This window comes from Gordionus sp. m RMFG-2023, chromosome 1 (genome assembly GCF_954871325.1).
Source record: "Gordionus sp. m RMFG-2023 chromosome 1, tfGorSpeb1-WG-v2, whole genome shotgun sequence".
NCBI lineage: Eukaryota > Metazoa > Nematomorpha > Gordioida > Chordodea > Parachordodidae > Gordionus > Gordionus sp. m RMFG-2023.
Genome location: NC_088775.1, coordinates 8520710 through 8647698, shown reverse-complemented (window position 1 = coordinate 8647698; position 126989 = coordinate 8520710). Strand labels below are relative to the sequence as shown.

At 28.7% G+C, this 126989-nt stretch overlaps 3 protein-coding genes and 1 long non-coding RNA gene across 6 annotated transcripts; 2 read left to right on the top strand and 2 right to left on the bottom strand.

Moving 5' to 3' along the window:
• Positions 1 to 11430: 11430 nt before the first annotated feature.
• LOC135931225 (heparan-sulfate 6-O-sulfotransferase 2-like) lies at positions 11431 to 15904 on the bottom strand. Its single transcript, XM_065468191.1, has 4 exons — positions 15898 to 15904; positions 15064 to 15523; positions 11997 to 12248; positions 11431 to 11749 (listed from the first exon to the last, which is right to left on the bottom strand). The coding sequence occupies exons 1-4, from the start codon at positions 15902 to 15904 to the stop codon at positions 11431 to 11433; spliced, it is 1038 nt and encodes a 345-aa protein (XP_065324263.1).
• Positions 15905 to 17605: 1701 nt separating this feature from the next.
• On the top strand, positions 17606 to 18981 carry LOC135931219 (uncharacterized). The gene is made up of 3 exons (XM_065468179.1): positions 17606 to 17756; positions 18152 to 18345; positions 18940 to 18981. The coding sequence occupies exons 1-3, from the start codon at positions 17606 to 17608 to the stop codon at positions 18979 to 18981; spliced, it is 387 nt and encodes a 128-aa protein (XP_065324251.1).
• Positions 18982 to 19450: 469 nt separating this feature from the next.
• LOC135931920 (neurobeachin-like) lies at positions 19451 to 87867 on the bottom strand. 3 transcript variants are annotated; one of them, XM_065469235.1, is made up of 52 exons: positions 87553 to 87867; positions 87404 to 87511; positions 72384 to 72510; positions 67128 to 67231; positions 65958 to 66053; positions 64729 to 64853; positions 63487 to 63619; positions 61320 to 61439; positions 60881 to 61003; positions 60725 to 60787; positions 60405 to 60545; positions 59719 to 59903; positions 59521 to 59629; positions 58428 to 58568; positions 57359 to 58060; positions 56326 to 56423; positions 55815 to 55907; positions 54590 to 54701; positions 53840 to 54361; positions 53265 to 53444; positions 52895 to 53160; positions 51457 to 51721; positions 50703 to 50862; positions 49766 to 49926; positions 49408 to 49512; positions 48946 to 49207; positions 48154 to 48396; positions 47244 to 47486; positions 46635 to 46787; positions 43349 to 43472; positions 43052 to 43213; positions 41919 to 42113; positions 39085 to 39206; positions 36943 to 37215; positions 35825 to 35958; positions 35408 to 35537; positions 34674 to 34776; positions 33341 to 33456; positions 32461 to 32573; positions 31680 to 31820; positions 30727 to 30846; positions 29497 to 29770; positions 25862 to 25956; positions 25595 to 25684; positions 25213 to 25420; positions 24986 to 25063; positions 23277 to 23462; positions 22255 to 22557; positions 21792 to 21893; positions 20942 to 21243; positions 20230 to 20402; positions 19451 to 20123 (listed from the first exon to the last, which is right to left on the bottom strand). In XM_065469235.1, the coding sequence occupies exons 1-52, from the start codon at positions 87844 to 87846 to the stop codon at positions 20042 to 20044; spliced, it is 9060 nt and encodes a 3019-aa protein (XP_065325307.1). In that variant the 5' UTR covers positions 87847 to 87867; the 3' UTR covers positions 19451 to 20041. The 3 variants fall into 3 exon arrangements, with proteins under 3 accessions (XP_065325307.1, XP_065325306.1, XP_065325308.1); XM_065469234.1 differs by lacking the exon at positions 63487 to 63619 and adding an exon at positions 62556 to 62709 and having other exon boundaries at positions 19452 to 20123; XM_065469236.1 differs by lacking the exons at positions 65958 to 66053; positions 67128 to 67231; positions 72384 to 72510; positions 87404 to 87511; positions 87553 to 87867 and adding an exon at positions 62556 to 62709 and having other exon boundaries at positions 19456 to 20123.
• Positions 87868 to 104896: 17029 nt separating this feature from the next.
• On the top strand, positions 104897 to 106998 carry LOC135932047 (uncharacterized). The gene is made up of 3 exons (XR_010573265.1): positions 104897 to 105409; positions 105901 to 106055; positions 106383 to 106998. It is a non-coding gene; the product is annotated as an uncharacterized LOC135932047 (long non-coding RNA).
• Positions 106999 to 126989: the final 19991 nt, after the last annotated feature.

Below are 126989 nucleotides of genomic sequence, written 5' to 3'. Positions count from 1 at the left end.
TTACAGCCAAGGTGGACTGAGATAGAGAATTTAAGTTGTTCTTCTCAGAGGGGTAACTCTTACAGACTGGGTATTGCTTGTTATCGTAATATAGAGTACTTTATTATAGCCTTCCTGGTATCATGTGCTGATATTTTTCTAAGGTTTATATACATTTTACACTTAATTTATACTTTATCTATATCCATAAAAATAAATCTAGAAAAACGCGAGTTAAAGAAAATTAATATATTAAGGAATTCAATAATACTTGGTGAATATAGCAACAGCTTCATTTCTCTACTTACTATATTTTAAAACGAAAGTATAAATTTATCATTATAATTTTCTTAAATTATCTAAATTAACAAGTAATGATTCTATTTGATTAACATATATGTAGTAATATTTTTCTAATTTATATTTTAATAGTCCTTTGTTTTTAATTTTATGTTATCTGTTTTTATATGTAGGTATTTTAGAATCGAGTTAGACAAGATATTTATTTAAGTGGTAATGAAATAATAATGATCTTTCTCACAATTTATAAGTATATATATATTTATATATGTCGTATGGGGATTCGGAATCTCTTGATTTTACATCCTTTACCAAGGACGATTTAAAAAATTTTAAAATCCGATTTAACCTGAAATGTATTCTAGCATGTGTAGAGTATTTACCCTATAAATTTCAGTTGCCATGAATAGAACTACTTCTAATTTATATCAATTTTTATATGGATTTTTCATATAAATTAAAAAATACTAAAATGTCTATGGCGTAAATTTATAGAGTAAATATTCTACACATGCTAGAATACATTTTCGGTTAAATCGGATTTTAAATCACCATCGGTAAAGGATTTAAAATCAAGAGATTTATAATCCCCACGGATTCCGAATCCACATACCATAGGACATATATATTATGATTTATGTTCCGTATTTATTAATTATTTGTATACTTATGAATCTATATTAAAATATTTACTTGTTTATATACATTGCGAATCAATTTTATTACATTAAATTTTTTTAAAAAGAAAGTTAATTGGATATAAAAAAAACATTTGAATATTATTTCAACAAGAAAATAAATTAACTTTTTATATTTAACGATAATTTAAATACTTGATTTATAACCGCAAAACAATATACAAACAGATAATATAAAATTATAAACGAAAGACCATTAAAATATAAAGTAGAATAATATTAGCACAATATATTATAAATGATGCAAATATATATAATATATCATGAGAATTTGGTTCATGAAGAAATTTATTATCAATTTTTTTTATAGACACTTAATTATAATAATTATTAAATAAATTGAGTAAATACAAAAAAATATATTTTTTTTAGCCAGTTTAAAAAATATAATGTATGGATATAATAACAATTAAAATTATTGATATATTATATATAAACATTAAAATGTTAAGATTGAACACAATATTCTTTAGCTAATTGGAATATTTTTTGTTGTCATGAAGCTTTATTCGGTTTTTGGTTAAAGGCAAGTGAAGATTCATACTTGAGTAGTCCAATCTTTAAACTGACCCCAGCAGAATAGTTACCTATCAGAAATGTTAAAATTATAACATTTATATATTTTTTATAATCTATGCCTGGTGTAGAGAAAGAAGGGGAGGGGGTAAACATGTACTAATAGATATTTATAAAAAAAGGAATAACAGCTTAAAATTTTAACTTCAATTAAATATTATCTCCTTATTTCCCAATATCATAAAATCTCATTATAATGATAAATTATCATTAGTGTTTTTTAGTCTAGGAAAAAAATTTAAATATTATTAGAGATTTACTAAATCTTATTTTTTCAAAGGTACTAAATTCTAATTTTTAATTATCCAGTTAATTCTGGATCTTACAAAAATATATATTAACTTTTTTATATGTAGTAATATTCCTTAATGAATAGAAAATATATTAAAGTATTTAATATTTTATTCATTTATAATTTTTTATATTGTCAGTACTTTTTAATTTCACATGAATTTAAAAAAAAATATTTTTAATGTTAGTGATATATTTTTAAAAAAAAGAACCAGTCAAGGAATGATATAGAAATTATTTAAACCTATTTGGCCATCAGATTTCACAACCCTATGGCATGGAACAACTAATATGTAAGGATTTTTACTCATAGCATTTCCAACAGCCCTTATTGCTTTAGGATTTGAGGTTAATCTTGCTAACTTAGAATATGAGATTGTTTCTCCAAATTTAACATTTTCCATTAGAATTTTCCATGTTTCCAAGAAAAACCTATCTGTTTCTGAAAATATATGAATTTGGTATATCAAGCCTACTATGTCTATGTAAATTCCAACAAATATAATTTGGATCAAAAGTTGATATATTTCCTTCTTCGAAATATAGCTTAAACCAATTTAATATATATAAAATGACTTTATTCATTTCATGAGGTTTAAAATCATATATTAATAGTTTATTCCTATTTTAATATAATAATCATATGAAAAACAATTAATTTACTTATTTAAAATAAAATGGTCTGAACTATTATTAACCTCAATTTTATGTAAACCATAGTCGCAGCATTGTATATTAAATTTGATAAATTTATCATAAGATATGTTAAAATTTTTCAAAATGCAAGGCATTTTAAATTAATGAATGAATGATAATTTAATTATGTAAATGTTTTTTAGAACGTTTGCTCACTTTGGACAGGTCTGTGACCAACGTGTTAGATAAGATAATATGATTCAAAATCCAACCAAAAAATGGGGTATTGTTAAAACTTCTGTTTAGATTATTTAAAATGCCTTGAATAAGATATTAGCAAAATGACTCGGTTAAAATCAATGGCAACTACTCATTTTCACACTTCCATCTTTTCTGATATTTTAGAATTTTAAGAGGAGGTAGTTTATATATGATAACTATTTTTTTAGCTGACAAGTTATTAGACGAAGGCCATATTTTTAAGATTTTTTAAAAATTATTTCTTCAGTTATTTTTAGTATAATATCTAGTTTATTAATTTTAATAAAATAAATTCTCTAGTTATCGCAATTTATCACCCTAAAGCTTTTATACAAAAACGTGGCAGCGACAGGATGGTTACCATCACGTGATGCTATAACAGATCAGATGGGAACTGGCTTATTCGGGTAAACCTGGAACAGCCATCAAACTGAGAGGAATAATAATAACTCTAATTGCAAAATTATTTAAATTATTATTTGGAGGACCCGATTTAGAAATATTTCATAAGCCTGCCTGAGTCCGAACTAAAAAGCTATAGTTATAATTAAAGCTTTCAGATCTACCCATGGCCAGACTCCGGCCTAAGATTTAATAATAAATATGGCCGGGAAAGTTAAAAAATGTTTTACTAAAAATGTAATACTCCAAATTGAACGAATAAAATCTCATTAATATATAGCAATTATAAAATTTCATAAATCCTTCCTCTAAAATATACTCAAAATTTTTATCACTATTATTCAATTTCTATAATTTTTTTTAAAAAATAATATATTTTTTAATGTATATAAAAATTAAAAAGTATCTAATTTGTATCATTATTTAAATTTCCATTTATAAATATACCAGAACAATAAATACAGTGAAGCAGGATTTAGGGTTCTGCTCAATACAAACTTTTGCCCCACCTCCCTCAATGAAATATTACATTTTGTGCGTATTCTCCAAAAAAAGAATATTAAACTATAACCTGTGCGCTGCCGGCAATTTTATTCACGGGAACAGCCGCCCATTGAGATCATCGGCGGGAGCCGGCTCGTTGCCAATTTATTTTATGGTGGTGGCGCGGCGTGTATATATTTTAGAATGCTGTTTAATTATATATATATTAAATTATTATTATTTAAATTTATTAACATTAATAAAATTAACATATGAATTGTATTCTATTGCTATATATAATAGAATAGTGTATATCATTTACATATATTCATATATCGTATTTCATTTCTACAAACAATATATATATTATTTATTTTTATGGACTTGCAGGTTTAAACTACCCTATATACAATTCTGAAATAACAACTCTCTCTACTAATCATAAATCAAGTTATGTCTGGAGGTAATTTAGAAATCTTAGAATGAAAATAAGAAAAGCACAATAATACCTGATTATATTTATTGTGAACCTTGCCTAAAATTGGGGAAAAAGGTGAGGAAGATTCGTATAAGCATAATCCATTTTAGTGATATTCTCATTAAAAAAATTAGAGAAATTATTTCAGCCCTCAGATATCGAATAGCTGATTTGGAATGTAAAATTGAGGAAGAGCATCGTAAATGTATGCAGTCAATTTATGAGTGTCATATCTTGGATATTGATGATTCTGATCCATACTTTGATGACCATTTAGATATGTCTGATGAATCGGATAATAGAAATGGCATTGCACCAACCAATCTAATTAATATAAAAACTTTAAAATTAAATTGCCCTACCCGCTGGCAAAGCATATTAATTATGCTAGAAAGTGTTCGTATTGTAAACAAAATTCCTATTAATAATGTTCTAAATAAAATAGGAAAACAATCTTTAAAACTCTTTATTAATGAATGGAATATGATTGATGAGCTTTACGCAATATTAAATCCCCGAGAGTTCATGATTTCTTTCCTCCCAAAAGGGATCGACATAAAACTTAGGGTTATTATTTCGCAGTGAAATTGAAACCCTGAAGCAATAGATCTGATTGCTAACTTAAAAGAAAATATGACAAAAAAACTTGACCATAGGTTTCCCATTAATGAACTTCAAGTTATTTTATATTTTTATTAATAAAATTATATTTTAAACATTAGATATTAGCGAATTTATTTGACCCCAGATTTCAAGATCTTAAAATTGTTTCAGAATATTTAAATTCGAATTTTACGACATCATTGCAATTTTTACTTAGACATTTAAAACTTTTAAATTATAGAATTGCACAGAATGAGATTCAAGTTGAAGATAATGGGCAGGCATCCAGTTCTTTTATAGCTAAAATAGCTCGTGAACATTCCCTTCCAAGCAACGATTATAACAACATTAGTAATCTAGAACAAGAATGTCATATTTTGCTCAGCCAACATAATATACCAGAAGAAGATGCACAACCTGTTGGAAGAAAAAGCGAAGAAAACTTCCTAGACTTGCTAATTTTAGGAAGGTTCTTTTTATACCTACAAAAAATTTTATCCATTGCTGGAGTAATACTCAATGCAAAAAGGACTTCTTTATGTCCCACTAATATGTGTTGTTTATGTGACTCTGATCTGAGTAAAAATGCAATTCCATAGTTTATTTCTGGGAGTGAGAAAATACATAAATTTAAATTGGAGTGAGACAGGAAAAAATTTAAGAAATGAATTAAACTATGTTACCATTGTGTTAGGAAAGAGCGCCCATTAATAATAAAAAAATGTAATACTTTGATTTATAAATTAAATTCCTTAAAAAATACATTTATAAATTAAAATTTTTTAAAATAAATTTATCGCCGCCGCTGCCGAACGCCGATAAAAAAATTAAAAAATAGCGCCGCCGCCGATTGAGACATCAACGCACAGGTTTAAGCTATACACATTTAAATATCTTAAATATTCTCTTCTGTCAAATAATATTTATGAGAAAAAGGATATGGCTAAGAACACATCTATATACTAACCTGAATAGTTTGGCATAGTGATTCCTCATGTTTAAGTTATAGATCTTACAAGGAAAGCAAAAAACACCATCAGCTTCAATTAATTATTCAACCTAAAATATTTATAAAACTTTTAAAAAATTTCTTCCATTATTAGTAAAAGTCTTTTTGATTTGCATGATGGAGATTGATACTTGTTCAATACCCAGATTTGGGTCGATTTTTAAAAATGGCCGATTAAGATAATTATGTAGGCCTCGTCATTTAGAGATGTTCAAACCTTTCTGCAATCTATGAGGAAAGTCTCTAGACTTACTTAATATTATTTTGGTTATAACTTTGATCGGGCATTTTAAAATCCACCTGAATCGGGCTTTTAAACACTACTATATGCTGGCCTATTTGGTGATACCTGATTTAAATCAGCTGTAATAACTAAAAAAATCTAACCTATCCATTTTATTTTTGGAAGCACAGGCTCATTTTTGATATTTTCGTTCTTTCTCCACCAAATTTACTACATTTACATTTTCCCCTTACTCATTAGGATATGAGGCGTTAGGGCTATTAGGTATTTCGGCAGACATGAATAAAGATTTTTTTTAAACCGATAGTAGATTGAATGACAGTTATTTCTCTCATAATCACTCTTATTTTTAAAAAATTTATCCCAAAAAAAATATTTTCTAGCAACCAAAAGAATTTTAAAAATAAATTATTTTACTCTGTATCTTCAAATTTTAAAAAGTGTTGGGGGGGGGGGGGTTGGGTGTAATAAAATATCGAGGATTCGAAGGGTTCTGATTGAGAATTCTAGATTCACAGCCCTGGTTTTTATTTTATTATCTGCAGCAATATATTCATTTCTAATGTTCTTGGGATTAACACCCTCTAAAGAAAGAAAGAAAGCATAATTGAATGGAGTTCCAATCAGTAGGGCCACTTAGGGCGCGCTGGGGTAACAGCCCTTTGAACAATTAAAAGAGCCAATTTTGTTTTCTATACCATGTTATCTAAAAATAAAAAGGAAGTTATTTTAAAAAATAATTTTTAAAATAAATTTCTTTGAGCCCCCCTGAGATTGTAAAGGCGAGTGACGCCCCAGGTCCCAGTATAATAATTTGTGTCTACTATTTTATTATCAATATATTTTAAATAAATAGCTAGGTTTTGTAAAAAAGAATGTTAAAATTTCTTTATGCTCATTTAAATCTTATTTGGATATAATGCAATAATGAACACACTCAAAATGTGCTATTTTTTGTGTAATCAATATTGTCAAAAATTGCAACATTATTTGTTCAATTAAACAATATTGTTATGTTCAACTTTAATTTTAACAACTTTACCCTGATGCTTAGCAATTTTACCATGGCCATGGGGTAAGATTTTGTGAATGAGGGATTTGGCTGCATAAAAATCTATAATTTGTTCTGTTTTGTTTATGTTTCAAAAAATTTATCGTAAAAATGTATAAAACCAATCATTTAACTCCGGTACAATTAAAATTTCTAATCATTTTTATGATGCATAACTTTATTCGATACACTTGACTAGTGTTGCGTAATCGGCTAAAAACTACGCCTAAGCCTAATAAGGCTAAGCAAATCGGCTAAGCCTAATTAGGCTAAGCCTAAAAATCGGCTAAGCTATTAGCCTAAGCCTAAAAATTGGCTAAGCCTAATTAGGTAAGCCTAAAAATCGGCTAAAACTAAAAATCGGCTAAGCCTAATTAGGTTAAGCCTAAAAATCGGCTAAGCCTATATAAATCTGCTAAAAATTAGTCAAAATTCTGCATCGATGCTTAAATTTTAGTAAAATAATTTATTTTATTTATATTTAATGTAAATATTTTATTATTATCAACAAATAAACATGATATGATTTAATATTTTTTATTTATATTATTATATTTTGAAATGAAAATAAATTTATTTATTTGATGTTATTTTAATAAAAAAAATAATATGCTGCTATATTGTAAAAATGTAATATTCTTTTTAATATAATTTATTAGTGATTTTCACAATCTTCTTTATAAATACATCTTTTATTGAGAAATTATATTGTAAATTTTATTAGATAAATATCTTTTAGATGAAATCTTTTATAATTTTTTTATCATTTTTTTTAAATTATCTTTTTTATTAAATGAGGTGGATTTTATGAAACTTTTTTGATGATTTTATATGATCTTTTTAAGGATAATATTTTAATGTGACAATTGTCATAATCGTTATTTTATAAGTTTTTTGAATTTTTTTGAAGAAAATAGGTTAAAATAAGTATTAATAACATGTGTAAATATAAATTTAGTGAAGATGTACCAAAGAAAAGTGACAATTGTCATAATCGTTATTTTTAAAGTTTTTTAATTTTTTTGACGACAATATGTTAAAATAAGTATTAATAACATGTTTAAATAAAAATTTAGTGAAGATGTACCATAGAAAATTGACAATTGTCATAATCGTTATTTTTAAAGTTTTTTGAATTTTTTTGAAGAAAATATGTTAAAATAAGTATTAAAAACATGTTTAAATAAAAATTTAGTGAAGATGTACCATAGAAAAGTGACAATTATCATAATCGTTATTTTATAAGTTTTTGGAATTTTTTTGAAGAAAATATGTTAAAATAAGTATTAAAAACATGTTTAAATAAAAATTTAGTGAAGATGTACCATAGAAAAGTGACAGTTGTCATATTCGTTATTTTATAAGTTTTTTGAATTTTTTTGAAGAAAATATGTTAAAATAAGTATTGATAACATGTTTAAATAAAATTTAGTGAAGATGTACCATAGAAAATTATTGACATTGTCATAATGGTTATTTTTAAAGTTTTTTGAATTTTTTTGACGAAAATATGTTAAAATAAGTATTAATAACATGTGTAAATATAAATTTAGTGAAGACAATGAAAAGTGACAATTGTCATATTCGTTATTTTTTAAATTTTTTGAATTTTTTTGACGAAAATATGTTAAAATAAGTATTAATAACATGTGTAAATATAAATTTAGTGAAGATGTACCAATGAAAGGTGACAATTGTCATAATCGTTATTCTTAAAGTTTTTTGAATTTTTTTGACGAAAATATTTTAAAATATGTATATATAACATGTTTAAATAAAAATTTAATGAAGATGTACTCTAGATAAGCGACAATTGTCATAATCATTATTTTTTAAGTTTTTTGATTTTTGTTGACGAAAATATGTTAAAATGAGTAATAATAACATGTTTAAATAAAAATTTAGTGAAGATGTACTATAGAAAAGTGACAATTGTCATAATCGTTATTTTTAAAATTTCTTTGATGTAAATAGGTAAAAATATAGATTGTAAAATTAAAATTGCCTGAGTATATGCCATAGAAAAACATATGGTAATAATAGATTCTTCCCCATAAACAGGAGCAAATTGGCATTTTATTACATTTGTTCATCGGGTCAGAAATTAATATGCAAAATTTATATCATAATATCTAATCCTAAGTTAGAAATTATTATTTTTTTACCAATTTTCACCAGACAATCTTGTTAAAAATTTGGGTAAACTTTTTTTTCTATTTTAAAATCAATATCGATGCAAGTTAACTATTTTCGTCAAAAAAAATCAAAAAACTTTAAAAATAACGATTATGACAATTGTCGCTTATCTAGAGTACATCTTCACTAAATTTTTATTTAAACATGTTATCAATACTTATTTTAAAATATCTTTGTCAATAAAATTCAAAAAACTTTAAAAATAACGATTATGACAATTGTCACTTTTCATTGGTACATCTTCACTAAATTTATATTTACACATGTTATTAATACTTATTTTAACATATTTTCGTCAAAAAAATTAAAAAAATTAAAAATAACGATTATGACAATTGTCACTTTTCTATGGCACATCTTCACTAAATTTTAATTTAAACATGTTTTTAATATTTATTTTAACATATTTTCTTCAAAAAAATTCAAAAAATTTTAAAAATAACAATTATGACAAATGTCGCTTTTCATTGGTACTTCTTCACTAAATTTATATTTACACATGTTATTAATACTTATTTTAACATATTTTCTTCAAAAAATTCAAAAAACTTTAAAATTAACGATTATGACAAATGTCACTTTTCATTGGTACATCTTCACTAAATTTATATTTACACATGTTATTAATACTTATTTTACATATTTTCGTCAAAAAAATTCAAAAAACTTTAAAAATAGCGATTATGACAATTGTCAGTTTTCTATGGTACATTTTCACTAAATTTATATTTACACATGTTATTAATACTTATTTTAACATATTTTCGTCAAAAAAATTCAAAAAACTTTAAAAATAACGATTATGACAATTGTCACTTTTCTATGGTACATCTTCACTAAATTTATATTTACACATGTTATTAATACTTATTTTAACATATTTTCGTCAAAAAAATTCAAAAAACTTTAAAAATAGCGATTATGACAATTGTCACTTTTCATTGGTACATCTTCACTAAATTTATATTTAGACATAATATTAATACTTATTTTAACATATTTTCGTCAAAAAAATTCAAAAAACTTTAAAAATAACGATTATGACAATTGTCACTTTTCTATGGTACATCTTCACTAAATTTATATTTACACATGTTATTAATACTTATTTTAACAAATTTTCGTCAAAAAAATTCCAAAAACTTTAAAATTAACCATTATGACAATTGTCACTTTTCATTGGTACATCTTCACTAAATTTATATCTACACATGTTATTAATTCTTATTTTAACATATTTTCGTCAAAAAAATTCGAAAAACTTTAAAAATAACGATTATGACAATTGTCACTTTTCATTGGTACATCTTCACTAAATTTGTATTTACACATGTTATTAATACTTATTTTAACATACTTTCTTCAAAAAAATTCAAAAAACTTATAAAAGAACGATTATGACAATTGTCACATTAAAATATTATCCTAAAGATCATATAAAATAACATCAAAAAAGTTTCATAAAATCCACCTTATTTAATAATAAATAGATAATTTAAAAAAAATGATAAAAGATTTCACCTAAAAGATTGTTTATTTATCTAATAAAATTTACAATATAATTTCTCAATAAAAGATGTATTTACAAAGAAGATTGTGAAAATCACTAATAAATTATATTATAAAGAATATTACATTTTTACAATATAGCAGCATTTTATTTTTTTTATTAAAAAAACATCAAATAAATAAATTTATTTTCATTTCAAAATATAATAATATAAATAAAAAATATTAAATCATATCATGTTTATTTGTTGATAATAATAAAATATTTACATTAAATATAAATAAAATAAATTATTTTACTAAAATAAATAAATAATAAGTAGTGCTAACGCTAAGCATCGAGGCAGAATTTTGACTAATTTATTTTAGCCAATTTTTAGGCTTAGCCCATTTTTAGGCTTAGCCAATTTTTAGGCTTAGCCGATTTTTAGGCTTAGCCTAATTAGGTTTAGCCGATTTTTAGGCTTAGCCTAATTAGGTTTAGCCGATTTTTAGGCTTAGCCTAATTAGGCTTAGCCGATTTTTAGGCTATACCTAATTAACATAGCCGATTATTCCACCTAAAATCTCGGCTAAGCCGTTTTTAGTCGGCTAAAATTAGCCGATTACGCAACACTACACTTGACATAAAAAATTTTTGAAAAATATAGCGATATCTCGCTAAACCTTTATTTTCCTATTAAAAATATTATAATATATTTCGATGAAACAATATCAGGATTTTGACAATATGTAATTGTAACGCTTTAATCTCAGTTGAAATACATTTTTGGCGAAATCGTATAAATCTATATCGAGCCGGTTATTATAAGCGATTTTCTGTTTGATGAAGTAGGAAGCATTTTGGTACGATTGTATCCATTCAGTGTGGTTCAAAAATTCATAAGTCCAGGAAAAATTTAAACCCAACATTTTATAAAAAAGGAATCGAGATTCGTTAGAATATTCGGGAATCGCGAAGGCCTGAAACCCATTCAGCAAATTATATTTGGCATTCTTGAGCAATAAATCATCCTTTTGATCAGCGGTTAGGCTTTTTTTAAATATATTGGTACATAAAAAATCATACATTCCTTTTTGTACATTTTGGTAGCTATTATAAAATATCTCAAACTAAATTTAAATATATTTTCTAAAAAAGTATAGTTTAAACTTTGTTCTATTTATTGAAACTATTTTCCACAATCATAGCAAGGTAAAGTAATTTGGACAAGTTTTTTTTATTTATATTGGTTTTAGTATTTGAAATATTAAAAACAATATATCAGTAATTATAATACCTTTTATTACATTCTATCGAAGGTAAATCAGCGAAATGTCTAGTCATTCTATTGTTAGACCAGCTTTTACTGCAGGAAACAAAATCCACAAGAGTCAAATTTTTGGTATATTTAGAGAAACAATCAGGTTGTTGGATTATTTCATCATGGCATACTATGTAAGATTTGTGCCAATCTTGGTTTCTCCTGATATGCATAAATTCGCTCACATATCTAGCTATCGGATCCCTCACGAGACTTATGAAATACGTTCTATAAAATATTTTTTAAAAAAAATTTAATTAAAAAAAAATTTGGGTAGGTTTTGCCATTTCTAACAACAATATATACTCAGGGCTAATCCTGAAAAATGGAGGAATGGAATACCAGGATTGTGGATACTTATAATGGATATCATTGCACTTAGAATGCCAGATAGAACTTAGGTTAATAAAGATACACTATTCGATATTAAGCTCAAGACCAATATGACCAATAATACATTCATTTGAATATACATAAATAAATAATTTTTAATGCTGTAAATGTTACTTCAAAAAAGAAACGCGTTACTCGTTACAACTTTGAAAAAAAAGGAACGCGTTACAGTTACTTGTTTTATTGTTAAAAAAGGAACGTCGCTATTCAAAAAGGTTAACTCCTATACCTCATTACTTAAAAAATACCCCATAAATAATAAATATAAAATTATATAAAAATATATATTATAAGATGGGATCTTTTTGTAATAATTTTTTATTTATTTTTTAAAAACAATTGTTTTTCAAAATTTTGACCAGATAAATAAGAACGTTTAGGGCTCAACCCAATTTTCTCTGTGTTAAAAACACACCTTCAACTGGCGTAGAGGATGGGAGGGTTGTATTATATTTAATAAAGAAACGTTTTAATTGGGGGATATTAAAAATATTAAGAGAATGATCTTTATTTTCAAAAAAAACACTTTATTAGATCATCTTCGCAAGAATCTTCATTTAGATACTCATCAAAACTTTTTTTTATTTTTATATATAGAAACCAAATCTGATTTTCCTTTATATTTTTCAAGATATTTTTAAACTGGAAATAATTTCGTGCCTTTTCCTTCGATGATCTTTAATTTTATCCATGGCTAATACAATTTAAATAACGCGTGAACGATTGCTGAGAGTTTATATTCATCTTTATAGATGTGTTCGAATATTGAATATAATCCAAAATATAAATTATAAACAATATATCAACTGTATTTATTTTATCTATGCCATGTAAATTTCATTAATAAGCGGTTTACAAAATTTGATATTAATTATTGTCATTTCTTAAGTTTGTAGAAAATGATAAATTATGGCATTTATGCCTTTATATTTCATACTATTGATATGTAATAAAATTACTTATATTTTAATTTAATGATTGAGTTTTTTAAAATATTATATTTATGATTAAAACATTATGAAGAAAAAGAATACTTCTTTTAATGGTTATTTATTTTTATATTATAAGAAAAACAAATATGATTTTTAAGGTAAACCCGGCCGAAGGCCGGATAAAAGGGCCGAAGACACGTTAAAGTGGGGGGGGGTCTGGAAGCTAAGCCCCCCAGGCATTTATATGTATGGGCCCTCTCTAAGAAAAATTCCTAGCTACGCCACTGATTATTAAAATTTGTCAAAGTAATGTAAATTAATTAGATTAACAATCTTGATTGATTGTAATTCAATAACAAAAATATAATAAATAAAACAAAAATGAAGATTTATTTGGAACTTGTAAATTAAACTTTAAATTGTTCATACATCAACAAGAACTTATTTGATTTGATACAAAAACATATTTATCTCTTATTTTATTTACCCTCGCGAAGTTGTTATTTTATTTTGTTAAATTCAAATATTATTTACTGAAAAAAGCTTTATATAAATATATCTTAAATTTTAGAAATGAAGATAGAAAATGTACTTTTATTTTATAATTTTGTATATAAAATATAATCATAATAAATTAAATTCTTTTTCCACCACCATAAACTTCAGGTAGTTGATCTAAATTTAAAAAAAAAATAAAGTAACGGATAACGTTTTGCGTTACCGCTACTCAAATAAAAGAAGAAACGCGTTCTCATTACGTTTTTGAAACAAGTAACGAATAGAATTCCTTTTCTATTAGTACCGACGTTACTTTAGGCGAATAATTTATAGTTAAGTGCAATTCATAATTTTCATAACTATATTCATAATAGGAAATAAGGTTGAGAGTTTGGAAGTGATGGATAAACGTAAAAGAGGAAGGCCAAAACTTCAATGGGGCCATAAAGTTAGAGCCAATATAAAGAAGTATAAATTAGATAAAAGAGATAGTATGAATAACATAAAGTGGAGAGGGATGTTGAAGGAGCTTACCACCAGAAAAGGTGAAAGCTAAAGAGAGAAAATATTTATATTTATATTAGACTTTAAAAAATAATTTTAATTTTTTTTATTTAATTTTATAAAATATGTAGGTAATATGCGTATCAAAACATTTAGCTTAGCAAGTTTTTACAGAACCCTTATGCATATCTGTATATATATTTTGAAATTTATTAAAGCCTAAATCTAAATTGACCATCCTCAGTAACTTAGTAATTACATGAGAAAAATTATTTTGTTTTCATTTAAATAAATTTGGAATTTAAATTAAAAACTGGACCATTTCTACAAAAGCATCCTTCATAAAGCGACTTATTATTTGTATTATAGCAAGTATATAGTAAATGTTAATCCGGGTTTATATCAAATCGTTAAGTTGTATTTCAACATGTATATTAGTAGCTCCCCTATGAATTTGAAACATTTTGTCATCAACATTTAAACAACTCTTGATTTATATTATATTTTTTATATAAATTTATACAAAAATTTACTGCGAAATTGTCTGAAATTCACATGGGTATTCAATACATGCTGAAATACGATTTCGGCAAAATCAGGTCTTTCAAAATTAAAAAATATTACTTTTTAAAATTTTCTAAACACCCGAGTAAAAGAAGAATAGATTAAACTCCTACCACATATAATACTGTTATTTAATTTAATGAACATTAAACCTTTCCAAGTTGGTTTTCCTCATGGTGTTATAATCAATGCCAGGGCCAGATATTCGACCATCCTTGATTTCGATAGCATTACTTTTAATATACGATTTCCATTTATCCTTATAATTTTGGTGCAATTCTAAGTATTTTATCCATATAGGCAAACATCTTCTGACCCATATGAAGGGAGGATGGACTCCGCATAATTTAGAATTATAATTGAATCTCGAAAAAAGCCAGGTTTGGAATGAATCATTGGAATGGGCTTTTACATCCCTGGGACAATTACATCTGTGAACTAGTTTCACAATTCTTTTACAGTGACATCTAGGCGCACCAATGACGTCATGGGTTAAGACATATTCGAAACGAGTTCCACCCGTCTTCTGCACGTGAATGAAGGCAAGTAGGTCGCTGGAAAAATTGAATTTTATTGGTTTTATTGGATCACCAATCAAGTCCAATTTCGAAGCTGGTTTTAAAAGATTATAATCATCCGATATTGAATTCACCTGGATATAATATACCCTATCACCAATAATGAGCCAAAATAAATATAATGTATACGCTATCAAGATATAATAAATTTTTTTAATCATCAAATAAAAATATTATACAAATTAACTTGCTATTTTATTTATATAATATTTACCTTTTTGAATATTTACCTTATTGAATATTTTGTATATTGAAAATTGAAGTCAGCATAAAATATTTTGTTTTTCTAATTTTTATAAATATTAATTTTCTAAATAATCGAAAATTTTGTTTAATAATTTACTTTTTCTGAAATTATGTGGCCCGCATATATTATTTATTTTCTTTCGGGAGATACTTCCAATTTACCATCCATTCATTGATTATGCCTAGAATTCCAATTAAAAAAATTCCCAGAGTAAGCCCATTTAAAAAATAACTAAGGGATCAATTTATAAATACTTTTTTTCTGTCAAATAATTTCATTTAAAAACGATTTCAATAACCATAAAGTTGATGGTCTCGTACTTGTCCTTCCAGAAACCCGAAAAATCACAATAAAAACTCCATAGATTCTTCTTACTCATTCATACCCATCGCACGCTCCATTCATACCAGGCTCGAGAGCATAAGTTCAATGATTTTTTAAAGAATTATGGAGACGGATTGGAGAAAGACTGATCATTCAAAGGAATCTCTTTTATATAGAACATTGCTTGCTACCGCGATTATTAATTCAAACTATCCAAATTTTATTTCTTCCAACGAATAATCTTCCATGCCTTCTTATGCTTAATTTTCTCCTCTTTCTTAGTTTTTCTTCACTATTTTCTTTCTAGATTTTGTTTTTTTAAAAAAAATTTCATACCTTTTTTTCTCCTTAATTATAATTTCATATTTATAGTCTTTATGTTTTTCTTTCTTTGGTTGTTGCTTCTTTCGGGGGATTTTTTAAAATGTTTTTTTTAAAAATAAAAATATCAATATTGGATTGGTTATTTTTCTGATAGATTAATTTTTTTTAAAAAAATTTTAAAATTTTATATCTAAATATAAATATTATCACTTCCTAGCTTTTTGAATTTTTAACATATTTAAAGCTATATCAGATTATTATTAGAGTATATATAATAAATATATATATTTCCTAGATGAATAAATTGATAACGAAGAAGCAACTTATGAGTTTTGTTTAAATAAACAATTAATACCGTCAGGAATAAAACATACTTGTTCCATAATGTAATTAGAAAAATACAAGACTTTGCAAAATTATATTAGTATATTTCAATTTAATGAATAAAACGAAGTTCTTAAAATTTAAGTAATAACCCCCCAAAATTTGATTTTTTTAAAATGATTGTTTAAATTTTAATAATATATTTCGATTTAATGAAAAATATTGCGTCAAATCTAAAAATTTAATTGACCTCCCCCTCCTCACTCAATATGTAAACGCTGTATACATATTTTAGAAAACCAATCAGAAAAAGAAACAATCCAATATTAATATTAAAAAATAAACACAAAAATATGGTAAATGGTTTGTGAGCCATAATTACCATTGGTTATTATTTTTATTTATATATCTGTCTTATCATTGGTTGAAGTTTATTAGTTTATCTGTCTTATAATTGGTTGAATTTTATTTATCTATTATATTTTAAAATATTTTTTTTGATGAATGATATTTTTATTATCAAAATTTTGGTTGTTAATTGTTACACATATACATTTTTTTAAAATATTTTTAATAAATGTCTAAAATATTTAATTTAACTGTCAACCCGGCTAATAGAAGCATAAATACCCAATTTGGCGCGACCTCAAATAAATTATGTTAAATCTGGGAGGTCCCAGTTTATGGAAGATTACATAAACATATTTATTTAAAGAAGAGAGAAAATATAAATTTATTGAATATCTTTATAAAGTTTTAATTCCTATTATAAATATATAAAACATAAATTTCATTATACATTTTTATATTTAAAAAAATAAATCGTACTGCTTATGAACACTCCCAAAAATTGTACAACCTATAACAGAACAAGAAATAATCACATGCCTTAAGCATATGAAAAACAACAAAGCTAGGGGTCCAGATGATATTGCAAAAGAAAGCCTTAAAGCACTAGGAGATGATGGAATTCATCTCCTTACAAATCTGTACAATAAAATACTGGGAAATGAAAAGATCCCTCAAAAATGGAAGCAGAGCTACCTAAGTTCCTATTTTCAAAAATAAAGGGGATCCACACAATTGTCAAAATTACAGGGGCCCAAAACTAATGTCACACTGTCTTAAACTCTACGAAAAAATAATAGAAAAAAGGTTAAGTGACATAATAAAAATAGGAGAGACTCAGTTTGGCTCTATGGCTGGAAGATCAACAACTGATGCTATCTGCGCAATTAGGCAAATGAGTTAAAAATACAGGAAAAAGAACAAAAAGCTACACATGGCCTTCCTTGCTCTAGAAAAGGCCTTCGATAGAATCCCAAGAAAACTTATCTGGTAGGCGCTACGCCATAAAAAGGTTCCCAAAAAATATAAGAATAATACAGGATATGTATATGGGCCCTACAACAATGGTCCGTAGCACAACTGGTACTTAAACAGGCTTCATAATAGTTGAGGGAGTTAATCAAGGCGACTCTCAGCCCACTTCTCTTCATAACAGTAATAGATGTATTAGCACAGTCTATACCACAAACAGTACGGTGGAATATGATATTGCGATACTTGCCGAATCCAACGATATGAAAGATAAATTAATGAGCTGGATAAATATCATAGAAAAGCACGGACTAAAGGTAAATAGAGAAAAGACGGAGTATATGGTGATAGGAGGAGATGAAACAGAGACTATTGATATAAATGAATGGCAGATATCGGTAATTGAAAGCTGCAAATATTTGGGCTCCACTATACAAACAAACGGCACAATAGAGAAAGAGATAAAGAGTACAATTAATCAAGGGTGGTTAAAGTGGAGATCTTTATCTGTAGTGCTTTTAGACAAAAGAATCCCACACAAATTGAAGGGAAAAATTTACAGTTCCATACTACAACCATCCTATATAGTTAGGAAACATGGCCAACCAAAGCAGACGAGAGAAATCTACAAACTATGGAGATGGTCGATAACCGATATTTTAAAAAATGTAACATCGGCCCGATCTGATAAAATTATACTCTACTTTGCACCAAATCTCTGCAAGGAACTGATTAAACGGGCAATAACATTCTCTAATTTATCGAAACGGTGATTTCAAAATCTTGTTATAGTGTTTTTCCATAATGTTTTTATAAATATTAGAAGAAAACCTTATTTTTTAAAATTTTTCTTTCATTTTTCTACATATAAGCTTTTTTTTCTCAATCTGACATTTTTAAATTTATTCAAGGCCGCATTCATAGATCCTGCCAAGCATCTGATCGATTCTTAAAATCTGTTTATTAGAGCAATTTTTCTGTCTTAATATTGTCTTTAATTATATTCATAATAATAATCTAAGAATTATTGATTTATAGTAAAGAAAAATTGATCTCATAAACATATTTAAAAAATAATCAATCATGGTAAATCGTGTTGGATTGGATCCCTCTAGAAAGAAGTGGTCAAAATTGATCAATCATCAAAATTAGAGAAATAATGCTAAAAATGTCAGATCGGCCAGAAAAAAGTTTGACGAATGGCTATCCTAGTTCGAAACTCATTGAATTTAAACCAAAGTTTTCTTTAAAAAAACCAGCGTTTTTTTTTATTGTGGAAAATATAAAATTTATTTTCTAATAAAAAAAGGAACTATACAATTACAATAAGTATTATATTAAAATAATATACATATATAATATTATATAAAATGTCAAAAAAAAACACAAAAGAAATTCAATCAAAAAAAATAATACAAATATTTTTTTAGTGTATAATATAAATATATAAATAACGGGAATATAAAATTTAGGGTTTTGGTGGGAGGGAATGTGATTTAAATCACATAAATAATATTTTCATTAAAATATTTTAAATTAGTGTTTTGTCGCGCGTATAAATAAAATCGTTTTTCTGTCTAGCTTTGGCTATAATTTGTGTATTCGTTTTTGCGTAGACACAGCATGTAAAAATAAAATAAGCATTCGCGCGGAAATGTTTTGAATTATAATTTTGATAAATAAAAAAAATAAATAATTGATGAAGGAGGATATTGCAATATAAAATTAGATGAATGTATTTTTATGAATGAATGTTATTTTTTAATCACGAATAAGAAATACTCTTTTTTTTAAGTTTATAGTAAAAAAAATAAATAAATAAAGTTTTTACTTGGGAATGTTAATAAAAGTTCTAAGGAAAAAAAAGAATAATACAAAACAACTTAGGAATGAATGACATTTGGAAAAAAACATATGTTCATGATTACGGTTCGCGCCAATTTTTGTTCAAACATATATGAAATTCAAAATGGGGCATAATGATAATTATTTTAAAATTTATATATTTTTTTCTTATGGAGATTTTTTATTCCATTTGGTGTGATCGATTAAAAAGCAGCACACAGTGCCATTTGTCATACCAACTATCAGGTATCTGAATTTTATTTTGTAAAAAATATAATATTTACATTTTTTTAAAAAAGGCATGAATAATAAACTAGAAAGTAGGAGCTTTCTTTCTTAAAATTGAAAATAAAAACTTGTTTTGAAGGGAAAAAGTCATGCATTTGATATCCAAAGTTGAATCATCCGGCGTTTGATAAGAGTACAATGGGTGAAAGTCATCGTATAAGTCATAAAATTCAACTTTATTGGTATGGGTTATTATGACCAACACTTCTTGCACGAAACTTTGGGAGAAGGTATCCATTAACTATAATAAAACAAAGATTCAAAGATTGTATATTAATTTAAAAAAATATTCAGGAGCGTAGCCAGGGATTTTATAGGGGGGGGGGGTAAGTTATTAATATATTAAAATAGTTTTTTGGAATATAAATCATTGTTTTAAAAATAGACAATTTCAAACAGATCCGGGCTAAGGTAAACCATAAAATAAAACTAATTAGCAAATAAGTTCAGTGTTTATTAAATTTTCGTGTTTTTATCCTTAGAGACTTGGAGGCCAGGTGCTAAGCCCTGATACATGGTCCGTATTTTGATCTTTTTAAATAAACCAGGGCCGGGCCGAAAACGAAATATTTTTAAATCGCTATTATTTATAAATATTAAAAATATTTTTTAAAAAAATCCGGGCCTGCAAATCGTCCCGCTGCAGGTCTCTTATATTCTTTGATGGCATGTAAATTATCAAATTTTTAAAAACCAACTATATAACAACCGTTTTATAATTATAATCCCTTTAAATAATCTTTAGAAAAAAGTTTTAATGCAAATTTTAAAATAATTTACTTTGATTTTTGCGTGGTAAAACGATTTGGTGTCAACTAAATACCCGTTTAATGAGAATACGTTTATTATATGACTGTCCAAACAGGTGATCACGTCTCCCTGAGAACTCAATATTATTTGACTTATGTTGTAGAGACTCTTAGAAATTTTTTCCTCTAATTTTCTCGTGACGACGGTAGTCAATTTGTAGTCATCATTTTTGATAGGTGCTATGCTGGATTCTATCATTGTCAATTTTTTTGTGGGAGGGAGGATGGCATGCATGATTTGACCATTAACGTTGTGAATTAGGCAAAGGTTGTCTTAATGAGATAAATTATAAATAATAGAATATGATTAAGGAAAAGCCGAATACATACCCCCCCCCCCTTCCTCTTCGATTCAGTAATATATATTTAAAATTTAAAAAAAAACATAAAATATAGTTTTAACCATGAAAAAGGCCCAAGTCTTAATCGTTCACCTATATATAGCATTAATAAACTTCGGAATTTTCCTCTCATCATTACATTGATAGCAGAGTTTATGTATTTTTTCCTGCCTTCATTCGAGATATACATGCTAGCAGATTGCTCAGAGCGGATTTTATTGGTTAGCTTCCATATCTATTTGTTTTGGCCCACAAGGTTTGAAAATCAATGTTCAAAAAGGCGTATTACCAGAGTTTATTAATGCGATAGGCTATCAATGTATTCCCTGATTAATTTTATAATTCTTTCTTTTAAAATTTAAGATAAGGTCAATTAATCACATATAATAATATAAAAAATATTGTCTTTAAGTTGTTAAAATTAATATAAAATTATTAAACATAATATTTGAAGAAAAAAAAGAGACCATAAATTATTACTTTTAGAGAGGCTAAGCACTATTCCCAACTCAGTAGACAAAGCGATGGATACAATTCCACTTTCATGGCCTATAAGAGTTACCAGAGGAAAAGGTGATTCTCCTTTAATAAATAATGCAATTAAAAAATATAATAATAATAATGTTATATGTAGTCACGTGATCACCACTTTCATCTTCCTCTACTCAATTATGGTAAAGTGCCAAAACCAGGACTGGTTTAGATTGTTCCACAATTCGAAGAAAAAAATTTCAAAAATGGTGGTCGCATTCAGATTGAGTTTAGAAACCAAATGAAATAAATTTATTTTATCCGCTAAATTGGTTGACCCTTCACTACTTAATTCTATCCATCCCATATTTATTTTTATCTTATAGATTATGATATTTTTTTAATATATTTTCTGGCAAAAGATTTAAATTTTCATTTATTGAACGAATGAAATAATATGATCTCCCCTAACTCGAAGAAACGGATGAAGCCATAGCACCCATCACGTGATTGCTGGCAGAATACCACCGCCATATTTTAACGGTGGCATCGCGTGACCCCGTTGCAAAATAAAAATCTTGCGCTACGTCGAAAGCGGGATTGGCGATGCTTTCGTTATTTCCCGGGAGATTGGAATTGGCGGTAATAAAGTTGTTGCTCAGCGAGGAAAAAGAATAGCCCGAGGAATTGTAAAAGTTATTGACGAAGGTGAAAGGAGAAATGGCGAGGCAGGTGACTATATCCCTGTGAGAGTAAACCGTTTGTATAACTTTACCTTCGAAGAATAAAATTATATTTCAAAATTTAAATAGAATTTTGTTTCTTATATTTATTAAAGGTGTAGATATATTTCGGTCACTGATATCGAATCATATGTATTTTTTTTAAAAAACTCTCTTTCACTAAAATAATTTAATTATGGATTTATGAATCATAATATTAAAAATTTTTTTTTGAATCCCTGATTAAGGAATCTGATATTATACTATAATTGCTCAACGCTAAGATAGATAGGACTTAGAAATTAGATTTACCTATTGGATAAGAATGAGATTGTAGGTTTATTTGATGTATAATTGAGCAGGGATCCAAACCGAAACGAATATCGGTTCGGATAAAAATAGCGGTTTAAGGTTCAGGTTCGGTGTTCGAACCTCTAAAATATTCAAACCTACATTCGAATTATGTTGGTTAAACGGCAATTTTAATAAAACCGGCAGGATAAAATAGAAATCCGGGTCCGACCCGGTACATCTCTATTTACTATATTAATTAATCATTGGTAAAGGTGGGCTTTAGTGATTATTAAAAATATAACTCAGGTCTAATTTCACCGCCATTCCATATGTAAAACTCAAAAGGCAACTACTAATTTTTGTTTCGACGGAAGTGGTGGTTTATCTTATAGAACCATTTTTTTTCAATTCTTTTAAGTTTTTTCGAAAATTTCTTTCCTTTAAATTTATTCTTAGTACAATATTAAAATAATTTTACCGTTATCACAATTTAGCACCCTAAAGCTTTTATCCCGAAATCCGGCTAAGACAAGATGACGACCATCGCGTGACGCTATGACGGAAGCCGGTCCGTATTTGTAACGAGGATCGACGTGATCGCGAACATCGCGTTGTATGCTGGCCGCCATTTTAGAGGAAACGGAGGTAGGTCCGGTGGATTGAGCTAATCAATTTTAATATTTATTTATAGAAAATCGCTATATTTAAAAAAAGTATTATGACTTACTTATAAAAAAAAATAGACCTCTCAAAATATTGTTCCCCAATTTATAAATAAAAGTTCCTCATCTGACCTAAGTAAAATACACAACAATCACGAAATTCATAATATGCAGGTAATCAATGCATTCTTTCAATCTTTTATGATCTATTTAAAAAAAAATAAACACTTGAATCCAATTTTCTATCAGAATGTTGGAGTTAGTTTAAACCAAAACTTAGGTTATACCGGTGCGCCGTCGGTTCACGTTGGCAATTTTCTCCACGCCAGAAAAGCCGCTAATTATGACGAGCCATACCACCGTGCTCTACTCTGATTTTTTTATGACGGCGGCGCGGCGCGTAAATTTTTTTAAAAATGAAACCTTTAAAACTTATAGAGCCTCATAGAAATGCAGAAAATGAGAGTTGAAGATAACGGTCAAATATCCAATTGGTATTTAGCTAAAATAGTTTGTATACAATTACTTTCAAGCAATGATTATGATAGCATAACAATCTAGAGCAAGAATGGCGCATTTTACTAGGCCAACATACTATACCGTGGCACTCTGAAACTTCTTAGATCTAATTAAGGTAGGAAAGTATTTTGTACACCTGCGATCAGTACACTTAACGAAACACTCTTTTCAACCGCTGAATAAATAAATGCTCAAAGAACCACTTTATTCTCCATCAATCTCGACAATTATAATTTAACTAAATTTGATTTCTAGTTTATTTATATTTTTTACATTATATTTTCATACGTAAATTTGTTTTAATAAAAATCGATAGATTACACATCGATAAATCTAACCTTAGCTAAATAGCAATTCCTTAGTCTATTTCGGAAAATGACAAATATATAAATTTATATAGGGATGGGACATAAAATGATTTAAGAATTAACTATATTACCAATGTTGGAACTAAGAATTGCCCAAATAAATTATATAAAAAAAATGTAATTTATAAATTAAATCCATTTTGTAAAATATGTAGCGCAGTTGACGCCAATTCATTAGGCGGTGGCCAATTCGGTCCGCTAAAAAACCGCCGCTGCGGATTGAGACTTCGGTGCACATGTCTAGTTATGGTATGTGCCTCTGACTTTAAATTTAAGCGAATTAAACTATGATTATCATAAATATATAAAATAATAATGCTCAGGCTTAATATTGAAACGATCTCTTTAATTCTTTCTGGGATTATCAAAAAACATTCTTCAAAATAAAAATCCTCTAAAACATTCATGTCTTTATATAACCAAATATTTACATACTGAAATAAAATATAATATTAAAAAAAATATATAATATATAGTTTTAATCTAATTTTATTGTAAATAAATCTTTATTACAATTTAAAAGATAATAAATGATATAGTATTGAAAATAATAGATATTTGATCATATATTAAAAATAATTAGGTTTTATATACAAATAATATTATTTATTTATATATTTTAAGAAGAATAAAAAAACTTAAAAAAGGATCTACGATGATCAGATTAGGCTGGGCTATCGTTTCTTTTTCGGCAAAGCTGGGAGGCATCAAATGAGCTTGAATTTCGATTTGCAAAAAAAAAATATGTAACAAAATTAAAGTAAATTTCTTGGGTAAGGTAAGGTAATACTATAAAATTAAAAGCTACAATTACTAATTAAATTTAAGATTCTATGAGTTTTAATATAAATAGTTTTCCCTTAACTTTTATAATCATGGTTCCACTTATTGACGGCAACGGTGAAATTGGAATTAATGAGCGTTAACAAATGTTGGTTATTGCTATTATACGAATTCGCCGAAGACGAAAAATCGAGCTTGGAAAGGGAAACGTGAATTATCGAAGCATTGAAGGGAAATTTTACGGTCGTGATTTCTTGGTCGGGTTTTATAGGCGTAAACATGCGAGGGCTCTTTATTTGTAGCGATAAAGAAAGTTATTTTTCATTTCATTTCATTTCAATTCTTTTTCTTTCTTTCTTTCTTTCTATTTATTTATTTCTTTTTTCTTTCTTTCTCTCCTTTTCCTCATACATACAAAAAATATGCAATTAAGGATCTATTGAAAAAGTAAAAAATAAATATACAATGTGCATGAGGGATTGGCGTGGGTGATGTGGTGAATCCAAAAGTTGAGACGGAGTTTGACCAAAGTTTTTGATCTGGTTTTCCAAGGCCTATATTTACATAAATTTTTAAAAATTCAATTTAATCAAAAAGGAAAAATGTAATTAAAAATAAATAGGACCAAAAATAATCTTGTTTTTGAATATAAAGATAAAAGAAATATAAAAGAATGAAATAAATAATACACGTTATTGAACGGTAGCTAATTGAAATAAAAAAAAGGCTACTTCTTTCAAAGGGATGTCCATCATATCGCGCAGATTAAAATTGTCCTCATAGGTTAGGTAATAGAATACGTTTAGGGCTTCCACCGCAGATGAACCTATTCATTTTATTTCAAAAAGGAGACAATTATTTTTCGTCAATCGGATTGGGGCGGTAAAAAAAAATGAAAATTTAAAATTTGGCCATATATTTGAGATGTAATAGAATACCTTCAAGGCATAATAAAAAGATAAAATGATATATTGTATTAAATTAAATTAATGTATTAAAAAATAAATAAATGTATTTTATATAAAAGGACGTAAAAAACATATAAAGACATTATTGAAATAAAATATTAGATTATTAAAATAAAATATTATATAATTACGACAATTTGTTAATAATTTTTTTTCATAAGTATCTTTAAAAAAAGTTTAATTGATAGTAAATATATAAATAATAAAAAATAATAATTTAAATTGAAAATTAATTTTACAGAAATATTATTTCATCCTAATAATAGGGTAAGCGGAAAATAATTCCCCGGGAAAAAATCCCTGTAAGATAATTCTCCTGTAAAAAAATCCTAGGAAAATAATTACCCGGGAAAAAATTCCCATAGAAAATTTATCCTCGGGAAAAATTACCCAATTTTTTTTTATAAATTATCAAAAATAACCTCGCCGCTTACGAAAATATTTCTAAAATATTATATTCAGTATTCTTTGAACGTTGAGTATTTATTCTAGGGAGGTTATTTCTTTAATCCACTTTTCATCTAGATAACAATAGATATTATAAAAACAGATCATGTTACCATATTATATTTACCACGAAGAAGGGGGGGGGGTATTCAACCCACACGTCACTAAAGTTAAAAAGATATATATAACATTAAATATGAATAGTAGAACACTATTCTGTTCTATACGTCTATATCAGTCTGAATCACGGACAAAAATAACAAAATGGAAATTTTTTATGTTAATACTATTGATTTAAAAATTGTATCTGATTAGAATTTTTTCAAAAAAGTATTGATCCAAATCACTGATTTGAAAATATTTTAAATATTAGAGGATTGGGCAACAACAGGATCTCCCACGAACGAGAGATTTCTTTTGCATGATAATGGCGGAGATTTAAATGAACGAATAATTATATTTGCTACCGATCATATGCTAAAAGATGCTAGCCGAGTCTTGGTATATAGTCAAAAATTTTAAATTGGCCCCTCATTTCCTTTTGTAGCTATATGCAATTAGGATACCCTTTAAAACCCTGTTTGTTAAGAAGAAAAAAGTATACAACGTACGAAGAAATTTTTAAGATTTTACTCGAAAAAGCCCAAGAACGGATTTTCCTTTTCCTAATTTTTTAGAAATCATTTTCGAGTATAATCACAAAATTGTTTATTATCCTTCAGTCACTGTTGAAAAACTAAGATATTTTGATTAAATAGTAAACATGAGCGTCAAGAAATTAAAAACAATTTTGTCATTATTGAAAATAAATAAAAACATTAATATTAAATAAAACCTATAGAATTGTTAATCTATCTATTTTTTCAACTTTTAGATAGAGATACCACCATCCAAGGATATTTCTATCATCTAACTCAATCTACCCATAAGAAGATTCAAGATTTAGGATTAGAAACATTCCAACGTTATGTTTTTTTGCAGCAATGATCGACAGATTAGAATTCTTACCTGTACATAATGTCAAACCGGTTAAAACAAAGAATTATTTGATAAAAAATATGTGAATGGAGAGTTATAAGAAATGGGAAAAATTTGTAAAGGCAAGTAGAGCCATTGTTTCATCCTGAAACATGGAAGTCGATTGCTGGGGAAAATAGAACAAATAATGTTATAATTCTATGTATATTTGTTTTAGTATGGTATCATACTTCTAGAGATATAAAATATAACTCAATTATCCAATATAAGGTAAAATATAGATTTTATTACTATTAACGAAATGTAGGCGTATTTCATAAATTATAATATTCCAGTTGTTCATTTATAATATTAAAATTCAATATAAATCTGTCCGTTAGTTGGCGTTAAACATTAAAAAGCATTAATATTGTTTCAAATATAAGTTTTCTTTTTTAGGAAAAAAAAAACAATTGATTAAAAATATACATTCTGAGACATTTACATGTGGTAGGGTATTAAGGAATTTTTATCGGGTGTAGTATGTGAGGCATGGAAGAATTTTAAAAATTTCATATCATCTAAAGCTAGAACCCGCTGACTAAGGTTATTAAAAAGACCATTTTTGAAAACGACCGTATTAAGATTTTAGCTATGTAAACCTGGAGATTTTACTTATAGATGATAGAAAAGTTTGGAACTCTTTTTCAATTTCGAGCCCTATTTTGGCTAAAATCTTAATCGGGTCGTTTTTATAAATTGATCCGATTCATGGTTTTTAACAATCCTAGCGGCGGCACTTGCGGGGTTTTTAAAAAAATATATATAACGTTCAATATTTATTAAAATTAACTATGAAAACTAAACAAAAGACTGATCTTATCGATTCTTAGACCGTAATTTCAGAATATTTGAAAATAATAAAGTATGAAATTAATTCCTTGAATTTTGTTTTTAATAATAGTTTAAAAGCATGCTCGGCTTCTTTCTTTCTTTCTACAAGCTATTTTTTAAAAAAAACAATAAAAATGTGGAAAAGATATGGATCTTTTTGAATTTGATAAATTATCTTGTTTCAATGAATGTAACAAGAGTATAAGTGGTAAATTATTTTTCAAATGGTGTTGATCTACTCCGATATTTTATTTATTTTGAAAATAAAATAAGAAAAATAATCGATTGAATTTCCAAAACAAATCTTGGGATAAAAATTACTAATTAAAAAAATATTCATTCCATTTACCCCCTCACCCAATTTATTTTTTCTAAACGTGTTTTAAAAAATATTCCAGGAAGTAAATTCATAATTTTATTCCCAAATATACCTCCCTTTTTTAATCAATAAATTAGCAGCTTCAACTGGCAATAAAATGATATTATTTGCTTCATTACAGTACCCATTACAAGAGTATTTGTGTTATTGGGTCAGAAAATATAAGCAATTGTGTTTTTTTAAAGTGGCCAGAAATTCGAGAATTACGGTTCATATATAGACAGACTGTTATTAAATTTTACAATTCGCGTTTTCTAACAAACGAAATATTCGAAAGGTGGTACCTATAATATCAATAACTAAATTCGAATAGGCTTCAAAGCTTCAGTAAAATCGTTATCAAAAAATTAATTATCTTTTCTACATAAAATCGCGATAAAATCGGAATAATTCCAAAATTATCGAAGCGCAAATTTAGGCGCAAATGTATGTAAAAAAATGTTAGAGATTTAAGCCAAATTCTGATGATTTGACAACCAACAACAAAACAGATACAAAAAAAACAATTATTAAGCAATGCAAAAGCTATTAAAATGTTAATTTTATTTTATAGAAAAATTCTTAAAAAAAATATATTGCTTTATGGCAACAGAATTCATTTTAACCATAAAAAAAGATATTGAGAAGTTATTGTTAATTTATTTATACTTTTCACATTTTTTCTCCTCTCCTTTCCTTCAGTCTTTTTTTTTGCATCCCTTGTATAAAAAAAAATATTTACCTCTCTGTTTATAACCGAAAATAAGGTCTATCCATCTATTAAGGCTACAGCTAACAATTTCCGATTCTAGGGCTTCGGCGTGAATCCTTACGAATTTATTGGGATCGTTCAAAGCCCATGGAGGTAATTCCACGTTACCCTTAACAACATGCAGAGATTCCTTATAATCATTTTGGAGAGGTCCACGATGGTCATTTTGGCAAAGCGGGTAAAGAGGGTAACCGTTTAGGTTACAAAGCATTTCAGGAAAGTAAAATAGTTCGGGGATCAGTTCCTGGCAAAAATAACGAATGAATGATTATATTTTGGGTTAAAAAAATATGAGATAGAAGGGAAATATTTTTAATTTATATAAAATACTTTTTGAATATTTAATTGAGGTACAATATAATTTATATTTAGAAAATTTGATCAATCAAATATGATGTTTTACTGATAAAAATAGCTGAATGCTAAACACGCAGAATCATATACTTATTTTACATTAAAAATAATTATATAAATCAATTTCAATATTTAAGTAATCGATATAATTGGCGACGAAGTAAAAAACCGTATCTTAAACGGTAAGAATTATTTAAATACAAAACAATGGCATATGAAAAATTATGCAATCAGTATTACGACGTGCATTTCGAGAAAAAGAAGAGAAATAACACTGAGAGAAGTAATATCGAGAAATCTAACCGGTCAACAAAGAGAGCGAATATAAAACTGAAAAGTAAGATTCAGATATTTTAAAGTATCCAAGACCCGGGAGTCTTAAGCATTCCGATTTAAATATAAAATAAGCATAAAGATCTTGTTCAAGTATTATTTGTGACCTTCCACAAGCAATGCTACAGAAATATTTGTTCGCTATACCTGCTCAAATTTATTACCATCTTATTTTCGGAAATAAAAATTTCCGACCTTAGTTTTGTTTGCACCCATATTTTCACTATAGAAAAGAAGGAAAGAAAATTTAGTTTTCAAAAAAGAAAAATATAACTATTTTCTCAATATATAATTTTGGGTGCTATATTCGATATTAACAATAAAAGTGTAAAAATATAATGTATATTTCTTTTCTTCAATATTTAAATTTCTATAAACGATGGTTCGTCTTCATTTACAAAAATTCTTTTTAAAATTACGTAAAACCATAATATTGGAGTGATAATGAAATGTACATTACATATTAAGTAAAAATAGGAATAAAATATAGAATATTATACGCAATGTTCAAACTTTAATATCGGAGGTATCCCTCTGGCAATTGTACCAGGCCGTTTTGATAGACCCGAAAATTCTGTTAGGATGATCAAACTTTCCACCGTGCAAATTTATGAAAAGGGTAGTGAATGGTTCCTTATTCATTCAATTTTAAAAATAAGTCAATTAATTATTTTCTATTTGATGATACCTGTACTTTCAGGGTAAATTGGGCTTAGGGTTAAGAATCTCATGATCAAGGATAATAAAAATAATTTTCCGATATCATTATTTAAACTTTAATATGGTCTCTCTTTCAGTTACAAGATTATGAATCATAATCATGCTATTTTTATTTGGAAAGAGGCCTTTCATTGGGAAATAATAAAAGACAAAAAACAAAAGATGATAGATATTAAAATATAATTTAATCCGCCTCTAATGTTCCCACGTTATTTCGAGTTTGAAAAATGTTTACAGATGTTTTTATAAAACCATTTTTTTCGACGTTTACAGATAGGAAGATTAAGACAAATTAAGCTAACGCGAGTTAGGGTTTGCAAATTACAACTGGGTTTAGATTTATACACAACTATAAGAGACATCATATCCTTATTGAAATGATGATAATCATGTCTTTTTGCCAATGTCATTATGATACTTATCTAGACAGAAGATTTATTTCAACATCCACTTTTAAGGCTAGTTGAATACAAATCAGCTGGTGACACGCCATTTTGGTTTCCCAAATAAAGTTATTTTTTATATGTAAAATAAAATTCTGATTATTTTTTTTAAAAAAAAGTTTTTATGTAATTTCAAATGTGAATTATTTATAAGGAAAACCAAAATGGAGTGGCACCAGTTAATTTGAATTGATGCACATTTATATGAATGAATCGATACTTTAGATGTATTATATTATGTCATAGTCCCTTGTATAAAATTTTAAATTTAGCAAGGTAAGTAAAATCATAGAAATTTGTTACTATTCGCAGTAGCCAATTGAGAACGAAGGCAGAGGTGGAATAATGGGTGCCGTAATGGAATGGCGGAATACTGTTGTGTTCCCAGGTTTTGTAACGTTCGACGAATATGTTTCTTCTGTCGTTGTTTATGGCGCCAATAGGCTAGTATTCCACCATAAAAAAAAGTAATCATTTTCATATAAAATATATATAAAAATTAGTACAGGATATTAAACTAATTATAATTTCTCTATTATTGTTTTTATTAAATATGGCAAAGGATAATTACTGTTTTTCTTTATCATTAAATTTTTACAATCGAACATTATATATTATATTCCAAACTAACGCCTACCTCTTATATTTGTTTCCCACAAATTTTATTAAAAGCGGAGGCTTAATAACGACACTCCGGGCTGGGTAGTGTATCTTTTACGGAACCTAAACAAGATAGAGGGATAGAAACAGGGCTAAATTTTACAAAAGGAGACCCTCTTTGCATATTTCAGAAAAAGCTAATTGGCTCATGTTCAAATATAAGTTTTACGCTTAGCATTTTCTTTTAAACATAATTTTAATCATTTTATACGCTAAGACCCGGAAAAGTTTTAAAGTATCAAATATCGCGAGGGAGATACATCTAAGATAACAAGGATGAAGATGAACAATGCTCGAGACTGTGGGATGCCAAAAGGGGGTCAGTAGATGAGTATCCCGACCTTATTAGAGTAAAGGCGGAAAAAGGTCATAAGCTTGACAAGAAAATCGGAACAAAAAAGAAATAAATATAAATAGAGCTAACTTTAGATAGGTCCCTGTAATTAATGGGGTCGTTTAGGTCCAGTTCTTTGGTTTCGTAATTGGAAAGGATCCAAGGGAAAACGGGGTATTGATTGAGATCTTGATAACTTCGGCCTTATTATAAAAAAATAAATGATAAATATATAAATAAATGAGAAATTTTGGTATTTAGAAAAATATATATTTAAAGAATAAACTAATTAAGATTTTAGTTAGGAGGAAGTTGTTCGGAAAGAAGTGAGTAAAGGTTGCGATGCAGAGTTGTTAAATGAGAGCTTGTGAAGGTTTATAGATACCGATATACTAAAGTGCTGCTAAATCACAACTAACTTTTGTCAACTCCAATACGGTCATAATAAGTGTTAGTCTAAAAAAAATAGACTTCGATCTCTGAGTTGAGCCGATACTTAATTTTTAAGGAAAAAACATTGCTGAAGCCATATTGGAGTTGGCCAAAGTTAGGTGATTTAAGAACACTATTCAAAATACATCAAAATTCGATGCAATATATTCATTTAAATTATTTTTTTTGAAAATAAAATAAATAAGGAAAATGTGAAACAAGGATTTTGCTACAAATAGGTAATAACCCCAACGACCACAAATTAATTTTTTTTAAAAAAATAATTAATTTAAACAATTACAGTAACCTTCCCTCCCGATTATGAAATGTATTAAATCCCTATATTCCTCAAGAATAAAAAATATTCCGTTTGGATACTATTCATATGATCACAATTCTTTTCCGAGAACCAGGAATGTGCTAGAAATAATATAAATTTTTTTTTAAATCGTCGTGATACTTGTTTGGCAGTTTAAAAATTTTTCAGAATTTCGAATATTTATTTAAATTTTTCTTTAATTAAAAATAAATTTAATACCAGCTATGGTGTTCAAAAACATGAGGTAATCGAAGTTAGAAATTTCTCTTTGCATCCACTTTTCGGTCATGTTGGAAGCCTTGAAGAGTTGCTTGGGGGACATGAGGGAAGATTTCCTTTAATTGGGATTTTTTAAAAAAAAAACAAATGATATAAAAGTATAGTAAAAAAATATTCTATAATTGATAATCATGTGATATTAATGTTAGTTGTTTTTTTTATATTGTGTATTTAAACAAATCGTATTATCTGGCTGTTTTTATAGTTAGTTTTTTAGGAAGCACTGGTAGATTTTTTTCCTGTAAATGATCTAAATCTTCTCTCGATAAGTACATATAGGAATAGGCAGTAGTATTTTTCATATACATATTATCTTGTGATACGTTGGTATTTATGAGTGATAATTTTAATTAAAAATCATATTTGGTAGATTGTGTGAGAGATATGCAGAGTCCATCATTAAATTTAACGGTCTTCTCTGATGGATCGAAAGGTCCATTAAAAAATATTAAAGGGCCAAGTCCGGTTTCAAACGCGTTGCATACTCTAGTTCGTAAATCCCATTTTTTTCCCTTCTGGACATTTATCTCCAAGAATTAAACTAGCTAACAGCTGTTGCTGTTCAAGGGGCGCATTAGAAAGTTTTTTTTAAGTCTCAATCAAAAAAATCTTGCCTCTCTATAACACCCATAAAGGCATCAATTTCATAAGCAATTTTCTCATATAAGTGAATTTGACTTGTAATGTTACACGAGGCGAGTACTAACTAACTACCACTCCTGGCTAGTATTCTTAAACAGCTCGATTTATAAAAACGGCTAAAGATTTTTTTCATAGATGGCAGAAAGATTTTCGACATCTATTAAGGCCATCTCGAGGCTTGAGGAATATTATTTTGGCGAAATTCTAAATTTAAAATAGGCGAAACTAGTACTGGCTCCCAAGCACAAAATTATTAATAAAAAAGGTATACATCCTGGCAAAAATATCGACAAATGCAAAAATAATACATGATTTTTTTTAAACAAAATAATTTTTTTCCCTCTAATATCTTAATTATTAATTCGCACAAATTATTATTTGCAATGTTATTTTAAAATTTTGTGGCCACCAATCTTAAAGCTTTTACACTCGATTGAATTATACTTTTAATGCTCTGTTTTTTTTATATATAAAAAAATCATATCTGATAGACCTCATTCACAACAACAAATTTATAATATTTGAATTCGTTTTTTTATATGTAGAATATAAATAATATTGTAATCGTATATTAAACCGTAATTAATTGAGGTAGGATTATAAAAATACGAAAATACAATAGATAAATAACCTCGATTTAGGTATGCCGTACTTGGGTCCGCAACCAACTTTTGGCAAGAGACTAACTATTTTTTTGACTATATTTCTATCTGGGAAGGAAAACATGACGGACGCTTTCGGGGGTAATGGAAGTTTAACGTAATATTATATTTGTTTAGAGTATAAGTTTTCAAAAAACAATCAATTTATCGATGACTAATCGCACTTATAAAATTATGTGATTTGGTTATTGGGTAATTAATTTTAACTGGATAAAATAAAGAGGTTGCTGCCTCTCTCGGGGAGTTTATTATTTTTTATTATGTAATTTTTTTATATTCCAAAAAAATTTAAAATGCAAAGTTTCATCTGCCAAAAATATGCCTTACCCCTAGCCTACCCCCTTTAAAAAATTTGTAAGCAAAATTCTCTTACCCCCCCCCCCCCCCCCATTTTATATATTAATGCTATATACAAATTTTATAAAAAAATTATTTTTAAATATCTTTAATAAAAAAAGATATATTAATTTAAAAACAAAAATAAAATTAACCAATCAGAAAAAGAAACAATCCAATATTAATATTAAAAAAAAACAGGCTCCTCGAGAGAAGCAGCAACCAAAAAATATTTCGCTTCCTAAAAACACTCAAAAATTGGCACTTTAGGTTTTTTAAAAAAAAGTTCATTTTTTTTTCGGTATTTGTTTCCCAGCTTCTTATTATTAGTATAATATTATAATATAATCTGGTAGGTGTCTTATACTGTTAGATGTCAGAAAAATTTCCAAGGAATTATTTTGCAGCAGGTAACGCCTCGAGAAAATGGCCGTGATGTCGCAAAAATTCCATTTGACGCACCCGCCTCCTACATTGGTGTCCAAGTATTTCAAAATCTTTTTATTTTCATATGTTGTATTTTTTAAATGTTAATGATGCAACATTATAAAGTATTTTCTTTCAGTATTAAAAAAAAAAGATACCTTCCACTTGATTAAATTTTATTTAGGCTGTGTCTAAATATAAAATTCGATTCGCAAACTTTTAAACTTTATAGAAAAAGAAGAATTAACCTTTTTTTTTTATTAAATATAAATAAAAACTTCTGAAAGTTTTCAAACTTTTCGAATTTTTTAGAAAAGATTTCGGACAGCCTTATATATTAAATATTTTTTTTACAAACTTCAGGATCGATCATTTGATTTTTATGGATGGATTCATCGACTTCGAAGAAAAACATGTTTTTGGAGAGCAAAATGTTTCCGTGGACCGAAACGCCCATCGTGACGATCTCGCATTTGGTTGTGAAAGATACGTCTGAATTAATGAATTTATATGATACAATGTATTATTTATATCCAATTCCAGAGACCTGAAGAGTTATAATTATGAATGATAAAACGTCCTTCTGAGACGAACGCCGTCCCGATCAAAAATATCGTATGCGGGACGCGTCACCGTCATAGAATTAGATCAAGTTTAAGATAAAAAAGTGTTTTACTACCTAACATCTTTTGAAAAAAAAGTATTAATTATTAAATATAATATATTTTTCGCGAGCATGGAAGAAGAAATTACTGAGAAAGAACATATGAAAATCGAAGAAAAAAAAATAATAAGGCCACCAATATTCAAAAGTGGTTTATAAATCTAATTTTAAAATAAATTCAAACGAGACAGAGAAATGCGTTCGCTGTCTATTTATTTCTATGACATACAAAATTGTGATTTTTTGTTTAATAAATGCCATTTTTTTTCTTTTAGAATCTTATATTAACATATTTTTTTCGGAATTTGTATGAATGAATATAAAAACAAAATATGTTATATTAAAAAAATTAAAGGGATGGGGAAGCATCCCCGCCAATAAAATGATTAAAGACCAGCCGGGCGTTTGATCATCACTAGGTTACAATTTACGTGCTTGCACAATTTAATTCTCCAATTAGTATTTTGTTTCTTGAAACCAAGTTGACTATATATTTTCCTTAAGCCCGGTTAAAAATTTTATTATTTAGTGTTTTGGATTCGGCTGGCCTCTAATTCAAAATTAGTGCTGAGAATTATAATGTCATATGTCTATTTTATGTTCAGGAGAGCATTTAAAAAAATATATATTTCTTGCATTTTAAATAGGAAATCAATCACAATTTAATAATGCTAATAAGGATTTTTTTAAGTTATATTTGAACATTAAAAAAGTATATATATATAGAACACTATAATACTTAACAGACGGTATAGCGAGATTTAGGTGGAGGATAGATGAAAAAAAAGCATTATTATATTATTCAGTTATACCACTCTCGACTAACAACGCCTCCATGATGTCCTTTTCTTCCAATCCGGGGGTAATGATGTCACTGACGCTAATAGTATCGTCGAATGAGTCCCTGCTCTCGGTGAGTTTGGCCCGGTACAGTTTCAGCTTCTCGACGGCCGCTTGATTCATATTTAGATTAGGGTCATTGCTTGTTTGTGTCTTATAGTTTTCTGCTGATCCTTTAGTGTTATCGTCCTTTTCCGCTTGGGGCTCCGATGTAGGGTTAGAAGAGTGCGGGGGTTCGTTGTCATCTATTTTTAAAATTATTTATATGTTAGTTTATTTTCTCAAAATATTATAATTAATCATCGGGATGATAAAGAAAAAAGAAGCTGCACAATGGTCCATCTTATGAAGTATATACATTTAATTAGTTTTCATGTGCTGTTTTGGAAAACTCTATTAAGAAGGTTATATAAGGTTCAATTAGTGTTGTTAAACGACTCGTTTTGAGCCGATTTTCAAAAACGGCTAACTCGATATTTTAGCCAGAAAAATATTGCCTAAGCCATGAGATTTGGCCAGTTGATTTCAAAAACTTTGTTCCTTCTACAAGCAAAATCATCAGGCTTGCGAAATATTATTCTGGATGAAATATTGAGTTAGCCGTTTTTAAAAATCGGCTCAAAACGAGCCGTTTAACAACACTATTGATTTTCTCTTTTATCAGAGAATCTAAAAAGGAAATTCAGCACAATTTTAGTAAAGTAAATCGGACGAGGTGTACACGCAAACAATACTTTAATATGGGTACATCACAGACCGGCAGAGGTATCCATTTATTAGGTTGATAATAAAACTTAGTTTTCTCTAGCCTACCCTAATCTTTCAGGTAAGGACTGGAGGACGGGAATCGAACTAACTAACAGCTGCACCACAATTGACATCTTTCAAACTCCAAGTCATTAAAAAATGATTTATTCATGGTGTTAAATATTATTTTACATTTTTGCCCTTAGAGTTATTTTTCCTTATTTTTATATGAATGGTTATTTGTTTTATATCCCACTTTAATGAGAAATATATGCATAATAATACTCCAATCACTACGAACGGAAGTTTTAACAGAAAATACATCGAGGCCACACTAGTATCATACAAATAAAATAATAAGCCCGGGCTTATGTATGGCGGCTATGTATTAATAAAAAAATATATATTCTTAATTACGAATTATGCCATCAGTAATATATATAATTAAAAGCAATGAAAGTAGTAGAAAAAATACACATGGACTTAGCGGGGCCCATATTAAATAAATCATGGAAAATTATAATTGAATCCTTTTCAAGATGGGTCCACGTCACAAGCCTTCAAAATCTCCAAACAGAGTAGTTAAGGTATTAAATAATATATTTAAATATACAGGGTTTCTGTACACGATTGCGTCAGACAACGGTATTCAAGTTACCAACGATTATTTTAAATCAAATCTATGGTACTGCCGAAAGATCCATACGCACATTCAAAAACTCGATACAATGTAATAATCCAAATGAAATATATGAACAAATAACGAATTTTTTAAATAATTACAACACCAAGCACACCAGTACTAAAATACCCACAGCCATATTATTTTTAGGCCGCAAGTTGCGAAACCATCTAAATCGCCTGCAAGAACGATATCCACCTGAAACAGCCCTAAATTAGCCCCCCCCCCCCAAAAAAAAAGTATGAGTATACACCCATAAGAAATCTAGATGGAAAATAAAAAAAAACCAATCGAAATCTTATATATCAAGTAAACACCAAACAAGGATTGCAAACATATCACGCTACAAACCAGAAAAAGAAAATCACCTATCTAAAAACATTTACTTAAATTTTTTTTTATATATAATAAATTTATTTAAACATCATAATATATAATTTTGCCTATTTAGGGAGGGAGGAGCGTGTTAGTTTTTTTCATAGCATAAGGCAGTTCTGAATCCTACCATAATATATATAGGCCTTAAAAATAGTTTGCTCATTAAAGGTTTTCTATTATCTTTTATAATCTCAAAACTATGAATATCATCTAACCTTACTTGTGTTGTGGGGTCTAGTAAAATTCAGTTATTTTATTTTACTGAGATATCAATTTAGCAGCTTTAATTATTTATATTATATCGAACCGTATGCGAAGGCGTTGTCGGCAGCTTCCGAATGGCAAGTACCGACAGGGTTCACCATCAACTTTTTCCTTCTTCGGCAATCGTCCTCCCAAAAGTCGAGCTTCCAATAAACCTTTTTGCCCCTAAATTATTTTTAATGTATGCAAGAAAAATTAGACTGTTATTGGTAATTATTGTTAATAGATTGAATATATGTTTAATTTAATTGGAAAATTCTAAGGGTTGTGATTTTATCAACTTAATTTAGAATCATGAAAATACTCATAGTTAAAATAACATATTATATGTGATTTTTAAAATTGGTAAAAAAAAATGTCAAATTGAAGATTTTAAGTATTATAATTAGGGGTTTACCGATACCACTTTTTGGAGGCCGATCTGATCCGATATTCCAGATATTAAATTGATATCGGCCGATAACCGATCCGATATCATATCTAATTTTGTATTCTGTAAAGATACCAATGGTTTTAATTTGTAATATACTTTTTATTAGTATAACATCTATAATTTAATTATACCATAACTTATATCATTTAAATATATTATAATGATCAGTTATAGTTTATATTCAATTCTATTGCCTAAAAGTATATAAAATATTTTTATTATAAATCACTTTTATATAATAAGTAACAACATTAATCTATATACATAATAAGTAGTGTTGTGAAGTTCGTTTTTTTGAAAAAAGGTGATGAACGGCGTTCCTTTTTTTTTGACGAACTTTGAACGTGAACGCGTTCCTTTTCTTTGATGAACGCGTTCAATTTTACGTTCGTTCAATTTTAAAAATACTTTATATTTTTATTTATTTGAAAAATTAATATTAATCAGCATTTTTTAACAAAAAAGTCTTATATTTTTATTTATTTGAAAAATTAATATTTAATCAAATTTTTTAACAAAAAAGTCTTATATTTTTTAATCAGCTGTTTTTACTTTTTCCTCTTTCATATTGCAATTAACGTACCATAACGTGCTACTGCTAGAGAAGATAAGATTAAAGTTTATTAATTGCATGGATATAAATATTTCATCATCAGATTCTGAAAATCAAAATTCAATATTAGATGAATTAGAATTACCATGGCCCAAATATCAAAAATATTTCACTGTTTTAAAATCAAAAGATAATTCAATAGTTTTTAGTATAGCTAACGCTGTATTAACTGCCAAGCGTTCATGCCTATCAGATGAAAATTTTGAAAAGCAATTATTATTAAAAATTAATAAGAAAAATTTTTTATAAATTTATTTTTTTATCGCTCTATTATATTGTATTTATAATTATATTATCAAAATAAAACTATTATTTTTTATCATGGCTAATATATTGTGTTGAAAAATATAAGGCATTTATTTATATTAAATTAAATTTAAAAAAAAATTTATCATAAAATTTTGAACGCATGAACGCGTTCATGAACTTGAACGCGTTCCTTTTTTTGAATTTGAACGTGAGCGCGTTCGATTTTTGTCAATGAACGTTGAACGCGTTCTATTTTTTTAAAAATGTTTACAGCACTAATAATAAGTAATAAACAAATATATTATGAAATTTAAATAAATATTTAAAATAATATTTAACATTAATATATCGAAGATTTCTTTTTAGAAATATCAAAATTTCCAATTTATCAGAAATCAGCCTGCGGCGATGGTAACTGTCAATATCATCAGCTTCACTAAAAACAGATTCTGAAGAGATTATCGCACATTTTTATAAATAGAATGCGCAAAAAATAACAATATGGCATTAATTAATTATTATTATCAAAAAATATGAATTTCGATTTTATTTATAAAAATAAATGATTTTAGATATAACTTTTTTTAAAAAATTTATAACCTTTTATTTTTGTTAAGGACGCCATTTTATATCGGATCGGATTGGCAAATTTTATAATTTTGGCCGATAACCGATATTTATAATAGGTGAAATATCGGCCCGATCCGATCTGATAAAAAATATCGGTACATCCCTAATTAGAATATATATTATAAGGATGATCCCCATCTTTCTCAAAATTGCAAGACGCATAAAAATAATTTGTTTGTATATCAAAAACACGAATTTATAAAAAATTTCCTAATTTTAAAATTTAAATTTTTTCGTACGAATGATAATGAAGCACAAATATTTAGACAATAATAGAAGACCGATATTCAAATAGGATAAAGAAAAAATATTTTATCCCGTTTCAGGTAGAGAGAGAAAAAAAAGAGGGAATGCATGTAATAGATCGAAGATATGTTAGTCTAAATTTACATATGATGTTATTAATATAATTAGTTGTTATAATTATAAGATTGTGTCTCCCACTTCAATAAATTTTACAGGAGCGCCATTTTTTATTTAAAAAAAGAGACCAACTTATAGGGTTTGGTTCTAATTTAAATTTAAAAAAAAACACTTTTTTAAAATATTTTCGAAATATGTTATTTTTTTTGTATCTCGGTAAACAAACAGTAAAATAACTATATTTTATTAATTTAGGAATTAGAACCCTATAATACTTGAACTCTGATGCATCAAGTTACATTTAACATATGTTACTTCCTTCTTTTGATATTAATGAAGATGGACAAATATTTTCACGTAGTGATATATCTGAGAAATATCGGGGATTGGTAGCCATTTTAGCTTAGTAGCCATCTTTTAATTATATAGAGCTTCTAATAAGATTCTCAAATCCATATTCTTAAAAAAAAGCTAGCATTTTCTTCGAGAGAATGTTTTACAACTTTTGGAAAAAAGGATGAATAAAATAAGTTCCACGTGACTTCGTTTATTTCTAAAATGTTAAAATGATCTTAACGTATGAAACTACCTAGTCCCCGAATCTTCAAAAGAAGGGTCGTAATCAAGAAAAACATTCTGATTTCCTAAACGAACGTTCGTGGTTCCATAGAGCAAATGTCGATTCCTGGTGATTTGATTCAAAATCTTGAGCGCGCTGGCGTACTCCCTGCACTTGAGCTTGGAGTTTTTAAGGTTTTTGTTGTTAGAATTCGATGATGAAATGCTAGATAATTTTTTTGTTTGATTATTAAAATTATTAGCAAAAATATAAAATTTAGAATAAAAATAACAAAAATGGAGAAAGAATATAAATAATAAGAAGGATGTGTTAAAATGGCATATGAAACTCCTCTCGATAATTTCCATGTTGACTCTTTGTTATAAATGATAAAACTCGAGTGTTTGCCCTGTAAAGAGCGTAAATTTTAAGCCTATAGAATGAAGAAGAGCTAGACTCTTCGGATCAAAGTGATCAAAGACGTTATTTACAATCGAGATAAAAAGATTATGAGATAGATCGGAATTATTTGATTTCTACTACATGTTCTACCTCAATTTATGAAGAGCAACTTATTAGTCAAAGCTTAATTTTTTATTTTCACTCCTAAGTTTGATCCAATCATTAAAATAGACCGATTCAATATTTTAGCCAGAAAAATATTGCCTAAACCTTGAAATTTCGCTAATATGTCCGAACCTTTGTTCCATCTACGAGGAAAATCTTAAGGCTTGCGTAATATTTTTCCCAGATAAAATATTGAATTGGCCCTTTTTATAAATCGGAAAATATATATGTTTAACAACACTACTCCTAAGATACACCTGATTTGTAAAATATTTAGAATGAATGCTATTGAAAGTTTAATTTATTCTAATTTTTACGAAATAAACTTACATACCTATTCTATTCGATCATTAATTTGGGTAATTTACTAGTTATAAAAAAAAATAATTTTTACAAAAAATAGTCAGAAATTAGAGTTTGAAATTGAAGCCCCTTATGGAATTTGGCAACAAAACAATTATTTTTAAACCATGAACCCTACTTTAAAATCCATATTTTTTAGACCATTTTGTATTAAACTTTTTACTATCCAAAGATTTCTTCCGTTCAGAATTATATTATAAATATTATGATCTCAAATATATCATAAACTAAACTCGGTAGATTGATTGCTATCGTGATAAGCCAATTGCATTTGCGCGCATAGCTCTTCGAAAAGCGAATGGGTCTTGAGTTGCTGGGCCCGGCTTTTGTTGAGGATAAAATCGGCCTCGTTGCTCACGCGTATAACATGGTCTCGCATAGCGTGACTTAGTATTCTTTTAACAATCAAGAAAAAATACTATAATTATATCATTTCTTTTTATTGTCTTTTATTTCTTCCATTTCAATTATATTCTCCCTTTTATCATTATTTTTTCATATAAGATATGTATCATAAACATGTTTGAAACCTTCCTTCGTTGATCAACTCAAGGAAATTTGAACCGGCGTGTTTTTGCAAGGAATTCTGCCATTCCTGGGAACATAGCATCATGATGAATTCTATCACGCAATTATCTTTCAGGGTAGCTAAACCTGATTAAAAAAAATACAAAGAAACTCAAATTATTAGATTATTTTTTAAAATATTGTATTGTGACAATAAAATTAAGTTGATATAATTCGATGATGTAAATAAATAATGGGGCCAGTTTGAATGATATCTACTGATACTCCCACTTTTATAAGGAAGGAGAGGTAGATTTCAACCGAGTACATTGGCATCTATGAATTTTGTACTTGTCGCTTTATTAAACTAATAATAAACAAAGTATGCCGAAAAATCTTGGTATAAAGCACAAAGCTTTTCTAAATTAAATAAAAGAAAATGGCGGGATAATATATAAAAAAATAAAAACAATAGCGAACGACAATGAATATATAACAGTAAAATTGGAATATATATATATATATATATAATAATGTGCGGGATGAATTCGTTCTAGTTATATGTCGCTAGTGTGGAGTTTTTCGGCTTAGAGTTCGTCAGAACGTAAAGTTAAGTCGTGTAATGGTCATGTTGAGGAAGGATCGGATAGTCCAGAAAGAAGGGAGGTCGTTTCGATGGTTTCGGAACATAATAGGGAGATATCCTGGTTGACGGTGGCAGGAGTGGGTTGTTGGTAGAACTGAAACTGGGCAAATCTATCACCAACCCATGACTTTGATGGTTCGTCAGCAGGGTTCTCCTCAGTAGAGATCCTTTTGATATTCTGTGATACAGCAGTGAAATGAGCTAACCTAATTTTTAAAAGTATCTGAGTCAACAAAATTTCGATGGAGGCAATCTGGAGCCACTTTTTCTAAATATGTAGTGCGTGACAGTGGAATCGATGAAGACCGTGAGTGGAGACCCCTCTTTATCGATAGCAAAAAGGGCTCCTACTCCAGCATCGAGGATTTACTTCAGGTTGTTATGGCGCGGAGAAGAATATTGAACGAGAGGATGGCTTCTTGGCAAGAAACTGATATACTGTCATAGCCTTAAAATGATAATCCAATATGGCTATCTAAAGCATCGGTGTATACGATATGATTGATGTAGATATGGAAAACTGAAGCGCGTTGATGATCAGTTGAGCCTTCTTGAAAGCAAAGTATATATCGACCAATGGTAAGAGGATCTAGTTCATCGTGACGTAGAATGGTGAAAGCCACGCTCTCAAGCGACAATCGCGCTCGCCTTGACAAATGTCTAGACGCTTTTCGTCGACACGCTTACCAACACTTAGAAATCGGACGTATATCTTTGCCGTCAGATATAAGATGTGGTAACCCACTTTGCCACTATTACTGCAATGTCTCGGTTACATCACGATGAACGATACACTGCCTACCCCAGTGGTCGATACATACCTTGCTTTTAAGAAAGATCAACTGATCTGATTATCAACGTTAAAAATTAACAGAATATGACATAGCTCTTAGATATCACAGCAATCACGTCGCTTACACCTATGCTTCGGATAACCATATAGGATTATCATTTTAGGGCTATGACAATATGTCAGTTTCTTACCAGGAAGCTATCCGCTTGTTCAATATTCCTCTCTACACCATAACTCTATCAACGCGAAGGAAATCCTCGCTGCTGGATTAGGAGCACTTTTTGCCATAGCTAAAGAAGGGTTTACACCCACGATCTTCACCAATTCCACCTTCACATACTACGTATTTAGAAAAGGTGGCTCCAGATCGCCCTCCATTGAAATTTTGTAAAAATTGGTTTACCTTATTTCACTGCAGTATCAGAGAATATCAAATGGATCCGTATCGAAAAGAACCCTGCTGACGAACTATCAAGTCCTGGTGGGTTGATGATAGATTTTCTCAGATTCTGTTCGACCAACAAACCACTCCTGTCTTTGATTTGGCTCTGAAACCAAAGGGCCTCTCTTCTATCCGGGCTATCCGATCCTTCTACTTCAACTTGGCCATTATGCGACTACGTTCTGACGAACTCTAAGCCGAAAAACTCTATACTAACGATATATAACTAGAATAAATTCATCCCCAGATATTATTATTATGTATATAATGTAATTTTACTGTTATATTCATTGTCGTTCACTATTGTTTATATTTGTCTATATTATTCAGCCATTTTCTTTTATTCATTTGTACTTTTAAGCAAAATACTGGTCTTTATACTTTGTTATTATTAGTTTAATAAAGGGATGAGTACAAAAGCCATAAAGGCCAATGTATTCAGCTAAAATCTACCTCTCCTTTCTTATATAGGTGGGTATCAGAATGGTAAGTGTTACGGCCAACCCACGAGTCAGACTTTACAACTCTCGAATGTAAAGTATAAACTGAGCCATACTTGAATATCATCGTAAAACCGTACAAACCCATCATTTTTTTGGAGAGAGGGAGGAGTGGGGGATGACAATTTATTTAATATAATTAGAAGGTGTGAGAATTTCTGCAATATTAAAAAAAGTTTTGATATGTTAGAATGGGAGAGGGGGGATTATTATATAAATTTAATCTATATTTTAAAAATCAATCAAGATATTTTGGAGGGCTAAATATAGTATAAGTTATGATTTGATCTAACAAATAGGCCGTGGCCATGAGTGTAAGAAAGCTTTTTATAAGTTATTCTCCTATGTCTTACGACATTAATACTAGCCTAAACTCAGGATTCATTCATTAAAATGAATTATAAAATGTGTAACATTAAAAAGCTATTGAAAGATATTCAGACGAAAAATGCGAAAGTTAGACAAGCTTTTCAATGGCGTCTACTACCTCCAATGACATTGACTACAGCTGACTTTAATGTATGTAAACATTTAATAAATGCATTTGACAAGAGATAACTATTTAAAAGAGTACCGTTATTAATAAAACAAATGTACGAAAGAAAGAATTTGTTTTATATAATAAGTAAAAATTTATGTACGCCTTAGCCCATATCTGTGTTTTGATAGGATCAAGCAAAGGCTATAAAATATTAGGAAAAAATTAAATATAAATATTTTTAAAATGGGTAATCAACGTTGTTGTATAAATAAAGATATTCGTTTTTTAAAAATAGGAGGTAGGATAACACACCATTTTTTTCCCACCTAATCTCTCAAGAGTTTAACCCATTTTGTGATAAGATGAGTCGAGAGAGCAGAGATAAACTAACTTTATTCATGATCAGGTTTTATTCTCAAAAGAAAAAAAAATATCATAAGTTCAAACCGTTAGCATTTTTCAGTAACTCGTGACCCTGGGTCCCCAGAAACGTTTTGGTCATGAAGGGTAAAAAATCATTCAGAACTTCTTTCAGGAGATAAGCGCTGCCACTCAGGACTCTTTCTATCTTTTTGGTTATGTAATCGGTCTTCTCAGATACTTTTAGGGTAAAATGAAAAGAGAAGTTAATATGACTGGCATAACAAATATTCGGGTGCGGAGCAAAAAAAAATTATTTTTTTTAAAAATTAAGTTTTTGGTTAGTTTTTTGAAATATATTAAGTTTGTGACTCATGTGTATTGTGATTGTTACTATTAGTGGCTAACTCAACATTATAGTCAGGAAAATAATGCCTAAGCTTCGAGATTTCGACAATATATGTCTATACCTTTGTTCTTTCTATGAGCAAAATCTTCAGGCTTGCATATTATTTTTCCTAATAAAATATTGAATTAGCCGTTTTTAAAAATCGGCTCAAAATGAGCCGTTTAACAACACTAGTTACTATAAATTAAAAGGTTTTTTGCTCTGAGCTCTATAGTTATAACATTAGAATTTTTGATAAATCAATGTTAATAATTAGCCAAGAGTAAAAAATAAATTGATCTTTATACCGCTGGTAGTGTGCGAGTGTTCTCGGGGGGTAAAATGATTCGCTTCGTTGAATCGATTACCGTATTGATTATTATCGTCGACAATATTCGCTTGATTAAAATGGCCAACATTTTCGTATTGATCGACCATAGATTCGTGATTGGGAAGATGGATTCGATCCGTTCCCAAATCAAAATCAACGTTTTTGCCTCTCATAGTCGCATCTTCTGAGGCTCTGTTGTTCGTTTCAATAGTCGATCGTTCTTTAATGAAATATTTATTTTTATAATTAAATATTTTGCATTTTTTTTTCTAGTAAATAAATAATTAAAATTTATATTGATTGATGACAATTTTATAAATTTCTTTTTGTAGAAAATATTATTATATTATAATATTCAGCTATGTATATTGAATGCATATAGAAAGAAGACAATTTGCAAAAAAATTATGAATGAAAACGAGAACTGCACTCGGGTGGAGTTAAGGGGAGACGGCTTTTGGCCAACGAAAGTGGAATTAACTATGCTAAAAAAATCATTATATACTACAATGAAACTCACGATACCTTTTACTCAACCTAATTACCAGGTAAAAAAGGCATAAATATCACAGATCTGCAGAAGTCTTTTAGGTCAGCTCCGGATTTTTATAGCTTAGCCCAAAAATTTCAATAATTTGAATAAGTTTGGCAAAGAGAAATTGAAAATTTGAACAATTAAATACTCCATTATATAATTTTTTTTTAAAACTGATTGATAATTATGAAAAAATATTTTTATATCGGTCCAATCTGGATATTTAAAAACCTAAAGTTTTATCTCAGATAAATATAGACACTTCTAGAAAATCTTATTAACCTCTCGAATTGGGCCAATAATTATATTTTCGTGCAAGAACTGCCTATTAAAATAATTATGTTATAAATACTTTCAATATAATTGGCAGAACCAGCATACTCTCCGTCGCCGTAATCCATATCCTGTTCCATACCGTTGTCGATATTGTCATTCAACTCGTTATCCAAACTATTGGGCGAATCGAGCGCGACGGGTTGGAGCCGCATCTCGATTATTTGGCCTTCCTTGATACTTTCCAGGTCTTCCTCGTCCTCTTCCTCATTTTCGGAACTAATGGTTACAGAGTGGGGCAAAGGTTTTTGATGGGACCGAGCTTGGGAAAGAACAAATAAAAAAAAACATATTTAAAGAAAATGGTTTTAAAATATATATCAGCATGAAAGTTTTAGATAACATTCATTCACTATTCGCTATAAAATAGAAATGTTATTTCGGTCAAAATATAGCAATACTGGAAAAAAAAACAATTTTAATTTAGTCAAAATAAAAAAGGTCATCGATAATAAACTCACTTTCAAAATAATATAAAATATTCACTGGGAAACTACTTCAGCTTGAAAATAAAATCGATATCTAAACTTGTAATGTTATCAAATTTTGTTATTTTTTTTTAAAAATTAGATATTTTTCACAGCACATGCCATAAAATATGTGAATACATTCGGCGAAGAACATTAATGTCTTTCGGTTAAAGTTTTTAAGGTGAATGAAATATAGGTGTATAAAACGAGCATTGTTGCTTTAGATTTCAAAAGAGAAAAAAAGAAATATATTAGACGCAATGTCTACAGAAAACAAAATGTCGAAAAGTACCCAAAGAAGTTAGAAATTTTTTTTTAATTTTATTATTCTTTTCCCAAACCGGCGTTATTAGTATTGTCCGAATTGTTCCAAGGGTAGTGCTGTGCCAGTCTACCATTATCATTGTTGGAAATATTCGTTTGATCAGGGATCTTGCGTGACGAGGCGTTTAAATGTGGAGGATGATGAGCAGAGAAATTACCGTGCTGGTTATTATCGTAATTGTTTAGAGGTTCCAGCAAGTCCCTGTACTTGGAGACGGTGAGAACGGAAACGAAATACATTACACACAAGGCTAAGAACTGGGATTGTTTCGTTTCTTCCTTTTTTTTCCCGTATTAATCGTTTTATTTAAAAATTAAATATTCTTTTTTTCCTTCAATCATTAATTAACTTATTTTTTTTCCCCCTCTTTTCTAAAATTATTCGCTCAATTTTTCAATTCCCCATTAAATGAAAAGAAGAAGACTATAACATGATTGAACTTTTTTTCAACAAAAAAATAATTTAAAATAAAACAAACTATATCTCGGTATATGATAGCTTTCAAACGAGTCACATCAATATTTTGCAACAGAACTTCCGTATCTTGAATATTCGGAGTCATGAGACTGTACCCAGTCGTGTTCTTTCGAGAGAGAGAGAGAGGGAAAAAAGGAATAAAAAGTTTATAAAATTTTGATAAATTACCAAAATATTTCTGTGATTATTACCAAACAATTTATATTTTTTTAAAAAATAATAATATCATAAAACAAAAAATAGGTGTGATCAATAATCAGGCCTCATTTTGGGTAAAATTTTGATCGAAAAGACCGTTATACCCCGATCCGTCTTTTTATCGCGCTAAAAAAAAGAAGAAAAAAAGGGAGGTGAAAAACTTTATCAACATTTCCCCCCAATATGATGTCGATCACGGTAGGATCTATTTGATTTATGGGTGACTGGTTGCTGCGATATCTAGCGAGAGGAGAATTGAGGAGAGATTGGAGATATTTCCTGTATTGATTCTCCAAGCAATTCCTAACGGTGCAAATACAAGCTATAATTCAATGATCACGATCATTTTTTTAGAGGGAAAAAAAATTTATAAAAGATTTAATTATTCAAAAAGTCTATAAATAATTTTCTCTAATATTAAAATAAAATGTCTAAGATGAATAGAAGAAAAAAGAGAACAGTAAACTTTGTAATTCGATTTTATAAACAGATGGATTATTTCCGGGGATAATTGAAAATCGATATAAAGTTTGTTTAGTTAGCTGAAACGATATAAATGTTACAGATTAGTAACAAATTGTGATTACTTAATCAATTTACGTATTATATTAATATATTACCTAGTCTTTTTACTATTACTTGTAATTACCGAATCAATTTATATTACTTTTTTACAAAATGTTTTACTTGAGACTGAAAATTAAATATATTTTTATATATAGATTTCGCGTAAAGATTTAAATAAAAAAAAGTTACACATCTTAGTAAAAAGAAATATTATAAGTCAATATTCTACACAGACTAATACACATTCTACAGGTTATTCCCCTCAATACCGAGTAATAGAGTGACCCTAACAATTTTTAGGGCAAGACCTTCCCCGCTTGTCAATAATAAATATATTTTACAGGGAGTATTATGAGAAAATTCGTGACTTTTTTGGGTAATTCCGCAAGAAAACTTTAAGATAATCTTTCATTAGTGGGGAACTTCCTCCCTCGATAAACTTTTCCTCTTTCTTAGAGAATCTCTTTATTTATAGGTGCGGGCCGATTTCTAATAATTATTTTTTTAAAAAAAGAAGAAAAAAAAACAAACCTAATCTAAGGCACTGTCTTAATATGCCTCCCGGGGGAATGTTTTTTTCGCTCTCCATCTCGTGAAAACTCACCGAACTAGCTAGCACGAAAACGTCGATTAGATTGATAAATCTCACTAAGTAAGCCATAACCTTTGAAGGGGTTAGCGGAGTTTGATCCTGAAAATCAAATATGTGAGTTTAAAAGTAATTTATAAACGACCATTCTTTTTTTTATTTCGTTCGTAGTATCTGTTATTTATAACTCATAATTCGTTGTTAGATGAATTATGATAATATTATTTGTTCTTCATCTATTCTAAGGGAGGGAGGGCACGTTTAAAAATTTTGAGGTAATAATTGGTTTGAAAGAATAAAAGGATCTCACCCATAACTCAATTTCCACATGATACAAAAAAAAAATAATTTCAAATTTTAAAAACATTCAAAAAAAATCGAAGTTTTTCTTTAGTAAATTAACCAAATATTTTTATATTCTATTAACCTTCTCAAACTAAGTGGTACTTAGATGCAAATTTTAAGCTTAAAATATGTGTTTATGTTTGTTTTGACAGGCGAAATTAGGTTCATTTCGCTTAGTTTCTTATTTGTATTAAAACTTTGGCAATTAAAATTTTTAAGAATTCGGCTAATAATTTAAATAAAATTTAAAAACAGTTATTTTTTGAACAATTCAAAACAAAAAATATGATTTTTATTTATCATATTTATATGATTATGGTAATATAATTGGCAAATAGGTCAGGTAAATACCTGGGAACGGTCCCCCGAGCCCCTGTGGCCATTAGCATATTCATAATTTTCACCGCGTTCCTCTCCGTAACTCGACATAGGACTAGGCTGGTAAGGATTGAAGGTAACGTTGGAAGTGTTGGTAGTGTAAGCCAGCAACTGTATGACTCCCCCCGAACTCACGATAAAATTGTCCATCATCTGCGACAAGAAATGAATGGCATTTTGAACGAAGATTTGATTCTCGCTGAAATTTACTAGGTCTATCAGATTTCGACCGGCCTCGCTATATTTTTAAAACGTATACACGATAATTATATTAAGTGGGGGAGAAGAGGAATGGTAAAGGCATCATGACATCCAGTCATCATCCCGAGTTTACAAGCCTCCCCTAAACCAATAACATGGAGGCCCATCCCCTGATGATGTGATTCAATTATGAAATAGCTATGGACTATGTATGCTAACTAAAAGGGTACCCTCTAGATTTCAATGACACAATTGTATCTGTCCACCGTGCTAAAGGAACCCGACATCTCATCACGCAACACAGCATTTTAATGTAACGATAATAAAAATAAGGCTAAGTATTTAACCAGGGATTACACGAGTTTAAAAAAAATTTAGGACAGTACTAGTAGTAAGAGTCCATTTTCATCTAATGGATAAATAGAATTTTTGCTGATCAAGTAACCGACGAATCGGCGAAATCAGGCGACACCAAATCATCATAGCTGATCATTGAAATGGATATTAGGCCCAAGAAAGAATGAATAATCGGCAAACGAAGACATGCGTTCAAAGAGATATTTTAAGTTTAGCGTTTTAGGGGGGGGGGGGGTCGAGTAACAAAAGCGGTTAAAAATTGAAGGGTTTATATAGAGAATAAAGATAGAAATCGTAGTAAGGAAGTAATAGCGGAATTTAGTATAATGGAGGAAGGAAATTCGAGGATTTTGAGACTTTATATCCAGAGATAACATTAAACTAAACGCGATTTTGAAGTTTCCCGTCAAATTTTTGGTCTTTAGACAAACAATATAAGCTAGTTATAAGAGTATATAAATTTATTCTTGTAGGGTCTCCAACCTCTTTCCACTGGTTAATTCCATTTCTTTATTTTCATTGGATCCCTAAGGCTTGAAATGTTAAGATTAGTCTAATTAAAGGTATTTGTTCCTAATACAAGGTTAGATTAAGTTTGCCAAATCACAAAAGAAAATAATGATCCCTGAGTTATATGGTGGAATAAAAATAACGCAAAGATTGGGTTCATTTTTTAAAATTTTATAACCTCTATTTTAAATTGTTATCTTTTAGTCTCCAAAAAAAAAACTAATAAATGCACGAAGCCTTGCAGATATAATTTAGCAATAGAAGGCTACTACAAAAAACAAGATAAAAAATATCCACGCATTAATTCGTAATACAATTTTAAGATGAACAAAAAGAAAAATACTTTTTCCAGTTATCGATATCTTTTTCCAGCCTTGTCAAAATGTCGGACAAAAGGCCAAGATGTATGGTCGACCACTTGAAATCGGGTATTTTGAAAGGAACGCTACCGCCGGATTCCTTAGGACAAATATTTATATTTGGAGAATTAATGGCAGAAGGTGATCCGTTGACTGCTACTGATTGAGAACGAACAGTTGAATCGTCCGTATGTTTATCCGCGGAGCGGATTGGCGTGTTGTATTTTAAGCGGTAGTCCTCCTTAGAAACCTTGAGTGTATATATACATATTAATTAATTGTAATTGATTAAATTGTGTCTTTCCTCTTTCTAAGCAAAATAAAAATATCAAAAGGAAAAGTTCATTTTCTCACCAGTGAATGGATGATAGCCATGGTATCGACCCAAACTCTCCAACCCCCGTATTCGTATTTTATGGCGTGGTGAATGAGCGAAGATAAAAGCCCCAAAACTCCTTGGCTTATTTGGACCTCTTTTTGCGAGATAGGTCGAACTATCACAAGACCTAGGAGCCACTCTTGCCACACAGACATCTAAGCGTTCATTTAACCAAATTTTTTTTTATAAATAAAAATCACATATTTTTCCTCGAATATTCGTTACTACATGTAATTTGGTTGTATCACAAAAAAATGAATGATAATAATATTTTCGTTCTTTCCTTTATATTAAATTTTTGTATTTTGGTACAAAGCAATATGACTAGACCAAGAACTAAGTTTTCAATAATTCTTAAAAAAGGGTTTCATATTTTTCTTCTTTCGCACGATTCACATTTACAACTTGAGGTTGCAATAGTCACAATAAAATAATTGATGGTGAGAGGATTTTAAAATAAGGTGATGTTATCAATTTCTTCCGCTATAAATATAGAATAGACATTATATCACATCCAATCATTACACTTTCATAAAATAAGTATATAAACCTGCAATATTTTCCGTCGGTTTTCAGCACTTTGCCCGCACAAAAAAGTTAAATCATTTATAAAGTGTAGTTTCAAGTCCAAGAAGTGAGCAATTAACCGTTCCCTAGCCTCCCTACTAAATTTCCCGGATCCGTTCTTCTCGTCGACCTTGATACATTCATCATCGGGGCAAAGCGCCTCTTCAAATTCGTAGGTGATTCTACGCGTAAAAATGTTCAACACGTAGGCGATTACACTCAACAACTGCGGATTCTCCATCTTGTAAACCGCCGCGGCTGGCGTTGAGGAAGATTTGCGACCGGAAGGAGAATCCGGTGGCTTCCTTCCTACTTCTTCTGTGCTATTCCCATTCAAGCTGCTGTAGTCGAATGAATCGGCTTTCGGGGAGCGATCGCTGGGATAATCGTCGGGGTATTTTGTGGAGAAATTTCGGATTTGAGGGGGAGAGAGTGAAGCAGAGAGGAAGCACGCAGTTGGGGAGATGTTCATGAGAGTGTAGGAACTCATACGCTCTAGTAAGATCTAAAAAGGGAAGTGAGAGTAGCAGAGGAAGAAGATATAGTATATAACGATTAAGAGATGCACTCATTTTTTTAAATAAAGGATCGGCCAGATCAATCATACTTTTTTAAAAATAATATCGTAAATGGGATCAACGTTTCGTTCATTCAAACGATAACTTGCCATATAATTCATAAGAATTACAATGTATTTTAAAATAATAAAAAAAAATGAAATTATTTTTTGTACTTCCATCAAAATACTGTGAATGGATGTCGTGTAAGCTTGGGGTCCTAACATGATTATCCTTTCGCCCAGCAAGGAAAATAGATCGTGGGCTTGCATAACATCATCTTTACGTCTAAATTATTAATAGAATTTTTAAATACATTTTAATTTTGTTTCCATTCCAACTGGTTGAGTAATGAGATATAAAAATAACGTATAGATAAAGGTAAATGAGTACTCCTGAGAATTGCGAGAAAAAATTGGAATATCAGAGGTGTGTAATAAGATAGGCTGAGATAACTGGACAAATTTTTATTATTTAAACATCTTTTAAACAAAACAATGAATTGATAATTAAGATATGCGTAAATGAACTAGTTATTTATATTTAATGTTAATAAAGTCTGATAGTTTAAAATTCAAAAAATAAATAAAGGAGACTAAACGAATTAAAAAACTAGGCAATATTTTTTCTGGGGAAACTCCAATTATGGATTAAAAGTGAGCTCGGAAGAAAATCTTGTCCTTTTGGGTCCGATAGCCATTTTACATTTAAATTTCAGGAGTAATTTTGAATATATAGTTCTCATAGAGTGTTAGCCCCGATGTAAGCTGACACTGTGTTTGTGTTATAAAATAATTCGCTCATAATATTAATTGTATCTTTAATCAACCAAGAAAACTTTGTTTTTTGCTAGAGTGAGAATGACCGACCGGTGCTTGTTTTAGTTTAAAAAACTCTACAGATATTAAATAAATTTCAAATCTTGCTCTCGTAGAATAGGAGAGTGCATGGACATGTTGCGATTCTATCAATACTTAAAACGTCCAAACTACACATTTATTCATAAAAAAAACAGAATCTAAACAGTATCATAAACGATAATATAAACAGTACTATTAATAGGTAAACACATAACCAATAAGTGAAATCTTCACAATCTCCTCCATTCTTTGTTCTTCACCAGCTGGCAACACGTGATCTCCCATTCTCTTCTTCCCCCAAGGAAAATTAATTATTCATGTCATAAAAATGACTGACATTTAGTATATTATATTAAATTTATTTCTTCTTTTTTCTAACTGCTACAACAAATACGAAGTAGGATCAAATTAGCCAGATATTTACAAATATGGATGGAAGGGAAAATAAATTTGTCGGCCCTAAAACACATGTCCCACGCAAGATTATCTCAAAAAAAAAATTAAAATAATATATACACATTAATTTCGTTCTATTTAAAACTTTTGAGTGCTGTGCGTCATAAAGAGTCCTAACAACTTGAGTGCCTGGGCTCTGATGATTTCTTGTTCAAAATTCAGCAGCTTGAAGATGATCCTTTTTTTTTGGTTATAATATTTAATTAAAAAACTTTAAAACCAAAACAAAACCAGATTGATTAGTTTATAAATTCTTAGATGTCTATTTATTATATGAATGAATGATATAACCTAAAACTTAAAATTGTGATTTATACTTTCCACTTTTTTCTCATGTGTTGAAAATTCAATTTAAAATTTGATTGGCAAGTGCTAGACTATGGTATCAAGAAATAGCCACATATAAAAATACAATACTTTATAAAGGTGATTTATTTTATATATTATATTTTGATGATGCATTTTCATATATCAAACAGATAAAGGACCGTTGTTTATCAAGTAATATTATTTTTAATTAGACTGTTTTCGGACTTCGATCTGGTTACCGATAGATCTATTTAATGTGATATTTTTTTATAAAAAGCAAAAAAAACCTTATTCCCAATTTTCTATCGAATGCTGGCACGAACGAAGAAGGGTGCTCGGAGGCGAGGGAGATTAATAATTGCAAGACATCTTGAATGTTCTCGAACTTTTATAAAACAAAATTTTTTTTTTTAACATTAGGCAGTTTGTTTCTTTTTTTTTTTACTTACAATACGCAACTTAATTTTCAATTTATTAATGTTCGGATTTAAAACGGCTAACTCGATATTTTGGCCAGAAAAATATTGTATAAGTCTCGAGATTTCGTTAATAGATGTTCAAACCTTTGTGTCACCTATGGGCAAAATCTTAAGACTTGCATAATATTTTTTCTAATAAAATATAGAGTTAGCCGTTTTTAAAAATCGGCTCAAAATGGGCTGTTTAAGAACACTACCATTTAAGTATGAATAAAAATTTTACAAAGAATAAAAATTTTACAAACAAATGAAAGTTTTTATGAAATTTCATTCGAAGAATTTTAATTTTAAGTTTCGAACAGGTTCATTAAAATCTCTAAATAATTTTGTCAGACTCTTGAAATAGTTGTTTTTTTAAATTTGTTTTGGGTGCAGCCTAAGGAATATCGAAAACAAAACAGAAAAAATGCCTTTCAATTTTATATTTCATATTTTTACTATAAAAATCGATTACATTATCAGATAAATGTTATTTAAATAAAGGAACAATTGACCGGTTAAAAAAAAATATTTAATTAAATAAAATATTAGTATAATCTTGTTTTCAAATTCTATATGCATTTTTTAAATAAATCATAAGAGTTAAAATGTGAATTTTTGCCGGACTAGGGTTCTGGAGTGAACTAATGAGGAAATAGGGGTTGGCGTGCTCAACTATGTTTCTGCATAGTTTCGTGCATTTTTACTGAATAATTTTGAAGATATAAGCTTGTTGTAACTTAATTTAAAAATCTCGTGGGATTTTATGTTACTGTTCACAAGTATACTGTGATAATTTAATATTAAAAACAACGTTATCTATATTTCAGTATATTTAAATATCTTATCTATATTTATTAACCTCAGTGACGGTTGCCAAAAAATCGATGAAATGACCCATCTCATTCTCCCGGATTCCCCCGTCCCTCAATAGGATCTGTTTGAGAAAAAGAACCATGTACGCCCTCAAATTTAAAATTTCTATTTGGCTGGGCCTCTCGTCACATTTGGACTCGTTAGTTTCGGAATACTTGTTTAAACTCCCGTCCCCCGCATCCGTTTTACTCGTACCCATCGTAAACAGTTCAGAACCTTGAGTGGAAGGGCTGAATATGGTCTGAAGGTATAAAATTTCATTGGGGAGCGTGTTATAAATACAAATATTTTTCGCTATTTCTTCCGTAATTTCATCAGTATCTTTATCCCATCCGGTCTTATGTCTTGGCAGGTTATGAACAACTTTATTTGCGGACTTTCCACTTCCGTTATAAAGATCGCTTCCTGTGACATAGGTCCAGTTAGCAAATTTATTCGATTCATTGTCACCTAACGAACTTTTGGTCTCATGCTCACCCATCGAATCTTCGGATTTATGAAGCGATATAGATTCACGATCAGGATATAGTAAATTTTCCCCGCCAGAGGTCCAATAAGGAGGGACCACGTAGTAGAAATATTTGAGAGAGCTTAGGGTTTGGGATACTATCTCGTTTCGGGCTGATTTATAGCAGTCCGTCTTGATGATGAACTCGGTGGCCAAGTAGGTGTATAGCCGAGCTTGAATCTTTATCGAATATATTTTTTAATTAATAAAAAACTAAACATTTTCAAAAAATATGACGAAAAAAAGAAATTATGAATCCTAAATTTAATTTATTTTTTAACCCGATCAAGGTATTCTTCAAGGCCCGATCCCTTCTTTCTTTTTTTAAACTTGGCCATTCTAAATCAGTTTGGAAGTATTTTGTAAATGGTTTTAAAGGAGATGTATATTTTGAGAAAAAAAAATTAATAGTATATTTCGCAACTGTATCACCCTTACCTTTTTAAATAAAATTTATATATTTGTGTATAATATGTCTGATTCCATAATAACAAAAAAATTTACTATTGCTAAAAAATAACATAAAAATACAAAAAAAATATCCCACCTTCGGCTGAGCCGTTATCCATAGTTGAGGGTTAAAGAAAATGAAATCCATAATTTGCTTAGCCATAGCAAATTGCTCGCACTTTTCGATCAAATTCGCGAAGGAATCAACAACCGTTTCGTTGAGGTGCCGCCTGGATGTCTAAAAAAGAGCCATATATTTCGTTATTAAAGAGATTAAGGATAGTTATAGCAATTCATCATTGGTACATATATCAAGTTATTGTATTAGTTTAAACCTCATTTTCTTTATATTGTATTATTATGATTTATGGCCAGAGAAAGTCAAATTATTTTTTTTTTAAATTTAACTTTTCATCTTTAAAGATTTTTTAATGCTTAAAATCACAAAAAGATTTGGAATTTTAGCCAAAATTTATTCTGCTTGAGCTTTCTAGAAAAAAAAGATTTTTTTTATTTTGAAGAGCATTTCAAACTCTAGTTTTTAATTATTATTCGATAAAACATTTGAGAAGAATAAAAAATCACTAGTTTTTTAATCATTATAACTATTCAATGTAATTGTTGAAATATATAATATCATCATTTTCAATAAGGGCTGTAAGTCGGATGATTGTCCTTGTTCATTAAAAATTTTTTTAAATAATTAGCGTCATTTAAATTTCGCTTCATTATATCTTTGACATAGATACAAAAAAAATATTGTTATCACAAGCGGCTAAACTTATATAAAAAAATGTAATTAGAGATCGAAAAATTGTTTATTCTTTCTAAATAATTATTGCACCAATATAATTGTGCAGTTTCAAAACTAAAATATATCACTTAGTAAATTAGACATATTACGAAATATTTTTAGCGTTAAAGAGATAACCAAAAATTGACTAATAATCTAAAAAATAAAAGATATATATATTAATTAATTTTTGAATAGCATATTGGTATTGCTTAACCAATATATCATTACTGTTGGATTGATTAAACGGCTATCCTATTTCCTACTTGCTTAAAAGCTTACTTCCTAAGCCCACCCTTAAACTGTATGGGTGCAAATATGCGAATAGAGCTCCTATACTCCGATCATATAGACATAATAGTTCATAATAATTATTTTGTCAAAATATCATTTTTACATTGTTCAAAAAGTAAGCCATCATAATGATCCCCTTGGTTTGTACGAGCTGAGAGCAAACGTCGTGCGAATCGATAGCCAACTCTTTTATAAGCCTGATCAATTTACCACTGCAAGTTTGATTTTTTATTTATATTATTTAGAAGAAGAAAAAGAGAGTATAATGGAGTAAAATAAAAAGTAAATATTTCAGCCATACCCCAAGGTGTAATCAATGTCTCCTGCTCGCGTCAACAAAGTGCCTCTATCAATATGAGTAGTTGATGGCGGTAGCGGAATCTCGTGTTTTATATCGATTTGTTCGAATAAAGGAAATAATAACGAGATTCCGCCTAGCGAATGCATGGTGTCTGTGAGCGTGTGGGTATTTATAGCCTTTACGTCCTTTTATGATATGACAAAATAGAATAAAAATAAATAAAAATATTTTATTTTAAAATGGGATTTTTATTGGCAAGGATAATATTGAAACATATAAAAATAATTATTAATTATGATATCCCAAATAATCCTGCCTTATAAGGGGATGTGTGTTAATATCTTCATTTTCGAGTGGTCCTGAATAGTATAGTTTAACCGTTGCATTGACAGATCGTAAAAGTTAACTAGATAGATAGGATGGTACCAGGAACACCTTCGATCTTTAAAAAATTCAAAATCCTCTAAGAACTAGATGGAGCTCGTGAAAATAAAGAATGCCAGTGGAGACGTCCAAAATAAAGAGAGGGGATTAGAAAATAAGCTTGCTTAACTGATTAAAAGTGGGAAAAGCATCATTTATAAAAATTGAATTTCATAGGTGATATCGGGTCTGTTGATATTGAAACGGCCTCTAAAAATCTTTACATCTCTATATATTTACAAAATAAAATAAGAGAAACATACCCCAATCATGAGAGCGTGGGGAGAATGAACGAAGTAATTGGAATTGTTCCTGGGAGAACCTTCTAGGCATAATTGCCCGTCACATGCTAACGGGTCGTAAAGAAATACTATGGAGCCATTGAGTTTCCCGTCGTATAAAGCCTTTATATAGAAAATAGAATATGTAACATATGTCGGAATTATGTAATGTAAATGGTATAACAAATTTTTTCGTTAATCTATTTCATGCATAAAAAATCCTATTGTTTTGTTTTTTTTATTTTTCATTGTTTTTCCAATTTTGTAAAGTGAAATTAAAGTTTTTAAAAATAAATATTTACTTTTTTGTCGGCTTCGTTGAGTCGCCTAATGTTTTGGGACTCGTTCTCGTATTTGAACTGACCCTACATTTTTTTAACGGTCAAAATATTAATGGTATTACAAAAATATTAGAAGAAAATATTCGAAAATGTCACAGGAGAATATATGAAAAAAACCCCGTACGATGGTCCCAGTTTGTAGATGGCGTTAATTTGTTGGTTATTAAGGGATTCTTGGAAAAGATAGGTGGCGGATATTTGCCCACAGAATGAATTCCCAATCGAACAATTACCAAAAGTCTTGACAAGTAACAAAATAAAATGATATGTTATAATGAATTATATTCAATTCTTTCAGATATCTTTCCTTACGGAAAACCAAAAGGTAGAATCTTGTTTTTTGAAATTCAAAGTTAATATTTTTTTGTTTCGAATCTTTTTAAATTTTAAAAAAATTCAAATTTATATATTTTTTATTTTTTAAAAAAAGAGTAAATTCTATATCCATTCCATTTTTCCTTTCCAACTTTTATATTTACCCCCTACACTATTCAAACCTCATGTACCTCATCTTGCAATAATTTATAACATGCGCGCAGTCACTCCAAAATTAAACCTCACTGATGGACACAATCCAATTAGTCTCGAGTCTGGATATGAGCTCCCCGTTAACGTAACAGTGAATTTCGCTTTTGCTCCAACGATTTCTCACGTAAGCTATGCTTATCATGTACCACTTTTTTTTTGGAGAACAAAGTATAAAAAAAACTTATAACAATTATTTTCCCGAAAGTTAGACATCTCATTTGCTAAATTCATTAATGTTTGACTTTTATAGGATTATCCAAATTTCCGTAATTTGAATTCGAGTCCCATGGTTACAAATAATGGTTTATCAAACGTTTCAAAAACGCGCAATCGACTTAAATATAATGATTCAAAATAAAATCAAAAGGTCGTTAAGATATAAGCTGCGTTTTAAGTTTAAAAAAAAGTAAGTTTCACCTCTAAACCTGAGTAACACAAAAAATTATTAGAAATTCGGGAACCGGTAGTGTTGTTAAACGGCTCGATTAAAATTTTAGCCTAAATATTATCATGTAAGCATAAAGATTTTGCTCATAGATTGCAGATTAGACTTCTAGTCGATATTTACATAATATTATTTTGCCTAAAATTTTAATCGAGTCGTTTTTAAAAATCGACCCAAATCGGGCCGTTTAACAACACTAGGGACCGGAAATCAATGTATCGTAAGGTGCTTGTAACGATGGAGAGAGTCAGTTAGTTAATAACTATTTTTAAAGTTAACACGAGAACACAACATTTAAATCACAAAACAACAAAAAATAGAAAGTGACGTAACAACAAATACGTTGCATTATAATACAAAGGAATTCCCAAAATTTGTACAAAAGAAAAAAGGGGGAGAATAGAGGATTAACGTGGGCTTAGTCCACTATAACGCAATTATTGTGTCTTATATCCTGTATAATATAAAAGCAATAAAGTTTGTAGTCTGCAATTTATACAAAAAAAAATTGGGGATAGATGGACACGGTTTTCGAGATACTACCAAACAAATGCAAAAAAAAGGATATGCGAGAATCAGTAATTTTATTGTTTTTTAAAGAGAAATTATTTTTGGGCATTTTTCGATTACAAAGGCGCGAAGGTGATCCGATCCATGAGGATGTTTTACCTCAACTCGCTTCAACCAAAAGTGTAGTTAGAACCCTATAAATAATCAGGCGACACATTTCTTAAAAAAAATTGATTGAAATATCCGCAGATTTGAGCATTGATATAATTTTTTTTTAAAAGAACTTATAATATATTTATTTTTTCTAACCCTTTTAACTACGAATTCGAATGGTAGGCAATGTACAAAATCCTTATTACCGTTTCCGGAAGTAAGCGGAAGGTTATTAACGCAATTGTGAACAATCAAGCATTTGCCTATGAAATAGGAGCGGAATGCATTTCCCTCGTTATTAGAACCAAAACTTTTTTTTAAAAAAAAATATACTAGTCAAATCGTGGACTTATTTTTTTTCTTAATTTAAAATGACTTAAATTATCCTTTTTTTATATAGGCTGCACCGAATCATCCCTCAATATCAACATTCATTGAATGACATAACATGGCCACTTTTCATATAAATTTGTACACCCGAGGGCTGGCCAATCCAATGGCTATTTTTCTTTAAAGTAAAAAGAGCTTCTAAATTCCGTAGTCGAATATAAGATAGGTAGAGAAATTTCGAGAATATAGAATCTACCCATTCAAAAAACGTTTACCAAATTTCGATTCCTCTGATGAAAAAACTATTGAATAATTATTTACCAAACCCCTCCCCTTTTTAGTATTTATAACAAATATAAGATCTGAGTCTATGTGAAGAGTATAAATAGGGAGGAAGATATAGAAAATACTCAATATGACTGGAGGGCGCTTTTTTGAAAAATCTTCGCTCCCTCTCTCCCCCGCCCCACCGCCACCAGGGTGTCAATTCGCGTCTCCGACTATTATTTAGGTAAGGAAATACGTAATATCTAATATATAAAACTTTATACAACAGGCCAAACATTAGCATTACCGGATCATAAACAATACTTTAAAAAAAAATAAGCAATCTTTGATTATAGGCAACAAATAGCAAGACGACATAAGACACACATCTAATAATTATTATTTTTAAATATAAATAAACATTTCGGGCATTTTTTTCTTCTTTTTAACTACGATTCATTATTAATATTTTTTCAAATAAAAAAAAAACTTTTCCATGTTTAAATTCGTATTTAATGCAATGCTGAAATCCTTTGCCATTTGTTTTCATACAAGTTAGGACGAGAAATGTAGAAGCCAGGAAATAGGCGGTAAATCCACAATTTTTAGTGCACGTCAAAAAACTTATATATTTTTTATTAAAAAAAGATTAAAATATAAACGTTCCGTCGACTTCGTTTTTAAATTGGCATTAAGCCACTGCGAAAATATATTTTGATAATAAGATCAGTTTTGGAAAAAAAATTTGTGACATCCATCTTGAAAGATTTTGAAAGCATGATAAATTTTGAAAAGATTTACTCATCAAAAATTTTGGCATTTTTTTAGGAAAAATTTGATTAAAATTTCTTTTCTTTGACCTAAATATATTTTTTAAAAAATTTTCGTAACTTTATAAAATTATGAAACAATGACCAATATCTTCCATTAAATTTTTTTTTAAAGTTTTGTAAATTTTTAAATTTATAACTTCCACCAAATTATTTTTATACTTCCCAATTTAATCAATATAACTGCCCCATTTCTTATTATATTGTGAAAAATATAAATTAACATCACTTACCTTTTTTTTCGTAAAAATTTCACAATTTTATAAATTTTTACATTTTTATAAATTTGAGGAAAAAAAAAATAATTTAGACCACTATATTATATTTACATTTAAAAATAGCTTATTTATTTTTTTTGATTAAAGTTAATAATGCAATTAATTATATTTTTGATATTTAGGTCACAGCCTTAAAAATCAAATTTTTTTTTAAAACTCCGATAAAATAAAATATATGAAGTCGTGTAGTAAACATATGCACTTTGGACCTGATTGACCCCAATAGACACAATCGTATATTGTATCTATATTAAATAACATAAACTCTTAAGATAATTCAAAATTAGCTCATTTTTTTATATTACAAATACAATAAATGAATTGCTTAAAAATGAAATTCCGCTGTAAGGGAGGAGCGGAGTCTCGCTTTATTTGTTGGGAGTGGGATGCCCCTTAAATTCCCCCTTACGGCCTGCTAAGGTATAAGAGAGGATAATAAAATTATTGGCTGGGGTCAATTTGATTTTTTCCATATAATTGTTTTTTTGTAAAAAAAATTTAGCTCTAATATTTAATTACTAGTCTAATTAGCTTTTGATAATTGCATGACAGTTGTCAATACTTGATATTATAAACACTAATCCCCAATAATAATCGTTATTTAAGATGAGAAAAAAAAATAACTTGAACAAATATTGTTTATCCTTATCGTATTTGGTTATATTATTGATGTTTTCCATTTGTATCCAAGCATTAAATGTGAACCCGTATTGAGTGGGCCATTTGGAGAAGGGCGGCAAAGAGATCATCTGAGAAAAAATGAAAGAATATGTTATAAACAAAACCTGCCTACTTGCACATATCGCTTAAAGGTAAACACTTTAAATGAGAAAAAAAAAATCCGTCATTTTGTTAATTCCAATTTATAAGCTAACATTGCAATTTTTAACGGATAAGTGCAAATGTTAAGTTTCGATTTTTGAAACAGAATATAAAGAAACATGCTTGTCTTGATAATTGTTTACTATATTTATACATTATAGCTATCAATAATTTCATACAACTAAATTTTATAAATTTAAGACAAGAATATTATATAGTAATTTTAATATTATAAACTATTTTTAGAAAAATACATTCAAAACAATAACCATTAAGCAAAAGGAGGTAATTAATTAATTGGAAATCTTGACAAAAAAAACCACTTAACAAAATCTTACGATTGCCATGTTTCAACAATTTAATAGAATATAAATCAACAAATGAAGCATATTATCCTACAACTAAGAAAATTGGCAAAATTAGTTTCCCTAAAACCGACAGCATTATTAGTTTGGTTTAATTTTATAAAAAATTATTAATATTCAATATTTTTATGTAAGAGATAATTTCCTTATTTCTTTCCTTCCTTCCTTTCTAACAAATTTATCATGGCAAGTAAGAATATTTTAGTTTTGCAATATAAAAGGAAGTATTTTAAGAAATAGTTTTTAAATAAAAATATATAAATTAAGTCGTTTAATGAATAATTATTTCTTAATGGGTAAGGCCCGATTATTTGCTATTAACTCTCTTGATTTATTATGATCGTTTGATTCTAAAACTTGACATGGTTATATAAATTAAGGATTATTATGTGCTAAAATTTAGATTACATTTGTTAGACTTAAACTACTCTCAAGGTAACTTGTGATAAAGTCGATATTTTTCTTTTCACAAAATATTGAAAATTAAAAATTATTTATCAAATTGGTATCACATCAAACAGGACACAATTTTTAAAAAATAATTTAATAATGATCCTATAATTTATATAATAAATGCGAAAAATTAAATAAGTGCGAAAAAATTAAATTTTTCGGTCAGGACAATCGTACCTATTATGGTTGATTTATCAAAAAAAATGTAATTACAGATTTCGTGTCTCCAGAAAAGGCGAAGAAATTTTCCGGGCACGATCTTCTTATAGATGCGCATAGAACGTCAATCAATTTTTTGGCGTGCTGATTCTATTTTATAAGGGGTTTTATTTTTGATATTAAATTTATACGCGTAATTATAAATAAAAATAAATTACATTAAAAGATAATATCAAGTTTCTATAATCTTTCTCCCCCTCCCCTTAAAATTATATTTAACAAAGTTTTAAGAAAGTTCTAATGGAAGGAGTCTATCTTAGAACCTTAGATAATGGGCTTCGCGGATGGATTAGAAGTTCTCCCATAATCAGGTATGGAAACCTAAATCATTGAAGAACGATAAGGTAAGATGACCAAATGTCGTATCTAACGAAATATGCTTACACGAGATCAGTAATTAGTCTTTAGATTTTAGACCCTAATTCAGTGAAGAACGATAGGGTTAGATTGTCAAATGACGTAAAAAAATGCGGTTCTCGGAGACTTCAGAATCTACCTTTTGTCCATTAAGAATATTAAGTGTTTGGTTATATCGGACACCTCCAAAAAATTTAAGAAATCCTATTATAACGTCTTCCGTAGGGTCAGAAGAAACCAAGAGTATTCGATGTCAATAGGACAGCTGCAGCTATAACAGGTGAGAGAGGGTGGCTAGCGAGTTCAGGCGAATACCGATGACGTAAGCGTGTTTAGTGTTGGGGAATGGTAAAGGAAGATTTGAGGGAAGCAATGGCCTCGAAAAACTTTCAGGCGTAACCAGCAACTCGATCGTTTAACGAGCAATGAAACCAACTTTATATCTTAATGGATCCAGCGAAAAGCGTGCCAATAGGATTTCCCGGATTCCATGTTTGCGATTATTCTTGTATTAATTCTTTAGCACTCTCCAACTAAACACTCAAGATTGTCGTGTAAAAGGAACAATAAAAATGAGCTTATTATTCAGAAATCTCTTAAGACTTTACCATATTTTCATCCTTAACATTTCTACCACTCTCATTAATAGTGCACAATTGTTTTTTCAACGATTGTTATAAAGCCTTTATAATTGTCAATATCAAGACTAAATACATTAGTTTAATCAGTAGCCCTCTTCCGAAAGAGCTCTCATGTAAACCCGTCCTAAATAATTTATATTTAATTTAAATATTATTTTTTGTTTACCCATAAGCCATTTTCTTGTAACTGGAAAAATTGCAAAAAAAGTTTGAATTCAGTAACGTTCACGCTGTAGCTGAGCAGAGCTCCCGTAATTTCGATAAGAAAATCTAGACGGAGGAGGGGAAGAGGGAAATTCGATATGATATAAATTGCGAATTAATTGTTGTATGAATTTTTTAAAAAAATGTATTCTTTCTTTCGGTCCTTAATTGATTTTCTTTCTTTACAATCTTGTTTCGTAATGTAATACTAATATAAATATGAATCATCAATTGAATTTCAAAGGTTATAAGTATATTTAAATAATTGCTCTATTTTTAACCAGCTAAATTAAGGATTTAAAACAAAATTTATAGCTCAACTTTGAAAAAACAAACAATTTCGGGACTCTATTAGTGAAAGTTATGGCACGCACCTAACCGTCCAGAGTGAAAAAAAAGATTATAATTATTTTTAAAATTCTGTGTAAGAAAAATTAACAAATGGGTTGGTTCACTGAATATTTTTTAAAATTTAAAAATGCGTCAAGAGGATTTATCAGCCAATGTTGGCGGGTATCAGATTAGTCAACGTCATTATTAGCCTATTTAGCTATTTTCTGAATCCCGTTAAATCAATAAAAGATAAATACTTTATTCTACCGTCTATAATGAGTCCCAACAATCTGCTGTTGTGAAGACGTAAGAGGCATATGATATTAAAGTATTTCATTTCCTGAATTTTTGCCAGCACTTTATGGCTGCAGGATATCTTAATAAGAGGAAATAATGTAATCAGATTGACAAATGTGCGATTATCGATCAGGGGAATTGGCTGAACTATTTTTGATTTGATGAAAATCACCTGGTCCTGATGTATTTAATTTAGTTTGCACCAAAAAATATTGAGATAATATTAGATTTCTCTGATATTTGAGGTGGACATTCTAAATTTAAAATAGGTGGTAATCATTTAATTAAAATATGATTTATTAGGTTGAAGCTGCTTGATATATTGAACGATATTATTCTTCAATATTTTAAGCATTTTAAATTTAAATTCTACAATAATTTTTTTTTATTAAGCTCAACATATTTTGATAAATTGTAAAAGAAAATTTGAGAATATCAATTTTCTAGTAAAATTTCATTGTTATCATCCTGTCGCCAAATTCTCGTCCATGTTTCTGTCCCAATTGACGGCATCTTAGATGTTAAATTCCCTTGATTATTAATGATGCAAATTTCGAAATAATTTAAATGTCAAAAATGATATTAAATTAATGTATTCATAATTATAAAATTGTAAATAAATTTTTTGGTATTTTTTTTGTATAATATATAGTATTTATAGTGGGCTAACCACTATTTATTTTAAAGTCAGGCGCGTTAAATAATTTATAAGGATCATTTGTAGTGTTGGTTAGTTGTGATGAAAGTTACTTCTATTTTTCTTTCATTTAAATAAATACAATTGCTACTAGAGATTCTATTTAAAATACAATCTCCAAATCCTTTATTTTTAAAATTTATACATTAATTATTGATGAAATTACCTTTGAATATCAACATAAAATTCGTATATTATAAAATAGTCTCAACTACCAAATATTGTGATATACATTTTTTTAAAATATTATAATATTTCAATTGCTACTTTTATCAAAAAACCAGAAGTTATTTTTAAAATTTAACAAAATCGAGTTTGGCAATTATAATGCATAAATGCGGAAATCATCTTTTAATTAAAATTTTTTTTCTTACTTTGCTTGGACTTATTCTTAGTCTATAAAAGATAACAAGAAAAAGTATATCCATGTAAAGAATAAAATGTTTTTTTTTAAAAAATGCTCGACTAAAATAAAAGTACAAATATTTTTTAAAAACCAAAAGTTTCAAGAAAAATAACCTTTTTTGCCTAAAATTTTAAGCAAAATATCTTTACAGATCACAAAAATGAATTTTTTTTTTGTTATTATCATCATTTAAAAGATTATTTTATGCATTATAATCACAAAAGATTTACTTATATGCTAGGTAAAATTTAATTTAAAAAAAAAACTAGTTTGAAACTTCTCAGAGAGATTTTCTTTATGTGAAAAATAATCCCTCAAGTGAAAAGTGTGGGATACCTTAAGACCCCAATTTAGAAACACTATATATTAAAATCAAATTAATTTATAATCAAATTAATTTATAGCTTTAATATTTTAAAAATATATTAAATAAACTAATAAGCTATTATTTTATCGCTATATGACACATTTTGTCAAGGGAGTCAAAAAAAATGACAAATTATTTTAAAATGTCACAATGTGATAAAACAAAAAAATATAAATAAAATTGATGATGTAGAAATGTTTAGCTAAGGTTCAAATATTAATATAAATTTTAATTAATAAAAATGATATATAAAAAGTTTTATTTATGCTTAATATATCAATGCTAAAACAAATGAAAAAATGTTACATGAATAGGTGGCGTCTATATGACCTAAAGCTCCAAAAAAACCTTTATAACCTTTGTACTACTGAAAAAGATCAAGATTATGTACACATACATACACTTTATATAAAAATGTTAAGCTACCAAAATATTCGGGCAAAAATATCGAAAGAGTTTTAAGTAATAACGTTTTTAAAATGACTGGGGTCTATATAGTACCACTTGTGCAATGATGGATTAAAAAAAATCTATCAAAATCACTAAAGATTTTTATTTTAAAGAACATTTCAATTCAAACTCTACACAAAACAATTATAACACATGATCTTAATGATTTAAAATCAAAAACTTTTAGTTATTATATGGAAAAAAAAATTATATATCAATGAAAATCGATATGTAAGCCATTAAGAATAAATTTTCTTTTTTTTACTTTACTTAGAAATGGATTTTGTTGATATATCCGCAAAAAAAATAAGGTGATTGATAAAAATAATATCAGTTTCAATAACTATGTCAATTTTCAAAAAATAAATATTTTAATTTTTGATGTTGTTGAGAGTAGGACTGGCTGGATGCCTGATAATCGCGTTGCTCTTCTTTTCATTTTCTTTTGTAGCAAAAAAATGAATGTCTACAACAATTATTCCTTAATTTCGTTAGGATTAGGTTAATGGATCATTAATTATAAAATTCAGCTCAAGCATATTAAAGGTTGGGGGGGGGGCAATTACGGTACCACCGAAACTCTATAAATTATTTCAGCAAATCAATCTATTATATAAAAGAATGTTTAAAACACCTGATAGAAACGGTCACTCAAACTTCAAATTTAAAAATTAGTTTTGTTAAACCACCTATCAACTATAAAACAGCGTAGCCATATTTTTATCCAGAAATATTCTAATCAATCTTCAAGATGAAACTCAACTTAGAAGCTTAATTCAATTTCTCCATCTAAAAGCTTAAGACGCAATAGAGATGGTCAAAGTTAGGTAGTTAAACAACACTATTAAAGATGGATGATTATAAACAATTAATTGTTAAAATACAAGTTAGATTTCTTCCTTCTTTCTTTTTTTCTCTATCTATCTATCTATCTATCTATCTATCTATCTATCTATCTATCTATCTATCTATCTATCTATCTATCTATCTATCTATCTATCTATCTATCTATCTATCTAAGAGGGGAATAAAGATGCTCATTTTAAATATTAGCAATAATTTACGAAGTAAATCACCCATAAAAAAATACTTTTAATATGAAAAATAAAAAAAGTTATCTATATGCAAACGACATTGCAAGACTATGGGGAAAAAAGAGAACATTAATATAACCGATATAAGTTTTAATAAATTTTTTTAAATAATAAAAGTTTTTTTTTTAAAGATGAAAATTTGTAGAAATTATGTAGTGTGTTTCTTGATGAATTAAGAATAAATTATGGTTATGAAGAGAGATCGTCGAATGAATATATAAAATAATAAAATTTGAAATATCAATATCAATTTTTTTTTAAATGCATATTTCTTTGCTTTTCTTGATTCTTTCTTTCTTTTCTTTCATTCATTTTGTTCTTTTTTTTTACATCATAAAAAAAGAGGATGATGAATATTAAACAGGATCTGGATGCACATTTCTCAATAAGGCAAATCTTCCGTGAATTCTAGAGCCCATGTTCAGCATAAATAAAAAAGCCCTGATGGCAAAATTATATCCCCTTTGTATCTGGCAAACCCTTGGTCTGGGATCTTATTGCACAGACCTCCTTGCCCCTTCTAATAATATACATGACCCTGTTCTCAGGGCTGAGTCATTAAAATGTCAAAAATATTATTACCTCATGGGTGATAACCACTGTGTCCCCATCATAGATACATCATTCTGCAAATTCGGGCAAGCTGCTTTGAATTTTTTCAAAACGGTTTCCAAATACATATGGGAAAAACATATATCTATCCTTTTTATAAACTAAAACAAAACATTACTATTAATTACAATTTTTAATGTTTCACTTAGCATTTACCCTTTTAATTTTTCAAATTTTATATAATTTTTATGTTTTTTTAACAAAGATATATATGTAAATTTTTAATATATATATTAATTTTTAAATAAAAATAATTCAACACAGTATATTGAATAGAATGGGTAAATAAATTTTAAGAATTAAATTCTTATTTTAACAAAATATTCTTTTTATCAATTCGATTGATCTTTTTTGATCAAATAAAAATGTTAGAATTATATATATATTTTTTAAAAACATCAATTAATGGGTTTGGTTGAGTAGGTAATACAAATTTTTATAAAAAATTGGCTAGAATATAGATTTTAAACGTTATGAATTGAGAGAAATGTCATTAGCAATTTATTATTCCACTGAATAACTAATCATCTGTATGATGATAATTTTGATAGAAAAAACTTCAATTTAATGATCATTAGCTAAATTAAATATTCTTCAAAGTCTGTTCTTTTCGCGGAGGTCATTCGTTAAAATGACCTAATGTCCAGATTCTGTTCATGTAGCAAATTTGTATAAATATATAAATTTTCTTATAAAAAGAGTGGATTTTATACAATTACACGAAATATTTTAACTGAAGGTTCCAAATAATAATAATAAAAATTATGAATAAAGACGGGATTCATTCCTGACTAATCTGATTTATAACACTAGACTGACTGACACGCGACAATCGTAATGTTAATAAGAAAATGTGATAAACGCCATTTTGATTAAACAAGTGAATGTAAACGTAAGCCGGAAATGGTCATCGTGAACGTGAAAGATTTACCTTTAAAAATATATTTGCAATAATAATAAACCTGCGATGACCCCATCGGTAATTCGTAATTTCCTGAGAACGTATTGCAAAAGATGAATTTCCGTAGAGGCCTGTAAATTCCGCACGTGCTTTTTAACGACGGTGGAAAGTATGCTCCAAAATTGTGTCTAAAAAATTTATCGAATTTCAAAAGGATAAAAATTATGCGGTGAAATAGGGCGTTCAGAAAAAAAAATTTTAAAAAAGGAAAGGAAGAAAAAGAATATTTTTTTTTAAAAAAAAATAGAGAGAAGAAATTTATTGATAATAATTCGTAAATCGTGTAAAAAGAAATTAAATCATAAAAAAAAAAATTTTCTATTAAAAAAAAATCATAAATTATTCATTAAAAATAAGGGTTTTTGTGTTTGAAAAAGAAGAATAAAAATATGATAAAGTTAGGGACAAATATTCTCCCTTTTCTTTTGTCGAGTAAAATTAATATTCGTATCTCGCAAAGACTTATCGGAGTAAGATCCGATTGGTCGGGTTTGAATTTCCTCGAACTGGGGTTTAATTCGATCCGGGGCATATTGGGATCTGAATAGAATTTTATTTAATTTATCTCCCTAAAATGTTTTTATAACATAACCAATTTGCACACAAATTGAACGTTTCAAAAAGCTACGTTTGTATAAAACACAAATAACGCATTTTAAATGGTATCCCGCAAATTGATCTTGGCGCAAAAAACAATTTTTTTTTAAAAACGCAAACTAGTTTAGTTTTTTCAATAATTTTTATTCGCCCATTTTGTACGTTGCTATGACTCGGTCTTCGATAACTCGGGTTTTTCACGATAAAGCCCGGAAAATCTTGTTACCTAAATAAAGGAAGGGCGCTACTTTTTTTTCTTTCCTTTCTGAAGAGAAGATATGATTATATTTAAAAAAAACTCCTTGTTGCCATAACAATATACAATGAGCACATATCCGTTTTTCATTTAAAATATTTTTTAAAACGTAAACCTACTTGCGTTTTGCAACTATTTTCAAATTTTGTTGAAGTGAAGAAATGAATACACCATCAAAAATGTAAGTATAATTATCTTTAAATCATCATATATTAATTATTTTAGATCATGGAATGACCAAATTACAAAGAGGTTTGCCAAAATGTTGGAACCTGAAGAGATTATATGGAATCAGGCGCATCCTGATCACAAGAAGACATTCGTTGTGATGGAACAACTTTCCATAGGAATTAAGTTAAATAATATATAATATTATTAATAATTTTATTTTTAGATTATCAGAAGAATAGAATATCCAGATTATGACTGTAGTGTTAACTACATAAAGAAACGTTTAAGAAATTTTAAGGATCAACTCAATAAAGAAAAATTAGGCAGACCTTCAGGATCTAGAGGAGGGGTGCATGAATAAAAATATAAGAAATATATTAATTTCATGCAAGCCACTGTTGCTGACAGACCTACTGTCAGTAACTTTCAGGAATCCCCTCCTCAAACAAGGAAACCTGCTAAAAATGATTTGCAAATGCTTATGAATGTATTGGAAAAAAAGTCATCTATAGTATCCAGTAATTCTTATTTTTATCTATAATTTATCTATCTTTTATATAGACTCTTTTTGGATAGCCTAGTTGATATATTGGAAGGTTACAATTCAGATGAAGATTATTTTTTTAAAACAGAGGTTTTAAAAGTAATGCAAATAATCAAGATTAATAGAAATGCACAACCAACAGAAACATCTGAAACAGCTTTAGATATTTTTATTACCATTATATAATTTTGATATTTATATTTGTTATATTATTAATTTTTGATATATTGTTATTAATAAAATTTTTATATAATTAGTAGTGGATAATTATGTGTTAACTTCTTCCTAAAATGTAATTTTATCCAATTTTTATTCCTTTTACCCCCTCCCCCCTTCAGGCCAGGTTCAATATAATGAAACTAAGTGTAAATACTATAAGATAATACCAATATTATTGTTTAATATTACTGATCACTTATACCTAATATTTAATATTAAAAAAAATTCCCAGGCAAAGTACAAAGCCTTAATAATTTTGAAAAATTCTTTCAAGCCCAATGAATATAATAATTTTGGTAGATGAGAACTGAAATAAAATATTTAAATAATCATAATGAATTAAAAAATACAATCAGAATCAGATTTTCATGGGAGGTTTTTTGATTAGGCCGAGCCTAGGCCTGCAAAAAAAATTGTTTTAGGCCAATGTCTGACCCATAGTTAATAATAAAAAATTTCTCAAGCGTCCAAGCTCAATAATTTTGAAAAATTTTTCCCAAGCCCAGCCCTATATAATTTATAAAAATATTTTCCAAGCCCAGCCCAACCCATGATAATTTTATAAAAAAAATTTTCTCAAGCCTGGCCAACCCATAGTATTTTTCAAAATTTTTTCCCAAACCTGAAAATAGGTAAATCTCTAAAAACCATATCTATTTTTTATTTTTTATTCTATTTTAACCCAGCTCACCCCTACTTCAGTATAAGGCCAACCTATTAAGACTAAGAGTGAATACTATTTTTTTGAATGAAAATATATTTAAATTAGCTTTTACCCGAGAGCCATATAAATATTCTTTTTAAATATTACACCTATGCCTAATATTAAAAAAATTCCCAAGCCCAGGTCCACAAACTTAGGAAAATTTTCTCAAACTCGTTAAAGACCACAATAATTTTGGTAGTTGAGAACTGAAATAAAATATATAAAAAGTCACAATGCATTTAAACAATCAGAATATGAAAAATGCATGGGCCTTGGTTTTTGATCAGGGCTGGCCATGTTTTCAAAAGAAATTTTCAGGCCAATTTCTAACCCTTATTTAAAATTAAAAAATTTTCAGGAATCTAAAACTATATTAATTTTAAAAAATGTTTCCCAAGCTACGTCCAAGTCCATATTAATTGTGAAAAATATTTCCCAAGCCCAGGAAAACCCAGAATAATTTATTTTTTCCTTGGATCCAGAAAAATAGGTGTGATGTAAAAGGGGTTTATAAGAATTAAATCTGTCTAATATGTACATAATTTTGCCATTATATATTATTGGGAAAATTTTTCAAAGTTATCATCAAATGAAGGGGATATCTGATTTACCTATCATTCTACTGGTTAGCTCCTGATATTTATATGAAATTAATGAATTAAAGTCATGCTGAAAATATGTTCATCCTAATTTAAATTATAAACAAACCACCACACTTCCAAATGATTTATTACTTAGTTACAAAATTTAAATTTAAGACATTGTTATTAAATTACAATAGAAAAAATAAAAAGATATTCTAAGTTAACAAATAATAGGAGGTTAACTTTAATCATGGTCAAATTATATATAAGTAAAACAAAAAGGTTATACATTTAATCAAAAATGTTATAAGTTATGAAAAACATACATTCTACAATTAAATTATGAAGTTATGAGAAAATATACAAAACTGGAATGCATGTAGAAAGGCCAAATTTCCAGAAAAGATCAGAGAGATGCAAATATTAATTTATGCATAAAAATTAACTAATCAGCAACTATTGAAATAAAGAGAGAATTTACCCTTAAAAAAAAAAAAAATTAAAAGATATATAGTTATATAAAATTCAATGTGGAATGGATCCTGCTTTAATTATTAGAAACTTATAAATAATGTATCAATAAATTTCATGATTATTTACTCCATGTATATATATTATTTTTTTTATACTCAAATAACTTATGTTTTATTATATAAATCAATATATTAGGGGAAAATATTTTATTTATAAATTGAAAAAGGTAGACAATATTTCTTAAATTATAATAGATATATTCATTAACAATATTAAAATTAATAAAATTTTATCCATTAGTTGGCGTTAAATGTTAAAAAGTATTAATATTCCAGTGTTGTTAAAATAGCGCGCTAAGCTTTAGCTGGCTACTTTTTTTAGAAAATAGCGATAGCGGTAGCTCGCTACTAATTTAGATTCAATTTTACATAATAAATACATCTAAAAATTATTAAAATATATTTTTTATTAAATCTAAAATTATAATCCTTTTATTTAATTTAATTTTGAAATTTATATTTAAAAATATACATAATAAATCTAGTTATCATTATAAATCTAGTTATTAAAAATGTGTGAGATTGTTGAAGATAGTGAAATTTCTTTGGAAAATGAGAAAAATATAGATTATCCTTTCCCAAAATTCAAAAAATACTTTAATCTTGAAGAAACTGGATATCGGTTTCGATGCAAGAAAATTTTGCCAACCACTGGTAGAGTCTATGCTAAAAGTCATTGAGAAAATGTCAAAACTTTATTTTTATTTTCTATTATACAATTCTATAAAATGAATGCTTTATTGCTTGATTAGCCATAATTTAAATTGGCTTAATTTACAACACAATCTATAATATTAATATATAGTATTAATATAAAATTCAAAATTAATATATTATTAATTACCTTGTGTATAATAATTATATTTTTAAAATCTTTATTTACCATAATTTAATGCTATTTTAATATTTATTTATAAATGAATCTAAATCTCAGATTAATTTAAATTTTGAAAATTAAAAAGGTATTCTTATTTTATAATTAATACAATCGCTTTATATAAAATTAGATTTCCAGATCTGTATGATGATGATAATGTATAGCTGCTATCGTTCATCCTAGTTTTTAAATTGGCCATACATTAATTTGATTGAATCTAAAGGGCAACTTGATAGGCTGATGGTATAACGTTAAAAAATGCCATGCCTAACCACGAACACGATACTAATACTAAAGCAAGATCGAAACCGCGGATTTCCATAGACGATTTTTTTGAAATAAATAATAATAATATTATTGAACTTATAGATGCTTTTTTTAAATCTAAAAATACTCATTTAAATATCTTTGATGATTTTTTTCATATAAAAAGTGTGTTTATTAAATTTAATACTGCGTTGCCCTCAAGTGCTAGTGATGAACTATTATTTAGTATGGCAAAGCTTATACTTTCTGATCGTAGAGTACAAAATGTTATTATTATTAAAGTGCAATATTAAATAAATTATATATATATATAACAAATTATAGTCATGTTTTTAAACCAATATTTTATTTGTGGAAATAAAGTTATGTAAAAAATATTTTAAAAAAAATCAAAATAGCGTAAAAAGTAGCGAATAGCGAGCTACTTTTAAAAGTAGCGTTTAACAACACTGTAATATTCATTTAAATATAAATTGTTTCAGAAAAAAAGGATTGATTTAAAATAAGTGATCTTTTGATATTTGGGTATGTATTCTCTAATATAAGTGGTAAAGTATTAAGGAATTTAGTGTAATCCGTGATTGCATTGGGGGCTTGGAAGAATTTTTAAAATTTAAGTCACTTAGAGCTAGATTCACTGTTGAGACCCGCAAGTTTTGTGTAGAGAAGTTCGAAGGTATTTTTTTTGTAACGTTTGATATCTATATAGAAAGGCCATTTCAGAATATTTACTAATATAATATTTTTTTAATAATCAAAATCATGCCCGCATCATCTATTTTTTTAAAAAAAAATACATTTAAAAAAGTGGACTAAAAATGGATTCTTCAAACATTTCATTTTGAAATTATATAAATTATCGATTGAATTTCCAAAAACAAAATTTGATAAAAATTAATTTTGTAAATAATATTCAGATCTAATTTTTTTAAACGAATTTTCAATATTATTTCCATGAATAAATTGACAATGTTTTCTCTCCCTAATATCCTAACCTATTTTTTTATCAATGAATTAGCCAGCTTCACCTGGAATAAATTTTTTTTTCCATCATAGTACTCAATAAAAGAGTAATTGTCTCATTACCCAGCAAAATTTGACTCATTTGAGTTCCTTTTTTGAAAAATGTTACCAAAAATTTGAGAATATATTAACAAAAGTAAACCCGAATAAGTTTAAAGGGGTCAGTAAAATATTTTCCGTTATTAAAATAATTTCAAATCGAGACAGTTTTTCCAGTTTTTTCAAACTCGAAATAATATTTTAAAATTAAATTTAAAAAATAAATAAACAAAATCTAGATATAACACTTTTCTTTTATGCTTTTCCTTATGAAATTTCAACGAAAAAAAATTATAAAATAAAAATCGAATCCGAACAAGTTTGACAGAATGTCTGTGCAAATCCTATATCTGTCCGAGTTCATTCGGACCGCATCTATCCGTGTAAAGGGGACAAGAATTTTAGAAGCAGGAGGAAAGCGTTATAAAACGCTTAAGACTTTGTAAGTAATCCCCCAGTAAAGTTTGCAATTATATTGGATGATAACGAAGATAACTAAAAAAAATCATTTCCGTAATTGTATATAAAATGATCAAGAATTCATAATTTTGATGTTGCATCAGGTTTTATATTGTATATCACGGCCGGGCCATCGACGAGATGATTAAGAAGGAAAAACCGAAGCATAAATCAAATAATCACTTTGGGTTTGGCTAATAAAGCCTACTGTGCATTCATAACGTTTAGGGTTGTGCAAAAAAATGGCAGCTGTAACGAGAGAGCTTGAAATACGACAGAGGGTTCGATTCTCGGAAGGACCAGTTTTTTTATCTGAAACTAACCTTCTTGGGCGAGATTAGGGTTAAGTTAAAATGAGCCGTCATAGTGTAATCAAATTGCTCAAAACCGGCGACGCAAGCTCGAGCAGAGGATAGAGAAATTAACCCGACCTCGATCATGAGTCGAATAAAATGAACCCAGATCCGAACATGAATCGAAAAAAAGTTGATTCAAATCCGAGAAAAAAACTAAGCAAAATCCAAGGAGCAGATGAGATGAGGAAAACAAAGCCTTATGAGCAGTTTTAGATTGCTTTTAATATTATTTAAAAAATGGTATTCTTTACTTTTTTTTTGCTAATTCTAAAAAAATTGTTAATTTTTTTTACAAGATCTAGAAAATCTTATTTTTGGGGTTTTGTTCAAAGGCCTTATAATTTTTTGTTAAAAATATTATTTAATTTTCCAGATATTTATATCCAAAAAATTGAAAAAGAAAATTTTCAAAATTATTGTTAATTCAGCTTGGTTGGAATAATTTTCAAAAGTTTCCAATTTCTGATAAAAAATTTTTTATTCTCATATTTTCAAAAAAAAATCAATGAACAAATAAAGCTAAATTTTTTAAAATATTTTAAAATTGACAATAAAAATATTTATATAATTTTATCATATATATTATATACATAAAATCAAAAACAAACGATAACCTTTCCATGCATCATAGTAGACATTAAATAAGTTTTTATTACTGTAAATCATGAATAACATTTTTCATCTCAGGCAACTTAAATCGGAATTGTTAAAAAAAAATACTAGATGTAAATATACTATATTAGGATTAAAGGTTTGCAAATGGCAAAAATTTCAAATACGGGCAGGTCGAATTGAGTTTTTGCCCAACTCTTTTAAATTTCTTCCCTGTCCGGTTCCAATTTCTTACTAAGGTTGCCCAGTCAGGCCCAGTTTTTTTATTGACTTTTCCTTTTCTCTTTCAAAAGTCCTTATCCTTCACTCAATTCCCAGCCTCATTCTTACCCTATCATGGAACGCAGTCCCTCATGTTCCAAAAACATTAAGATCACCAACGGCCTTTTCAACAAACATAAAATCAAAGGAATCGTATGTCCTAAATCCGGAAAGCGTCCCTCTCTTCCCTTCCAAAATTCCTTTTTCACCTTTTCTACTCAGAGCGATATTTTCGCCTCTAATGACTATATACCTACCTCGTTAGACACATATATACCCCTCCCACCTACCACTCATGAGGACTCCTCAACTTCATCCGACAAGCCTACCATTATCCCTAGAATTCCTAAAAGTTCCAAATTACTGGTAGTCGAAGCCTGCCTCCAATCATTATTAAATAACTTTTCCTCTCTTGATCAATGGCTCAAACTTTTTTCATTTTCCTTCACAGCCCTCCAACCCCAACCCAGAGATTCAGAAATCGTTAATCCGACAAACCAAAGAAGAAACTGTACATCCCCTCGCCCTTATAACCACTATATCTCCTCATAAAACCATAAAATTTTCCAGCGTCCAATTAAAGACTAAGATAATTTATAACAACAATAATAATCTAAATATCAACTCCGCCCTTCACTTACTAGCATCTGACTACTCACTTAAACAAGTAACGAAGCAAATTACAACAAACTAAATTAAAGCACCCTACTGAAGGTGACTTCATACCGCCTCCTCCACCCAAAACATTCACAACTGATTTCACCCCATCGAGGTGAGTAAGTGTATTTTATCCCTTCATCACGTACGTTGGGCTTGGTTCTATCCTCCAGGATCTTACATCTTCCCTCATAGTCAGCCAGATCTCAATCCCAACATTCTCTAAAAAAATATCATGTGGACTCGTTCCCGAATCCATTAGACCATTCCTATTAGGCGCTAAATTAATCATACTCGAAAAGCCATAGTCTTAATTAAGCGCGCCAGGCATTTCTACTTTTTGCACGCCCAAAGCGGCCACCTAATTATTATTTTGTGCGTCCCAAGTAAAAAAAAATCAAACGCTACCAGCCTCAGTCCGGTCCATCAGATCTCTTATTAGGATATATAGAAGATAATTCATTTGAAATAATACATTTGTAAAATATCAAGGTCCATCATTTATTTAAATAATGGACTTAAAAATTTCAATTCTTCGCAAAGCAATATAATTTTGGTTACTCTAAAGATTTACAATGGTCCAAAATTAATCAGAATGTTGTAAAAGCAATTCAAAATATTTGTTATGATTTGATTTATTTATAAAATTTTCTTTAATCGATTGAATATATATCGTCAGCTGAGAATAAAATATTGAAATTTTATAGGAGAGCAAATTTTTCAAAATTATAGTTTTTGTATTTTAATAACCGTATAATTGGCTATAATTTAATTTATAAATATTTTTTATTTAAATAGAATAGTAAAGTTATAAAAAATCGATTTATGCAAAAAAAAAGTTATTTTTGACAAAAAGTGGATATTGAATAATATTATCAATCCTTTATAGGCATTAATTTTCAAAAAAAATTATGAGATTTACTGTAATTATTATTATTGATCAATTCTTCGGCAAAAATTTTTTTTACATGAGCCATTTTTATTGCCAATATCTCTACCACCAAAGCACCTTATGAGCAAGAAATCAAATCCTTCTTTACTTCCTGTATTTTATAAATATATTAACATTTCCGAATTTACATCAATAATGAAGGCTAAGAATCCTCTAGAATTTTGCATCAGTTTATTAGCAAAGTTACTATCATTTTAAAAATCTAATACAATAAAAGAAACAGGTGAAGTCAAATTATAGAATTTTAACTACCAGATTTTTGGTTTAGCTTTTTGTCACAGGAAGAGACAATTAAGGATGCATCGTTAACCAATTCTTCAAATGCGTTAGCCCTCAAAGAATCTAATTGGATTGACCAATGAGTATTACTTAAATAAGGGTTAAGCTTGTAATATTTGTTTTTAAATATTGACAATACATGTTTTGGACAATACCAAAAAAAAATTAACGACAACTATATTAGGTCCTGCCGCATCCTTTAAAACTTGAATAAGTGAATGAGATGATAGTATAAAAAAACATTCATCTAGATTTATATCTGTTTTTGCGTTCCATCTTGCATTTCACATTTTAAGGCAATATTGGAAGAGTTGAGTGCAATAAATGACCATCCTACTAGAGGGCATAAAATTATAATATCCACTAAGCAGAGAAATCTTGCTAGTCATACCTAAAAATTATTAAACAAAATATGAGAATTTAATTTTGGCTCCCTAAAAATGTCAAATTTTTTGGCGCCCCGGGCAAATGGTCATGCAATGAGCCAGCATTGCTACCTGCTGATTAATAGTAATATTCAACCAGGGAAATAAAGAATATTAATTGGATATAATTTTCCAGTTGAAAATTGACTCCGATTTAAGTAAATTAAAAAGATATTTTTTTATAAATAAAATTCTTTAAGTTTTTTTTCTAAATACACGGTCATTGTGCCACTATCAAATCCAGTTTAGGCCAGTTACGAGGAAATCAACTCATTTCGGGTCGAGTCGAATTGGGCTGAATCAAATGAGTTTAAGCCGAGTCGGATCAATTAGCAATAAACTTACTGAAAGAGTAAAAATAAATTACATCATATAGTTTAAAATATTCGATTAATTTGATGGCGAATGAACTAGAAAGCTAAATAGCCCACTTATTATTCGAACTCACATAGCTTAATCAGCGTAGGTACTCGAGAAGTTCGGCTCACCAAAATTTACGCCGTTATTTTTTACCACTTTGACTTGGGTTTGAAATCGTATAAATTCTATTATTTAACAATATTCACCAATTTTTACAATATTAAAAGCAGCCCAGAATTCTGGGTTTGCTAACTTTGGTCTCCTTACTAGTTTTGCCTTCGGGTCTGGATTAATTTTTGTGACTCTGAACTGACCCGGATAGGTCTCTCGATATGAAGTGAGCTAATATGTTAAATATTTAGCCAATTATAAAATTACTATATGGTGTCCCACCATTATTATCTGTTTAGTTTACAGGGGAGAAAAAAAACTTAACAAAACCAATATTAAAAATATTTTTTAAAATTAACTCAAAATTCTATGTTGTAAAGATCAAAAAATAAAGCAGATCGCGTAATAAAGATAGTAGGCGACTATTGTGAATTAAATTCCAAAATTTAAAATAACGATGAACAGTAATGTTTTCAAATGGCTCGATTTGATCTGAGTCTGAAGATTTTTCTCATAGATTGGCACAAAGGTCTATACATCTATTAGCGAAATATTGAGGTTTAGTCAATATTTTTCTGGTTAAAATACTGAGTTAGCCGTTTAACAGCTCTAAATGAACAGTTTCATTTAATTTTTACTTCTCTTTCTTTTTATTAAATTTGTTTATGCATAAGTTGCGCGAGTGAAGTCGATTAGAAAAAAAAATACAATGAAATTAGAGTGCAAATTTTTCATAACTTAATTTATTCCCCCCATCGCCTGTTGTATAAACAAAATATAAATTACAAGTAAAATATGATATTTAAAAAAAAATAATAATGTTATCAATTTTAGTGTTTTTATTAACTATATAGAATAGCGAAAAAAAAGGTAAATTATAATTAAAACAATTTGTTTTTTTTAGAAAAAACCCTATTAACTTATTTAAATATTATATTACAGATCAAAGAAGCAATTACATTTTTATTATTAAAAAAGGTGTTAAAAAGAGGAATAATAAATTTTTCATTTAAAAAAATAGTCATAATCTATTATATAATCTCATGATATAAAATGATATGGGGCAATTTCAATTTCAATCTTTTAACGAGGAGTGATGGGAAGAGAACTATGATATTCGAATTAAAAATAATGGTTATAAATTTGGTGGGCACTTTTAAAATCCGGTTGCTTATATTCTTTACTAAGGGAATGGATACGACATCTTTTTATTTTTTTTTACAATAAAATTGCGCTGGTATTCTATGAAATCAAAAACTTTCGGAGGTACCGAGCCTTAAACTCCAAATCCGGTATTTTTTCTTAATCTTTACTAAGAAAAAATACCTAATTCGATCAACACAAAAATTTGAATGCGGGGTTAAAAATATTTTTTACAACAACGTGCAGGCTCGTGAATGCGAAATATTTTGCATACTTAATGCTTTAACATTTAAAAAAAAACAATAAAAGGAGGATGGAATGGAAGGTCATAGATAAATTAAGGGCTTATCTTAAATAATTTTAGATTCGACGATAAGAAATTCCACTATTTTTCCAGCCAATAAACCCCAACTTAATCTCGTGATTCATTATTCTTATATGAATATTTAATTATATCGTTAAATGTTTTAAAATATTACCTGAAATAAAATTAGATTTTTTTAAAAAAAAACGCGGGTGAGAGATAAAAGCTTAATTTTTAAAACATTATTATTTTTTTTTAGATAGAAGAAAAAAAAATCAATAAAGTAATATAGATAAAGAGGAGTTTAAATATTATTTTTATTTTTCCGAAAAAAGAATATAATATCGAAAATATTTTGAAAGGGAGAGAAGATGTGAAGAACGAGGTGAGGTATAATAAGCAAATGATTTATTTTCTCGAGATCTGCTGAAAAAAAATTAGGGGATCTTTACGAAAAAATTTAAGAACACCGACAATTTAGTGTACCCAATATATGAGGATTTGTGTGCCCCAAGAGAAAAAAAATTTTTAGGTCTATATTGCGTATTTAAAATTGCTTTTATTGGGGGATTTTTTTTCAATTTTAAAGGTTCCAATGTTGTCGTACGTAGCCAGAGCCCACTGATATGAGAAGGGGACGATACAGTTACATATATCTGAAATTTGAGAAATAATTCAGGGGGTGCTCCTATATATATATAGGTCAGTTGGGTATCCATTGTAAAATTGAATCATTTTATATTTTAGTCACCTGAGGGAGGCAGTTACAGTTTGTATTCGTTGCTTTCTTCAATTTACCAATTTCTTTGCTAATGTCGATATCCGTTATGATCGAAAAGAGTGATAAAAATTTGGTTTATATTTTATTGGGGGTTTTAGAAATTTATTATTGGTAGAAGTTTTCATCTTGGGTCATAGGTGAATATCCTAATGTTTGTGGGTCTACAATATTTAAACGATATTAAATTCATTGTCTATTATGGGATCACCTGATTCTATCATTTTAGCACCATAATTATAAGAAGAATCCTTCGAAAATATTCCACTGACCCCTTACACACAGAATCATAATAACTGGCGTACTAAAATGTTGGCGTTCCTAAAAAAACAATTCGCCGATAAGGATACATCCAAACTTTTTTCAAGATCTACTAGAGGAAATATTTTTTTTTAACCAACTATCACAGATGATAAATTAGGAAACTTTGCAGGTTCCGTAAACATAACCCTAAAGAAAACGCCATACCGAAATTATCTTACACCTCGTTAAATCCTTCATACTTTAAAGATAAAAAGTAGAGAGAAGATTAATAAGAGAGGGAAGATAATTATACTCGAAAAATACCGTTTCAACTCAATTCGTTTATGCATAAATTACAAAATACTATAAGATATTTGCATTACCTTTAGTCAACTAAAAAGAGAAATATTTTTCCTTGTAGATTTAGAAGCATATACACAAATCTCAGTCGAAAAAAAATTGTGGTCTAATGAGTATACTCCAAAAATGTTATGGCATTCAGACCCATGATTAATCAGCGTATGATAGATAATATGCTTATTATAGCTAGGCTAACAAAAACTATGGCATACTGAGATGATATTCTTGTGACCGGAAAAGATGGAAAAAACCATTTGGGAGAATAATTATTCAAAAGCCTCCGAAGAAAACGGCTTAAAAGGTGAACTATTAAAAACCTCAGTTATGTTTAACATGTTGACCACACATCAATATCAAAATGTACAATCCCCCAAAACATTAGAAGACGTTTGATTCTTTGTGGGCATGATAATTGATAATGTACTATACCAAATTTATTACAAATAATCTAAATTAAAGAGATTTTCAGATAATGAATGACATGTGGTTCATAGATGAATATTGTATGGCTATATATATGATTTTATAGGTTATGGAACCTGTTTCTATGGCTCTTTCAACAAGAGAGGTAAAAATGCATTTAGGAAATCTCACTCCCATGATAACAATTATAATATTAAAAAAATTGCTTCATATAATTTCATTTTGTAAGCCACTTATTAATGAAATCCTGCAAGACAAAGATAAAAAGTATACAGTTGAAGTATTGTTCACAATTTATATTTTGGTAACATTTTATTTCAATTGATTATATATTATCAGCAATAATTCACCTACTATTTAAATAAGATTGGCCATCATAACACTATGTCAGCGAAGGAAGCTTAAACTTATTTCCTGTTTAAGAAAAGATCTTGACAATGAGAAGGCAGACTTGATTCCTTTAAAAAACAACACACATACAGATTATAAAAAAAATTGGAGAAAATCTAATGAAGATTCTTTTGACAATGAACTAAGCTTTTTTCTTAATAAAGATTATTCTTTAATTTTTATAGATTCCTCCAGTTAAAATTCCAATATAATACAACCCTCCCATACTCTACATCAGTTTAACGTGTTTAGCAAAGTGAAAGCTGTGTTTAGCACTAAGCACACTTGTTTATCTGATCAAAATTTTAAAATGTTTAAAATAAATAAAAAATTATTACAAACATATCTTATCTTTTAATAGATTATTTTTCATAATTTTATTTATATTATATATATAGGGAAATTTTTTTTGTATATAATATTTAATTTTTAAAGTAACGAGTAACCCATTACTTTTTTGAGATGTAATGAGTAACTTGTTTCTTTTTTGAAGTAATATTTACAGTAAATTATAACATATGGATCTTTCCAGAAAATAAGATCAGTAAAACAACATGGGGGGGGGGGAAGAAAATCTAAACATTTTGAAGATTTAAATGATAACTTGAAATTTTAAAAACACCAAATAATTTTTTAAATTAATCCAACAAAAGTTCAAGGGGAGTAACCTAAACACATCCAATAAAATTTATAGTGAAAATTATTATCCAAAATGACCCCCCCCCTCTCATTTTAATGAAAATATATTTATTTTATTATTTGCTTTAAGTATTATATTTGCAGCCCATGATAGGATTTCAAATTCCAAGCATCATGAAAACCTATGGAAATAGCATGAAAGTGATTATCTAAGTTTTATAACATGTGGATAAAAATTCTTAAAAATTAACATAATTAAAAATATCTTATAAATGAATAATTAAGTATCAAATAAAATAATGATTACTAATTTAAGATAATAAAATTATATAATAATTTAAAATGGACAAAAATATGTTAAACATTGGCAATCATGACTTATAACAATTATATGTATAATTTAGTTTATATTATTTGAAACTAATTAAGATAGAAATATTCATAATAAAAAACCTCTATATCTTTGTCAATTAGTGGTAAAATATTCAGAATTTTTATAAGATTTTGTGGATAATCTATAATATAGTTGTTTTCAAAGTCAAAGCTTCCATTTGCTACAAGCTAATAAGATTGTAATAATAATAATTACATGATAAAATTACCAAATTAAGCATATACGGAATTATTTTATTTTTTTCTAATGTATTCTGAGTGATTAATAATTTTATGTAATATTTATTATCATTGGAATTGATAATATTATGAAATAAATTATGTAAATCCTTATCATCTTTTATTTGTACAATCCTGAGTGATTTCTCTATGTCATTATCAGTTATTGACAATCCACTATTAGGCAGATTTTTTTGAGATAAAAGTCTTTGGCATAGCACATTTTCTGATAACTGATGTAAGGTTTTTATATCGTTGGATATGGGACTATTATTATCAATCATGGTATTAAATATATTAATATGAAAAAATATTTCCAGGTGAGATAATAAAATATATACAAATGTTATACTGCTAAGTATAGAATATGCAAATTAAAAAAAATTCCCGAAACGACATAAATATAAAATTTAATTCATTCATTCATTCATTACCACACCAGAAATTGCACGAAGTGCAATTTCATCACCCACCAGGAGTTGTAGCGTGCACCATGTATATTCACTAGTATATAGATCCTATACATGATGTATACCCGTTTTATTATAGTGGACGGTACCACTATGTAGTCAGCTAGCATAGTAAAGAAGAGAGGAGTAAGAAAGAGGGGATCTATTAGTTCCGTTACCGGCAAAATAGTGTTAAGAATTGTAGCTAATATTAATAATAATAATGTACCTGACACCTGGTTAGATTTAAGAGATGGGAAAAAAAAATTTCTTAATGTTTGGTAAGTATATCCTTGGAAGATAACGCAATGTCTATAGAATCCATGTTATTCACTATTATCATTATTATATTGAGCCTGGAGATCGTTATCATTATCAATATTCACGGTTTTAAGATTATCATTGACTTCGTCAAAAATCATAATTCCTAATGCGCCAAAACATAAGTTGTCATTAGACTGGGGATAAGAGATTGGAAATAAGGCAGTGTGAGAAATAGTCTGATACGTCCACGATTCCTGCTCTAGTTTAAACCATATTTAAGCATGTATTGCAGATGTTCCTTTAAATGTTTCTTGTTTTTGCTGAGTGCAAGAAAATCTATAAACGTAAGATTGATCAAGTCCATGTCCTTCAGACATTTTGCCAGCCAGTAGTATTTGGGGATTCTTCGCCTTCCATAATCCGGGGTCAACTCCATGGACGAAAATATCATATTATCTCGTGAATGTCTTAAGCAGTGGCCGAGTAATTCTAATCTCCTCAAAGGAATGAGTCTTTTGATAGGTAGGATGTCGCACCTGTTCCAGAGAGTTGTGTTTGGGGTGTTGTATGGATAGTAAGTTTTAGTGATTCTTCTTAAGCACTTGTTTATGAAGGTCTGGGATGTGTTGATGTTGCTTTTAGTGTCCTGCCATGTTTCCAACCCGTATGTTAAGATGGGTAGAATTAGGGATTTAAAGAGTCTTATTTTTAGGTTCGTAGATATCTGGTTGGACGACCATAATTTAGTTAGCTGATGATATCGGGATCTGGCCTTGTTGGTCCTCGACTTAGTATCCAAAATGGTGGTGCCTAATGACATTATTCTGGTTCCTAGGTACTTAAAATCCGAGACCGTATCCACCACATTATCCTCAAAGTTAAAGGGGTCGCTGTTATATAGAGGGATATTGGATACAATTAACTTTGTCTTTGAGTAGTTGACTTTCAGTCCGTATCCAAAGCAATTTTTGACAAACAATGACAGCAAGTTTCTTAATTTGTACTCAGAGTTAGCTAATATGCATACATCATCGGCATAGCATAGAAAATTTAGAGAGTTGTGTATGTTATTATCATATTGTTGATTCAGATATCGAGGGTTAAGAGCATGTTCTTGTTTGAAGGATTTATTCAGAATATCGTTCATTATTACATTAAATAGCATAGGTGATAAAATGCATCCTTGTTTCAGTCCTCTGTTGGCCTTAAATGGTTGTGATTTTAAGTTCAGATGTTGTGGTATCACGTTATGATTATCGTATATTATTTTTATAAGCGAAATCAGATGTTTATCTATTCCTATGTCCTCCAGTAAGGGCCAGATCTTATGCTGTATGATGGAGTCAAAGGCTTGACTTAGATCAATCATTAGGGCAAATATTGGGGACTTATGCATTCTAGCTTTCTCCAGAATAACCTTAAGCGCCATGGTTAGTTCCGTCGTGTTCCTGCCCTTCCTATATGATGTGATGGCGTTTGAGAGGTTTCCATCGATGATTGGTTTAATCCTGACGGCTATAATATACGTGAACATTTTTAGGGTAACTGGGATCAGTGCAATTCCTCTGTAGTCCTTCAGGCTAGTCGGGTTCTTATTTTTAGGGAAATTAAGTATTATCGATGTCATCCATTCCTCTGGGAAATTGCCAGTATTCCATATCTCATTAAAGAGGGGAAGCAGTAGACTAGCACTTAAATCAGCATCTATCTTCCAAAGTTCCGCAAAAATCCCATCGATTCCGGCTGCTTTATGGGTTTTTAGTCTTTTAATGGCATTGATTATATCTATTCTGTTCAGGTTCCGATTAGGTGGTTGGAAAGGATAGTCACATAATGGTTTAGGCCATCTTGTTCTGTAAAGGTTCATGTAATGGTCTGTCCATATCGCTAATTGTTCCCTGGGGTCCGTTATAATTTTATTATTTTCAATGTGTAATCTTGGTAGAGGATTGGATTTAAAGGTAGTGAGTAACTTAAGAGATTGGAAAGCCTTGTAAATATTATTGTTGTCAAAGCTATATTGTATGGATCTAGATAAGTTGGCAATAAAATATCTTTTATCTGTTCTTATGCAGTGAATTATGTACCTTCTGTGGTGTTTAGTATATTGGTTATAGGAGATATTTGTTGTTAAGTTTTTAATTATCTGTATTGTTGAAGGGGATAGCCATTCTTTACGCTTAATTCGTGGTCTTAAGCATGAATTCATACAGCTTGATAAACTTAGTTTCATATCCTTCCAAGTTATATAAGGATTGATCATGCCATTTTGGGTGTTTCTCCATGTTGTTAGATTGGTGATGAACTCTTCCTTTATAACCGGATCATTCATCTGTGCCAAGTCTTTCCTCATTATGAAGTGTGTAGAGTTAAGGTGGTTATGTTGATTTCGGTTTGGAAAAATGGTATTTTTTATCCTTAGCTCGCATCCTAGTGGGTAATGGTCCGTAAATAAGGTGAAGTTCAGTTTACTGATGACTTTGATGTCCTTCACCCACTTAAATATATTGTTGGAAATTACAAAGAAATCAATTTGTGAGGTAGTGCCAAAAGATGGGCTTTTGTAGGTCATGGTGTGATGGTTAGGATGATTGAAGAAGGTATTTCCTATTTTCAAATTGAAGTGTTCACAGATTTCTATTAGTTTTTTGCCATTAGTGTTCGTACTTTGTACTAGAGTGGCGTTCCCGAGGCAGGTAGAATTGTTAGGCTTCCCAACCGAGGCATTGAAATCGCCAGCTAATATGATACTATCTCGATGAGGTAGTTCTTTTAAGATATTTTCCAGCTCTATGTAAAAAACTTTATTATTATGTGGTGAATAAATATTGAACAGGTGAATTTTCTTGTAACCAATATTTAAGGTAAGACAGCAAATGCGACTGGAAATTGGATTAAAGCTTACATATTTAATTAGTTTGTTATGGATTAAGATTGCTACACCTGCCCAAACATGTTCAGCATTCGAGCTGCAGTATAAGGTGTATTCTAAGAGATTTCTTACTTCCGTTTCTTTCAAGTGAGTTTCTTGTAGAAGGAGGATGTCGTATCGTTGATCGTTTATAGTTTGCCTAAGAATTGTGAGTTTGTCACTTAGCGATCTTATATTTAAGGAAATCATCCTAATACTATGGTCTTTCATTGTATATAAAAAAATATTTCTATGATTATCGTGCGATTCTATATCTTACAGAGAATCCGCCTTGTAAGAATAGCAATCACACACGATGATAAATAGAATATATATAAGAACTGTTTCAAAACTATTTCAAAAAAGATACAATTAATATATATATATAAATGGTATCTAAATTAAATGATTATAGTAATTATATGATTATAGTAAATGATAATAGATTAAATGAGTATTTGAGTAAGTTTCATATAGTAGTTTAGGATAGGATAAAAGGTTTTTGTTCATAAAATTTAATTAAATCTTATTATATATAAAATATAAAGTCTAAATATAATCATTTTATTAACCCATGATATTATATTAATACTTGAAAAATGGTGCACATACTAAAATATTTTTTTAAACTCATAATAATTATTATTGAATATTGTAATATATTTTATATAATAAAAAGCTACCAGGCGTAAGATAATTTTATATTAAAATTACAAAAACATCTCTGAAATAATAACCCTGCATAGGGTGATGGAAAATGACGTATATGGTTCTTGATGACCCTGAAATTAAATTCTCAATATCTATTCACATAATGTGTTGTTAAATCGTTTTGAGATGATTTTTAAAAACGGCTAACTTAATATTTAGTCTGGAATAATATTACGCAAGTCTGAAGATTTTGTTTGTAGAAGGAACAAAGGTATAGACATCTATTAGCGAAATCATGGCTTAAGGAATATTTATTTGGCTAAAATATTGAGATAACAACCGTTTAACAACACTTTGTTGTGGCTAATAAACATGACAGATTTTTAGGTCAATTTGTTTACTTCTGTTTTTGGATTTTGTTTAAAATAATGAACTTATTTTAAGATCCTTTAATAATTTTAGCCAACTCATAATAATTTCCAGCCTAAACTTTAAAGGAGCATCTTATTGCACCTAATCTGGGGAGGTACATGATAATAGGTGGAGTCTTGAAGCGATTGATATTTGGGCTTCTGATATTGATAATTATTGTATCGTAACGTAATGTTTCCAATTTATTGTACCTACTTCCATTTGGTCTTTACATCTATTTCCAGCTTCTACATAACAAGATATACACAGGATGCAAACCCCTCCTCCTAAAATTCACCAACTTTGGTGGCGATATTACTACATTTTGAATTACGCATTTTTAATTAAGCACTCCCTTCATATATTTTAAATTATCAATACTCTATTACTAACTATTAAAAAAAGCCACCGTAAAGGAGTTATTATTTAGAACATAAATATTTAAAACCCCCTTTATATATAATGAATGCGATGTATCATTATGGTATATTATTTGGCATAAATATAAGCTTGCCGATAGGATGTCTAATCCTTTAAAATTACATTTTAAAAGATATCAGAAAATTATACATAAATAAGTTTTTTGAAAAATAATAACTATGTTTGTATACAATAAATAAATTTGGTCAATGTTTAACGATATCATTGTATTATATTATAGTATGTCTATAATAATAATATTAAATAATATTTTAAAGCAATATATTTTGTTTTATATACTTTAAAATTTAAAAGAACCCCCACACCTCCCTAATAAATTTAGCCTACCTCTAGCCTACCCCTCTTAATTGCCTACCCCATACCCCCTTCAACAAAATTGGAAGCAGTTTTTACCTATTACACTCATGTAAACGCTAGCTATTTCTTACAAAGCGTTAACTAAGTCAAAATTTAGAACAACTTAATAATCCAAAAGACAGTGTCAATTGGTCAGCCTTTTTAAAATTAGTGGAAAAAGATAAGGCTACAAAAGGCAAAAAATTATAGGAAAGTGATATTTGAGAAATTTGAATGATAGTAAATATATGTGCTAAAATATTAGTTTTTTGCCCTAAGAAAGTAGAGAAGATTCGGAAATTAAATTTCTTTTATGTCAAACTTATATAATTGATATTTGTTAATATTTGGTACAATATCACAATAAGAAAGTTGATATACAAATAAACCCTACTCACTTCATTCATCGGTCTATATTGAAGAAAGAAAGTCAAAATTTACTGCCTATGTGTCTATTATGACTCATTTATTTAGTTATCTGCTCATCATTTTCATTCATTTTATATTATCAATCTCAAATAGTTGTTGATGACTTAAATGAGCTCAATTGAAATAAATTAACATTTATGCCTTATATGTGTATTGCATAATATGTAAATTATTAAAGGAATTCAATTTAATCGAAAATAAAAAAAAATAATAAATTCCATCTCATCTTGTAAGTCGCAGGTAGAGTTGAAGGAGTCACAAAATTTTCTTGGGTGCCTTTTTTATAAATTTCTATTATTCTATCTTTTAAAATTATATTTAAAAAAATATATTGTTAATTAAATTTGATTATATAAATTACTTCACTATTTAAATAAAAATTAAGCTCTAAACATTGATGTGACTAATTATAAATATATGAAGTTTCTAAGTAAAAACAATTTGATTGAATCATTCAAGTTTGTAAATACCTTGAGTTAAATGAATTCTTTTTAGTAAGAAGCTTACTTCGGTTAGCCCATTTGGTGTCCTTCCCAAAAAGTTACCTATTTTTTTAAAAATAACTAGAGCGTTCGGTGCAAAAGTGGATAGAATTCCAGCTTTTATTAAATAGAACATAGGAGTAGCTAGGAGGGGGGGGGGGGGTAAAGAGAAATCCCCCCTTCAGAAATTTATCCCTTTTTGTGAATATCATTTTAAACTAATAAAAAATATCCCCCTTAGTCCCTCCCCCCTCCACTACCTTATCCCAAAAAATAAAATGTATGCATATATCTTAAACAATAATTTGAAAGAAAGAATGTAAAAGTTGATATTTATTTTAACTAAAACTATTCGTCATAATTTTTACATTTTTGAAAAAAAACATTTATATATAAAAAAAGTGAACCAAAAATGTTTTTAAAGAAATGGAATATAAGCCAAAGATAAGTCTTAAGACAAAAGTGAATTGTATTATAATTATATTAATAGATCCATAAAATTACTAAATAATATAATATATCAAATATAATTTTTTATAAAGTGAGTAATTTTAATTTATTTATCCTAATAAAAGTAAAATATAATTATAAATTTATTGATAAAATTAAATCATAAATTAAATAAAAAAAATTAAAGCGCAAACAGTGGAATATTAAATGTCGTAGATTTACAGTATATCTAATTTTATCAATTATCATATGACAATCAAATAATTTTTACAAATATAGCGAATTATATATTTTACAGAAAACTATAAAATATTCAGAAAATATCTTTTAAAGACATTGTGGGATGAATAATTTGAAGATTAATTTTTAATATTATTTTTATTTAAAATAAATAGATGGTATTAAATAATTGAATGCAAATTGTTGCTATATTTATTATCTAGAGTATTGATTAGTAAAATTTGTTAAAATATTAACTGTAATATATTCTCTAACTGTCAAATATGTCTCTAAGAATGGAATTTTACCTAGTATAATTATTCTATATAATAGAGGAATATCAACTATATGTCTACTTACCTTTTATAAATAAATTTCTATACTTGTTTGGATAAATTATTACCATGCTTTATTAATGTATAAACAAGTAATTTATTATATTTTATATAAACTAATAAAAATATATTTCATACCGGCCAAAGGCCGGGCAAATGCGGGCCGAAGTCCCACCCCAAATGGGGTCTAAGGGCGAAGTCCCAAAAAATTTTTAATTCGCCCCCCCCTCCCCTTTAGGAAAATCCCGGCTACGCCTATGCACTAGAATAATATATTTAATTTAGGAAACGTTAATTTTCTAGCTTCCACATCTATTAGGGTTACTAATTTTATTTGATCTTTAAGTTAAATAGTACTAAGCATGAGCAGTATCTTCATGAGAGAAAAAATATATGGAAACAGGTAAATATCCCCCTTTCCCTATTATCTATACAATATGCCCACGTCTAAATGACAGGACATTCGCTGGGAACACACCCCCTCGAAAACCTATACCTACCGCCTTTCGCCACCTTTTTCATGTCCTATTACATACTGAGTTTATAACTATAACGTCCTAAATATCAAACTCCTAACTGCATAAAAATGATTCATATACTATTTATTAATATCACATTTTTAGAAATTAATAAAATTGTAATATATTTCAATTAGGAAATTAAATTGTAATATATTTCAATTAGGAAATTAAATTGTAATATATTTCAATTAGGAAATTAAATTGTAATATATTTCAATTAGGAAATTATTATAAAGAATAGTTGTTTCTCTTGTAGTATTTACAAAGGTAAACATTATAAAAGAAATGGAAATTTAAAAATATATTGCTTTTGTTACATATGTCGCCTTTAATTGAATATTTATAATTTTTAATAATGTTGAACATATAAAAATATATGATAAAAGTAGAGCAAAAGACTTTCTACAAATTATAATAAGGGACTAGTAAATCCAGATCTTATCAAATATTATTTTAAAAGTAAATTATATTGTAAATTGCTTAAATATATTCCAGTTTAATTAAATATATATTTCTAAAAATTGTATAAAACATATAATTGAGATGAGACAATATTTTAGATGTCAGAGCAAATTCTGTTATAACATCCTCAGTTAAAAATAACAAATAATAAAATGTCAAATGCCAATTTATTGTAATTTAAAAAAAATATATATTTCCAAAAAAGTATAAATTATAAATTTAAGAGATGGGATAATATTTTTCTTAACTGACATTTGTCAGAATAAAATAAACGATGCTCATATATAATTATCGTATCAATTAATGGATTTAAAAAGATTATAATTATCTCATTTATAATTACAATTCATAGTATATTATAACAACTAAAAAACTAGCCCCAAAAACTAATACTTTCCCCCCCCCTCCCCCGCAAATCAATACCTTCCCCTAAAATCAATATCTACCCCTCCTTCCAACACCCAGAATATTTTAAAAGTATTTGCCCCCCACCTTCTAGTGAAAAATTTCCCCAGTTGAGAAAAAAATATATTCATCTTATACCAAAAACCTATTCTTTGTAGTAACCGGATCTCTCTAAAATATATAGAACTGTATTTTATAAAATTGTTGTTGGATAATGTTGATATTAAATGATTTATATTAGAATTAGCCCTATGTCTAGGTATCAAGTGAAGATTAAATGTTAGTAGCTTTCGAGTGAAGATAGAAGGTTAGTATTTTACTCATTTTTTCGAAAATGAACTTCAATTGGATTCTAAGATGATGTTTACTTAATTCACATTTATGGCCTAGGTTTTTTTTGAAGGAATAATTTGACATCTCCATTTATTGATACATAGCTCACCTGTTAAAAAAAATAGAAAGGGTATGTGCTCTGTTGATTGAAGGTATGAATTATATAACCCAATTGGAAACAAAGGATCAACTGATATAACTTATCACATACACTCTGCTGTCTGGGTAAAATGCTGATTAAGATCTGGTCAAATTCGGAATAAGTAGTTTTTACGGGAGTCAGAGTTGGTGCATAAATATTGAGATTATTACTAGTGAAACTATGAAATAAAATAAATAAATTGTATATGTTATCTTAAATTATATTTTATTTTCAAAACTTTTATTCCACTCTAGAAATTCTCTATACGATGCATTCCTATCTAAGTCCATAGAGTATTTTTAGCAAAATAAATAGGCCTATCACATCAATTTTGTGAAATCTTTTCCGAGAAATGTATTATCGCGTATATACAGTGAACGTATCACCCGAATTCGAAAATCTGCGTATGCATTAATGCGAATATATTACTGTTCGAATGCATTATAGTAAAGGTATTACAGCAAATACATTATCGCGATTGCATTAGAAGATATATTACAGTAAAAATAATACCATCAATGTTTTATCGCGTGAAAATAACTGCGATTGCATTAGAGTGAACATATTGGGAAATATCGCGATGAATTCTAGCAAACGTACATGTATATATTACAGTAAAAATATTTTCCCGAATCATTAAATCGAAAATATTACTATGACAGTATTATAGCGAGTGTATTACATCGAATACAATATAGCAAATCGCGTAAATATCACCGCGAAGGCAAAAAGGATTTATTTATAAGTTTATTTACATTTGTAAATAATGGATATAATTAATATAAAGCTATAATTTGCTACGTACTTTTTTTTATTTTATACTAAAAAGTTAATCAATTAATATATTTATATTTGTATTCAAAACTATAGTTTTGTTACTAAGGGAGTGCCGATGTAACTTGTGAAAGTGATCTATGAGATTTAGAAATCTCACACCATCAAAATCCCACGGATGGGTTGTAAGATTTTGATTTAAATGGCCCCCAATGTTTTTAAAGCGATGAATCTGTAAAAATTTTCATACAATGTTAAATAATTTATAATATCGAGACATTAATAATATAAAACCTAACTATTTAATAATTATGATCTATGTCTTAGATTAATATTTTAATAATACTTTCAAGAAATATTTTGTTCCATTTCAAGAGCTCATCTTTATTTTTTTAAGATTATTAAATCGAATAATGAGAGATTTAAAATAAAGAAACATCATTAAAGTTAAGGATATAATAAAATTTCTCTTTATATATATATATAAAAATTTAGTTTCATATTATAATCAAATAATCGATTTAATTATATACAAAATGCTTGTAATAGTCTATATCACCTACCCTAAAAATGTGGATTCAAATCCGTGTAAGTCGAAATTTTTTTTTAAAATTGTAATCTGAATGTTTTGCTTTTAAAAAAACTTAATTAGGTATAATATCTAAAAACCGATGCCGCCTATTTATAGTCTGTATTTTATATTTTTAGTCTGTATTTTATCATACTAAAAAGTGCCTAAGATGATAAGGTTCAGATTATTGATAGACTTTAATCAATAATCATGAGTGTTATCTTGGCAATATAAGAATATTACATATGTAATAATTGGAAATTATAGCTTATTAATATTAAGGAAGAGAAAAGATTCTTACTAATCAAATTTATACAATATAAAATTTATAAAATAATATTGTAAATCAAGTTTAAAATTCGTAACTAGTTAAAATGGGGATAATTTATTTTGAAGTGTAATCGATGGTTTTTCTTCGGTTTATATTCATTTATTCACTCTGGTAATTTGTTCTACGAAAAATATATTAATATTTTACATCTATTTTTATTTTCCTATATTCTTTTTTTTACTAATTGGCGCAAATCAAAAACAATTTTACAAATACTCACAATAAAAATATATGGAAGAAAAAAAATCATTTTTTTCTCTTTTTATTCTATTACTACATAAAACATAGATTGATTAATAGTAATAACATGACGACATAATCTCAATTGCGACAAAAAAAATAAAATAATATTGATAAAAATAGTTATAGCGCTAATAAGAAAACCACATATTAAAAAAAGTTTGATTATATAATTCTTTACAAAAATCTCTTGTCCTCTCCCAGCACAAATTCGAGTTCCGAGTCAGATACGGTATACTCCAACCAATCTATAACTTCTTCCGTCAGATAGGTGATCGACAACTCTTCTCCCGACCAATTATCTTCAGTATCCGTCACGGCTTTGAGATGCCATGGACGTCCATGCCACCTGTTCGGATCTCGCCTGGGGACTCGTGTTCTCCAGTCATTCCACGAAAGCCTGACTTTGATGCTTTCAGCCTTTCCGCCTTCTCGGCTATTTCACTCTCTAACACATAATTTCCTGTCATTCCCCGAACGCCCGAAATTGATGCTCATGGTCCCTCATCATTTCCCCTCCTTTAGGGACATCGGCTTATAAAGTGTTCCTCTTTCCCGCAATGGTAGCACCGACTGGGTTCAACATGTTTGCATTCCTGGCCGCCTCCACCAGTGTCTGTCTTTGTCTTATGATATATTATATCTCTAAATCTTCGAATATCCAGCTGAACTTATATGCAACCTAAATTTGAGGCTTAATAGTATGTAACTTTTATATATTTACCTTAATTCCCCTTTCAATTCTGACTAATAATATTTATATTCGAAATTAGATTCTAATTTGCAATTCAGACTTAACCATACTATTATAATTTACAATTTTCTTTAATATATATTATTCTTACAATTCAGCCCCTCTCGCTTTTATAACTTACTTATGTACTCCTACTCTATTTTTTCTCTTTTCTTTTTTTTACCACGTAATTTATATCCTAATTAAATTTCAAACCCTTATAACCTAACTCATGAGTAATTATCAAAAATAATATTTTCTTTACCTTTTCATATCATTATATTAGAATATATTAAAAGTTTTTCATATCTATCCCTTTTTCTTCTTTTTTTATACCAACTTAATTTTCTAAAAAAATTATTTTCCATGTCTCTTTTATACTTTTTTACCCTAACCCTAACCGTATTTCACGATATTTAACAATTTAATACGTTACTCACAACCCCTAAAGATAATTTCCTAATGCGACGCTTAGCCAATTCCTTAACTTAAAGATCTGACACACGGGTAAACGAATTCCTTGATTAACTAATTCTTCAAAGAAGAAAAAAATGGATTGCTGTGAAATAATGTTCTAATATATTCTAATATAAAGATATGAAAAGGTAAAGAAAATATTTTTTTTGATCATTACTTATGAGTTATGTTATAAGGATTTGAAATTTAATTAGGATATAAATTATGTGTAAAAAATGAGAAAAAGAAAAAGGTAAAAGAGAGTAGTAGGGAAGTAATTTATAAGAGTGAGAGGGGCTGAATTGTAAATTAGAATAATATAAATTAAAGAAAATTGTAAATTAGAATATTATGGTGAAGCTTGAATTGTAAAAGAATAGATTATTTCGCATATAAATCGTATTGTATAAGTCAGAATTGAAAGGGGAGTTAAGGTAAATATATAAAAGTTATATATTATTAAGGCTCAAATTTAGGTTGGATATGAGTCGCAGCTGGATATACGAATATTTCGAGATACATTTTATCATAAGACCAAGGCAGACACCGGATCGTTGTGGGCGGCCAGGAATGCAAACTAGAAGAATGCCCCAGCCCCAGATAGAACACCGTCGGTGCTACCATTGCGGGAAAGAGGGGCACGTTATAAGCCGATGTCCCCAAAAGAGGGAAAATGATGAGGGACCTAGAGCATCGATGTCGGGCATTCGGAGAATGACAGGAAACCATGCGTCAGCGAGTAAATAGCCGAGAAAGCAGAAAGGCCTAAAGCATCAACGTCAGACTTTCGTAGAATGACTGGAGAACACGAGTCCCCAGGCGAGATCCGAAGAGGTGGCATGGATACCCGGGAGGAACAAGAGTCGGGTGGAGTAGCCAAAGGGGACCCATAATTGGAGAGAGGAATATGGGATGACCCCACACCCGCAAGATTGGATCAAGAGGGATGAGTGAAATTGATAATTGATCGGGAAAAGAGTTGTCGGCCACCTATCTAACGGAAGAAGTTGTAGATTGGTTGGAGTATGCCGTATCTGACTCAGAACTCGAGTTGGCGCTGTGGGTGGACAAGGGATTTTTGTAAAGGAAGAGTTGTGGTGAAAGAGAGATTTTATAAATATATAGTATATAAAGAAATAATTATTTAATCAAATTTTTTCAATGTGTTGTTTTCTTATTAGCGCTATAACTATTTTTATCCATATTATTTTGTTTATTTATTTTTTTGTCGCAATTGAGATTATGTTGTCATGTCATTTATATTTATTTGTGATAATATATATTAAAAGAGAAGAAAAAAATGAAATAAAGATAATTATTTTTCTTCCAAATATTTGTATAATTGTTTTTTGGTGGCGAAAAAATTGCAATATGAGTCGAGGCGAAGCTGTTAAGAGTGAAAAAGAGGGGTTCTCTAAGAAAAAAAGAAAAAAAGGGATGCGTAAATATGCTATGGAAGGGGGTAGTACATGATCCTTGTTCCAGAGTGATTTGAAATGGAGAAGAATTCTTATGTTGTTTGATACGGGAACAGCTTTAGGGATACAATAGGTGTCAGAGCATTTGGCAGGGTAGAATGATTGAGAGTGAGGAGTTTAGATATTAGCAATTCGATGGAACACAGTTGGCAGCCATGGGTAGAGTGAAAATTGATGCTACATTGAATGAGATGACTGAGGTTGGATTTATGGATTTAAATTGAAATATAGAAGCTGTGTTAGGGTGAGACTGGATTACGAGAATTGGTTCATTGTATAGTGGGAGTCTTGCTGGAGTGTATTTGTGCCATATCGCGTGAAAATAACCGCGATTGCATTAGAGTGAACATATTGGGAAATATCGCGATGAATTCTAGCGAATGTACACGTATATATTACAGTAAAAAAATTTTCCCGAATCATTAAATCGAAAATATTACTATGACAGTATTATAGCGAGTGTATTACCTCGAATACATTATAGCGAATGCAAAATCGCGTAAATATCACCGCGAAGGCAAAAGGGATTTATTTATAAGTTTATTTACATTTGATAAATAATGGATATAATTAATATAAAGCTATAATTTGCTACGTACATTTTTTTTATTTTATACTAAGAAGTTAATCAATTAATATATTTATATTTTTATTCAAAACTATAGTTTTGTTACTAAGGAGTGCCGATGTAACGTGTGAAAGAGATCTATGAGATTTAGAAATCTCACGCCATCAAAATCCCACGGATGGGTTGTGTTGATTTAAATGGCCCCCAATGTTTTTAAAGCGATAAATCTGTAAAAATTTTCATAAAATGTTAAATAACTTATAATATCGAGACATTAATAATATAAAACCTAACTGTTTAATAATATTAATTTATGTCTTAGATTAATATTTTAATAATGCTTTCAAGAAATATTTTGTTTCATTTCAAGAGCTCATCTTTATTTTTTTAAGATTATTAAATCGAATAATGAGAGATTTAAAATAAAAAAACATCATTAAAGTTAAGGATATAATAAAATTTCTCTTTATATATATATATATAAATTTAGTTTCATATTATAATCAAATAATCGAATAAATTATATACAAAATGCTTGTAATAGTCTATATTGGTAATAGGAAAAAAAATCCCTGAAAAAAACCCCGGAAAATAAACTCCCATAAAAACCCCCGGAAAATAAACCCCCCGGAAAATAAACCCCCAGGAAAAAAAACCCCCAGGAAAAAAAATCCCCGAAAAATAAACCCCCAGGAAAAAACCCCCAGGAAAAAACCCCCAGTAAATAAAACCCCCGAAAAAAACCCCCAGGAAATAAAACCCCCGGAAAAACAACCCCCAGGAAATAAAACCCCCGGAAAAAACCCCCAGGAAATAAAACCCCCAGTAAAAAAAACCCTTGAGATTATTTTTATACACTCTCATATTTAAGTATAATCTAGCAATAATTTATATTGAATTGGTATTTAGACAATTGATTGTTCAGCAACTAGTTAAATGAACAGATATTAAAATGTATTATGATCATTAAGTTCTAAAATGTATTTTTCAAAAGAATAAAAAATGTTTATAAATTAAAAACGCTATAATTGGTATTTAGACAATTACAAGTTAATAATTTGTTAAAAATATTATTGTTCAGCAACTAGTTAAATGAACAGATATTAAAATGTATTATGATCATTATGTTAAAAATTCAGAAGCTGGGTCTGGAAAGCGAATACAGGACCGATGAAACTCTAAGTTTTTTTTGTGGCATGATGGACGGCTTAGCATTCGTTCCGTTATGTGATATGGGCAATGCAATGACATTCCTGAGATCTGTTACTCCGAGCAATGGTAAGGATATTCTTGATTATTTCGATAAAAATTATGTCAATGGAGTATCAAGGGAGGTCATAAGAAGCAATTCTCAATCCCAAACACGTCGAATTGAGCCTCGATTTCCTCCAGAAACCTGGAACGTTAATCAGAGCACTCTCTCAGATGAAAAACGAACAAATAATCAATGCGAAAGTTGGAATCATCGTTTTTCTAATCTGGTTGGGAATAAACACCCATCAATCTGGGTACTCATTAAAAGAATGTGCGAGGTGGCTGCCGATGAAACCAAACTTGAAAGATGGCGCTTAGGTAGTTGGACATCGAAAACAAAATCGCAGAGTTCTAACAAACAGATTCGGCTAAAGAAACTTTGCGAAGAATACCGTGATAGGGTTCGAAGCCTTCCAGATTTTATAAGAGCGATTACATTCAATATTCGATGTCAACTTATATAATTATTATTATAAATTATAAAATTTGTATATACATAATCATGATTTACCAATAAAATAAACATTTCTTATTTCTAAGTTTTATCAAATTTAGTCTATTTAATATCATATTTAAAGATGGTATTGTATTTTTACTGTAGCAAATTTTTTTTACAATACATAGTTATTTTACTGAGTCATTTTTTCCCAGTACCAATTTAAACATCAGTTTTTCTTATTTAAGCATTTTTTTATGGAGAGTAGGCCAAATAAAAATATACTTATATTATTAGGTGTTAAGTAAATTCTATAAAAATGAAAAAAAGATCTTGGGGAATTTTTTTCCGGGGGTTTTTTTTTCCTGGGGGTTTATTTTTCGGGGGTTTTTTTCCTGGGGGTTTATTTTCCGGGGGGTTAATTTTCCTGGTTTTTTTACCGGGGGTTTATTTTCCGGGGTTTTTTTCCGGGATTCGTCTATATTACCTACCCTAAAAATGTGGATTCAAATCCGTGTAAGTCAAAATTTTTTTTTAAAATTGTAAATCTGTATGTTTTGTTTTTTAAAAAATTTAATTAGGTATAATATCTAAAAACCGATGCCGCCTATTTATAGTCTGTATTTTATATTTTTAGTCTGTATTTTATCACACTAAAAAGTGCCTAGGATGATAAGGTTCAGATTATAGATAGGCTTTAATCAATAATCATGGGTGTTATCTTGGCAATATAAGAATATTATATATGTAATAATTGGAAATTATAGCTTAGTAATATTAAGGAAGAGAAAAGATTCTTACTAATAAAATTTATTCAATATGAAATTTATAAAATAATATTGTAAATCAAGTTTATAAATCGTACACTAGTTAAAATGGGGATAATTTATTTTGAAATGTAATCGGTGGTTTTTCTTCGGTTTATATTCATTTATTCACTCTGGTAATTTGTTCTACGAAAAATATATTAATATTTTACATTTATTTTTATTTTCCTATATTCTTTTTTTTACTAATTGGCGCAAATCAAAAACAATTTTACAAATACTCACAATAAAAATATATGGAAGAAAAAAAATCGTTTTTTTCTCTTTTTATTCTATTACTACATAAAACATAGATTGATTAATAGTAATAACATGACGACATAATCTCAATTGCGACAAAAAAAATAAAATAATATTGATAAAAATAGTTATAGCGCTAATAAGAAAACCACATATTAAAAAAAATTTGATTATATAATTCTTTACAAAAATCTCTTGTCCTCTCCCAGCACAAATTCGAGTTCCGAGTCAGATACGGTATACTCCAACCAATCTATAACTTCTTCCGTCAGATAGGTGACCGACAACTCTTCTCCCGACCAATTATCTTCAGTATCCGTCACGGCTTTGAGATGCCATGGACGTCCATGCCACCTCTTCGGATCTCGCCTGAGGACTCGTGTTCTCCAGTCATTCCACGAAAGCCTGACTGTGATGCTTTCAGCCTTTCGGCCTTCTCGGCTATTTCACTCTCTGACGCATAATTTCCTGTCATTCCCCGAACGCCCGAAATTGATGCTAATGGTCCCTCATTATTTCCCCTCCTTTGGGGACATCGGCTTATAACGTGTTTCTCTTTCCCGCAATTATAGCACCGACTGGGTTCAACGTGTTTGCATTCCTGGCCGCCTCCACCAGTGTCTGTCTTTGTTTTATGATATATTATATCTCTAAATCTTCAAATATCCAGCTGAACTTATATGCAACCTAAATTTGAGGTTTAATAATATGTAACTTTTATATATTTACCTTAATACCCCTTTCAATTTTGACTTATAATATTTATATTCGAAATTAGATTCTAATTTACAATTCAGACTTAACCATACTATTATAATTTACAATTTTCTTTAATATATATTATTCTTACAATTCAGCCCCTCTCGCTTTTATAACTTACTTATGTACTCCTACTCTATTTTTTCTCTTTTCTTTTTTTTACCACGTAATTTATATCCTAATTAAATTTCAAACCCTTATAACCTAACTCATGAGTAATTATCAAAAATAATATTTTCTTTACCTTTTCATGTCTTTATATTAGAATATATTAAAAGTTTTTCATATCTATCCCTTTTTCTTCTTTTTTTATACCAACTTAATTTTCTAAAAAAATTATTTTCCATGTCTCTTTTATACTTTTTTACCCTAACCCTAACCGTTTTTCACGGTATTTAACTATTTAATACGTTATTCACAACCCCTAAAGATAATTTCCTAATGCGACGCTTAACCAATTCCTTAACTTAAAGATCTGACCGGGTAAACGAATTCCTTGATTAACTAATTCCTCAAAAAAAGAAGAAAAAAATGGATTGCTGTGAAATAATGTTCTAATATATTCTAATATAAAGATATGAAAAGGTAAAGAAAATATTTTTTTTGATCATTACTTATGAGTTATGTTATAAGGATTTGAAATTTAATTAGGATATAAATTATGTGTAAAAAAAGAGAAAAAGAAAAAGGTAAAAGAGAGTAGTAGGGAAGTAATTTATAAGAATGAGAGGGGCTGAATTGTAAATTAGAATAATATAAATTAAAGAAAATTGTAAATTAGAATATTATGGTGAAGCTTGAATTGTAAAAGAATAGATTATTTCGCATATAAATCGTATTGTATAAGTCAGAATTGAAAGGGGAGTTAAGGTAAATATATAAAAGTTATATATTATTAAGGCTCAAATTTAGGTTGGATATGAGTCGCAGCTGGATATTCGAATATTTCGAGATACATTTTATCATTAGACCAAGGCAGACACCGGATCGTTGTGGACGGCCAGGAATGCAAACTAGAAGAATTCCCCAGCACCAGGTAGAACCCGGTCGGTGCTACCATTGCGGGTGAGTGTCACGTTATAAGCCGATGTCCCCAAAAGAGGACAAATGATGAGGGACCTAGAGAATCGATGTCGGGCGTTCGGAGAATGACAGGAAACCATGCGCCAGCGAGTAAATAGCCGAGAAAGCAGAAAGGCCTAAAGCATCAACGTCAGACATTGGTGGAATGACTGGAGAACACGAGTCTCCAGGCGAGATCCCAAGAGGTGGCATGGATACCCGGGAAGTCGGGTGGAATAGATAAGGGGGACCCATAAGTGGAAAGAGGAATATGGGATGACCCCACACCCGCTGGATTGGGTCAAGAGGGATGAGTGAAATTGATAATTGATCGGGAGAAGAGTTGTCGGCCACCTATCTGACGGAAGAAGTTGTAGATTGGTTGGAGTATGCCGTATCTGACTCAGAACTCGAGTTGGCGATGTGGGAAGACAAGGAAATTTTGTAAAGGAAGAGTTGTGGTAAAAGAGAGATTTTATAAATATATAGTATATAAAGAAATAATTATTTAATCAAATTTTTTGAATATGTTGTTTTCTTATTAGCGCTATAACTATTTTTATCCATATTATTTTGTTTATTTATTTTTTTGTAGCAATTGAGATTATGTTGTCATGTCATTTATATTTATTTGTGATAATATATATTAAAAGAGAAGAAAAAAATGAAATAAAGATAATTATTTTTCTTCCAAATATTTGTATAATTATTTTTTGGTGGCGAAAAAATTGCAATATGAGTCGAGGCGAAACGGTTAAGAGTGAAAAGAGGGGTTCTCTAAGAAAAAAATAAAAAAAGGGATGCGTAAATATGCTATGGGATAGGAATACATGATCCTTGTTCCAGAGTGATGATAAATTTGAATGGGAGAAGGTTTCCTATGTTGTTTGATACGGGAACAGCTTTAGAGATACAATAGGAATCGGAGCATTTGGCAGGGTAGAATGATTGAGAGTGAAGAGTTTAGATATTAGCAGTGGCGTATCTAGGATTTTCTTATAGGGGGGGAAAAATTTTTTGGGGGCTTCGCCCCCAAACCCCTTTTACCTGGCCTTCGGCCAGCTTTCCCCGGCCTTCAGCCGGGTTATATTTAGCTATTCTATTAAATTATGAATAATTTAATAATAATTATATTTCTATTTTTAACTATTATTTACTAATTCGTGCTTATGGATAGGATATTACAAGCCTCTTTTTTATTATTTCAAGTTAGGTATATTATATTTAATAAAGTTTTTTTAAATGTAAAGATTTATTTATATGTAAAGTTGAAATAAAGTGTAATGTCATTTTTTTTATAAAATTTGCTTTAAAAACTAGCCTCAGCTTAAATTCTCATACAATATAAGTAGAATATAATTTTTTTTTATTGAAAATACTAATAGTAGTTTAAAATATTGACTAGAAAATAATTAAATTAATAAGTTTTTTTTAACTTCTTATCAAATACAAGATTTTTAATTATTTCGTTTGTCTTTGGAACCAAATCTCTGTGTATATTTAACAGAGCTAACCCATTTAGCCGAGATTCAGTACTTCGTAAATATGTTTTCAACCTTCTCAAGTTGGAAAAAGTCCTTTCATTCGTACATGTTGTAATAGGCAAACATGCAAGAATATAAAACAACTTCGAAATATTAGGAAATTGAGCCAAGGTTTCTTTACACCGATTGAGCGCATCAATAGCATGCTCAGGTAAAATAGCTAAACGTATAAATATTTATACCACAATTCGAATTCACTGATTAAATTTATTTCAGTATCAATCTCATAGGAATAAAATTTTTCTAAATATTTAATTTTACCAATAGTGGCATTAGAAAATGAAGAAGGATCTTTGGGTAATAAAACTTGAAGATTGCTAAAGACTTGTTTTTTATCTAAAACCCGTACTTTTATTTGCTATAAAAAAGTATCTAAGAATGGGATGAAAATGGATATTTTAGAATATTCTTCAGTTGAGCCAATATTTATTTTCATCTCAAAAATGGCCTAGGTGCTAGACGAGGTTTAATTAGTATTATATCATAAAATTTAGCCTTTGATTCAACGTCTAGATAAATATTATGAAAATATTTATCTACATTCATTCTTATTGTATCTACCTGTTCATGTATATTTTCCGCCAAATCAATAACTTGAACCAAATCTAAATTTGGTTTTTGTAAATTTTTACAAAGTAGTGAGCTAAAAATAATTTATTGATGCAACTAGCAGCAATGATAAACTCTGATTGATCAATTGAATTCAATAATGCTATCGCTGCTAACGACACATTACTTTTTTTCATACTCAGCCTTATTTATAAATTATCGTTTGATTTCAATCTCTTTGACTAAATATTTTTACATTTTATTAATATTTTTGAATAATATGTTGGAAAATTGATATTCAAATATTTGTAAAATTTTGATTTGTGGGGGGGGGGGTCTGGGGGGTGGGGGTAAAATTTTTATTAGCTTAAAATGATATTTATGAAAATAATCAAATTTGCGATGGGGGGGGAATTTCCCCCTTTCCCCCCCATTGGTTACGCACCTGGATATTAGCAATTCGATGGAACACAGTTGGCAGCCATGGGTAGAGTGAAAATTGATGCTACATTAGATGAGATGACTGAGGTTGGATTTATGGATTTAAAATATAGAAGCTGTGTTAGGGTGGGACTGGATTACGAGAATTGGTTCAATGTATAGTTTTTGGGGAGTATTTTTCTTTCTGGTGTGTATTTGTACCAATAACTAGTGAGGAATACGCAGTTATGACATTTGAGAGTGAGAATGTGATGTCCAGGGTAGAGACCAGGTTTCTGAAATAAGGAGGTAGTATTCATAGAGCGAATAAGGGGAAATATTTCTAATAGTGAGATAGGGGAAAAGAATTCAAAGAGTAAAATAGGGGAAAATAATTCAAGAGAAAAAAAAAGATAAAAATTACTCGGGGAACTTTGAACTTGTTAAAGAATATCGTGATATTATGAGAAGGGAGGAGGAGGGAAAGACTGGGGTAAGGGATGTATGCCAGGATCAAGAAAATCGAAGGGTGATGAATTCTAAGACACTGCACTGTGAAGAGGAGTTGCTACTTAATGTAGAAGATGGAGGGAAATTGGAAATGACCAAAGTGCAAAAGGTAGATCGGAGATTAGTACGGAAATTTTCAACGAAGATTAGTGGTGCCTCAGAGATTATGAAGTGGATAATGGGTACATTTTTTTGGAAATTCTTAAACTAACGTGTATTTTTGTCTTTAAAATTCTCAAGCAAATTAAAGGAGTATTTAATACATATTTAAATAACGGGGAGATTATGCCCTTGGACATATGCCAAGCGGAACTTTATATTTCTTAAAAAATATAGGCGATAAGTTAAGAGCCCTTACATCAGATCCAAAAGAATATTATTTTTTAAAACAAAACCTACAAATAACTATTTTAAAATATAACTATTCATTTTTGGGAACTTGTAGTCACACCTCCGTTTTTATAAAATAATGTTTTATTTTATTTTATATTTGATATGTTAATTTTAATATACATAGAAAGAATAAAGGAAAATAAAAATAATGGTAAAACATAAATATATTTTTCGTAGAGCAAACTACCAAAGTAAAGTATAAAAATATAAACCGAAGAAAAACCACCGATTTCACTTCAAAATAAATTATTCCCATTTTAACATTTAGTAAGCCCCCTCCCCTTTAAAATTATTTTATGCTAGATCTCTTTTTTCTTCAAATAAATTCTCTAAACTTTCTACTGCTACTTACAAACACAGTTTAATTGAATTTTTATTATTTATTTTATCTATTTATATTTTAATTAGTAATCTACATCGGGCATAATTTTCCAAGCTAAACCCGGTCCGAAATTTTTAAAAAAATGCAGGCCTGACCTGAATTTATTTAAAAAGAAATTATTTTTATTTTAATAATTTAAATTTTTTTTTAAATTTATCATACCCAAAATGAAAAATATGTCATATGGCGCCTAGTTTCTACAGATAAAGTAAAATATTTATATTTTACATAAAAATATTAGCTCCTTTTTTGATAAGCCCGGCCTACATTGCAGTATCTAATTATAATTATATTAAAGTCCAGAATTTACGATAATATAAAAAATTAATTGTTTATAAACCCGAGCCAGTCTTCAAGCCTATTTTCAGGATGCATTATATATGAAAGTCCAAGTACTATATTATGTTTCACAGAATATCCATTAATTTAAATGTAATTAAATGTAAAAAATAAATAAAATTTCCAAGCCCAATTTTATAAAAAAATTTTCACACCCGAGCCCGTCGTCAGGACTATTTTTAAATCTTCACTGTCTAAAGTCCGATATAATTGCGATAATGCACTCGAGAAAATATATTCGCGATAATACATTTGTGGTAATGTTTTCGCTGAAATGTAATTGCAGAAATGCGTTCGCAATAATTTAATCTAGGTAATACATTCGTGATAATACATTCATGATGTTATTTTCGTGTTAATGCATTCACGATAAAGCTTTCGTGGGAATACATTCGCGATAGTACATTCGCTATAATATGTTAGCTGTAATATATTCGCGACGATGCATCCACGGCATTAATTTTGCCAATTTTTTTTCGGTAATCGACATTTGCGGTAATCGATATTTGCGGTAATGCACTCGCGATAATGCTTTTCGAGCTAAATTTTTCACGGTATTATCATATAACTCGGGGTAATCATGATTGATTTAAAAGATATTTTTTGATAAACCATGGAGAACTAAGATGAAAAGTGAAGGTAAACACATCATTTTAATTTTAAACAAAATATTAAATACAATGAGCGCTCTCGATTTATAGTTTTTTAAGGCCATTTTTTAAAAAATGAAAAATTATTTGTCTCATAAATTATTTATTTTGCTCATAGAAAATAAAAATAAAAAATATCATAAAAGAAGAATAAAATAATCATTTAAATTACCATTAATTGCGTCATATCTTGGTAAAATAACCAAGAAAATTAAAATATATTAATTGGTATATTTCTGAGAAAATTATTTTTTGATAGAATGAGATAGTTACTTTTCTTAATGGGAGATAGTTAGTTGATCTATAACACCTTTTGAAATAACTCTTCAAAATGATTTATTTCAGCATAATAAATTTATAGCATAAACAAGTGCAAATCGACAATAAATCAAAAAGGATATAACCTTGATATTATACACATTGATGTGAAATTGCTCTCTTGAAACGTTTGATTTTATATTCTATAAATCACACTGATAATTACCCAATTCATTCATTTATTACAAATTAAATTAAATATACTAAATAGCACATATATATAATTCATATTCTTAGGGCTACTTCGTGGATCCCAATGATAAAAATACAGAATTTTAGATTATTAACGCCCAAAAAAATAGCAAAAGAATATAATTAAAATAATGCGATTTAACAAAAACGATACCTAAGTTCCTTCCCCCCCCCCCCCACCCCTCTATTTCTGAAGTTAAATTTTTTAGCATGTTTTAATTTATTACTCTAGAATCCAAGTTAAAACATAAAACTAAAGTAAAATAATTTAATAATTAAGCTAGACTAAACTAACAATATTTATATCATATTTTTTATTAGACTAGGCAAAGAATGCTTCTGGTACTAATTTATCATTTGACCCTATCTGTCATAAGTAATATAAAATGAAAATTGAGGTAAACACATTATTTTAATTGAAAAAAAAAATACAATGCTTTTTTGGCCCTTTTTTAAAAAATAAAAAATTGGCTACCCAGAAAATGGATATCTCTTAATTAAGCACATCTTTAAAAATATTTATGAGACGAATTTTTTGATAAAATGTGAAACTATAATACCTTTTTTTTAAATAACTCTTAATGTATGTTAAACTATAAATTAGAAATAAAAAATATATTTAAAAAATAATTTTTTTTTCCCAGGTCATGGGTTACTTTATTTGAATATTTACTGATATGATATGTTGTCAAAATGTAGTAGCAAATAATTAATTTTTTTAAAAGGTAAAATAAATAAAGGTGAAAAATGTAGAAATAGAATTTACGGGATAGGATAGGGGATAAAAAATAGAAGTTTGGAAATGGAAAGTTATTCAATATAAATAGAAGTTTGGAAATGGAAAGTTATTCAATGGAAGAGATGAAGCTTAGATAGTTAGAGCGAATGATGGCGGAAGCAAGTCTTTGGCGTATGAAGAGGGATTCCTTAAGCTGATCGGTTTTTTCGCGGATCCGTTTGCCTAATTCTTTGAAAAAACGTTGAGCTTTGCTACCGAAGGTTGTGAGGTTGAGCTTTGCTACCTGGTTTTCCGAGATTCTGAGAGGGCGAGGGCGGGCGAGGGCGGGCGAGGGCATCGACGTTATGGTTAGATGGTGCATTTGGGTCAATGAAGATGAAGTCCCAAACCAGGAGCTGACCCCTTGACCATGGGATCAAGGACATTCCATCAGGACGTTTCCCATCGGTTCTAAAAATTCCGGTTGGTTAAGTCTAGATGGAATGCCTCCTGATTTGAGGGCGCGTAATATGATGTCGTTGCATTTGGTGTGCCGTGAAAAAAAACGACCACGACAAAAGCGACAATGGAGACAGTGTCTACCCTTGCTGTCGACACTGGTTTCGCAATGTTTGCATTGGTACGGAAGAACAATTTCGCAATTGAGCCGTAGTCCAATAGCTAATCTTAGCTAGTCAGCGGAGAGCAACAAATCGAGGTTGTTGGAAGGTATGGTTTCCAGAAACTCGTAATCGGGTCCTTGGTTCAATTGGTGAAACACTGTGAGATCGTCGTCGTGAAGGCTCAATTTTAGGTAAGCGATGGAGCCTTCGTTGAGTGGAATATCCCAGTCTCTCTGTGAACATAAGGAGGGTCGTGATTATCCCAAATGGTCTGGGCTTCACAATAAGGGGAAGTTGGAAAGCTGGCTAATGTGTGAGTCAGATGAAAGACGAGAGGCGATGAAACCACTGATGGAAAGAGTTAGAGGTGAGCGTAAGCCGATACCGCCGAGCTTAAGGATCTCTTCAGCAAGAGATTTGACGGAGATTTCATGATTTTAATGAATCGGGAAATTTGAAAATTGAGGTGGATCGAAGGGCATAGAGAATTTTAGGAATGTAGTAAAAGTTTTTGAGGAGAAAAAAGATTGATGAGAAAGGAGAAACTTAGAGATGTTTTTGAAATGAAGTAAGCTGGATGATGCGTTAGTAAAGAAGTGATTGATGGATTCCAGACCACAGACTGGATAGCCGAGATGACAGAGGGATAAGGGTTCGGTTGTGTGGAAGTTGTGGGTAAATGGGATGGAGCAATGAAATGGGCAGATCTAAGTTTTTTGATCGTTGAGTGAGAGACCGTTAGCATGGGAATGTGTTTTGATGATGGTGAGTGATTTAGCGACCTTTAGGGGATCGCAGAGTATTCCGTCGTCAATGTACCAAGTATCCAGTGGATGAATGCAGTTGGAAGAAATGTTTTTGACCATTTCGTTGATTCCAATGCAGAAAAGTATCGAACCCAGAGGATCGCCTTGTTGGATCCCTTCTGATGAAAGTAAATAGTTGTTGAATTGGAGATGAGATGGCATGGAATAGCAGGAATGGAAGAATTGAGAAAAGGTGGGGAATGAGTGATACATTTGTGACAGAAAGTAGAGCGACGAATGGAATTGAAGGCGTTAGAGAAATCAATTTTAACAAGGATTTGGTTACTTGGGTTGGTTTGGAGATGGATACGAGTAGCGTGTGTGGCTATTTCGCAGCCACCTTGGATGCCGATTCCTAATTGGTGAGGTGCTAAAATTAAGGCTGCTTTGTCCTTAATTTTGGAAGATATTAGTTTAACGATAAGATGGCGGAATACGGTCCCGATTGCTCTTGGGCGAATTTCCTTATTGGGTTTTTCGAGTGCGATTAGTTTAGCACCAAATAAGAGTGGTCTCATGGGCTCAGGAACGACGTGTGCTATTTTGTTAATAAATGTTGTTAAATTTTGTAAAATTGGAACCTGGCTGACTATGATGGGGATGTAAGTTCTTGGAGGAAGATGGGACGAAGCCCATCGTAGCAGGGAGAAGATTCGTGATGGAAGGATAGAATAGATTTACGCACTTCGGCGGGGGTGAAATCAGTAGGAAAAATATTGGGAGAAGGGAGAGGTATAAAATCAACTCCGGAGGGGTGCCTTAATTTGAGTTTGTTGTCTTCGTAGTAGAAAATGAATCATCAGATGCTACTAAGCGAAGGGCGGATTTGATGTTTAAGTTAATAATTTTGTTGGAAATTAACTTTGCCTTTCATTGTAGGCTGGAAAGTTTTTTGGATTCATGATAAGATATTGTGGCTGTGAGGGTGAGGGGATGTATGCGTCTTTGATTTGTTGGGTTAAAGATTTCTGAATCTCTGGATTGGGAGGTTGGAGAGTCGTGAAGAAAAATGTGAAGAGTTTGAATCAATGATCGAGAGAGGAGAAGATATTTAATAATGATTGAAGGCATGTGGAGAGGGCTTTGGCTACTTGTACTCTGGAACCTTTAGGAATTCTAGAGATAATGAGAGGTTTATCAGATTTTAGGAAGTTAATGATGTCGCCATGAGGAGTAGGTTGGAGGGGAATAAATGTGTCTAATGTGGTTGGTATTGGATGAGGTGGAAGAATGGTTGTGAAGAAAAAATGGAAAGGGGATTTAGGAAGGAAGGAGAAAGACGCTTCCCGAACTCAGGATAAACGATGCCATTGGTTTTGTGTTTGGTGAAGAGGTCGGGTTTGGTGATTTTTAAGTTTTTAGAGCATGCGGGACAGTGTACCATTTAGTGTTGTTAAACGGCTCGTTTTAAGCCAAATTTTAAAAACGGCTAACTCAATATTCCATCCAGAATACTATCACGCAAGCTAGAAGATTTTGTTTGCAGAAGAAACAAAGGTTTTGGACATCTATTAGAGAAATCTCGAGGCTTAGGCAATATTTTTCTGGCTAAAATATTAAGTTAGCCGTTTTTAAAAGACGGCTCAAAACGAGCTGTTTAACAACACTAGTACCATTATGTGGATAAGGAGAGGTTAAATATTTAAGTAATCATTTGAAAAGATACTTTTAAAGATACAAATCATATCATACGACATACATCATGTTTAAGCTATTCAAAACGAATACGAATTAAATCGTTTAAATAATTAGAATAATTTTTGTATATTCGTATGAATAATAACCATAAAATAACGAATTGGAAATGATTAAATTCGTTTAAAAGAATCGGATTAATTCATCATTCGATTCGTTTTTCAATAGGCTTAATTCTGTTATAAAAATTGTAAACATAATATATTTATGGCAAAAAAATAATAATCATAAAAAACTTGTAATAACCCTAGGCTCATAAGTAGCTGGGTCTCCACTATCTTTTCTAAAATTTGGAGCCATAGTTAAAGGGATAAATTTTCGTTTTCATTTAAAAATATTTGCTTATTAGAATAATAAAGTATTGATAAGTAAAAGGAAGGTTTTTATGTAAATTGCTATAACAAACAAGACTATTCATTTTTGTATTAATATTATATAATATGGTCATATCAAAGTTAAACCTTTAGGATATATTATATGATAATATTACTTAGTTAATTGTATTATTATACTATTTATCAGTGTTGTTAAAATAGCTACTATAGCGCGCCACTTTTTTCAGTAGCGGTAGCTTTAGTTGTATTAAAATATATTTTTTATTAAATCTAAAATTATAATCCTTTTATTTAATTTAATTTTGAAATTGAAATTTATATTTAAAAAATATACATTATAAATCTAGTTAGCATTAAATCTAATTATTAAAAATGTGTGAGATTGTTGAAGATAGCGAAATTTCTTTGGAAAATGAGAAAAATATAGATTATCCTTTCCTAAAATTCAAAAAGTACTTTAATCTTGAAGAAAAAATTATGACTGGATATCGGTTTCAATGCAAGAAAATGCCAACCACTGGTAAAGCCTATGAACAAAACTTTATTTTTATTTTCTACTATACAATAATATAAAATGAATAATTTATTGCTTGATTAGCCATTATTTAAATTGGCTTAATTTACAATACAATCTATAATATTAATATATAGTATTAATATAAAATTCAAAACTAATATAATATTAATTACCTTGTGTATAATAATTATATTTTTAAAATCTTTATTTACCATAATTTAATGCTATTTTAATATTTTTTTTTATAAATGAATCTAAATCTCAGATAAATTTAAATTTTGAAAATTAAAAAGGTATTCTTCTTATTATAATCAATACAATCGCTTTATATAAATTAGATTTCCAGATCTGTATGATGATGATAATGTAATAGCTGCTATCATTCATCCTCAAGTTAAATTGGCCATACATTAATTTGACTGAATCTAAAGGGCAACTTGATAGGCTGATGGTAACGTTAAAAAATGTCATGCCTAACCACGATACTAACACTATAGCAAGATCGAAGCCGCTGCCTTCCATAAACGATTTTTTTGAAATAATAATAATAATATTAGTGAATCTCTAGATGCTTTTTTTAAATCTAAAAATACTCATTTAAATATCTTTGATGATTTTTTTCATATAAAAAGTGTGTTTATTAAATTTAATACTGCGTTGCCCTCAAGTGCTAGTGCTGAACATATTATTTAGTTTGGCAAAGCTTATACTTTCTGATCGTGGCTCTAGACTTGGGATGACAGTACAGAAATTTTATTATTATTAAAGTGCAATATTAAATAAATTATATATATATATATGTAACAAATTATAGTCATGTTTTTATACCAATATTTTATTTGTGAAAATAAAGTTATGTAAATATTTAAAAAAAAAATCAAAATAGCGTAAAAAGTAGCTAATAGCGTGCTACTCATTTGAAAACGATAGCGCGCTACTTTTAAAAGTTGCGTTCAACAACACTGTTTCTTTCTTTCTTTCTTTTTTATACAAGATAATATTTAAATTCATTTTTTATATTTATTTTCTGATTTATATATAACCAAAAAACGTATATACATATATATAATTATTGCCAACAACTATTAATACTTATAGTTGAATAAATCTAATTATATCTAAACCCTCGTATTCCAATGCTACTACTAGATTCCATATATGGTGGAACATAGGGGCATGTAGTATTGTTAAATAATATCAAATATCGTTAAATTGTCTTCCATATAATATTCAAATTAGTTTTATATATGATTTGATACGTTCTTTACACGATATGCTTAACAATTTAAATTAACAAACTTCATTATATTTTGCGACTATGTTATTTTATATAAAAAGACTTGATTTTTATTCATATACAATACTTATTAATGGTAGTTAAATTAATATAATTATATCTAAATCACGCATTCCAACGTATATACTGATTTAGATTAACAAACGAACCTTAGCCCATATCAGACCTTTATCTTCTAATGCCTCGAATATAATAATATAAACTGTATTCTTAGTCATTTTACTTATCAGGACAATGTTATATATATTTTTTTAACTTATTGAATAATATATATCCGATATTATTTGGTTTGGTTTATGAAACAACATAGCAATTATTTGAAATTATTTTAAAATATAACTATTTCATTTTTATTTTTATTTTATAAACATTATAAATTTTACTCACTTTTCTTTTATTCTTTCCATGATTTATTAATCATTTATTTTGAAAGAATAGTAATATTTCAAACTTATGTTTTGTTTTCAGAAAGTTTCAAAACACTCATAAATTTTATCAAAACAAATCTATATCAAGAATTTTTCTTATTGTTATGTAATAAATTCTTTAATGTTAAATTGACCTTTTGTTAAATAATAAGTTTTCTCTGGTTTTAAATTGCCTAAATATTTGTTCAACGATAAGTTTTTTTTATTATTTTCACATAATTGAATACCAAGTTATTGATAGCCTAAAATATAAATTATCATCTAACTATAGGAGATGTACATGAACTCCTTAAGTTACCTTATAAAACGTAATAATAATTGTTTTGAAAGGTCTAAGAACTCTAAGGTATATAGTATAAAAAATAATATTTTATCTAATATCTATAGAATAATCTGATCCAGTTTTTAAACCTCCCATTATAGTTATTAAATTCTTAAGATATTTTTTTATTTATATTATATAATGTATTTTAAAAAACATGTTGTTTTTCATTTCCAGTTAAATAAAATTCCCCTTTTTCCCATTTTTATTTTTCAAAAATATTTTTTCGAAATTACTAATATATATTTAGTTTTCGAAACAACATCAAATAATGAATCTCTACAATGTATCAGATCTTAATTGGACAGAAAATGAAAGCAATTATAATCGAACAACGTTTCAGTTCAAATTGATAGGATCGGAGATTTTTTTCGCTTTTCATGGGATGTTAGGAAATATAATATTCATAGCTTTCTGGAATAAGTTCAAGAGAAAAAATTCCGAATATTTTTTGACTCTGCTACAACTGATAAACATCAGCAATTTTTGTGTTAATTTTGTTTATTTCTTCTTTTGGATATTCGGTCAAATATTAATTTCATTATATGATAAATTGATGGTTGTGATCTTGCTCGTGTACCTGTTTTGCACTAAAGAAATAATATCCACGACTTTGAAAGTATTTCACATTTTACTGATAATGTCGTTGAGTCTGGAGAGATACATGATAATAGGTTGCTTTCAAAGGTACAGAGTATATTTCTTGATGAGGAGAATGAAATATCTTGTGCTGCTCCTGATAATTATAAGCATCGTTGCAATATTTCCACTTTATCACATATACTTTCAATTCGCTCAATTTTTCATCTATTCTGTAAATCCCTTTGAAGACCTTATTTATGAGCCCTTACAAGCAAATGGGTCGTTTATCATCATAAAACCTTTAAATATAGAACCAGTACACACAATATACATTCATTTGGAATTGATTTTTAGAACAATCTTGCTCATCATGATGGTATGTCTTTTCTAAGACTCCTATTTTATTATTATTTTTTTTAAAAATTATCTATTCTCCTTCAAAAAGAATAGAACAGGACCGATAAAATTTTGTTAAGGGGACGGGTAATATCATGTTAGATAAACAGAAAAAAAGTTTTAAAATTCGGGAAATTGTCACATGTATTTGCATATATTACCCTTGTATGAGGATAAAATTGCAAATTTTTTTAAAGATATGTCATGGAGGTAAAAGGCTCTAATGTATAAATTTTAAAGATTAATGTAATGGCTATCAATGGATTCTATTTTATGTGTATCATTTTATAAATAGTATTCTCACCCTTAAGCAAAACACCTGTAGGAATATCCCGGTCTCCCCTACAACTACCAAAGTATACATAATTTGTAATAAGTGCAAATGAAACATAAATAATATTTGCGTGACTAAAATTTTTCACAATACTAACTCTAGGGAATTATTTAAAAAAAATATGTTTTTATTAGGATGAAAAGAAGACAAACCAAATTTTTCGGTTTTTTTAAAAAAAAGAATTTTTTACTTATCAATCCATGATATAATTTAACACCATTTTATTACGGATATTTGATTATTATAATCATCTTGAATATAATCCAATAAATATCTTGTAAATTTTTTTTTAATTAGAGGTCTAAAATAAGTGTGTGTGTTGGGAGATGGGGGGGGTGGTCGGGTTGGTTGTATACTCACCCACTGCAGGTCTCTAATCATAATCCTATTATAAATTCTTCCTCATTTCGTTAAATTATATTATTAATCTTTTTTACTTTAATTCCTTTATATATAAAAAAAATACAAAGGTCATGATCAACATTGCCTATAAAATGGCAATAACGAGATTCGTGTATGAAAGGAACCGTTCAGTAGGCTCCCGACAAATTCTACTCAGAGAAGGTAAACGGATTCAAACGTTGCTAATGTTGTTACTAAGTTTCCAATTTGTGTGCTTTCTCCCCGTCCTTTGCTATTATATAACGATATTTTTAAATTTCTCAATTAGGAACATGGAAAAAGTGAAATATTTTATATCTATTCCAGAAACGTTATATTATTCTACCAGTTTTTACATTTATGCCATATACGCTCAACGCCGTGGCCATGGGGTTTTTAATGAAATCAAAAGACTCATCCAAAAAATAAAGAAGAAATTTACAAATTCTATCACACCTGCAGAACATCACCCAGAGCAGCCAGCTTTGTAATCATAATTTTATTCGCATTTTCAGAGATTATTTTTATATCTCAATTTTTTAAAATATGATTATTATTTTCTTTAATTTATATTATAATTATTCCTCCTAATTAGCAAGTAAATATTCAAATTCATATTCTAAATAGGGCACATAATTTTTTTTCATTCCATTTCTTTAAAATCGTAATTTAACAATAAATGAAATGTATGATAAAATATTACAGTTGAAGTTTACATTAGATTTTAATTTATAAATAAATATAGTTTTTGAGTTGCTGAAGTAAAATTATTTTTTGCATCAATTTATATCGGCGAATTTTTTTTAAATTTCGATGCATGGTTATCTTCCTTGAATTTATTAAGAATTAAGTATATTTCCAAGACAAAGTTTTGCCAAAGATGAAAAAAAAATTTATAGGATCAAAAGTGAGATATTATTATTTCCATTACTTTAAGGAAAAATAGAGTTTCGAGACCGAAGTTGCTCAAAGTGAAAATGAAACAGAAACGAAGTGGGTATTGTGTTTGAATGAATATTTCTTTTTGTTTTCGGCGGAGGATAATTTTTATTCATAGTGTTAGTTTTCTATCAGGTCTCTTACCAAGTGTGTCTACACCTGAAGGAATAGAAGGGTGTTGACGACAGTGGAATGTCTTGGAACTTTACAATGTAAAGGGTCGCGTCCGTTTATCTTGACACGTTACACAGTAAGCATTTATAGGAAGAAACAATGTTCTAACTTTGTCGGTATGGAGCCTGATAGATATTCTTAATTTTTCAGCTGAAAGAAGCCTGCCGATAGTTTAGGAGTTATTTCCAACCATTCGTAGCTACTATTAATGTTTGCGAATTTAAAAATTCGTAACATTCTCAGCTGTTGGTTAGAAAGAATGAATTCGAAGAAACGTTCTATAAAATGTTTTTACCTATTTGAAGCGTTGAGAGACATGATGAGAACGAGAACATATAATCCTAGTATTAAATGACGTGTGAGAGATGTTTGTTAGGTTAAGTAGACGTTGGACAACTAAAAAGGCGGTTGGTTTAACTTGAAGATATGAAGGCAGAGAATGAAAGAAGGAATGGAGTACGAAATCTAATACCAGACGTCAATTATAGGAAGAAATTGTCAATGTACTTTTGAAATGCGCTTTGTGATTTACTAATATATTAGTTAAAATGATATTTTTTTTGCAATAAAATAAAAAATTTCTTATTATATTAATTGTAAATATTAAGTACTAAAGATCTCCCCTATTTGCCTATTTAATTAACAACTATGATTTCATTCTATAATCATAAAAAATAATCATTACCAAATATAATCTGTCAGACCTGCAAAATCGAATTTTTATTGGCCCTGGCCCGTTATTGGCCATGTAAATTGTATTAGATATAAGCCTGGCCTATTACCCTTTGCGGCTCGAAGCCTGTAATTATTAAAAAAAATGCTTATAATAAAAATCTTAAATAAAATCAAAAATAACTTTGATAATATTTGTTATTTTTCCATTTATTGCAAAATATTTTAAAAGTAACTAGTTACTTTCCAAGTTAATTTTACACAAATTTAAAAATTTATATACCTAATTTAAAATGGCTGCTTAAGAATTGGCGTTTCATTTACATTATACGCTTCTGTAGACATATATTTAGTCTTGGGAAGTTTATTTTTGAAGAAAACCTTGCATCTTTTGGTGACCAATTTTAAAAAATTTGTTAAAGTCAAATAAAAATTTAAAAAGCCCAATATTTTTAAAAATATAAATAAAATATGCATTTGTACACTGCTCATTTATTAGATAATTTAAGTGTTTGCTATTAAATCTTGATTTTTGGCACTTTTAGGCGAAAAAGCATTTTGCTAATTTGCTAGAATTTTTGCTTTTTTTCTATTAAATTTTATAATTTGCTATTATCTTGGCTCATTTATTATATAATTTGAGTATTTTCTATTAATTTATATAATAAGGGTATTTTCTTAAATTTTTTAGAAAATGATTAAGCTAATTTGCTAGTATACTTTTAAATTTTAATTCACTATTAAAATTGTTATTTATTATATAATTTTGGTATTTGCTATTTAATTTTTACATAATTTGTTGCTAATTAAATATGTTCTTTTGGCACTTTTAGGCGAAATGACCTTTTGCTAATTTGCTAGTATTATTGGTCATTTACTATCAATTTTAATTTACTATTACATCTGTTCATTATATAATTTAAATATTTTCTATTAAATTTGATCCTTTGGAACTTTTAGGCTAAAATTCATTTTGTTAATTGTATTTTTCTCAATTTTTATTAAATTTACCAATTTGCTATTACATTTTCTAATTTACTATATGATCTGAGTGTTTGCTATAAAATTGTCCTTGGATACTTAGACCAAACTACTATTTTGCAAATTTATTAGTATATTTGCTCATTTACTATTAAATTTTATAATTTACTATTAAAATTGTTTATTTATTATTTGATTTGAGTATTTACTATTCACTTTGCTCTTTTGGCACTTTTTGGGGTTTTTAGAAGAAGCACAGGTACACCTATGATTTGACGTAGAACGATAGCTCACATGCAGGATGGTTTCGTTTCACCTCATCAGCGGGAGACACTCAAAATTTTTTAGTCAATACGCAATCATCTCCCTTTCGCAAAACTCCCGCAATTGGAAATTTCCCGAAAAAATCCCCTGCAATATTAAAATTTTTCGCGTGTTAATATTTTTAGAATTTTAAAGTTTTTAATTTATAGATAATAATTTTGAGAATCAGTTGGAAAATAGAGGCTTTTTTTATAAAAAATTAATATATTTTTATAAATAAGAATATTATTTTTATTAAATTTTGTTTCGTTTATTAGATCAAGTCAAAGTTTATTTACTTTCATATATAATAATTCTATCTATTACAAAGAAGTAGAAATTAAAACTGAGAATAAAATATTACCTATTTAAAATTGATTGTTAAAATTATAGATATGAATTGGGGATGCCAAAATTGCATTTTCATTTCTTCCCTATTTTGAAAATTTTGAACCGGCTATACCCGCAGACTACGTAATATGAGTGAGCTCCAAGGTTTCCAAAAAATTTATTGATTTTTTTAAATATCTAAAATTATAAGCATATCAGACTTATAGATTTATTTTAGCATGCTCATTCTTTAATAATTAATTTTTAAAAAATGTACTACTAATTTTTAAATTGTTGTTACCAACACCAAGACATGTTTAAATTACTTTTCTCGTTAATTTTGTTTTAGTCTTTGATCAATACTATCATATAATATAATTCTATAAAATGTGCATTGTTATTATATTTATAAAATGTTCTAAGGACTGATAATTTCTGATTATATAACTTCTAATGCTATTTTTTTTAGCAAATACAGTTGAAATAATATTTCACTAAATTTTCATATTTAAGAGAGCCAGCGTCAATTATAGAAAATACTAATATAAATGAAAATTTAAGGGTTCGAAAAAGGAAATTAATTGAATCTGAAAGTTCAGATAATATTTTAGATTCATTTGGGCCTGGCCTGGCTTTTCCTTTTAATATAAAAATATTAAAAAAAAAATTTAACAATATACTTGTCAAATTAATCATAAAACGCAGAGAAAATTGTCAAATATTATATATAATTTTTTTATAACCCATAGAGAAATAAAAAAAAAGAGTTAGCTATGCTACTCCATTAATTTAAATATCTATTATGAACTTATAATTAAAGATAGATGTAAAGGAAATAAATTATTGGAATAAAAATAAATTAAACTTCATGAAATAACGCAAACACTTAAACCCTCTTTTACATTTGATAGATGGAAAAGATATTGATATTGCCATGAATTAGTACTATCAATAACCCTATTGAATGGAAAATATATTAGTTAATGGTGTTATTATCTCTAATCAGGTTATGATTTATAAGATAACAATATATTATTAACATTTTTAGGAATTTTATAATTATTCGGGGAGACATTATATTAATAGCAAATTTTCTAATGCATTTATATAATATAAATATATGCAGTTCATTCCCAAATATATTTATTAGTTTCCTATATGATATTTCGTAAAGAAATCAAAATATCGTTAACAATAAAAGATTTGACAACATTTATTTTGATCGAAAATACAAAATATATGGTAGGATCTAATGATTATAATGTTAGAACAACATATCTTCTCTTTATGATATTACAGGTTACGGCTGCATGGATTTTTGTTCTCAATGTTAAGGTTAATTAAAAAAATTATTTACTTAGTTTAATCTCAGAGATGAGAACAAATGATTTTAGCTAATATAAAAAATTGTGCATACAATGGACCAAAATTTTGACAGGGACATAACCAATAATTGCAACAAACCTCGGAATATCGAAGAATATACATTTATAAATCCATAAATTATTCACTTTAATATCATTATATTACCTCTGCATTATTTGTAATAAATGATGGGACTTTGTGTATTTCAATATTTTAAACATTTTATTTTTTTATCATTAAAATAATAATTAGTCTCTTCTTATTCATGCTCCCTGTGTAACACTTAGTTCGAAATAAACGGAAGCAACCCAAGACACTGTGCAATCAACCATTATATCAAAGCCGACAGTAAGAAACCTGATGGATTTAGACTAATCCCTGGGAGATGAACTAATCTCTTGCATGGAATTACATGGCCATTATTGTGCTTGCCAAATCTAATGCATGAAAATTGCCTGTACTAAGCATGAGCAGTATCTTCATGAAATATATGGAAACAACAAACCTCCCCATATCTCTTAAAAATATTTGTAGGTAAATATGCCCTTTCCCTATTATCTAAACAATATGCCCACGTCTAAATGACAGGTTATTCACTGGAAACAAACCCCCCCCCCCACCTCAAAAACCTATACCTACAACCCTAAAAAATATTGCCCCCCCCCCTTTTCTTGTCCTATTACTTACTGAGTTTATAACTATAACTTCTTAAATAACAAGCTCCTAACTGCATAAAAATGATTCATAGTATTTATTAATGTTAAAAATGAGATATAATATATATTATTAATGTTATATATGTCATATCCAATACATTATTATGATAATCAGAGCGGTAGCCACGGAAGGGGGGAGGGGGGCGGGGCCCCCAGAAAATTTTTTCGGCCCCCATAAATTTTTCAGACCCCCCAAATTTAAAAAAAAATTTGTAATTGTTTATTTTTATATTTTAATAAATTTTAAATATTTATTCAAAAAACATATCTTGTTTGTAACATTCTTCCTATCCTGTTTTATTTTTATCCAATAATAAATCATCATTCATTCATATTTTATCATTTTCTTGTGTATTTATGTATAACATTATATAGGCGCTTAATTATAACATTTAAATTGTACTTATTTCAATGATAATTATTTTATTTATTATGGTTCAATCAATCACAATATTATTATCTTTTGCTCTGATAACAATTTTGGTAAGCCAACAAATTAACCGTAATCTTTACGATCTTAAATCAAGATTTCATGATATTTCTTAACATACAGGAGCAACCTTTTCGTGGGACTGTTTCAACAAATATTACGGATGCTGCAAATGTAGAAATCAAAATTTATTCTTTCTGGACTATTTATAGCAATGTTTTCATACACCATTCAAAAAGATCATGAATTAAATAAAATTACGAAAGTTATATACAAAAATACGCGATATACATCACCCAGATTCAAAACGAAGTAATATCTTTTATGGTAGATATGGTGCTTGATTATATTTCAGATAAATATAATGAAAGTGAGATGCCTTAATTTATGTCTCAATGCTGATGTGACAAAAGATGCATCAGGTTGTGAAAATCTGAGAATAATTATTTATATTTTTTCTGGAGGAGTGGAAGATTTAATCAGGATTATTAATTTACAGTGTCTTTCTGCTGAAAGCATAAATAATTGCGTTTTAAAGCAACTTAATGAGTTAAATATTAATTCAACGAATATGATAAACCAGGCATATGATGGTGCAAACGTTATGTCTGCCCGAAATGGAGGAGTGTAAACCCTACTTCAAAAAAATTTTAATAAAAAAGTTCCTTTTATACATTGCGACAACAACATGATGCATTTTGTGGTTCAAAATTAGTATAATAATATTGTTATCATTTCTAATTTTTTTATTTATTCAATGCATTGCAAAATTTTTTAGGCGTTTTAACGTATCATGTAAATATGCAGGCCATACTT

Excerpts from the sequence above, each read along its gene's own strand:
- LOC135931225 (XM_065468191.1), bottom strand. Across the intron at positions 12,249-15,063 it reads AGGAAAACCAACTTGGAAAG|AACGTATTTCATAAGTCTCG; the intron begins GTTTAATGTTCA and ends AATATTTTATAG. Across the intron at positions 11,750-11,996 it reads TCGATAGAATGTAATAAAAG|CCTAACCGCTGATCAAAAGG; the intron begins GTATTATAATTA and ends ATTTAAAAAAAG.
- LOC135931219 (XM_065468179.1), top strand. The coding sequence starts at position 17,606 with ATGAAAAACAACAAAGCTAGGGGTCCAGATGATATTGCAAAAGAAAGC. Across the intron at positions 17,757-18,151 it reads ATGGAAGCAGAGCTACCTAA|GCTTCATAATAGTTGAGGGA; the intron begins GTTCCTATTTTC and ends GTACTTAAACAG. Across the intron at positions 18,346-18,939 it reads TAGAAAAGCACGGACTAAAG|GCCGCATTCATAGATCCTGC; the intron begins GTAAATAGAGAA and ends AATTTATTCAAG.
- LOC135931920 (XM_065469234.1), bottom strand. The coding sequence starts at position 87,846 with ATGATTGATAATAATAGTCCCATATCCAACGATATAAAAACCTTACAT. Across the intron at positions 49,208-49,407 it reads CTATCATATACCGAGATATA|GAAGAAACGAAACAATCCCA; the intron begins GTTTGTTTTATT and ends GGGAAAAAAAAG. Across the intron at positions 20,124-20,229 it reads ACTTTTTCCCTTCAAAACAA|ATACCTGATAGTTGGTATGA; the intron begins GTTTTTATTTTC and ends AATAAAATTCAG.